The 144,179-nt window shown below is 40.4% G+C and overlaps 1 protein-coding gene and 2 non-coding genes across 3 annotated transcripts; 1 reads left to right on the plus strand and 2 right to left on the minus strand.

Annotated features, from left to right (window-relative positions):
* The first annotated feature begins 39,072 nt into the window (after positions 1-39,072).
* TMEM26 (transmembrane protein 26) lies at positions 39,073-94,401 on the plus strand. The gene is made up of 6 exons (XM_075534468.1): positions 39,073-39,312; positions 62,224-62,302; positions 66,005-66,112; positions 67,698-67,918; positions 86,447-86,523; positions 90,456-94,401. The coding sequence occupies exons 1-6, from the start codon at positions 39,122-39,124 to the stop codon at positions 90,878-90,880; spliced, it is 1,101 nt and encodes a 366-aa protein (XP_075390583.1). The 5' UTR covers positions 39,073-39,121; the 3' UTR covers positions 90,881-94,401.
* Positions 59,166-59,226, minus strand: LOC142430037 (U7 small nuclear RNA). Its single transcript, XR_012780526.1, has one exon. It is a non-coding gene; the product is annotated as a U7 small nuclear RNA (small nuclear RNA).
* LOC142429940 (U2 spliceosomal RNA) lies at positions 85,753-85,943 on the minus strand. Its single transcript, XR_012780449.1, has one exon. It is a non-coding gene; the product is annotated as a U2 spliceosomal RNA (small nuclear RNA).
* Positions 94,402-144,179: the final 49,778 nt, after the last annotated feature.

Raw genomic sequence — 144,179 nt, forward strand, 5'->3', positions numbered from 1 at the left:
GGGGCTGTCAGAGCAGGCACAATCCCCTCACCGTGTCTCTGGTGCTGCCTGCATGGTGCTGTGGGTCAATAAGGGGATGTCATGTCTCGTGTGAGGCTGTCCTAGTCAAGTGGCTTTTGCCAGGGGTGGGATTCAAATTGTTTAACAACCAGTTTCTGCCCCAACAACCATTTTAAGTATAAAAAATGATATACCAAAAGGTGGCTTACTCTTTCATGAAGTTAATACTTAAATAAGAACAATAAAAGAGATACACAAAGCTAGCTTATTTGATAAGTTTTGAAATATTAATGAAAAATTAAACAATATTAAATTAAATAGTAAAATAACAATAATATAATATGCTATGATACTTATGGTATAATTATAAATATATGATTGTTCTAATATAATAATAATACTTGACAAAAACAGACTGTTATTTAAGATATTTCCATATTGCTCCTTAATGGGCGTTGTCACTTAATATAGTCATTTTTACTGGAGCATCATCCGCTGTGTGGTTTGTCCTTCCCCTTCTTTTCACATTCTTCTTGAGTGTGTCACTCCTGGCACAGTAGACCAGGAGTCTGTGGTTCAGAGCGGCCAAGCCCAGTCCATTTCAGCTCACCGCTGCCTAGAATCTCAGTCTGTGTGCTTTCCATTTCATTTCCGACAGCTCCCAGTTTCCTAGTAGCATCTTCGTGGATTCCACGTTCCAATTACGGAGTGCTGTTTGCTGCGGCTGCTTGTCATTTTAAGTTGTACTTAATCAGCTAATGAAGATCCTGACAGCTTCCCTCCCACAGGCTTTGCTCCGCTGACTTAGTCACAGTCATTCCACTTGGAGAAAGCCGCTCCTCCTCAGTGCACCCTGAAGGGTCCATGCTCCAGTACTAGATCTAACAATGCTCTCTGTTTCCACTCTTTCGGCCTTCAGTTTCTGGCTCTATTCTGATTCTGTGCATAAGGATTTCAGCGGCTACTTCCTCAGAACTGCACAGTCGATGCCTTCTTCCTAGTGTATTCTTAGTCTGGAACCTTTGCTGAAACCTGTTCACCTGGGTCGTCCAGTCGGCATTTAAAATACCAGTGACGGTGCTTTTAGCATCACAATACACAAGCTACCACAACATGACAAAGTGACAGACAAGTGCAGATGCCGACTTAGACCATCAGAAATGTAGAAATAAATTTTGTGGATCAGATGGAAAAAAGAACAATAAAATTTCTAAGAATGGTTGCAGGTATATCCAAGAAAGAAAATGTGAATGTATTACTATACACTTCAGTTGGACTGGGCTTGGTCAATTTCTTGATAGAGAGTTTTTTTCTTGCTATAAAATTCTTAGCTATATGAGTGTCGCTGGTTTTGTTTCCTGCAATACAAATAGGAAGAGAGATGACTAGGCAAATATGTGGCCAAGCAATGAAATAAAAACAAGAAAGTAGAATTCTGAGGGACAATACTACAGAGGAATTTCTCTGATTTTTAATGGCTATAAGTCAAAGATACATAAAATATGGGGGAAGTGGAGTGGAGTAATTCCCACTGTGGGCTGCTGAAGTAAAAGCTGCAGTGTTTCTTTATGGCAACTGACCAGCCAGATAAATGATGATTTAGTAAGTTACAGGTGTGGGAAATAGAGTGGAAACAGACAAGGGACTCAGCAAACTATAAAACCGCATGAGCTTTATCAGTGGACTCATGTTGAGTCCCTCTCGTTGATGAACGTCCTTATCAGCCAGCAAATATAAATGACTTATGGGAATAATATTTCAAGGCATAATGACATAGCTATATCTAGTATTCTTCTAAGATCTGGGTTATTAAATATTAAATATCAAAGCTGTAAATTATAGTAGCAGCTTTATATAACTAAATTAAATTCAAACAAAACCTAATTTCCTTAATCATTGGCTGTAATCCTCCAGGAACATATGCTATTAACTCAGCTACAAATGGCATAGAAATCGTATGACTTCAGTTAAGTTATTTGATATCAAATTCTAATCCAGGGCAGACTTCTCTATAAATCTCCTACAGGGATTTTAATACTTTTACAATCACATTGGCTTTTTACGGAGTAACTAATCTTTTCATACCCCCCCCCCTTTATCCAATTTCTCTTTTTTCCTCTTTTTTCCCCGCTCAGTGTATATTCCAAGTCAATTAAAAAAAAACAGATTGTGCAATTTTCTTTTTATGGTTTTTATCTAGTATTATAACAATCTGAACTTTTACACATAAAATGAATTAAATTTGACAGCTATTTGTAGATCAAATTAACTGGCTGTGGCCATGTATGTCAATAAAATCTGAAATAGTACAATGCTTTTAAATTGTTTATCCCCTTGTCCTTGTAGCCAAATATTTATTCCAGAGTTTGATCAATGATGAAGTGCATTGTGTCTATTTTGTAATTATGAACAAATGACTTCAATGAATTAATTGTATGCACTTCATGAATAAAGGTAACTATTTTTTAAAGAATTTTTATTGAGCATAGACTAAATAAGATCTGATTAAGGGTTTAGCATTCTTTGACAATGAAAGAGTTTGAAAGAGAAGTTTGTGTTGTGAGGATAGACATAGCAGTAGGAGTTCAAAGTCTGGAGAACGTGATGGCCTAGCAGCTCGGTTCATGGCGGAGATAAACAATGATGTGGGCCAGGGACACTCGTCTCCCTGGACCTTTAGAAGTAGGAGGAGAGTTTGGTTGCATTGTCATCCCAAGTGTTGAGTTTTGTGAATGTGAAGATGGTGTTTACTATGTTCAGGAATAACAGGGAGGCTCTTTCCAGGTCAAGTGAATCCGAAGGAGAGTGGATGAGACAGATCACAGAGTAAGCAAGAAGCCAGATGATGTTCATGTACAGTCTTCCAAACCATGATCAGACTTAGGATATTAAAAGAGTGTGACGGGGAATCACTGGAGAGTTTAGGGCTACAGTCTGATTTGAGCTGAGTTATAATTTTAAAAATACCATCTGGTTGCTGTCTGGTTGATCAGGAAAGGGTAGAGGTTGGAAGAGTCAGGGTTATGGTTTTAATCCAGGATACAGATGGTAGTGGCTTGAATTAGAGTCATAACAGTGAGGCATTATGAACTCGTAGAATTTAGGGAATACTTTGGAGATCAGATTTACTGATGGAATATATATATATATATATATATATATATATATATATATATATATGACTTAAAGAATAAAATAAGTTTAGTTAACTTCTCTTCAAGTATAATATAAACATTAGGTGCTGTGCCAATGATCTCTGTTATTATCGTTACTGTGTATTCCAAGGTAAGCATGACTTTTTTCGGTCACCACTCTGTAAGATTTAATTTTATAATCTTAAAAGCATCGTCATGTATCTCTTCTCATTGAGTCATAGTGACTCAGTGATGAAGAGACTAAAATTCAAAGTTGAAATGAACTTCCAGGAAAGGTAGGTTTTTGTCCATCTTTTGCACTTTACCTTTTTGAAGAACAACTCTTCCGGCATGCTCTCTTTTTTAAACTCAAAAGGATTCGGTTCGAACTTATTTAAAAGTGGAGATTTGTTTCCCATATAAAGGCAAGGTATTGATTTTCAGTAGAGAGCACATAGGTGCTTGAAGTTGTACTGTTTATCGATAGTTCCAGGACCCCAGGAAAAGAACTCTGGTTATTAGGAGCCCTGATGGCGTAGTGGTTATGTGTTGGCCTACCATCCCCAAGGTAGGAAATTTGAAACTACCAGCCGCTCCATGGAAGAAAGAACGGGCTTTCTGCTCCTGTGAAGTATACTGTTCCTTCTCAGAAACACACAGGGGGCAGATCTATCCTGTTGCTATGAGTCGGCATTAACTCTATGGCAGTTAGTTTGGTTATGGTTTTGGTTAATTATTATGATATCTATGTTATTTGGGGGGGTGTTATGTTTAAGTGAAAGTTTATGCAGCTCATTAATTTCTATCCCAAAATTCATACACAAATTTCTATGTGACTTTGGTAATTCTCATTGCACTGTGTCAGCCCTGGCCCCATTTCCACTCTGCCTTCCTGTTTCTATCTCTCCATATTCCCTGTCCCTCTTTGCCCCCTTATCTGTTCATTGGAGAAAATGTTAACCATTTGGTCTTGTGTAGTTTATTGTTCTAGGGAGCATAGGTCTCATGGGGATTATTTGTCCACTTTATAGACCAATACATCACTTGGTTGGAAGCTTCCATTCCGACTTAAAAGGAGGACAGTATGAAGCCTTCCTCCAGTCTACGTCAGCCCACTAAGTCTGGCCTTTTTAATCACACTGTTCTCCCTTCTGAACCAGGACCTTCCATTAAAGTTCCTGCTTACAGTGGTCAGTAGAAATAGTGAGATGCCATCTAGCTCTTCTGGTTTTAGGAGGCCATTAATCCTATGAATCAATTACTTCCTTAAGTCGTTGGCTTCCTTTACTCTCTTTGCTTTAGACAGGCCAGGACCAACAGTGATGTCTTAGATGACGGACCACAAGCTTTACCGACTCTAGGTCCTACTCACCAAACTAGAATGTAGAATATTATCTTTATGAACATTACCTTTGTGCCAATTGGTCTAGTTGTTCCTTGAAAAGTCTGGCCTTTAGCCTTTATTGGCTGTGTGCAAAAGTGGTTGGGAGAGTGTGGTGTGTGACTCGTAGTATCAGACCATGTACTTCCACTCACAGGGTGGACTGGGTGGTGTTGAGGGGAAGGAAGGGGCACTCACACCATGGTTCCTGCATGGTGGAGCCTTAAGGGTGAGTTTCCAACAACCTAGTACAAAGAAGGTGGGGAAGGGGAATGTGCTCCTATGGTCACTAGGCATGGATACCTGGGCCCTTCCCCATTGGCTACAGTAATGATCTGTAACTGACTCCGACCAAGTACAAGGAGGGAAGGCTTCCCAGAGTCAGGTGCGTTACCTCTTGCTGACCCTCCATGGAACTATTACTTTTCAAGCACCACTCATGTCAATTGTCAGGGACTGCTTTGGTGAGTAGTCCTGTCTCTGGAACCTGTCTTCTTTGCTGTTTTGTGGATGACAGCATTCCTGGATGACTGGCTCTCCTTCCTGTACTTCCCTCCTACCCCTTAGACACAATCCATGACCTCTTCACTTGGCTTCATCCTACTCTGTCGACACAGTGTCTCTGTCTTCCGTTGGGAAGTCCAGGAAGTCATCTTCCTAAGCTCCTCCCAGGATTATTGCTAGTTTTGCTGCAAAATGGCCAAGTTGTGCCAGGCCAGCTGGCATCCACCTCCACTTCACATCTCTCCTTGCTCCCACATATACTTGACACGAATCTCTGACCTTGTTGAGGGCCAGTGTTCTTGTATCTACTGACTTATCTAGCAGAGGGTTAGGATCCTGCTATGAAGGGTTCTCCCACAGTGGTATCGATCCATTTCGGGGTGAGTCACATCCACGTGGCTACTGAAAGATCCATCACCACTTGGCCTTCCTCTCTCCTCACATCCCTTCTTATAGGTGAAAGTGCATGGTGGCTTGACTAGGTTTATAGTGAGAACTAGTGATAATATTCATCCACATGATCTAAGAAATGGCCTTCCAGAGCTCCTGAGAGAACTGTTCCCTTCCCTATTTCAGGCTGGACACCAGGGTTGGACGCACACAACCTTTCATCATCATGTTAGAAAGACGGTTTCTCTCTGAGCTCTTCTTGCAGCATCTCTCACTTCTATGTGACATCTACTGCTGTCTGTACTGCCAGCAGTCTGTACCCTTGCTGGGAACAGAGCTGAAATTCCATCATGCTTGTGTCTCACAGAACACAGGAACATGGTTAGGTCTACTAGTTTGGAATGTGGAGGAGAAGGGCTTTGAGATGAATAAGGACTTTATTGTTCTCTAAAGGGCCCTAAATCACTATTATTGAGTCAATTATGGTTCATACAGAATAGGGTAGAACACCTTGTAGGTTTCCAAGATTTAATTCTTCATGGGAGTAGAAGCTTCATCTTTCTTTCACAGAACAGCTGGTGGTTTTGAACTGCTGAGCTCAGAGTTAGCAGGCCAACCTGTAATCCACTTCACCAGGAGGGTTCTTCAACACCACCAGCACTCCTTTGAAGGTGGGAAAACACAATTCAGTAGCTATGTATAGAGTGAGATAGGAAATGTGTCTGTGTTGGGGGACGGGCTGGGCGGAGAGGAGTGGGGATAGGGGACAGTGTAAGGAAGAAAACTGCCACTTTGTTCCATGTGAGCATGCCCATGCCTCAACTCTGACCTGCATAGTCTCTGATCTGTTTAAGAGGTCAGCCATGCCAAGGCATGCTTGCAATAACACAATTTTTCATAATTGTACCCATTTTATAACCAAAAGAACCAAACTCACTGCCATCGAGTAAATGCTGACTCATCTGTGGCTAAAATGTTCACCTCTTAGTAGTTTTAGGAGATGATATTTTAAATTCTCTTAAATGCTTGGTCTCAGATTTGGATTACGTTGAAGTATTTTCATTTTCTTGTTAATGACACCATTATTAACTCATTTCCTCCTGCTTTCATTTGCCATTCGCCATACAATTTTACTGCCACATCTTTGAGGATTTTTGGTTTTGATAGGAGGGAACCAATTGAACAGGAATCAGTAACCTAGCAGTAACCTTGGAAACCTGACTTTGCTTAAAGCTTTATGGGAAACAGAACTATCATGCTGAAATTCTTGCATCTTGAGTTTGTTAGAATTCCCCCCACCCCCTACATTTCGGGGCTTTAGCAAGAGGAGACAATAAGAACTTCAGTCAATTTCATGCTCAATACAAAATATTACAATCTGAAAAGTTCTGAATGAAAAACTTCAAAGACAATAAATGATAACTCACTTTGAAGGTCTCACATTTATCTTTTGCACGCAGTAATCTGGACAGTACACGTTACTGCAGCCATTGCTGTAAGATCCCCACACTTTTCTGAAGAAAGTTACTCTTCAAAACACAACTGCTATTCCACAAAAAGAAAAGATGCTGTGCTTGTGTTGTCTGCACTATCACCTTTTGATTCCACAAGGGAGGGGAGAAAAGAAGCAAGCCTTAGTTTCTCCAAGGTAAGGCTATATCCATGTATTGAATGAATAAAGCATTGCATATTAGAGACTTTAGAAACTCTTTCAGAATAAAAATGGCTGCTTTTATTGACCAGATCACAGGTCAACTTCAAAAGCTATGAGGATAGTACAATGCAAAACTGAAACAGCTTCACGTTGTTACAGACTGCACTTTGCGTAGCTTCCAGCAGAAAGGTTCTATACTGACCATGAAAATATTTCAAGAGCTCCCATCGACTTTGTCGAAAAATAGTGTGAGGGAAGAAGGAACATATAGGGACCTCGCAACAAAGGAGGGTCCTGGAAGTTGGTGCCACAACGTGATTTAAATCACACACACACACACACACACACACACACATAGTCAGTATTAGTTTGGTTTATTTTCTAGGCATCCTCTGACAGCCAACTCCTCAGACCACACCTGCCTTGATAGCAGAATGGTAGGAAGTGAGATTAATCAGATTAAAGCATTTATTATTTCCACATGATAGAAAAACAGAGCATCGCTTCTACTGGGGGAAGGTTTAGGGGTCAGCTGTGTGTTCTGCTGGAACCTCCCATGAAAATAGTTAACATCAATATTTATCTATATAAACTTACAGATTCAGAGGAAGAAGTCACACTATCCCTACCCTACAACTTAGATCCCTCACTTGAAAAAGAAGAGGGACAACCTGTACTCATTTTATCTCCAAGGTTCCCTGCACAGTAAACCATACCATACACACTGCCATAAGGTTGATGCTGATGGATCTTGTAGTACAGGGTAGACCTGCCCCAGTGAGTTTCTGAGACTATAACTTTTTATGGGAGTAGAAAGCCCATCTTTTCCCCATGGAACAGCTGGTGGTTTTGAACTGTCAACCTTGCTGATCTTGTGGTTACCAGTTCAATGCATAACCACTATGCCACCACTCAGTAAAAATTGATTGAGACTTCATTTTCTTTCCAAGCCACTCCTACCATTGACAACTTCACCATGCAACTTTAGAACTGGCATGGCAAAGCATTCATCTAGTGGAGAGAGGAATGTGTATCCCATTCCAAATATGCTCCCAGTTTCCTCTACAAAGGAGTCTCATTTGGAGTCTTTTCTTGTATTGGAAGCTTAAAGGAATGATTGAGCATATGTGGCCTATAATAAGACTGGATAATCTTAAATAATTTTCTTAATGTGTGATAGTGACAAATATCTCATGTAGAACTTCAGTTACACATTAGTCAAAGGCCAGTTACTGCCCACTTACTGTCACGTCACCATGGTTTCTCCAAGTGTCTTTTTTTAAAAATGTTTTATTAGGGGCTCATACAACTCTTATCACATCCATACATATACATACATCAATTGTATAAAGCACATCTGTACATTCTTTGCCCTAATCATTTTCTTTTTTTTTTACCTTTTCTTTTTTTAATATTTTATTAGGGACTCATACAACTCTTATCACAATCCATACATATACATACATCAATTGTATAAAGCACATCCATACATTCCCTGCCCCAATCATTCTCAAAGCATTTGCTCTCCACTTAAGCCCTTTGCATCAGGTCCACTTTTTTTTCCCCTCCCTCCCCGCTCTCCCCCTCCCTCATGTGCCCTTGGTAATTTATACATAGTTATTTTGTCATATCTTGCCCTATCCGGAGTCTCCCTTCCCCCCCTTCTCTGCTGTCCCTCTCCCAGGGTGGAGGTCACATGTGGATCAAGTGTCTTATAAGTGCTTTTGTGTGTGGAGCCGTGTTTATGTTTTGTGGTTGCTAAATTTAGGAATTAGACAATTCACATGTATTACCTACTTTTCAATTTATTTCACATAATTTGCATGATTACAAACTATTAATGTGGTTGTAAATATCTCCAAGTCTAAATTACTAGTAGCATGACCTAGGATGTATCAGTAATCTGCTTTGAAATCTAGTTACACCTTTGTAAATTTAGGATTAAAATGTAACCCATTCCTTCCTTACATGGTGAGATGATCAAAGTAAAATTACTTCTTAAGGTCTAAACTATCATGTGATTGGATTCATTAACATTTCTATATCACATACAATGGGCCCTCAAAAAGTTCATGGATAAAAAGTACCATCGAATTCTTTTTTTTGGACGACTTCCCTGACCTGTTGACCTAGGTCAGCGAATCTCGTCTGAGAGCTCTCCCCACCTAATAAAGCTATTTCTGTTTCTGCTCTCCCTTGTCCTGTCATGTCAGACTTTCTCCCTGTTCCTCAGTTTCGCCTTTACATTGGAGCTGAAACCCAGGAGAGGTGGGGACATGGGCTCCGTGCTGTCCTGACCCTGCTTTGGCTGGGACGCAGCCCATCCCTCCTCTCCTCTCGAACCTCCGGAGCCTGTCTGAACGAACGACTTCTGATTTTTGCAGGAACAGATGAAAGAGATCCACAACCTGACCTTCAATCAGCTTCTTCACCCTTACAATCCACTGCCAACCAGCCCGGCCCCTACCAACTCTTAATCCCCTTCTTCACCCTACCTCAGCAGGAAGTAGTTAAGACAAAAAACATAACCCCATTACCAATATTAAGAAGTTTGGAATGTTTGGGTCAGGTCTGAACTAGGCAGCCCCCGTTTGAACTAAGCTGAAGCAGGTCTGGGCCCTGCATGTGCTTCCCTGCACATCCCCAAGGTCAGCAGCAGCCGCCGCCACATAAGATAACCAGTGAAACTAGATGTTACTGGTTAAAAGAAAGCCACAGGAGTTGACAAGCAATTCTCCCAGTTTCCAGACCCCATATGCTAATTTCCCTACATTCGTCACCACCCCTTTAAAGCCCTTGCCCCTAGCTGCTGAGCAGGACTTCCCTGACCTATTGGCTGAGGTCAAGGAACCTCATCCAGGAGCTCTCCCCCTAATAAAACTCTTTCTGTTTCTGCTCAAAATAAAAAAAACCCTCTTGTTTTTTGTTTTTTTTGGGGGGAAGCCAGCTAAAATCTGCTGCTATTGTTTGCTGCATTATATCAGCTCTTGACTCATGGAAACCATATGGATAGGCATTTGTTAATGTGGGTTTATTTTGAATCAAAAATCTCAAACCTTAGGAAGCACATTTTCCATAGCATATTCCTTCATTGAAATCAGCACTGACAAATCAATAGCCCAAGTATGGCTCCTTTCCCCTCCCACTTTCATACCAGACATCTGAAATCCACTAGTGAGCACTGCTAAAATGTCAGTCTTCTAAGCAGCTACCACTCATGGACCAGAGTAAGCATACAAGTTGATACTCTTTTGCCATCTCTAGATTTTGTACCAATTAATCCATTCTGTGGGCCAGTCTGTTCTGTCAAGCTAATGTCTAGATTGCTTTGTCGATGAAATGGGGATTTATATAATGGGCTAGGGGATGGAGAAAATCATTAGTCTTGGTTATCATTTCTGACTCATAGAGAGTATGTGGCAGTAGACTTGTTCCATAGTTTCCCAGGCTGCAGTATTTATGAGGAGTGCCAAGACCACAATGTTTAAATGCTCAGCCACGACTAAAAATCAGAGATTAGAAAGAAAAGACCTGATAATGTACATCCTCCCATAATGATTACAGTCTAGCCAACATATTGGGGAAGTTCTGCTCTGTCCCATGAGTCAGAATTGACCCAGCTGCATATTACAATCTTTATGGAAGAAGCTTGCCGGCCATTTCTCTGGTGGAGCCCTTGGGTGGGTTTGAACCACCAACCTTTGGGTTACTAGCTGAGTGCTTAACCATTGAACCACTAAGACATCTTTCTAATCTTAATTATTGTAGCAAACCATGAGAATCAGAAGTCTTTTGAACTATATGGCTAAAATATTTTCAGGATATTTCTCATGTTTTTAAATCACGGGCATTCCTGTTCCCCTCCTTAAAATGTTGCTGTTTGCTGGAGATGCTTTTGCAGAAAAGAACTGTTTCAAGGGAACAAGCATTCACACATACTGTATGTCTGGAGAAGAAAACAAACTATGTGATCCAATCTACCTTCCGGATTAACATATTCTGGTACCTTGGGAGTGGAGTACTAGAGGAACGTCATGAATTTGGACAAGGAGTGTTTGTTTGACCTTTCCCCCCTAGTGTGCTTCCTCTTTGGCTAGCCAGAGGTCAGCTATGTCCATGTGGTTTACTGGGTTGTTTTCTAGAAATAATATGGTAAGTTAAAGTTTTGATTACTCTGTTTGACTGTTGTCTTTGGCTATTCCTGTTTGAAATGGAGAAAATGCATGTTGTTAATGTACATTTTGAGTTCAGGGGTAGAAAGAATCCCTTGAATTTCCAAGAAACCATACTTGGTTGACAGAATGGTTGACAGAAGGTCAAAATGGGTGACAGAAAGCCTGGCTCAGGTGATGGTCTCTGAGATGGAATCCCATATATTTGTATCAATAGAATAGTTTCAATAAGGATTAAGATAAACTAAAGATTGAACTTGACTGTTTTAAAATTGAGTTTAGTATATGATTCTACTTTATACTGATTTCTTATGCTTATTATTGTTGATATAAGGATTTATAGAACTGATTATTGGGAAGTATGAAAATAGAGAGTCTGTAAGCCCAATTGCCTTGGACCATTAAACTTTAAATCAATTTAGAACACACCTGCAAAGAAGACTGAAAAGAGAAGCCCCACCCAGTGCTTTGAGTACTCAGCATATTTGCATTCCAAGAGACTTGCTTGGGGGGCTGTTGACAGATTGAAAGGAAAAAGGAACTCTTTGGATATTTGAATTTTAAACTAGTGGTGTTTGTCAGAAGCTGGCAAACATCTGGAATCATGAAGAAAACTCCCTAGGACTGAACATTAAAGGGAGCCTATAGCAGCCTGAAATGCTTGCTAGATGACCACCTGGATCCACTTGTTGAGTGGAAGTGGGAGAAAAGTAACAATATTGAGATGGATTGAGTCTGGCCACGGATACCTATGGGCCTAGTTTATAGGAACTAGAGGAGAAGATGAGAGCTGGTTGACTTGTCTGAAGTTCATGACCTAGCCCAAAGGAGCAAGGATTGTTGAGAATTTGTGATGGGGTCATGGTCTACAGGCAAGGTGACTAATGGGCACCCTGGTGAGGTTAAGTGTGGCAGTCCACAATGAGTTTACCAGAACCTGACCAGATGAAGAGAAGATATTTAAGTCTAGGAATTTGTATATTGCTGCAGACTAGGGACGGCCTGTCCTGATTTGGCTTTGCTTATGGATGCAGACTTCACAAGGTTTCAACTGGGATGAAGATTCTTCACATAAAAGGATAAGATTTTCCCCTCAGAGAACTGGCTTAAAATAAGTGGGCAGTATAGAAATTGGATACCCAAAATGGGGAGAGAAAGGCATGAAGTGGTTGGCTTACAAACTTTCATAGGTGGCGGAATATATTCATGGGGTTATAAAGATTAAGATGTAGGTGTTCTCATATGTATAGAACATTTTTGTTTGTTCACTGACAGAATGTTACATTTAAATGAGGGTGGCACATTTTAAAAATTATGTTCATTTCAGTTTTATCCTATTAGGTAAATTTATGATTTTATTATCTGTTTGAAAATTATATATGGCTAAAGAGTTATATGAAAATATCAAATTGACAAGGGTGGTCTCTGGTAGTTACATAATCTGGTGTCAATTTGATGATTAAGAGTGTGGGGGGTGGAGTCTAACCTGTCAATCAGGATATAGCCAATGAGGCCTGTGTGGGCATGGCTTTCTCCTAAGGATTCTGGAAACTCCTGTATTTTCTCCTTGTGGGCAGGAGACACCCACTCTCTCTCTGCATGACATCCCTGTTGAGAAGGCACATGGTGAGAGGCTGATGGTGAGAGGCTGATGGAGCCAGACCTCTGGAGCTGGAGGAGCCACATGGAGAGCCCTGACAGTGCTGAGATGCTTATGATGCCACTGGATCCACAAGACTTCCCACCCACTGGCCTGTGATCTTCCTGAATTCGGCATCATTGCATGTGTTTTGTGAGTCTGAAGAGGATTTTACAGATTGGGATTTAACATGTGGGCTAATATCGGATTTATGGACTTGGTCTAGACTGGGCTGAGATATTTTCACAATATTCAGCTGCTCTTGTAAATAAAACTCTTTCTTATACACATATGAGTGTCTATGAATTTGTTTCTGTAGCTACCCAGACTAACACATGATCCTTTAGGGGATTGTTTTCTCAATTCTTCTTCAGATTACACTGAAGAAGAAATCAGAGCTTTCTGATTAAAGTAAGCAAGTTTTATGTTTCCTTTTGTCACTGAGTCATGCAAAGAAACAAAGTAAATAAAAGTAAAAACAAAGTAAAACACACGCATTCAATCGAAAGCTAACCAACTGTATCACTTTATTAAATATAGCATCAACAGAAAGAAAATATGTTGTTCTTGCCCAGAGAAATGGATGCCAAGAACAGAGTCATTTGCTGGCTTTGTTTTTGATATCAATAAATTTGACTTTCTGTGCATGTCACTAAGTTTCTGAATAACTATTGTCTGCAACATTGGGGCAACTTACAGTGCAGTGCATTAGGGGTTTACCAGGTGCTCGCTAGCCACACTCCATAAGCACCTTTCTGACCTCTGTTCTTGACCTCCCTCCAGAGCGTGGAGCACACTTTCTTTTTTCACTTCTATTATTCCATCTTTTTATTTTTGTGGCCAACAATATATTGGACTCCAAAGCTTGTTTCAGACCAAAACTTGGCATGTGAACTCTTGGTTTGGCTTGGCTGCGATTGAGTTAGCACCAATTTGCAGAATAAAGTATGAATAATAACGTAAGCTGTAAGTGTAAAGAGTAAAATAAATCTTTACCATCTTATCAGGGATTATAAATCAAACTGGCACTTAAGTCAACCTAAATGTTGGTGTGAATTTTCCAGATGTAGTTATTAGTCCATTTTATAAATGTAACCAACATGTTGTTTATAATGAGAATTAAAGACCCCTGGAAGCTTATGAATGACCTTTCTCTCAGAAGCGCCATCCAAGCCCCGGGGCATGGAATTCCATTGAGTTCACTTGACCACTTTGCCCCTGCAGTCTTCCCTCCTCTCCCATTTAAGCTTCATTAACTTTTCTCTTGGTTTTCTGCCGTGCATATGCCTACCTGCACAAAGCAGACTAGTGTTAGGTGGGCTGGGGAGGGAGAACAATTACGACAGAAAAAGGATACTATTTTCAGAAAACGTTACTGCAATTGTGATTTGGGAAGTTCAACTCCACCATCTTTTTTGTACCCCAACAGAGGTTAAATATTTCACTCTTCCTACAGGGACAGTTCTGCCATGTTCTTCAGTGTCGCTATGACTTGACGACACTGAGTGACTAGTTGGAAAACTTCAGGGATGTCCTTAGCCATTGCTGTTCTGCCCTCCAGCCACCATGGGGCTCATCACCATTCTGTCCACTGAGCACAAACTTCACCCACACTGGCCAGATCTCACCTGAGACCCGCAGGTACAGTCAATGCTGAAGGAAGAAATAATGTTCTCATTCACGGCGCAACAACCACCCAGTAGGACACAGGTGCAGTACCTCCTTTAGCACTTCCCGAGCCTGTTCATGAGAAACCCTTACAAATGAAGATGTGGACAATTCAAGAGGTTTAATGCCCTTGTCTCTGGTTACCTACTCAGCTTTGCCTGATACCAAAGCCCATGCCTTCACCCTGCGATGCTTTCCCCTTGGCATATTAAAATATGGTATTGTCCAGAGGCTGTCATGACCCAGGATTGGGGTCCTGAAGGCCAGTTGGTTATCTCTTCTTTAGCAACTGATGAAAATATCTTGCGTACCCATTCATTCCTCATATGGCTGAGCCATGTTTTCGTTCCTGAATTGCACTGAGACTAGATCTTCAACAACTAAGTGCAGCACCTATGTTTCAGAACACATAGAACTCTTCAAAATACCCAAGCCCCAGAGCAAACCCTGGAAACCCAGCTCGCCCCAATCTGTTTGCCAAGCACAAACTTCCAGGCCCAGCTGGTCATTACCCAATTGAAGTAAAACCCCCTGAGTAGCTCCGCCTCACGGCCTGGACTGTGAGGAACATAATAAATATTTCAATGTGCCTGACATTACTTTCTTGAGTTATATTCAACCTTACCATAATTCAAACCTTGCTATAACATCAAGTAAAAACATTAGAATGCTTGTCATTCATAGCATTTAGAAGCCAGAGGTTCCAATTCTTCTTTCCATGCCTGCATCCTTTGGTCACCACATAAAACGTGTCCCCAGCCCATCTCTTCACCTCAGCACGTTTTCACTTGTTATCCTTCATAATTCTACACCCCAATGACTCATAACCCCTCTAGTGTGGTAACATCAGGGGAAGGCAAGGTTTGTGTTCTCCTGGCATGCGATTGAATGTCTATATTCAAATTAGTGCCATCTCTTTTGAAATCATTGTCCTTGCTTTTAAAATTAAATTAAATTATTGTATTGTTTTATTTTATTGGGTGCTCTTACAGCTCTTATCACAACCCATGCACATATCCATTGTGTCAAACACATCTGTATGTATATTGCCACCATCTTTTTCAAAACATTTTCTTTCTACATGACCCCTTGGTATCAGCTCCTCATTTTTCCTTCCCTCCCCCACTCCCCCTCCCTCGTGAACCCTTGATAATTTATCTTGTTTTTTCATGTCTTAAACTGACCACTCTCTCCCTTCATCTACTCTCTCTTGTCTGTTCCCCTGGGAGGGGCCATATGTTGAACATTGTTATTGGTTCCCCCTTCCTCCCCTCCCCTTCCCTTGCCCTCCTAGTGTCACTACTCTTCTTATTGGTTCTGAGGGGTTTTTCTGTCTTGGATTGGTGCCCAGCTATCAAATGATATAGCATCTGGAGTTTTAAAGCCTTGAAGATAAACAAGTGACCATCTAGCTGAGAAGCAACAAAGCCCACATGGAAGAAACACAAGAGCCTGTGTGATCATGAGGTGTCGATGGGATCAGGTATCAGGCACCAAAGACTCAAAACATAAAAAACCAAAACTCATATTGATGTGAAAGAGGGGGAGGGCAAAGTGGAGACCTATAGCCCATCAGTAATCAATTGGATCTCCCCTGTCAGAAGGGCCACAAGGAAGAGACAAGCCAGTCAGGGTACAGTACAGCACCGATAAAGACACAACTTTCCTCTAGTCCTTTCTTACACACACACACACACACACACACACACACACACTAGCATGACCCCAATTCTCCCTTAAAAATCTAAGCTCCAGTTCATCTCTTTTCCTTCTCATTGAGATTAGTGCATGAATTCATCTCTTTCCTATTCAAACTGAGTATTAAGATATGTCCCTCTTGGCTTTTTGGCATGATACTATTCTCGGTGTCACTGCGTGGGCTGATTTATGGTGCCCCTGCGTAGGGAAACTGATGTTGATCAGTCCTGTGCCATCCTTGAAATTGCTGCTATGTTGGAGCCTATTGTTGCCATCTCGTGGAGGGGCTTCCTCTTCTCAGTGACCCTCTGCTTTATCAATCAATCATAGTGTCCTTTTCTAGGGAACGGTCCCTGCTGATAACCTGTCCAAAGAATGTGAGACAAAGTTTTCCCATCATTGCTTCGAAGGAGCTTTCTGTCTATACTTCTTCCCAAACAGACTTATTCATTCTTCTGTGACTCCATAGTAGAGTCAACATCTGTCACCCATGCCATGATTCAAATGCATCAAGTTTTTCTAGTTACAGAGAGAACCATTCAATTGTTATTGCTTTCTCTATTTTCTTCTAGTTCAGCATCTTCTCTTTCCTTTTCTGCCTTACTCTTCCTGGACTTCACGGCTGACCATTGGAAGGACTCTCTTACCAGCATCGGTAGTTCCTCGGACCCTCTGCTCTGACACTGGGAAAATAGTCTTAGATGGTTGATGCTACAATTTACTCTCCCTGTTCCTGCACTTTGCTGCTAGTCTGCAAGAGAAAATTGCATATGTTGTTTTAATACCAGCTCAGAATGGTTTATTAGTTATTTTTATTCTTATTATAATTTAGCGTTGCTACTCTCATTTCCCTCAGAGACACTCCCGAATCTTTACCTCTCTCTCCAGGTTTGCCATCCTGCACCCACCCTTCACTGTCAGCACAGGCCTCACTCACATCCTACGTTACTGTCATCAGACATGACCCACGTCAACTTCCTGTCTCTCTTCAGCCCCCGGCGCATCTAACTTACAGCCTTCCTTCCGTCCATCCGTCCGTCCGTCCGTCCTTCCTTCTTCCCAATATCAAAGGAGAAGATGTCTCTGCTTGGAATGTTCTTCCTTTTCATTTAGCTAGCTGCTCAGGCATCTTTAAAAGCCTGTCAGATGGTAACTTTCCCAAGAAGCCTTCCTTAAGGCCGGTTATCTAGGCCAGTCAGATGACTCTCCTCAGAGTCTTCTAGGCACATCCATGTGCTTCATCATCGTGTTCACAGTACATAGCTATTTGCCTCCTACTGCAGCCTGAAAGAACCTCAAGGTCAGGAACCGGATTGCTCCCCTTTGAAACTTCGATGTCTCAGGCAGGGCTATCACGTAGTAGGCACACAATTTTATTTATATTTATCCAACTTTCTTCCTAAGCTGAACCCAGTATGTTTCCTTAACAGTCTAGACCTGATAGAGAGACAGAAACAAAATAAGATTCACAAGTCTGATGCCTTTCTTATGTCTATTAAAAATAGAGTTTGTGTAAAGATACATCTGTCTCTCTTCTTTTACTTTGTATGCAGAGTCCTGGGGCTTAGTGGGTTACACCTTGGGCTGCTAACCTTGAGGTCAGCAGTTCAAAACCACTAGTTTCTCTTGGAAAAGGATGAGGCTTTCTACTCCCATTAAGAGTTAAAGTCTCGAAGCCCCACAGGGGTCATTCTACCTTGTCTTATAGGGCAGCCATGACTCACAATTGACTCAATGGCAGTGAGTTTTTTTGAGTTTATGTGCAATAACATTTTCTGGTTGCACATTCTTTATACTGTTGATAACTAAATACGCTCTGACTTGGAGTAAGTCAGGCATGTAACCTTTTAGGGATTCTGTGTTGTGAAGTGCTGAGGTTATGCTAGGTAAGCTCTATAGATCCTTCAACAGTGAAACAATTGATTTTGTGGAGAAAAAATAAGAAGACAGAATATAATTATGAAAGGCAGAAGAAAATAATTGACTCCGCTTTTCTAAAAGTATTCTCAAAATGTCCCATAATAATGCTTATCTGACATTTCAAAATTAAATTTTTAAATTTGCAAGCTACCTCCAATTAAAAAACAGTTTGCTACACCAATTAACTTTTTAAAGAGCAGAAGCAAACATTTATTTTAGAATAGGTTTGAATATAACAAGAAATTGCAAACTATTGTTCATAAAATTCCTGTTATCCTCCTACCCCAGTCTCTCTTGTTGCCTACAGCTTACATGGTTGTGGTAGATTATGTCACACTTAAAAAGACATTAGTAAATTACTAATAACCAAATGCTAGGTTTCATTCAAATTTTACGCATTTTCTCATGCATGCCCTTTTACTTTTCCAGGGTCCTATCCAAAATGCTACATTACATTTAGTCATCACGTCTTCTTAATTTCCACTGGCCTGGGAGAGCGTCTCAGTGCTCCCTTGTTTTTCATGACCTTGACAGTTTTGAGGAGTACTGGCTGAGGTTTCTGCAAAATGTCCCTTCATTTGGTTGTGTCTGATATTTCCCCTTATTATTATGAGAGTTTGGTGATGGTGTCAGGTTTCTCGGGTGAGAAATATCTTGGTCCTTGGTTTCACACAAGAATGAATTCACGCTTAAGTCTGGTTTGTGATTCAAGTGAGTTTAGATACAGGATAAAAGAAGTTTCAGGTTTTACACAGGCGCCCTCAGGGCACTTCATGCCCGCATGCGGCCACCTGAGGCCAGAGAGAGAAACTGCACAGGCCAGGGAGCAGCTGGAAAAGAGGGGTGATGGTGGACTCGAAGTTTCCACCTTTGGGGGCCCTCCACTGGGAGGTGTGATCAAAGGTACTGGTTGACCCCATTGGCTGAATTATGCCCACCTGGCCTAGATTGGGGCCCTCCAAGGTGTACTAGCTTCGTGGCTCAAGGGCCTGAATTTGTGCAGGCTTCTAGCCGTGATGGGCTTCCAACTTCCAAGGGGGAGGGGAGGCCTTGGCATGTAAGGGACAACCCCTAGTTCCTGCTACCTAACAATGGCTTCCAAGCCTGAAGACCAGAGAGGTAAAATGGCATTCTTAACATTTCGTAACAGTGCGATGTGTCCCTCGTGATGTCTACCTGAACTTCCGTTTATTTTCACAATTTATTTAGACATAAGATTCTTTCAGTGGCTCCAAAGAGGACAGGGCTGGTGTGTCCATTTCACAAGGTACAACACTGAGGCTGCCACCGGAGATGAGATGCTATGGGTGTTACGCCACCAATCTATTCCTAGCCCCTCGGCCACCTCCTTGCAATTACAGTTCCAAAGGAAGCAACATTTCATCATTTTCCCCAGTGTAAGTTCATTCCTGTGTTTAGGAATGCTCACAATTCCATGTACTCTGGCTATAACCATAGGCATGTCTGAAGAAGCCTTGTGCCCAGCAATTTGACCCCACCATTGATCGCAGGAGAAAAGAGCCAACCATCTCCCCCAGGCATGATGACAGTCACGGATATCTAAAGATGCTGTGTTAGACAGGGTTCTCTTTCAGGGGTCCTCAAGCTTTTTAAACAGTGGGCCAGTTCACTGTCCCTCAGACCCATTGGAGGGCAAGACTATAGCTTAAAAAAACTATGAACAAATTCCTATGCACACTGCACATATCTTATTTTGATGTCAAAAAACAAATGGGGCAAAATATACCCTGGGGGCCGGATGGATGTCCTCGGCGGGCCATAGTTTGAGGACCCCTGTTCTAGAGAAACAAAACCAGAACACTAATTTTACACACACACACACACACACACACACACACACACACACACTGATAGATCGATAACATAAAAAATAAACAGTTAATTAAATTGTAAAGCAGTACAAATGGTTCAGTGCAACTCACTCCCTTGAGATAGCTGTGAGACACTGGCAGTCCTTCAAGTCTTGATGGCCGCCGGGTAGTCCTCTGTAGAGCAATTCAGGCTATCAGGGCACAGGCAGCAAACAGCAAGGCAGGTCACCAACAGTCAGCCAGATGACAGGGTCCGACAGTCCCCAGCTCAAGAGATGTAAACTCCAATAGTGTACTGAAGCAGGTCTTGAAGGAACCTCAAATTACAGCGACACTGTCCATGGGTTAGGTGTCCCACAGGTAGTGTAGCTTGCAAATGGAGGCACAGAAGAAGCAAGGCAGCCACACACTGGTCCGATGATCAAAGAGCAAGAGACAAGGGAGGTGAGACTTGCCGAGCCATTTATTTCTTTGCCCTTCAATTAATCTCACATGTGTTCATTGGCCGTGTTGGCACAATAAACGTTAACTCTCTCAGCTGCAATGCTCTTCTGTCACAAAGGGCTTTTATGAGGTGGAATCTGCTCAGCACAATGCAGCAACAACAACAACTTCAACAACAAGCTGGTTTGAACAGATTTGAATTGAAGCATCAAATCCATGAATCAGGTAACAAACAAGACCCTACAGAATAAACAATCTTATTTGTTACAGATGGACTTGTAAACAATTTTTTATTAATTATTTTATTGGGGGGGGCTTTTACAGATCTTATAACAATCCACAATTCAATTGTATTAAGCGCACTTGTACGTATGTTGCCGTCATCATTTCCAAACATTGCCAAATGATTTTGGGTTTGATAGTCATATCATATTTCCTGAAAGGTAGAAGCTCTCCTAAAATCAGGTGTCATCAATCAACTCTGGCCTCAGTGGGTCAGAGGAGAACTGTGTTCTGCTTGTTTCCATAGGAATTTCTGTGGCTTTTTTTTTTGTTGTTGTTTTTTTAAGTAGATCACCAAATTTACCTCCGGATGGGCTCAGACCCTGAGCTTTCTGGTAACCACCAATGCATTGCATTGGCCCTTTGCACCACACAGCGAATCTCAGATCCTCTCACCTGACTCCCAGCATCAGCTGAAAGAAGGCTTCTCCATCCATGATACAGATGTATGGCTGAAAAAAATGAACATTTTTGGCTTGGTTGTGTAGCAAAGTTGCTCATTTTCAGTTAGATAAGAAGGGGGATCTGATCATTTATTTCTGGAAACTCTAATAGCAACAATATTTTGATTGTAATTAGGGTAATCATACTGAAGCTTACATAATGAATGAATCATTACTATGGGTCAGGCTCTGTGCTAAATAATTAATGATCTCATTTCATCATGAAATTATCTCACGATTTTGCTTTGTCCTACTAAGAACTTCCTTCTGACAATGAAGAAACAAGCTCTGAGATAAAGAACCTCGTTCACCCAGATCACGTATTGGAAGCTGTTATTCAAACTCCAGTTGTATGGCTCCAAAGCTATCACAGTTCCTTTGCATTTTTAGACTTGCTTATCGTCGCAGTCGATCACACAGTGTCTCCACTAATCCGTGATCTCCCTTCACATGATAGCAATGAGGCATTAAGCTGGAACCAACAGCAGTTACTCGCTTCATTATTTGTCCCATAATTCACAAGCAGCTGGCCATAGAAGAAGACTCAGAGATGGTACCAGCTGGGGAATACCACATTTCTGTGATGGGGTATTGTTTATTCAAACCCCACTCACGTCTTCATTTATTTAGCCAACAAATATTGAGTGCCTGCTATATCCCAGGCATGTATCTAAGCACTTTTGAAATAGGGTCTGATCTAATCCTACAATAAACTTGAAGGTACTATCAACGATATTTTACAAAGGAGAAGTGCAAACACAAACAGATTGGGTAATGTGTCACTTTTCCCATCACTTCTGAGGTGGAGTCAAGATTGAAAAAGGGAGTCTAGTTCCAGATTCTCCCCTGTAATTTCAGGTTTCTTTTCCATGATGTTGAATTAACTGAAGATTCAATAAGTACTATTGACATTATTGTCTATTTCAGTCGCAAGTTTACCATAGTTAAGAGTTATAGCTGAGAGCTTTCTGGTTCAAAGTGACATTAAAAATGTGCCCCCAAAAGGGAAAATGTTTATTTGTATATTTATTTTTTGCTCTGTGATGTTTGGGATTAGATAATACGCAAGTGAATAAGTTATTTTCAGGGGCAGCAGAGTGTGTGCATTGGTGTTTGCCTTACTTCAGGACTGCACGTACATATAATTACTAGATACACTTTTGCTGGTTCCTACTCAATCATCCCTTTGCTCAAGGACAGTTGAAGAATATAACTAATTATGGGGGAGAATGGATGGTATGGACCAGAGGAGGAACAACTGTGACATTAAAAGGCCTTCTATCAATTGTTGCTATGCTCTATGTCCTATGTACCCTGGCACTATAAATAGTTTTACAATGTGGAAGTGTACAATTGGTAGCAGATGTAACTGATGGTGCTTCACGAGTATTCTGACTTGGCCACTCAATGTACAATGAAAACTACTCAACTAATAGCTATGAGTTTGGACTCTCAGACCTAAGCTGAGCATGATAAACATAATATTCCATTATGGTACTGACACTAGTTATGACAAGACTAATCTGACAAGTATGTCACCTTCTAGACACTACTTGAAATTATTGAAAAGAAAATTTAAGGACAGCTTTATAATTAAGGTGATCCAGAAATAAAGCAAAGGTCATGTTAGTCTAGGTATTTTAGAGAAACAAATCCACAGAAACTCATGTATAAGAGAGAGTTTTATATAAAGGTTAAGTGCACATCAAGACAACATCCCAACCCAGTGCTGCCCACACCCACAAGTCCAACATTAACCCATATGTCTGACACCAGCCCCAAAGTCCTCCTCCATCTCACAAAACACACACTATGATGCCGACTGCAGGAGGAAAGCCAAATCAGTGAATCTGTAAGCATCTCAGCACTGGTAGGGTCTCCACACAGCTGCTCCAGCATCCAGGGCTGCATTGAGGTAGGTCCATGTGGCTTCTCCTCGGGAGGTATTGCAGGAAATGAGCCTTGCCAGCTGACGCAGGGAACTTTCTAAGGCAGCTACACCCTGGTCCAACCATCAGAAAGCAAGAGACCTGAGAATTAGAAGGCGAGGCTCACCGAGCAATTTATCCCTTAATTCACCCCACATGTGTTTATCGGTCAGCTTGACACAATAAACTAACTACGTCAGGTCATAACACTGGTTTTCAAAAGGGAAGTAATTATTGGCAAAGTGAGGGAGAGAACAAAGTGGGGGGACTATGAGAGCAGGAATGGCACAGCCAAATCCAGGCCCAGACCAACAATGACACAGCATGGACAATGGATACATAGGCAACATCGGTAAAAGAGAATGGGAAAGGGGACATGCACTCCGAAAAGCAGCCAATAGTGAAGATCTTCCATCAGGTGGTAGAGAGAGTGGCAGCATGGCACCAGGCTCTCGGGTAACTGCCGTGCGGGTCTGCACAATGCTGATGGACATAACCCTGAACTAGACTCTCATTCGCTCCACGCAAGCTGTTTGCCCTCTCTCTACTCTCCAGTGAATACTTTCTTGCAAGCACGACAAAAACCTAGCTAGGGAGGGAGCAGGCTTTTCAATCCCTCCTGATAACCAAAATGAGTCCCCACAGGTGAGTCTCCTCTTGGCATATAGTTCTCTGAGGTTTGTGGAGGTTTACTTTGCTTTCACTTTCCTGCCCCCGCCCACCCCGCCCCACTGGGTTTGTGGTCTCTTGGATTGGTCCTAGGAATGGTGCATGATCTATCTGGCTGGAGGTTTTCTATAAATCTTGAGGTCTTGGGAGCTACAGAGTAATTCTAATTTGAGAAAGCTCTGGGGAACTCTAGGTGACAAAATGTAGGTATGGATTAACCAGTAAAAACTGCTGGGGTCCCATATGGAAGAAGCACCCCAGCCTGTGTGACCACGAGCTGTCGAAGGGATCAGGTATCAAGCATCAAGGAACAAAAAAAATCATATCATTGTAAATGTGGGTGAGTGCAGAGTGGAGACTCAAAGCCCATCAGTAGGCAACTGGACACCCCCTTACATAAGGGTCATGGGGAGGGGATGAGCCAGTCAGGGTGCAAGGTAGCAACGATGAAATATATAACTTTCCTCTAGTTTTTAAAATGCTTCCCCCTCTCACTATCATGATCCCAATTCTATCTTACAAATCTGGCTAGACCAGAGGATGTACATTGGTACAGATAGCAACTGAAAACACAGGGAATCCAGGACAGATGACTCCTTCAGAACCAATGGTGAGAGTAGTGATGCCTGGAGGGTGGAGAAAATGTGGGGTAGAAAGGGGGAACTGATTAGAAGAATCTATGTATAGCCTCCTCCCTGGGGGATGGACAGCAGAGAAGAGGGCGGGGTGAGATGTCAGACAGTGTAACATATGACAAAATAATAATAATTTATGAATTATGAAGGGTTCATGAGAGAGGGGGGAGTGGGGAGGGAGGGGGAAAATGAGCAGCCAATATTAAGGGTTAAAATAGAAGGCAAATGTTTTGAGAAATATGATGGCAACAAATTTACATATGTGCTTGATACATGGATGTGTGTATGGATAGTGATAAGAATTGCACGAGCCCCCAATAAAATTATTTAAAAAACCCCTGCTGGGGCAGTCACTGGTGGTTTTCATGAGCATTAAAGACATCTGTGATAGGATAAGGTGGTCACAAGACAGGCCAGGGGGTTAGGCTGCCATCTACATAGAAAATCTTGTGTGTCAGTCTTCATGTGCCAAGCAAAACACTGTCCAAATTCCAGAGCACTCCTCTCGGTTTTTTCTTTGTGTGTGATTCAGGGATAACAAACAAACAATCACAGTGCCCCACATGCCTTTTTACTCTACTTTATTTTCCCCTAGTGTGTTCGAGTTTTCTTTCTTGAGTGGGTAAACTTAATCTGAAAGAAATGTTTCACTTGACAATGCCTGCCAATAAGAGTCAGCATTATGGCCCTGATTTCTAAGCACTTGGTATAACATTGCTGAAGATAGTTTAGAACATATGTAGCTACTTTGGGGATCTTTAGATTTGTCTAAATTACACACACACACACACACACAGTAAAGTAGAACAGAAGTTCACAGATAAAACGAATTCAGTGGGATGCATATTTTAATGGGTATTTTGAAGCTACTCACAGAAATCAAGAGAGAAAGATTCCCTACTGTCAGGATCAGATACAGTCTCTCAAGTAGCTAAACAGAACAAGGATTAATTGGGAACAAGTTCCACATAACCTATATTTTGATGTTATTGGCAGCTCCATCTGCTATAACCAAGGCTCCAATCTCCCATTTCTTTCTTCTCCTTTACCAGCGTGTTTGCTCACTTCTGTCCTGGTAACAAGAAGTAAGCAAAATAAAAATTTTTGTGAGATACTTCTTAAAATAAGCCACCCTGAGGAAAACGATGATCCCCCCCCCCCCGCCCCCACTACTGATCTTTCCTCCGTGTTCTAAACCAGATTCATGAAGTTGGAAAATAATCCCTCAATGATCATGAAAACCCATAAAAATTCACTAGAGAATTTCAAATATTAATTGACACTTGTCAGCCAGTAAGGTCAGATTTATATCAATTGAATAATTTGCTAAGCAGGTCAAGAAAGATCCAATTATGAGTGGAAAAGATAAATTGGAATATCTGAACAATTTCCAACAGTTGATTCTACAATAATTGGAGCAATCCTGATTTGACAAATTAGAGCCATTTCCTTAATACTTTAAAATAGTGTACTGGAAGATTTCCCTCATAAAATTAGTCTGGCCAAACTACAATGTTGCAAACATCTAATTATAAAATGATCTTAGAAGCGAGGCTGGAGAGACTTTGTCTCATACACTATATACTTTGAACTTGCAATGGGAGAGTCTAGACCCAGAGGAAGTACATCATGCTGGCAGAGTAGAAGGTCAGGAAAAAAAGAGAAAGACCTTTGATGAAATGAAGTGACACACTGACTGTAACAATGATCTCAGTTGTAACAATGATGACAATTGTTGCTAGCAATTGTGAGGCTGGTGCAGGGGGTGCAGGCAGTGTCTGGTTCTGTTGTACATAGGATCATTAGGAGGTCAACCTACTCAATGGTACCTAAAACAACAATAAAATTACAGGGAACATGTACTTGGCAATTAACCTTTAAAACTAGAGCAACACTGCTACAATAAAATAGCACAATTACAAGCTTAGTTTTTAATCCTATAACAGTAGCTTTTGCTTGAGAATTGATTGAGTTAAGGTTGTTGCTGTTAGTTGGATTATGGCAGTGGTTCTCAACCATCCTAATGTCATGGCCCTTTAATACAATTCCTCATGTTGTGGTGAACGCCAGTCATAAAATTATTTTCACTGCTATTTCATAACTGTAATTTTGCTATTGTTATGAATTGGGTGACCCCTGTGAAAGAGTCATTCAACTCCCAAAGGGGTTGGTACCCACAGGTTGAGAACCAGTGGATTAAGGTATAGAGTTGCAAATAAGAAAACTATGAATCAAAATTCCTCAATATTATACAAGCTAGATGTCAAAAACCAACAGCCAATGTGGTAATCACTGGAGAAAAGACAAAACAATTTCACTGAAAAGGGGGCCCAGATAAGGATGCTCTTTGTCCCCACTCCTATTTAACACCATACTGGAGGTCTTAGCTAACAACATAAGACAGAGAAAAGACATCAAAGGTATTCATCTTGGGAAGGAAGAGGTGGAACTATCATTATTCACAGACTATATGATTTTATTTATCAAAAATCCATGAAACTCCTCCCACAAGTGTAGTGTTGGAAGCAATAGAAAAATACGGCAGGGTGGCAGGATACAAGATCAACAAACAGAAGTCTATCAGACTGCTATACACATCAGACAAGATCACAGAGGAGGCAATTAAAAAGGTAGGACCCTTTACAACAGCCAAGCACAAATTGAAATATCTAGGGATATACTTGACTGAAAAACAAAAGAATTGTATGAGGAAAACTCTAAAGCACTGTTACAAGAAATCAAGAGTGACCTCAACAGATGGAAGGATATCTCATGCCCGTGGATTGGAAGACTCAATATAGTAAAGGTGTCACTATGTAAGTTTAATGCTATCCTGGTATGAATACCATCATCCTTCTTCAAAGAATTGGAAAAACTTATTACAAACTTCAGATGGAGAGGGAAGAAGCCCAGAATTCGCATAAAACTCCCCAAGAAGAAGGACAAAGTGGGAAGACATGCTCTACCCGACTTTACCTTGCATTACATGACCACAGTGGTCAAAACAGTGTGGTACTGATACGACAACAGATATTCAGACCAATGGAAAAGAACTGAAGACTCAGAAATAAACACATCAGCATACAGGCAACTGAATTTTGACAAGGGCCTCAAAATATCAAATGGGAAGCAAATGCCCTCTTTAATAAGTGGTGCTGGAAAAAATGGATATCTCCCTGCAGAAAAATGAAGCAAAACCCTTACCTCTCTCCATGCCCAAGAATAAACTCAAGGTGGATCACAGACCTTGAGGCAAAACCCCAAACAATTAGGGCCATTAATGGGGGAGTTTGGACAAACCCGAGAACTCTGGCACAGGGAACACATAGGCTATTGGAAATAGAGAAGGATACAAATACAGAGGAGTTACAAATTGATAAATGGGATATACTGAAAATATATCACCTCTGGACATTGAAATAATTCACCAAGAGAGTAATAAGAGAGGCCACAGACTGGGAAAACATCTTTAGCAATGACACATCAGACAAAGGCCTTGTTACTAAAATCGATAAAACTTTGCAAGCCTACAATAAGAAAAACTCTAACTGCCCACTAAGGAAGTGGGCAAAAGACCTGAACAAAAGTTTCACAACGGCAGACATCCAAATGGCAAATAAACAAATGAGAAAATAGTCCCGATCATTAGCCATAAATGAAATGCAAATTAAAACAACTATGAGATACCATGTAACACCCTCAAAGCTAGCCCAATTCAAAAACTCAGAAAGCACCAACTCTTGGAGGGGCTGTAGGGAGATAGGTACTGTCATCCACAGCTGGTAGACCTGTAGGTATGTACAACCAATATGGAAATCAATTTGGCGATACCTAAAATAGATGGCGATTGAGCTACCATGCAACCCAGCAATCCCCCTACTGGGGCATGTACCCAGAAGAGGCAAGAAACAAACCATGGCCAGACATCTGTGCTCCAATGTTCATCACGGCACAGTTCACAATTGCGAGGAGTTGGGAACAACCCAAATTTCCATCAACAGATGAATGGATTAAAAAACTGGTACATACATACAATGGAGTACTACACATCCCTAAAATGCAGTGATGAACGCATGAAGCACATTGCCACACGGGAAGAACTGGAGGAAATCATGCTAATTGAAGTAAGTCAAGCACAAAAGGACAAGTACACCATGAGCCCAATGAAGTAAGCTTAAAGAAAAAGAAAAAAAACGGGGCATAGGAGAAAAGCTACTGTATACATACATCCCTGGGGTGAGGTCCAGCAACAACTGCAGGGGCCAAACCCAATGCAGGGATACATATGGCAGCCAAGTAAATAGGAGTGGGGAAGAAGGAGAAAAAAGAAAAAAAAAGACATGGGTAGGGGCGGGGCGGGCACTAATCCACCTAAGTGGAGGGCATTCTTTATATCTTCACAGAGGGAGAGCAAGACCAGGCTCCAACCTGATACACCAAGACATGAATACAACATACCGGCATGTACCAGGGAAACAATAGAGAAGTCTGTGGGGCCGACCCCAATCCTGACTATATGGACTCCCTACCCCCAGAAGAATGCACTTCGGAGGACAGTATTGGGGCTACAGCTTGGGGAGAGGGGCATGCCAGACTAGAGCCCACGGGAGAAGCACAAAGGGATGGAGAAGGAGGAGAGAACATCCTGGCCCACCAAGCCCCAAGGATGATGTTCCTACTCGGAGCAGACAACGCACAAGGAGAACTGTAGGGCTGGCCCCACAACGTGACAGGGTATCTCTTACTGAACCATGGCACTGTGGGGGACAGCACTGGAGACACAATGTGGGAATAGTGCACAGTCTGGCCCCATCACGCTGGGGTGAGGCACTGAGGGCATGTAGCAGAGCAGCAGGGGGAGCAGAGTGATGAAAACCCTGGGGAACCAAAAATAGACTTGGGAGACAGAGTGTGGCACCCCATCAGAGTGGTCTGGAAAATACTTGTAAGGCCCACAAATAGACCTTGAACTATTTATAGGCGTTCCCATTTTCGTCAATGGCTTTCTTTTTGTTATTGTTATTTTGTTCTTTCTGCTGTTGTTATTGTTTTGTTGGTTTTGACTTCCCTTGTTGTTTTATTTGGCTTTGCCTGGTTTTTGCACTTATTAATGTATCTGGATGTCTATCTAGATAATACAGGCCGGATAAATAATTCAGTGATAAAAAGAATGGGACCAATGGTTCCAGGGGGATAAGGGAGAAGGGGAGGTGGGACAAAGGAGGGGGGGGGGTGAGAGGACCAACCCCGGGAAAAGGGACAACAAGTGAACTAAAATCAATGGAAAGAGGGTCGTGGGATGCCTAGTGGGGCTCGTTCAAAGGCAACGTAGCAGCGAGGAATTACTAAACCCGAATGAAGGATGAACATGATGGTGGAACAAGAGGGAAGTGAAAAAGGAAATAGAGGAAAGAACCAGGAGGCAAAGGACATTTATAGAGGCCTAAATATAGGTATGCACATATGTAAATATATATATATATATAATGAGAGGGGAATGGAACTATGTACTCATATCTATATGTTAAGAATTAAAGTTGCAGATGGACATAGGGCCTCAACTCAAGTATTCCCTTAACACAGAACACTGTTCTAGCAATCCAGCATTCTGTGATGCTCACCTTCCTGACATGATCGCTGAAGACAAAATGAGTGCATAAGCAAATGTGGTGAAGAAAGGTGATGTTGCCTGGCTATCAAAAGATATAGCATCTGGGTTCTTAAAGACTTGAAGATAAATAAGCAGACATCTAGCTCAGAAGCAACAAGCCCACATGGAAGAAGCACATCAGCCTGTGTGATCATGAGGTGTCTATGGGATTAAGTATCAGGCATCTGAGACCCAGAATAAAACCATACCCAAGGTGAATTGGGGGGGGCATGGAGTGGAGACCCAATGCCCATCTGTAGACAATTGGACAGTTCCTCACAGAGGGGTCACAGGAAAGAGATGACCAGTCAGGGTACACCATAGCACTGAAGAAACACACTACTTTCCTCTAGCTCTTGGTGCTTCCTTCACCCCACTATCATGACCTCAATTCTACCTTACAAATCGGATTAGACCAGAGCATGCACACTGCTACAGATAAGAGCCTGAAACACAGAGAATCCAGGATAGATAAATCTCTCAGGGCCAACAAGGAGAGTAGAGGATTAGAGGAGGGTGGGGGCAGAAAGGGGAAATCGATCAACCTAGAACCCCTCCAGGGGGATGAATAATGGAAAAGTGGGTGAGGGACGACAGGACAATGTAAGTTATGGAAAAAATAATCTATAACTTACAAAGTGTTTGTGAAGGAGGGTGGCAGGGGAAGGAGGGAGAAGAAATGGGGAGCTGATCTCAGGGCTTAAGTGGGAAGAGAATGCTTTGAAAATGATGATGGCGGCATATGTGCAAATGTTCTTGATGCATTGACAAAATGTATCTATTGTGATAAGAGATGTAAGACCCTCCAATAAAAGCACTTAAAAACAAGTGGTTTGTATTGGGGGAAACAAGGAAAAAATGAGTCTACATAATCACAGAGCATGTTTAACGAAGCCTTTTTTTTTAAGCATTCATCATTAAACTACATGGAAGAAGGGTTTAGAATAGCACCCACATCGAATTAATGGTTCTAGTCCATAAACTAGCTCAAATCCAGGAGCTAAAGAGACAGACCAAACAAATTAATGATGTTGCAATTAATAACAGCTATAATAGACTGAGAGAGAAGAACTTTTAAATTAGATCCTTCTAAAGTTGCAACTAACATCTTTGAAATTAAAAATGATTGAAAATGATCCAGGCATTGGAAAAAATAGTTTTAAATTAAAAAAATAAGCAGGGCCTTTACCACTTGAGCCATCTCAATCTAACTCTGAATGAAGGACTGCTGAGGTACACCCAAAGGCTTTTTCCTATGGGGCATTAAACCCTCATTGGCAGTGGAGAATTTTACAAATTTCAAATAGACATAGGAACCATTTCATATGCTATTAAATCAACTTTTTAAAAGCCTCTTCCCTGGAGTACAGGGACCTCTAAAGAAGTGGGGAACAGTAATCAAATATAGATTTTTGTATCACTCTCAATCAGTGCATATTTCTCTTGGATTTATTAAGGATTTGCACCTTTTTTGCTCAGTAGCCCAAACACCACTAATCATACACTGGGAAGAGATTTTCTAACCTAAGTGGAAAATGTCTGATAGATGTAATGAAAATGGATAGGTTGTATTAGATTTGCACAAATCCTCTAAGGAATTAGGAAAACAAAATAAAGAGGTGGATGATTTTTGCTACTGGCATGCTCTCACTGAGCCTCTTCAAACTCAGACTGAAACACATACTGGCTTTTGGCAGAAATACTCTCTGAAACTTCGTTGTGTTTCTAGATTCCTGGTGGTCCACAATCCTCATTTATTACTTTCTAATGTCCCACTTGAATCTACTTACTTCAAAGTTAGAGATATTGGTGCTGCACATTTTAGCATCTCTGTGCACTCTGGTAATATTTACTTGTATTCACACAGGAAAATCAACCATTTACTTGGGCTTTTAGACCTCAAACTTAGTGAACTCAATGCATTGAGAATGCCAGCTGTCACTTCTGCAACTCTCCACTATATCCTGAGTTTACTTGGTAAATGATTTTGTAGAATAATTTGATTTTACTTGCTTACAGGTTTGAGTGCTGTGTCAGGTTGGGTTCTTTAGAGACGCAAAACCAGTGACACTTGCATGTTTTTGTATATAGAAAGAGATTTATGTGAAGAAATGGCTTACACAGTTGGGAAAATAGGTAAATCCAATCTGGTTCATGTCAGGTTTCTCCTAATTTATGGAAGCTGATGAACAGGAAGCAGGATGATAAAGAAGAGACATCGGGAGGTACAGGCTGGCTGACACAGAGGTAATACGAATCCAAAGTTGGCCTAATGATTATGAATTTGTACAGTGCCTTACTTCTCAATGAAATCTCATAACTTTTAAATTTATTTTTAACCATTTCATTGATATGTAATTCACATATATAAATCAATGGTTTAAATATATGAAAAGAATTGTTAAATCATTGTTACGATCACTTTGGGAACATTTTCTTCAGTCTTGCATCCATTTCTATTAGTATCTCCTTTCCCTCTTACTTCTATTATTACCCCCAATACTATTGATCTAATTGCTAGCTCTATAGGTTTATTGGATTTCCTATAAGGAAAACCAAACAAAGGATGAAAAGGAAAAATAAACAACAACAAAAGTAGTCAAAAGAAGAAAATGAAACAGAAAAATCTCATTGCAAAATGACACAGGGAGTAATAAAATCCACTGGTCTGGGGTGCTTTTTTTTTTTTTCAATATTCAATTGCTCCTGTATATAAATCTCTTTCTTATACACATATGAGTGTCTGTGGATTTGTTTTTCTAGTCAACCCAGACTAACACAAGGGTATACCCCCCCAAAACCAGAAAAAGCTCAGCAGAGTGGAGCTTTCATAATATGCATTTTTGCCACTCGGCGAGCATCAAACAACTCACTCTGAGGTAGTGCACCCAGTGGCATCTCATGGGAAGGTGCTCTCTGGTCACAATGAATAGTTTCAGAAAACAATTTTGCTTGAACCTCGTTTTTAGTGATGGTTGATTTAAGAGAACAGCGTTCGACTGTGAATTTTGTTTCCTTCTCGGGAAAAATGCTGCAGAAAGTACTGTGATGTTGAACTCAGCTTAAAAGGACAGCACTGTGAGGAAAACTCTAATGTATAAGTGGTTTTCTCATTTCAAAAGAGGTGAAATGTCGATTTATGACAAATCTTGTTCTGGACATCGGTCACTTTCCCAACCAGACAAAAATGTTGACTTGTAGTGCATTTGGTCAGAGTGTTAATTAAACGTTCTATTTAGAGGTTCTGAAAAGATTGCAGAACAGTGTGCCATAAAGAAAAAGCCTGATTTGTGGCAGACAGGGGACTGGTTTTGCCACCCAAACAATGCACCTGCTCAACACAGCCATCTCAGTGTGACAGTTTTTGGGCAGAAAACAGCATGCCTCTCTTGCCACACATTCCCTACTAACCTGACCTCACTCTGTGTGACTTCTTTTTGTTTCCATGAATGCAGAGGGACATGAAAGGATAGCAAATTGGATGACTTGTAAGAGGTGAAGAAAAAAAAACAAGGGAGGTGCTGTCGGCCATCCAAACTGATGAATTTGAAATGTTTCCAGGAATTGAATAGAAAATTTGACAAACGTATTAAGTGTAATAGAGAGTACTTTGAATGTGATAAGTTTGTTTTATTAAAAAAATTAAATACGTAGCTTTGAAAAAAAATTCAGTTTGGAGAGAGTATCCCCTCATATATAAGCATTAGATATATGAATGGATTTTGAGCTTGAACGTACACATAAACTCTAATCTAAAAACAAGTCATTCTTAGGATGTGGCTCCTGTTCCATCCTTGTACTCATCTCCAAGGATATAAAAGAAAGACTGAGTGAATGGGTCTGAGATGGCTGTTACAAGAGTAGTTTTTTTAATTACATTAAATTTTGTTTTTTGAGCTATTGGAATGGATGTTCCAAGACATTTCTCAAAACTTTTAGTCTTTTAAAAAAGGATTAGGTGCCTATTAAAGAGTAGCAACCTAAAATTCTCATTTTCAGATCCAGAGAAAACAAAGCATAGACTAAACCGAAATTTGAAAAGTGAAAACAACCACACTCAAAAACTCCCAAGATGCCCACTCATCCTATGAGGCTTGATGATGAGGGAAACAGCCAGCAAACATACAAAGTTGGCTGGCACTCTATTTGCCTAGTGAACCTAAATAATTTTTCAGAGCATTGACTTCAGTGTAGGTGCCTCTGTGAGCATCATGGATCAGTACAGAAATAAAGTCAATCTGTCATCGGTTATGAGCACAGACACAACACAAGCATCGTCCATACTACTAACATGACCAAATGTGCTCCTATTGAAATAAGATTTGTTAGAATCATAGAATTAAACCTACTTCCTGGAAGCTTTCGATCTAAAGCACTACCTTTTTGTGTAGTCCCCAGATGTCACCTAGCACAAGTTCAGATCCTTTCTGACTATTCTCTGCTTCTACCTATGCCCTTCTTACTGAGATACCCCATGGGTTCCTGTGATGTATATTTTCTTTCGTCAAAAGTAATAAACCCCGTCTGTTCAGTTACAGATAAGTTTCTAATGATCTTTGGCTGGAAGATATTGGCAGATCTTAACAATGTCTTGGTTCTCTGTTCTTTTTTGTTTATTTTTAATATAGCATTTTATTGGGGGCCATTACAGATCTTATAACAATCCATATAACCATTGTGTCAAGCACATTTGTAAAAATGTTGCCATCATCCTTTTCCAAATATTTTCTTTCTACTTGAGTCCATGATATCAGCTCCTCACTTTTTCCTCCCTCCCCCACTCTCACCCTCATGAACCCTTGATAAAATATAAATTATTATCATTTTCATATCTTACACCATCTGCTGTCTGCCTTCACCCATGTCTGTTGTTCATCATCTTGGGGTGGTTATATGTTGATCATTGTGATTGATTTCCCCTTCCTTCGCTCCACTTCCCCTACCCTCATGGTATTCCTACCCCCATTATTGCTCCTGGGGGGCTTATCTGTCCTGGATTCTGTGTGCCAAGAGCTCTTATCTGTACAGTGTATATGCTCCGGTCTAGCCAGATTTGTAAGGTAGAATTGGAGTCATGATAGTGGGCGGGAGAAAGCATTAAAAACCTAGAGGAAAGTTGTGTGATTCCTCAGTGCGATGCTGCACCCTGGGCTGGCTCATCCCTTCATTGTGACCCATCTGCGAGGGGATGGCCAGTGTCTCTTCACTATTCTTATTATTGTGTAATGTGGGCTAAATTTCTTCGTCTCAACAATATTCACTATTGGTTTTCCAAGCACTTTTATGTTGTGCTTTATGGGAATTCACACATTTGATCTCTACAATGGCCCTGTGAATAGTCATACGTATTACTCCACTAACAGATGAGAACACTGAAAAACCAAGGCCACCGCTATTAAGCGGTTGAGCCAGGAAATCCAGGAAGCTAATATACCCTTAAGAATCCCCGGTGGCACAACTGCTAGCAAAAAGGCTGGAGGTGACTCCAGGGGCAAAAAGAACCTATTGGTCTGTTCCCATGAGTACAGCCTAGAAAGCCACACAAGGGCAGTTGCAGTGTGTCACACAGCATCACTGTGAGCTGCAATAGACATGATGGGACACAGAAGTAGTGAGCCCTTGCTGGATGGCTGACGTCCATAGCAATCTACTACACTCTCCTAATGGGTTCCAAAGTGTCACAGAACTGTCGGGCTCTTTCACTGAAGGACACTCATTGCTGGTTTCCTTTTAAGTACTTTTAACATCTTATAGAAGCATTGATCATACAATCCAATTTTTATATGGTTTTGGGAATAAAAGGTATGATTTTATCCAAGAAAGATTTTTATGTTTCCCTGCCCGATGTGGTAAAAAGAGTATTTGTGAGAGCCGCTCACAAATTGACCAGCGACAAGAGGGGCACGGTTGCAATTATAAAATGGATAAAAGAGACAAAAGAGAGGAACAGCAAAGTTTGGGACATAGGGGCTGAAGAAGAGACTCTGAGGCTCGCTTCTTTATTAGAAGCAGGTTTTTATATAGTTCTCGTCATGTACCCTGTGTTCTATGACAAGCTGCTACACAGAGGGTCTGTTAGCAATCATCTGAAGGCAAACAAAGAAACATGAATATTTTAGCCAATTTCTCTGTGACCCGAGGGGAAGATAAAGCTAAGAACAGGGAGGATAGCTGATCTTTTGAAGAATACTGTGCTTCAGCAGTTTCTCAGGGAAAGTGTCTACTTAGGCGAATGTCAAACCATTCAATGCACAGCTCCTTGGCTGAGCTGTTAGTATCTTCCCATGGAAGGTGATGATCCCTTCCCCCTTGAAGGACATGCGCTTCAGACTGTCCTGTAATTGCAGTACTCAGTTACCCAGAAGCCCCGTTCAGCGTTCTGCTCCAGGTTCCCTGCGTCCAGAGAATTTAGCACCAATATCTCCACATTCAGAGTTCGTCTTAAGAAAATCTCCTCCCACAAATATTTCTCTAAGGAATTGTTCCTAGATTCTGCCCATAACCCATTGTGACAACACAACTGCAGCATGGGCTTTCCTAGATGGCAATATGACCTGGAAGAAATATAGCCAGAGTTTCTCGTAGATGTGAGGCTGGTAAAACGTCTTCTCATGTACTTTGGGTATTTTATCAAGAAACCGGAGAAGGGCATCATGCTAAATAAAACAGAGGGTCAGTAGAAAAGAGAAAGAGTCTCACCAAGATGGATTGGCACAGTGGCTGCAACAATGAGCCTGAAAATAGGAACACAGGAGGAGGCAGTGCTTAGTTATATTGTGTACAGGGTACCGCGACTCGTTGGCACGCACACCAAACAGAACAAGTAGAGCCAAAATGCTCCTTGGAAGCAAAGAAGGCAACCCTCCACCTGACATTCTGTGGCCATGTGGTCTGGAGAGAACAGCGCCTGGAAAAGGACCTCGAGCTTGGGAAAGCAGAGGAGCTCCAACCAAGAGGAAGGCCTTCCAGGAGATGGATGTACCGATTCAGCTCAACAATGGGCTCAACGCAGCAATGGGAGGATGGCCCAGAACCCGGCCATTCTTCTTTCCATTGGACCAGAACCCACTTGATGGATGGCACCTAAGAAGAACAATGGCAACCTTGTTTACATAAGCAGATCTTTAAGTCTTTTCACACTCAGAGCTGGTTCGGGGCATTCCAACTAGGAATCTTTCCCTAGGAAGTCCAGAGCCCAGTCAGGGTGCCACCAAGACACCTTAGTCCTGGGGGTAGCCAGAAAACCAAACTCACTGCCAGCAAGTTCATTCTGACTCACAGAGACCCCATGAGACAAGGTAGCACTGCTCCTGTGAACTTCTGAGATGGGAGCTCTGTATGACAGTAGGAATTCCTGTCTTTCACAAGCCCTGTAGCTGGTGGTTTCGAACTCCTGATTTTGCCCAACACACCCACACAACCACCAGGGCTCTGTCATAGGACTCATGGGTCTCTATTTCTTTTAAATGAAGACAGAGGAAGTGTGAGGCATACAGTCTTGGAAGGCATTAATATCCAGGGAGATTGTAGTGAATTAGTTTCATTTCTTTTATTTGTTTTTGCAATTGCTTGTTATATGATTTTGTAATTAGTTAGTTCAGGTGAACGGTCCAGGTGGCTTCCATTGACAGCCATTCAGAATGGTTTCCCATTTAGAAGTGACTAAAGCTTCCCTTTGAAAATAAATTTCATTTAGTAAAAATTCCATTCCCTTAAAATATTAAGTAAATAGTGGTGCAGATGGTGAAAAAGCATAACAAAAATTCATGAAGGTGTTTGGGGGAAATTCTGCTTTCAGGTTTTTCTTTGCTTTGGGTGCTAGAAAGACCAGAGTTTAATTCATGGGTGACCAGAGTTTAATTCATGCGGAGAGCACTGCTAGCTCTTCCCGCACTTGCCCCTCTATCCTCCCTTCTGTCCAACTCACATCCTTTTAGGATAAAAAAAGAAAAAGTTGTAGAGATAGTAGGTGGGGCTGCGGGAGAGGGAGTGAACAGAATAAAGATTTCTTTGCTTTAATAATATCAACATACCAAAAGAGTTTCTCAAATCAAAACCAAACTAGCTGACATCGAGTCAATTCTGACTCAAAGTGACCCTATAGGGCACTTTTGTGTTTCTGAGATTGTAACTTTATAGGAATAGAAAGCCTCATCTTCCACCACCCTCCCCACCCCCAATTAAAAAAAAAGTTCCTTCAAAACTCAGCTGTGAGTGAGTTTCTGACAGAAATAGGAAGCCTAGCGCTTCTCCCTAGGGGATGCTGGTGGTTTTGAACTGCCCACCATGCTGATCACAGACCCACAAGTATCCGCCACAAGTACCACCTCCACCACCAAGCGACCACCACATCGCCCGCTACCCTTTATTCCAGAGGGAGGTGAAGCGCTTTCAGAAGCCCAGCACGTCTAGGGAACAAATCCAAGTACCTGCCAGGGAGCAATTTGGACTCGAAGCGACCCTCTCCAGTCCTGGGAAGTTTTAATTCTGCAAAGTGGCAGGAACTGCGTTTCCACACTGCTTGGACAGCGAATTCTTGGGTTCGCCTCCCTTTTCGTTTCCACAGTCACCGTGAGAGCCTGGGAAACGGGGGAGTGAATGACTCAGTGGAGAAGAGAGGAGGTGCCACAGGTGCGCCCCCTAACACCCCCCGCCCCATGCCACCTGAACCTTCAGCCCCCTCCCTGCTCTTCCCCACCCCGCAGAGGGAGGGGGTTCAGTGGCTTCCCCAGAGGGGTGGGGGGCGGGGATGGGGGACAGGATGGAGCCAGGCGGCAGGAATGAGGAGGGGGCTGGGCCACGCAGGAAGATAACGCCCCGAGACCGGGCGGCGAGGCCCCACCCCCCCAGGGCAGCCCCGCGGGCGCGGGGGCTGGGCTCGTAGTCCCCTCGCTGGAAAGAGTTTTCAGGAAGTTTGGGGGAGGGCGAGCGGCGCCCTCCGTTCCGCCGGCCGCCCAGGGCGCGCAGGGCCGGCGGGCGCGGCGGCTGGGGCTCAGCACCGTGGCGCTCCGGCCCCCGGGGCGGGCTGCGGGGCTCCGGCCGGGGCGGCCGAGCGCAGACGCGGGCCGGCGGGGCGGCATGGAGCTGCTGGTGCTGCTGAACGCGCTGACCACCCGGCTGCTCTTCGTGCTGCACTCGCTGGTCGGGGTCTGGCGAGTGACCGCGGTGAAGAAGGAGCCCTGGTACTGGCTGCTCGCCCTGCTCAACCTTCTGCTCTGCCTAGAGACTGCGCTCACGCTCAAGTTCAAGCGCGGCCGAGGATACAAATGGTGAGCGCGCCGCGGGGCCGGGAGAGCGCGCGGGGTTTGCGGGGAACCGGGGCCCCATCGCACGTGTGCTCCCTGCCCGCGGACTCCCTAACTCTGGTTCCGATCTGCTTTGTCCTCCCTGGGAGCCTCTTGGGCGCGGGAGATGCTGGCGTGGCTGGTGAGCTCGCCTGGGGTACCCGGTGTTGGGGAGGTTGGAGCTGGGAGCGCAACTGCTAGTCACTCAGTCCTGGTTTGGGGAACTTGGAAGGAGAGAAAAGGGAACGGAAGCACTGGTCTACTTTGCCGAAAGTGCCCCCAATTTCGGGGTTCATTAGGAAAGGAGGGTGCGGTGTTCTCTCTGCTTTCTGAGTTGGGGTGGGTGGGTGCGCGCGAGTTGTTCGGCGTGCGTGCAGTTCACTGAGCACCAGCCACCTTTGGAAGAGCCAAAGGACACCAGACAGCCTCCCAGGACCAGCAACGCCTGGCTGTGCCTGTGGGCTTCAGTCACCCCGCTTCCTTTCAGTCACGGCTCTCTGCTATCCTGGCAGCACTTCAGCCTCAGGTTTCTGGGTTGGTGAATTTGGAGCTTGGAGGATGGAGATGGGTTGCCCAGACCAGCAGATGGTGGTGGGTACTTCAGCCCAGACCAGCAGGTAGTGGTCCATACAAGAGCTTTTGCATGGTGATTTATTTCTATCCCAGACACTTGAATGGAAACAGAAGAAGTGAGGGGGGAGAAAAAAGATTTTCTTGTCACTTACTGCAGGGTCCCTTTCCTAGCTCCCTTCTTGCGGTACATTTTCATTCCAAACTGATTCTAATGAGACCGCTCCCCTGATTAATTTTTAAAATGGCAAGACTGTGCGTTTTAAAAAGTACACCTAATGCACGGCGTGAGAAAATAATGGAACCAATTCCAGCAATACAAACACAGTGGCATTAAAGTGAAGCACTCTATTCGGAAAACTAAGCCCTTCTCCAGCATTTTACAGATGAAGTTAAAAAGCCTGCATAGTCTATGAGAGCCCAAAGATGAGACTCTCTTATGATGATGTGAATCTTTCTTAAATTTTAGTTTTGCAAAATTTCTGGAATTATCCATGGGGAGAAAAAAGTTCAAGTACAATGCTAGTTTAATAGAGTGATATTCTCCCTCCCCCAAATGAAGTCATTTAAACCTAAGAGATTTGAGTGTGTCTTTTGGAAATCTGCAAGAAAAAATGACTTTAGCTCCTCAAATAAGCCTTAGAGTTAAAGAAACAAAAGGGGAGGGAAATGTTTGCTCACCCAGCAGGTCATATAAGATGCATTTAGTTTTTACTGAGTGGCTGTAATCCATTAGGGTAGAAATAGCTCAGTACCAGTAGAAAGAAGTCTGACGCTGACAAGTGTGCATGTACAATAGTCTGCCACCTATTGTCTTAGATCCCAGGAGAAATATCAACCTCATAAGAGGAGCCAGCTCAGCAGGACCTGAAATACACCTCCCTATTCACCCCTCACCCTCCACCCAAAGGGTAGGTGTTCTCTAATGTTGAGTCAAAACACTCTAGTTGTGTGGAAATACTGCAGCCCAGTGAACTTGACCTTTATGCCCCTAACCTCATGGACAAGTGATTCATGCAGGTATGCAACTTACAACCCGTCCAGGAAAAAAGCATTGGGGCAAAACTCTGTAAATGGTCCGTTATAAGCCAAGTTCAATAGAAGACATCACAACTTTTACATTCAGAGCTTCATAATTGAAAGATAATGGAAATATCTGGACTTGACTACTTACTGTTGGGCATTAAGTTACATAACCTCCCTCAGCCTTCTTTTTACACATATTTGATTTGATTCTCTAAAGATTGTTAGAGGATTAAATGGGAGAATTATACTGATGAAAAGTGAAAAATTTTAAATCTGGTATACATCTTCAGATTTTCAGTTCTATCATTTTCTGTTCTTCCTTGGGTCGATGACACATCTTCCATCTGTACTTATCACTTGAGAGAAACATGAAGATTTCCACTCTGATAAAGACTTCTAGCCTCTGAAACTCACTGGGACAGTTTTACCCTGTCCTATAGGGTCGCTGGGAATTGAAACCAACTGGATGGCAGTGAGAGGAAGATTCCTCATTTTACTTCAGGGACCCACCAATAAACCACAATGGGCTGCTAACTGCAAGATCCACAGTTCAAAACCATCAGTGGCTCCAAGTGAGAAAGACGGGGCTTTCTACATCTTCGGATACTCACCAGGGTCATTCCACTCTGTCCTGTAGGGTCACTATGAGTCACCCTCAACTCCGTCACAGTGGGTTTGGTTTTTGGTTTTTAGAACAAAAAGTAGAAAAGAAATCTCACCTGTTTTTCATATTTACTAGCCTGTGATATATATAGCACTAATTAATGAGCATCTTGCTGGCTTAATGTCTAAACTAATATTTGAAAATAATAAAAGAAACAGACTGATAGAATTGAGTTTTTATAAAAAATGTCAGGGAGTCTTTGAAAATGAGCTAACCAGAACATGATTAGTCATGCTTTGTTCTTTGGAAGTTTACCATATAGGACTGGTTTGCAAACATGGTCATTTGGCTAGTGAAAACAGTCCACACATTACTTGGCCATAAATCTGATTAGAAAAATCTAAAGATATGTTACTAAATGTGTAGGGAATTATCATTGATATGCATGGTAACAAAAAGGTTTATGGTCCATTTCATTTCTATGATGAAGTTCTGTTTTTCCTGTTCTTTTTTATTTTTAAAGCTTTTTTTATTGTGATCTTGGTGAAGGTTTACAGAGCTATTCAGCCCTGTATTCAACAATTCATATAAATTTTGCATCACGACCTCAGTTTCAGTCTCCACAATGTAACGGCACACATCCCTCCTCTTCCCTGTATTCCCTTTCATTCATCCTTCCTATCTCTTCTTGCCTATGAACTTGATCCTTAAGCAAATGCTACCCTTTTTATCTCATATGAGTTATCATTCTACGCAGGACATACCTCCTTGGTGCCCTGGTTCACTTATAGACCTATCTCTTGTTTGGCTCAAAGTTGCACCATGGGGTTGAGTTCATACACTTTCAGGCTTAAAGGGTAACTAAAAGCCATAGACTGTTTCACAAGTCTCTATCAGAATAATGCCTTTTTTTGGAATGATTTTTTTTCCCTACACTTTCTCCTTACTCTACCCAGGATACTTTTCAGAGTTGTCAGCAGTGGTCCCTGGGCACCATCTAGCTCTTCTGGTCTCAGGGTTATTGTGTTAGGCTTGGTTGTATACAGAAACAAATCCAGTGACACTCACTATGTGTAAGAAAGAACTTTACACCAAGAAGCAATTATACCTATAAAGAAGGCATCCCAGCCCAGTCCAAGTCCAGTCTATGATTCTGGTACTTGTCCATACGTTCTCTTTAGTCTCATATAGCTATAACTACATGTAAGGGTGCAGAGTGAAGGAAGCTCACACACAGGCCAGAGGGTGCAGAGAGACATGGCAGGGTACAGCCAGTTCTCAAGGTCACTTACTGAGTCCCATCAAGCAGCAAGGTGGAGGGACAGAGAGAGAGGAATGTTCCCAGTCTCCCCATTATAAGAAGGCCAAACTCCCAAGGAAGCATCCTCAGGCTGAGATTTGATTGACAGCCTGGCTTCTGCTACACTTTGACAAATCTTCAAGCTGACATAAAATCGTCTATTGCAGTCATGGAGACTAAAGTTAATGGTCCATTCAGTCTTAGGACTAATTGCCTTCTTCTGTCTTTGATTTTCTTCACTCCTTTTTACGCCGTTTGGGGAAAGACCAATAGTTCATAGCTTTTCAATCCTCCCTGCTGCTCTTCAAACTAGATGTAGAATGTTTTCTTTGTTGACTATGTGATGTCAGTTGGCCTTGATGCACCCCAATACTGAGACCTATGTGTTTGGTTATGAGTAAGAAATTCCTCTAACTTTTCTCCTTGGGTGTTCTATATTTGTGGACCTATTTGTAGCATATGTAAATACATATACATATACAAAGCCTGTCGTATATATATATATATATATATATATATATATATATATTCCTAATCACATTCCCACACCTGTTCAGCTTGTTTCTATGGCTGCATGAATTATTGGTACTGTTACTGCAGGATTGTGTGTATAATAGTACTTTACCTCCATTGCCTTTGACTTTTCTGATCCTCTTAGTGTCTTCCTTTGATCGTTCTGTGCTGACCTCTACCTTATTGCACATTTCCTTCCCCTTCACCCAAGTTAATATGCATATACTCCTAATCATTTACCTCCCCTCTTCGCCTGCTAATGATCAAGGCTGTGTGTGTGTGTGTGTGTGTGTGTGTGTGTGTGTAGTCATGGGGTTTGAGAGGAAAGAGGAGGGTGTAGATTTGGGGTGAAGCAAATGGAATTGCTATCAACTAAGATCCAGATGGCATCTGTAGAAGTACTCAAATTATTAACCCTTTGGGGCACATAGACTCTCTGTACCACCCAGGTAGTCCACGTAGATCTATTTAAATGGTCATTTGACCCATTGTTCTGAATGTTTGAAATCTATCCTTTGGGAAAATACCCATATATTAATATGTTATATTTTTATGCTTAATTATTATGGTATACAAAGATATTTGCTTCCAATTGTTAGTGGCAAAAAGAATAACTGCCAGAAATCTGATTATCCATCATTGGGACAGTTGAAAAATTGTGATGTGCCCATATTATTGAATATTATGCAAGTATTGAAGATAAAAAGCTAGAATCTATCTATTCACTTAGAGGGATACCCACAATAAATTTCCTGAAGAATGACATTTAGAGGTGTATATATATATATATATATATCTTATTTTTTCTTAAATTACTTGTATAACAATTACCCCTTTCATCAATTGGACATATGTTCTATTTGTGCAAATTAATGAGAAGGAGAAGGAAAATGAGAACAAAAGGAAGAAGGGGAAGACATTTTCCCACATTGAAAACAAGTTCACAGAATAATACTTGAATTGTGGACTAGACGACGTACACCCATAAGGGGAAAATTGTAGCTTGTTTTCTCTATCAGCCCCATAAATCTCCTTCGGACTATACAGATAATTTGAATATGGTGATTTCATACTTTTCCTCAAACAAATCAGGAAATATGGAACAACGAACAGAAAATGTCAATTATAAAATGTAAATTTTCATGAACTGTAGCAAACACATACCGCACGTCCAAGGAATGTTTCTTTAGCTATCCCTTGGAAGAGAAAAATTGAACCAGAAATGCTGAACTCAGCTGTCGAGGGACAAGTAACATTACGTCAGCACGGCTGACTTGCCAGGTGGGGAACTTTAATTTGTTGGAATCCTATAGCATGAGGAGAGTAAGCCAATGGCACATACCTTATTAAATTCAATGAATATGCGCTAGTGGAATGTGACTTTTTCAAACCGCCCCTTATTTATTTTGCTTGCATATTCACTTGCAGTTCTATATCATGAAATATTATCTCACTGTGCTAACTTTCCCCCCTGGTTTTTGTTGTTTTCATTTTCTATTGTTTGAGCAGCCATCCAGTGGATCTTTAAATTATTATTTTGGTAAAGTCAAATAAAAGACAGTCTGCTAGTTGGTTTCCAGCCAGTAGTGATAACATAATTCCTCCAGGGCTAGAACAATTTCCAAGGTTGTGACAAGTTTGAAGTGTGTTCTGTCGAAAGCAGGAAGAAAACTGAGAAGAGGTAGAAATGTAAGTTGACTTCAGGGCAAGAACACAGAATTTTAAGCACACGACCATCTTCATCAGCATTTCAAAAATGCAAGTGCAGTATCATCGAGCGAGGAGCGATGCTTCATCCATTAGGGATCTTCATTTGTTCTCTCCTTTTCCCCTCCTCTTGTTTGTGCTCAATAGGAAAACGATTTGTCAAATTGCCTGGGTAAGTAAACATGACACTCTGCTAGACATTGCATAAGCAGGCAGAGAACAAACACACTTAGAAATTTAAAATGAAAGGTAGCAAGCACATTGCTAAAATGTGCAGTAATATTCATGAACATTTAATGGGTACTATGTCCCCAGCTATTCCAAATGTTTCCGACTTTTCATCCCATTTTTATCCTGACAACATGTATAAGGATTTTCTATGTCAGCTTTCTCCCAGCTTTAGAGGAAGAAACTGAGGCACGGAGCTGGGAAGCCCCAGGATCACTTAATTGGCAATTGGGAGCGCAGAGACGCGAAGGCCAAAAGCTCTTGTTCTTTTCTGCTGCACTCTTTACCAATTTAGAAGCGAAAGGGGCGTGATGCAGTGATGGGCTGGAGGCGGGAGACTGCAGAGCGTTTGGGAAACCAAAACCCAAATCTCTGCCATCCACTCAGTTCTGACTCACGGCTGCCCAGTTTAAGAAGCAGTGGGGAAAATAGGCAAGATCTGCATCCGGAGAGGAATTTGAAGGTCATCTTAGTTGAGAACATCCTGGCGGAGTTGGTTAAGGTAGGGAATCTTGAGTGGATCTTCCGGAGGAGCTTTACTGGTCTTCATTCAATAAAAACATGGAGCATCTATTCAACTCTGATCCGGCAGAGAAATCAGAGTTGAATGAAACAGACACAGTGCGATCCTTAAAGGATTCCCATTTTAACCAGTTACTTTAGGGTGCCATCAAGTCAACCCTGATTTACTGACAGAGTAGGACAGAGAGCACAGAACATGACCAACTAAACACTTCCTCAACATGTGAACTCATCAGTAGGAATGAGAAGGTTAAAAGTAAAGAATCATCTGAGCTAGGTGGGTGATATGTATTATGGTGTCAGGGCAAGGGCAGGGAAGGTCTGATTTTGGCCTCCCTTAGGACAGGATATTGAGCTGAAACCTTAGAGAAGAGCCAGGTATTGTAAGTGTTTCTGGGAGATGAGAAAATCCAGACAGGGGTTACACCTAGTGTTCACTGGGACATCTCTTATGTAACCGAAGAAGACCAATAAAGGTTGACTTCCTTTCACACTCATCCTCGCCTCTTAAGTGAAAGAGTCGGAATAAATCCTTCACCATAAATCATTTAGTATACTGTTAGAGATTGGATGGCTTAAGCCTGGAAACAGGAAAGATGAACTAGGCGTCAAAAGATGTGCGAGCCTAAACTGATCTTATATCTCAACCAAGTGTGGAAAAACAAACAAAGGAATGCAAAATACATGTTTCATTACTGGAACTGCAATTGGGACAGAAATTAGAAACCTAGTCTTGACAGGAGCATGCTCCATGGCCTGGATTCACAAACTTGGAACCTGTTTGTGTGATCTAACTATAGTATTTGACACTATGTACCTTCCTCTAGTAAAAAATGTTAATAAAGATGTCAGAGAGAAAGTTGTGAAATAGAAGTACTTATCCTTGCTGATCCTTTTGAACTTCAGAGAGGGCGAGATGGAGGGATTTGGAAGCAGACTGAATGGGTTCCAGATGGCCAACAGGGCACTGGAAAACTTCTCCTGCAAGATAGGATATCTCTCCCCTTTCACATTTACTGGCCTTATTTCCTGAAACGCATCTTTAGAGTTTGAGTTACTCCAACAGCGCTTTCATTGTGCCTTGGATTTATCAGCCTTGCCTGTTTTATTTCTTCCTTGCCTTCTTGTGTCTCTCATTGTATGCGTGTTTGTGTCATGTGCTCTGAGCTACATGAAAAAAAATAACGTGACTCCATTCTGTTTCCGTTTGAAACGTTGTGTGATAACATTGAATGCCGTCAGCCATTGATTTTGTTTCTAGTTATCCAAGTCATGGTTGAGGAAAGAGAACATTATTCTACCAAAATTAGCGCTGTGCTTTCCTCCCAAGGTGGGGGGCGGGGTGGGGAGGTGGAGTTAGTGGATCACATTATCTTTTATTCTCTCCCCATTGCCTTATGACGATAATGATCGTACATTCACATTTAGAACCAGACCACCAGGAAATTCAACCATTGAATTATAACCATGCTTTCTTCATGGGTATGGTCAACTGAGACATTTAGAATGAGAATTAAGGTTACCAGTATTTTGTGCCTTCTTTACTCGACTTTAGGAGCCCTGGAGGCTCTGGGGAGTATGTCTGGGCCTGTTACCTGCAAGTTTGGCAGTTTAAATCCCCTAGTTGTTTCTCGGGAGGAGGAATTACTATGTGTCAAAAAGGACTCAAGGTTGTAGCACTCCCTTGGTGGGTTTCTGAGATTAAAATCCTTATGGGAGTAGAAAGCCTTCTCATTTCCCCAAAGTCTTGGACAAGTGACACAGTATCCTTTTGCTTTCTTATTTATCCGATTGAGTCTCTGCTTTAACACACATTTTGATTCACCAGAAATAATGTCCTAATGCCAATGTTATTGTCCGAGACCGGGAACTAAGAGTGATGATGTGAAGGACGAAGAGGATCGTGATGATGATCATCTGTGGGGGGGGGCGCGGGGGGGGGCGGGGGGGCAGTTATCCATTATGGAACACTGGCAAATGTTCTCTACCGGCTTTACACTGACTATCTCATGTAGGCTCACCGCGAGCCTATGGACCAGTAGCCCTCTTTTGTCACCATTTCATGGTGAGGACACAACTGCATAGCGAGGCCAAGTAACAGAGTTACATCTTTTTAACATAATATTTATTTGTAATGTCTGATTAACACTGAAATGTATTGAAGCAGGCATTTGAATTACACGCATCCCTTCTTTCAGCTCCCAGGGTATCCCTATGATTATCCTTAATAATAGATACTATTATCATTCTAACTCACAGCTGAGGAAAAGAAAGCTGAGAGGTGCAGAGAGGGATTACCAATCCCAGGATTGACTGTCAGGACTGTCCGTGGCAGCTGGGACCTTGTGTTGCAGTCTCTGCTCACTAAGCAGCTATGGCGCTCCTCACTCAATCACCAAATTGGTTTGCAAGTGCACAGTATGGACACATAATAGATAGGGCCAAGGTCTTCTTCTAAGAGGGAAACTATTAACAGTCCTCCCATAAGATTGAGTCAATAAATCCTAGATACTTGCTAATGGTATACTGAAGTGAGTTTGCTTAGAACAAAACATAGCTAAGTGCAAACTGCACAAGGACCTGACTTAGAGACACAAGGTATCCTTGTTGCACCAAAGCAAGAGGTAAATGAAAACAGTGAGGGAGAAAAACTAAACATGTCTGTATACTTGGTCCTAAACTGAAAGACCAGCATGCTTTGCAGCGCAGAAATGAATGCAATTGTCTTTTAGTAGCATGACGTAAGGCAAGGCATTACGTAAGTAGCATCCATAATGCATTTCCTTTCTCAGGAAGCTTTACATTTCTCATAGAACAGCACCTTTAGTTTATTTATTCATTAAAAATGGTAATGTTCTTGGAGGAATGGAAAATATGTGTACTGATACAGGAACAGATCAAAACAGTGTTCCAAAATTCAAAGGATATCACATAAATTAGGTCCAAGAGTACAGAAAGGTTATGAAATAAGGCTACAATCCTCAAGGAAGGCTTGCTAGACCAAGAAAGTTTCTGAGGTAAATGATTTCTGTCCTGGCCGTTGGAGTAGGTGGGAGTTATGAAAGAATGAAGAAAAAAAAAGGCACAGGCTTTTCAAGTCGAGGACTATCCCAACAGTGCTTAGAAGGTTAGCTGAAACCAATTTCTTTAGGAAGTGGCCATGCTTTTGCCTCAGAAACAGGTTATGGAAAAATAGAATATGGATCATAATTATGATGCTTATTTTGTCCCTCTAGTTCAGTCACATTAAAGCATACTGTCATTAAGTTGCAATGTGAACAACTCGGATTTTGTAAAGCTTATGCCTGGTGGCATGGTAGTTATATTTTGGGCTGCTATCTGAAAGGCCAGAAGTTCAAAACCACCGGATGCACCAAGGGAGAAAGACAGGGCTTTCTACTCCCGAACACAGTTACAGTCTCAGAAACCCACAGGGGCAGTTCTATCCTGTCCTATAGTGTCACTATGAGTTGGCATTGACTCGATGGCAGTAGGGTGCTTGTCTAGAAATATTTCTGGAAATTTGTAGAGGTATACAGTGTACTAATCTTGCCATCAATGTACGCCATAATTTTGGAATCTCTCCTTCGAAACAAAAATAAGCGCGGTAAAAGACAATAAAAATATATTTACGAAGTCTAATCCTCATTTAAGAAGTATTCTCCTACCAAACAGAGTGAGGCAGACTGCACAGGTGTGAGAAGGTGATATTACTTCCTATGTACAGAGTACAGCAGACCACGGGAAATTAAGTTATGGAAATTTCTTAGCCGTAACCAAAGGCCTGGAAGGAATGAACCCCTGGGCCTGGGGCCTAAGGACCCCTGTCTCAGGGGACATCAAATTGGCATAATATAGTCCACACACGCGATGATTTACCTCCTACTTAGGTGAGTAGGATCTGGGGTCTTAAAAGCTTGCGTGAAGCCGTCTTAGAGGATTTATTGATCGCTCTCCATCTGGAGTAAGGAGGAGCGATTAGCATCAAAGGCACAAAGAAGCACTTGGTCAATGGACCGTGCAAACCACAGTGTGTACCGAATACCCTGAAAACAGAAGAACCGCACTGATGGTGCGCAGCCGCACTGCGAACACCTCTGCAAGGAAGCCTCATGGAGGGCTCCAGGTAGAATTGGAGAAAAATGTGGAACACAACTAAAAGGCATATGAACGACTAGACTACTGATCTGATAGAGACGGATGTGAATCCCCTTCAGTAAACTGACCCCTATAGGTCAACTTTTAGCCAAACAATAGACAGACCAATGAGATGTACAATAACATCCAGGAGGAAAACACTCCTTGTTACCCGAAAAAGCACAGATGGTAGGAAGGGACAGAAGAGAGGAGGAAAGAAGGCAACACAGTGGGGGAAGATGGAAGAGTGCAGTTTCATTGTGGGGATTGCCACCATTGTTGTGGAACAAATGGACATGGATTCTTGAGTGGAAAACGAGTTGGCTCCATAAACTTTCACCCAAACCATAAAAAGTAGAAATCAACAACAGAAAAGGCAAATGTGAGCATTCAGGATTTTGTTAAGTACAAAATAGGCTATCCCAACCCGTGCTCTATGCCTTGTTGCCTTTTCAGTTATTTTAGGGCCACTGTCCCTTAAGATCACTCAGAGAGCAAAGCTGCCCTCTCAAATTGGCACATAGTAAAACATACACGCGTAGTATTCCATTTTACTTTGGAGATCCTCATGGGTTTTGTCATGAAAAGGTGGTGAGGTAGGTAGTTTATTCGGCCAACCTGATCGAAAAACACATGTGGGATTAATTGAAGGGCGGAGAGATAAATGGCTCAGTAAGCCTTGCCCTTCTTGTCTCTTGCTCTTTGACCAATGGACCAATGTGCGACTGCCTTGCTTGTTCTGTGCCTCAATTTGCAAGCTACACCACCTGTGGGACACCTAACCCGTGGACTGTGTCGCTGCAACTTGAGGTTCCTTCAAGACCTTCTTCGCCATGCCATTGGAATGTACATCTCTTGAACTGGGGACTGTCGGACGCTGTCATCTGGCTGACTGTTGGTGACCTGCCTTGCTGTTTGCTACCTGTGCCCTGATGGCCTGAATTGCTCCACAGAGGACTACCCAGCCGGCCCTCAAGACTTGTGTCTCACAACTGTCTCAAGGGAGTGAATTGCACTGAGCCATTTGTACTGCTTTATAATTTAATTAACTGTTTTTTCGTATGTTATCTATCTATATAAATATATATAAAATTATTAGTGTTCTGGCTTTGTTTCTCTAGAGAACCCTGTCTAACATAGGTGGCAAAGGATTTTTTGAGGGGGAGATGATGGTGAGGGAGAGGCTAATTAATGAGACAAAGGGACTAGAGCTGGGTTCAGTGACTTCCCAGGCATTCTGAGGCTCCATGTTGGACGAGAGTGTTAAGTGCATTTTCAGGTGTCACAGAAGGGTATCAAATATTGACTAAGCCACCATGGCCATATCTCCCTCTGTGTCCCAGTCCTAATGCAAAGGTTTTTGCTGAGAAGCCTAGATGGAGATCTTTCATGTTAAGGCAATCTTGGAAGAATGACATACAATTCTTAAGTTGTTATACAGTTTAGGGGCTCATGAATGGGTATCTTGCCTACTGTCTTGATTTCCATAAAAATATGCTTATTCTGAAAAAGTGCTCCAGAAATCTTATGGAGAACATTTAGGCCATTTTCCATGAGATTGTAAAGCATAGCTCCACTCAGGTAACAACCCGAATTGACTTTTGTATGGTCAAAAACATTTGAGAAATAAAATAGACATGACATCTAATTCACATTGAAGTGATGTTTGAACCCTAGTTTTGCCACCCAATTTCAATTAAAAAAATCATTTTATTGGGGACTTGTATAACTCATCACAATCTATCCATCCATCCATCTGTTGTGTTATAGGTATTAAAAGAAAACAATCTTCATTGTTGTAAAGTAAGTTTTTTTGTGGAGCTAAAAATCCAGATAACTAAACATGGAAGTTGTGGTTTTAGGGTTAATTTGTCACTTGTTTGCTTATTTATATTGTTATATGTTTCTAAAATGAATGAATATTTGTTTTCAATAAGAAAACAACATAGCTGTCATTTTAGAATGAGGAAAATGGAATCATAATTTTGGGATGATGGTGAATTGAGTAAATAAAACTCTATTGCAGGGCTAAATCACTAAGTTTCATAACATCCTAATTTTATGAAAAACATACTTTGCTGAAATGATAACTTTGTATCATAAGCCATTTTTTGTTTGGGGGATGAAACAAATAGAAAGATTGAATACAGCTTTTAAAGAGCTCAGAGCTGAGTCTAGCATGTAGCAAGACATTTATAAATACATAAACAAATGAGGTGCTCAATCCATTGAGGATTGCATTTCTGCTGTGTACCACGGAGAGAATTGGTAGGTTGGCCAAGGGCAGTGGAATTAAAAGAACAAAACAAAAAACAAACCAGCTTTTGTGGAGAGAATGATCATCCTTGAGAAGATTTTGATTTACAAAAACCATACTGAGCAATATAATGTGGTATTAATGTATTAATGTTGAATAACTATGTTCCGATAGAGAATGTTAATTAGGATTGGAATCCATTTGATTTTCTAAGGACAGCAATAGAATTATGGAACATCAAATATATAAGAAAAACTTCTACTTGCAACCTGATGTATTGAATTAGTACTTTATCTACTGATTAATATTGCTTAATTTGTGAATGACATGTTTCATTTTTGCAAGTGTCCTGAAATGCAATGTAAATTTTTTCTGTATCTGCTTGGACCTTCTATGGTATCATTCTTTATACAAAGTTCTTGATTCCCACTTAGTCTTGATAGTATCAAAATTTAAAGACTGCAGGAAAATTATTTTCCAGTTTCTCCCAAGAAAGAACCTGCAATTTAATTAATAAACAAGTGGGTTCAGGCCTGGTTTATTAATTTTTAGAATTCACACTCTTATTGGTTCCCCAAAGGAATTCAACTGCTGACATACACCTTCACAATAAGTACCAGCTCAGGTGTCACATGAAGTTCTTTCATAGTAGGACACTATTAAATTCATGTCAGAACAGAATAAATTTCTCTGGGCAAAAAATTCTAATAAGGATTAATTTATAATGGTATTTTAAGAAAATATTTCTTGTCAAGTTAGCCACAGATATTTAAGAAAGCAGAGACTGTAAATCAATCAGGATTGCTGTGATCTCTGCATGTTTGTGGGGAGCCCACTGTATATACCCGGCAGGCACCTTGTATAGAAAGAACTTCACGTGGTACAGCAGACAGATGCCATTCTAAAGATTGCATTGCTTGGAATTAGGGGTGGGGGGCACCATCATTTATAAAGGACTGCACAAAATATGAGAAAAACACCAAGCCCCACACCTGTGACCAACAAGTTGATGCTGACTGACAGCAACCTGCGAGTAGGACAGAGGAGGAAGTCCTCACAGGTCCCCGAGGCTGTAATCTTCATGGAAGCAGACTTCCCTACCTTTCTCCCGCAGATGGGCAGATACTGCAACTCCACACACATACAAATATATTGTTACTACGTTTGAAGATCTATGAAGTAAAGGGGAAAACGCTACTGGACAGCAGAACAGGAGGGGCTAATTAGACTGGAGGGGGAGGGGGAGTTCTTCTGGGAGAGTTCCATCCAGCTGACAAGAACGATGAGAAGTTAGAGAGGTATTTTTAGGGCGTAGGTCAGAGTTAGAAAGACACTTAGCTCTTTTTCAGAATGCAAAGCAAGATATTCTTACAGGAGCACCGTGATGAAGAACAACAAGAGGAGTCCAGGAACTGCCAGCATCCCGACTGCATATCACCTTGTAGGGAGTGATGGGGAAATGCCCTTTTCATTTAGCCACTGGATGGCGGCAATTGCGTCCGCATCCAATGCAACATTAGAAATGGTCGCTTCTGCAGATGCGCAGATTCTTGTAGCGCAGTCATTTGAGTGTTGGACTGCTAATCAAAAAGTCACCAGTTCTAATCCACCAGCTCCTTGGAGAGTCTGGTCAGGCTGTCTGCACCTGTTAAGAGCGGCAGCCTCTGAAACGCCACCGTGAGTCAGAATCAAGTAGATGACCGTGGATTTGGGTCTTTCTTTGTGTGGTGAGGATGGGTAAGCACTAAAGGTAAAGTGGTCGGATGGGACCCAACCGGAAGCACTTTGGAAGACAGACCTCATTTTGTCCTTGACAATCCTATGGGTCACAGCTCTACTCTGCACACACAGGTTACCATGAGTTGGATTTGACTCATTGGAAACCATTGCCACCACCCTAAACAAATGGACTTCATTTTGGGAATCATGGTGTAAAACACAATTGATTATGCATCATTTGAAGAAACAGTCTTTGAAGACTCTCAAACTAAACCAGACTCACTGCCATCGAGTCAATACTGACTCATAGCGACCCCCGGTGGGTTTCTGGTCTGTAATTGTTTACAGGTCTTCTGTGGAGCTGCTGGTGGACCATGTGAATTGCAGTCCAAAGCATAACCACTACACTACCAGGGTAACCATGAGCAAGTTTGCAGGGGTTAGCCTAGGCAAGGCGGGGCGGTGGGGTGTGGGGGTGAGCAGGAGCAGGGGGATGGGCATTTCCTCAGTATCTACAGTAATTCATTTCCAAAGATGGAAAGTACAGGATTCCAATGTAGATTTACTTGTCTTTTAAGTGCAATGTTTTCGCTGTACCCTACTGAACTTTGATAACTCCTCAGAGATCACAACTCCAGGCGTACGTTGGCCATTAAACAACAGCAACACAGTGACGCCCATTCCTGTTCAGTCTGTTACAACTTACAATGATTCTCTACCAAAGAATAAGAGCTACCTCTGACGGCTCTCAGCACTATAATCTTTATGCAGGGGGAAAAATGAGGAGCTGATACCATGGGCTCAAGCAGAAAGAAAATGTTTTGAGAAGGATGATGGCAACAAATGTACAAATGTGCTTGACAAAATGAATGCATGTACGGATTGCGATAAGAATTGTAGGAGGCCCCAGTAAAATGATTTGGGGGGAAAAAGATGCGAAAATGTCAGGAACTCACAGATGTGGTTATGCTCGGCCCTGTGGGGTCACGGTGAATCAGAATTGACCCTGTGGCAGTGAGGTTGTTTGGTCTGAGAGTCTTCCGGGAAGCAGACCATCGCGTCGTCCTCCTGCATGTGGCTGACAGTTAATAGTCGAGCTCTTGGTCACTGTGAACAGGACTCCTTATATTTGCTATCAGACCCGAGATGAGAATAAAAGATCCTTGTAAATGTTGGTAGCCGTCAGCAATCCACTAGTTTATTTTTTTCATAAATGAATCCTTTTTTCATACATATAGGCTTTCGAATGTTTAAGCATTGATTTATTAAGCGTTATTTGGAGGCTTAGAAGACTGTGATTGGGGAGAAGGAAAGATAAAGGAAGAGGAAAGGGGTGCAATGATACATAAGACCAAGATCTGTTTTCAGAAATTATATTGATCACAGTGACTAATGTAAAGATTGGCAATTCGAGCACACCATCTGCTCCATGAGAGAAAGACGTGGCAGCTGCTCCCGGAAACATCACAGCCTCAACACTGTGATGGAGCCGTCCTGCCCGTCCTGCAGGAGTCAGAGTGGCTGAGTCAGACTTCCTCAACCACAATGGGCTTGCGCCAGAAAGCATTAGAGAGTCTGTTGGGTCATCAGAGAATGTTAAGATTAATGTCTGTTGATGGGTCAGGGCCTAAATAGAAATCGCAGAACCATAAATACCATCAATGAAAGAGTAGTGACAAATGTATGGACCCTAATAAAATTCATAAGTACATAGCCAAACATAATGACAACATTCATATTATAGAAACCAAAAATAAAGGACTGGGACCTTCTAAACATATGACATATATACACATCAAAAGGCTTCACCAAAAGAGTTCAAAGAAAACCAACAGATTTGGGAAAAAAATACTTAGCAGTGATACATCAGATAAAAGGCTAATTTCAAAAATCTATAGAAAACTACAACACCTTAATAAAAATATAAATAACCCAATGAAAAATAGACATACAACACAAATAGGTAATTTACTAAAGAAGATATCTGGGTGGCCAACAACCAGATGAATAAAGGTTGGTTCATTAACAATAAGAGAAATACACATTAAAACAACAAGGAGCTATTACCTCATACCGACACACTTAGCAAAATTCAGAAAAACAAAATGACAAATGTTGGAGAGGATGTTGAGAGATTGAAGTGTTCAGACAGTGCTGGTGGGACTGTGGCATTGTACAGCCACTAAGGAAATCAGTATGGTGTTTCCTTAAACAAATGATCCTGCAGTCCCTCCACTAGATACATACTTTAAAGAAAAAAGAAAGAAACAATAAAAACCTCTGATTTTAGAGGAATGGATAAAAAATATCTGGTACCTTCATACAATGGAACATTATGCATTAATAAAAATCAACGACAATCCTGAAGACATGGACAAAACATGATGTTTACCTAAGTGAGTCAACCTTGTAAAGATGCATATTTAACCACACCATTATTATAGGGAAACACAGAAAAAGAGGCAGCCAGCGATGGAGTCAGGGTGAATGGAGGGACAGGAAATTCTGGTGCAGCGGTTTTCAACCCGTGGGTCATGACCCCTTTGAGGGTCGAATGACCCTTTCACAGGGGTCGCCTGATTCATAAGGGTAGCAAGATGACAGTGATGAAGTATCAACAAAGATAATTTAATGGTTGGGGGGGCATCACCACAACATGAGGAACTGTATTAAAGGGTCTCAGCATTAGGAGGGTTGAGAACCACCGTTATGGAGGGAGGGAGGAAAGGCGGGAGGAGGGGAAAAGAAGAGAAGGGGGCATGCCTGAGAGATTAGTACCGATTGATGAGGTGGACTGTGAACCTGCACAGAATATGCTTTTCTTTAAAAACCGATATCAATGAATGACGTTAAGATAAAAGCAACCACGTTAAAGGTAAAGACTCACAGACTTAAAAGCCTCCCAGATTGCTTTAGCCCTGGACCTACACATTGGTCTGAGTGGCCTGAAAGAGATGAAAAGTACAACTGAAGTGGACTTGGATTCTTTAGCAAACCACAGATTCATTTCAAACATGAGCAGCACCAACAAAAAGATTATTTCCTGTTGTGCCCCTGAAGAAAGGGCTATCGATGGGAAGAAGGCCCATTTCAATACAGGCGATCATAATTTTAGGGGACATTTTCTTAAGACCTTTTTAAAACCCTTCTCAGAATTAAAACCAAATCAAATTGAGTGCAGTGTTTTAGCAATGAGTCATGGTTAGAAACACTTCATGGTGCTCATTAAGGGAACTGTGTGTTGATCAAGAAGCAATGTCTCCAGCAAACAGGGGAATACTGAATGATTCAACATCAAGAAAGGCGGGTGCCGGAGTTGTATCCTTTCTGTCTGTATGCTGAGCACATCGCCTAAGCAGCTGAATTCTATGAAGAACCTGGTATCAGGATTGGAAATGGTTTTTCACCACATGCCATCTGCAGATAACATGGCTTTTCTTGCTGAAAGCACGAACCTGAAGCATCTGCTGATGGAATCAAAGACCTTTGAGATGGATGACCACTAAATGTAAACACAAACAAGGGGGAGCCCCCCTCCACAATTGGACCAATAACCAACATCATGATAAATAGAGATAAGATTGAAGTTGTCAAGAATTTCATTTTACTTGGATCCCCAATCAATGCTTATGCAAGCAATAGTCAAAAATTCAAGTAACACAGACTGGTGTTCTTCCATGGGTTTTCTTGCTTCTGAGCTAGATGGCCACTTGTTTACCTTCAAGTCTTTAAGACCCCAGATGCTATATCTTTTGATAGCTGGGCATCATCAGCTTTCTTTACCACATTTGCTTCTGCAAACATTTGTCTTCAGCGATTATGTTGGGAAAATGTGCGTCATGGAATGTCAATTTAATGGAACAGTGTTCTTGCATTGAGGAAGTACTCGAGTGGAGGTCCAATGTCCATCTGCTGCCTTAATACTGAACCTATAAATATATGCACTTAGATCTATTTCCCCACCATGGACGAAGCATACCAGCCTATGTGACCACGAGGTGTAGAAGGGACCACGTATCAGGCATCAAAGAACAAAAAATCGTATCAGTGAGTGCCCACCTTCCCGATATGATCACTGAAGACAAATGTGTGCATAAGCAAATGTGGTGAAGAAAGCTGATGGTGCATGGCTATCAAAAGATATAGTGTCTGGGGTCTTAAAGGCTTGAAGATAAACCACCATCTAGCTCAGAAGCAACAGAGTCCACGTGGAAGAGGCACACCAGCCTGTGTGACCACAGGTGTAGAAAGGAAAAGGTATGAAGCATCAAAGAACAAAAAATCATATCATTGTAAATGAGGGTGAGTGCAGAGTGGAGACCCAAAGCCCATCTGTAGTCAACTGGACACTCCCTTACAGAAGGGTTGTGGGGAGGAGATGAGCCAGTCAAGGTGCAGTGTAGCAACAACGAAACATACAACTTTCCTCTAGTTCTTAAATGCTTCCTACCCCCACTATCAAATTGGCTAGACCAGAGGATGTACACTGGTACAGAGAGCAACTGGAAACACAAGGAATCCAGGACAGATGACCCCTTCAGGACCAGTGGTGAGAGTGGCGATACCTGGAAGGTAGAGGGAAGATGGGGTAGAAAGGGAAAACTGATTACAGGGATCTACATATAACCTTCTCCCTGGGGAATGGACAACAGAAAAGTGGGTAAAAGGAGACGTTGGATGGTGTAAGATATGACAGAAAAATAATTGATAAATTATGAAGGGTTCATGCGGGAGGGGGTGGGGAAAAATGAGGAGCTGACACCAAGGGCTCAAGTAGAAAAAAAATGTTTTGAGAATGATGATGGCAACAGATGTACAAATGTGCTTGACACAATTGATATATGTATGGATTATGATAAGAATTGTGCAAGCCCCCAATAAAATGATGACAAAAAAAATTCAGATAACATACCACTTAGGACAAAGCTCCCACACAACCGCTCTTTGATGTGTTGAAGAGCAAAAGCGTCATTTGGAAGGCTCGACCTCGGCATTTTCAAGTGTCTCATATGCATGTGAAAGCTCAGCAATGTGTAAGGAGGAACAGAGAAGAGCGATGCATCTGAGTCACAGCAGTGGTGCAGAATATTGGAAGTGCCATAGATTGCCAGAAGAATAAACACTCTGCCTGGAAGAAGTACGGCCAGAAGGCTCCTTAAAAGCAAGGACTGCAAGACTTCATTGCACATACTTTTAACATGCCATTTTTGTGCACAAACTTTTTTTATTGTTAAATAACTGTTTTACTGGTGTGTGGGGGTGTTCCGGGAAAACCAGAAAACCTGCTAGACAAATTCTAAAAGAGCTGTAACACTTGTGCACATACTCTTAACATGCCATTGTTGTGCACATGCTTTTAACATGCCATTGTTGTGTGCATGCTTTTAACATGCCATTGTTGTAGGGTGCCATCGAATCAGTTCCAACTCGTAGTGCCACTATGTTCAAGGGAACAAAACCCTGTCCGGTCCCACACCTCTCTCACACTGGTTCTTAGGGCAGAGCCCATTGTTGCAGCCATGGTGTCGATCCATGTTGGGGAGGACCTTCATCTTGTTTGCTGCCCCTCTGCGTTCCTAAGCAGGAGTCCTTCCGCAGGGGCTGGTCCCTCCCGGCAACAGGCTATCTCCTTGAGCGCCTTCCTCTTCTCGGCTGCCCCTCTATTTTACCAAGCATGATTTCATTTTCCATTCTGTCATGCAGAGAGTGGCTGTGACTTGGAACAGACTCAAGGACACCTAACAATAATAACAACACAGTTAGCAAGGCAGAACGTGTGCTATGTGTTTCCGAAATGTCTCACTCATATTGTAAAATAAAAGATTTCTAAACACATTTCAATAATTTCCTGTTTCATGAACTTTTTTTATTAGCCTTAAGATTTTTCTCTTGCTCAAGTACAACAGCTGGTTACTGCAAATATAGGCAGGAAGGAGTGAAGGAAACCTCTGCTTCTGATTTATTGTTTATCGTGTTGGGATACCATGTGCTTCACTGTTACAGTACTCGGCAGTTTCTTGAAATTCCAGCAAATCCTCTTAGGCATTAGTTTAAGAGGGTGGGATATGTGAGTAGAAAGCTGTGGACTGAGTTGAATATGATTATTTCTTGGACCCTCCATATGATTCCCTCCCACTCTCCCCATTCGAATGTCACATTACACTAAGAGAATAAAACGAGGGCTTGGTTGTTTTCTTTTCCTGACATAACATTTTTTGGTACATAATTCACTTTTGGACTCATAAGTTGTTAAATTTTACTAAAATATAGGCTGCATTAAGGGAAGTGAAAGGGAAAACAGAGATAAACATAGATATTGGAGGTTGGGTTATTAGGTTGTAAAGTTTGGATTTTCTATAGTAGACAACAGAGGAAATCTTGAATCTTGAGGATTTTGACGTGACTACATTCTCAACCAGGTAGTATTTTCCCCCAAATATAGAAATAGATCTCTGCATAGATTTATTAGGTATTTTGCTTTGCTTTATTTAAAATGTCTCTTTGATGCTTAGCTAATTATGTGTTCTATCTTTGGCTGCCCCAGATTATTTTTGTAACAGAATTATCAGGGGAGAGTTTGGCTGACTAACCTCCAGAGGATCAACCTCATGGCAGTTCAGGCACCAGTGGACAGATCCAAATAAACATGGCCATAGTTTGACTCTCTTCCTGGAATTCACTTCCTTTCCCAACTTCACAGAGGACACATTCTCTCCTCATGTTTCCTTTGATATGTAAGCGTAAAGAATGAATTGTTCCTTTGCTTTTTAAGAACACGTTCAACACGGGATTTTGATAACTCTCCACAGCCCAGGCATCTTCCCAGTCAGATTTTAATAATAACAGATTCTTTTGTTTAAGATAGGTATTTGCAGGAACTTAAACATAGGGAATTTGTATATTAAATATCATTTTAAATAAAAGGTCTCTCTCTGTCTTCCTTACCACCACCACCCCTTTCTATCTCCCCCAAAGTTGAAATAAGGTATCAGTGAAAGCTTTTAAAATGCCATTCTGAGTTTTCCTTTTGGATTGTTCAATGTTTCTTTCCTGGGTGACGATGACACCGTTTGGGTGCAATGTTATCTCCAACAATTCTTTTTGTTGAGCAATTAACATCTCTCATTTCTTTTCAGGATGCTTTAAAACACCAGATGCATGTACTAAAAATATATTAATAAAATGATACTGACTTACAATCTGACTCAGATGTTCTGGAAAGCAAAAGTCCAATCTAAAAGAAAATGCAATTTGATGAACATATTTAGAAAGCATATGATTATCCCATTTCAGAAATGGAACGCTACATTTTCATTGCATAATTTCCTCCCCACATCATAAATAATCACCCACTCACTGCCTTTGAGTTGATGCCAACTCATTTAGGACAGGGAGGAACTGACCACGTGAGTTTCCAAGACAGTAATTCTTTACAGTCTTTCTCCTGCCGAGCCGGACGGTGATTTCAAACTGCTGACCTTGCGGATCACAGCACAATGAGTTACCACGATACCACCAGAGCTCCTCTCTGTAAATAACAGCTGCTTGGTTATTAAATAGTCACCTCTATGAGATATTTCTTTACACAGACCGTTAAACACTCCTGAAATGAATGTGGCCGTCCCCATTGCGTGTGTGTTTGTGTGATCAATGGCAAAGGTAGCGTTCAAACCTGAATGTGTCTGACATAAAAAACCCCACCCTCTGATTTGTGAACCACATAGAGTGAATAGAGGAAAAATTAATTCATTAGAGACCAAGCCTTTCGGCTATTGTTACTTGTTTTATTTTTAATTTTCAAAAATGTCTACAGGTTTAGCAAAGACACACCCAGCCAGTGGCTCACACTCATTTCTATTCCGTATTCTCTGATTCTGAGCTCTCACAGGCTGTTATTATTTGTGCTCACAGCATTCCAGGTTAATGCTGAAAAATTAGCCCATCTCCCTGGAATTGCAGCATTGAAAAAAATCCAAGAAGATTTACCATCGCTGTATTTGACTTTTTGCAACACATATTAAATACAAAATACCCAGTGTGTGCCTGGAAATAATTGGCAGTGTCCCATTAAACCATATTAAAATTAACATCTATTAATTGGATTAGAAATTCAGTGAGAATGACAGCTGCTAGTGCCTTTTACAGTTACTTTGTTTCTCTATAATCCATATGGCAGGAATCACATATCGCTCCCCCGCCCCCACTGAAATAAACACTTGACAGAAAGGTTGGACTCAATGTGGCCAGGGTATGTTCATTTCTTTTTTCTTTCCTTTTTTAAAGCTGAACCATCTTTCTTCCTCCCGTTCACAGGTTTTCTCCAGCCATCTTTTTATATTTGATCAGCATCGTCCCATCGTTATGGCTTCTTGAAATGCACCATGAGACACAGGTACTGCCTTTTGGAAAGGGAGAAGCTCCTTTCACATTAACAGATGTGTGTCAGGCATGCCTTTTCCAAAGACGGCGAATTATCAAGAAATGGACGAATACGAAAGAGGCCATCAGCAAAAGGAGTCGAAACCAGTAATAAAAGGACTACATTTGCCTTAAGATTTAAGATTGCATGCCTGGCTAACATCTTGTGTTAAGAGAGCGTTTTCTTTGTCTCCCCCCCGCCCCCCCCCCCACACACATATGCTAGAGCTCATACAGGGGTGTGAACATTTGGTTTCAGCTCTAGCTCCATTGCATTTCCATGTTGTGTTATAAAGGGCAGGGGTGTACTAATCTGACATCTTGTGAAGTGACATTTTTATCAACAACAACAAAGGAAAAAAACCATCATCTATACTCTTTTACATGATTAAAATCAGACTTCAAAGGACTATGTTAAATAGACTATGTTACAATATGGGTTGTCCAGATTAAGGGAGATTAATTTTGTAGGAGGAGGGCTCCAGGGTTTCTCTAGAACCCGAAACTCTGGTTCGAGGATAAGAACCATTGGAGTATTCACTGGGAAGATGGACTGTACAGTCTAAGACCAGACTGACCTGAAAATACACAAGCCAACCCCATGGCATCCCCTGAAAGCACTGAGCTGCAAGCATTACTCTTGCTGGCGAGGAGAAGGTCTATTTAGCAGGTCCTAAGTGGGAGTCATGCATTTATTGTTCCTAATGGACAAGCCAGTTTGTAAAAAGTCCACAAGACTTGGTGCTGGACTTCATGTCTTGACATGAAAGAACTGCAGTGTGATGACATTTGGGGGAATCTCACTGATCAAATGCTTTATCTAAGATCTGTGGGAATCTGACCATTTCTTTGTTACAATTGGGAATTTTATATAGTAAGGTCAAGCCTCCTATCTCTTTTGCAGATATGCAAAACCTTATTTTGAAAATGCTTGCTCTTGATCTTAGGCACACAGAGAGCAATTTACTTTTGTGGAGGGCTTTTTTTAAAATTAAGAATTCCACAAGTATTCCCCAGTCATGTAGATGTGAAGAAAATATTTATCGTCCATGAATTAACTATTTTTTGAAAGTCATTTGAGAATAGACTGGTCAATTAAAGTTATCACGGTTTTTTTCTTTAACACTGTACCACAAGGAATAAGGGGACAGTTTGAATTTTTCATTCTACTTACTATTTTCAGGGTATGGAAATAAGCTCTGGTGAGAATCAGAGCTTAACATCTAATTGCATGACATGATTATCATCCACAACAACAATTCATTTCCCCATATTGCCTTTATAATATAAATGTGTTACACAGCTAATTGATATACAGGTCAAATCCCATTACAACAAATAGCATGCAACCAAAAGCTCTCTTTTTTTTTCCTTAAAAAGAGAGCTCTGAGCCCCAGGCAGTACCTCTCTAATTTTCATACTACAAACGAAATTGGGCCTTTAGTTGTAATAGATTTGACTTATATTGACACTGAGAATTCAAATGAATGCCCAGAAATGGAATTGGGAAGAGAGAAGAAACGAAAAGGTGAGAGAGAGATTAAAAAAAAATTGTAATTTCATATTAAAATTGGCAGATAAAAGGAAGTGTAACAATCCCTGTCGTCCATTAATGTAGAGAATTTAAATAATAACAATAATACCTCTTTCCTTATATTTTTTAAAGTGCTTTCAGATACATTTCTCATTTGTGGTCAGCACAACTCCATGGGTTAGGCCTGGTGCATGCATTTCTGTTTTATAGATGAGGACCCTAAGGCTCAGAAAGGTTAAGTCATTTTTCTAAGGCCACACAGCTAATCAACAGGGAACCGGGTCTTAGGATTTTGGTCTTGAACACGTAGTCCATTAAACCACACCGCCCATTATGTGTTATGTGTTCTGTGTTTTAGAGGAGTTTGCATCAAATGGTCTGAATTTTTCAAGATGGGAAAAAGGAATTCCGTTTCCTTCCACAGTTTCCATTTACTCTAATTCCTAAGTGCTCTGACCTATGATTTGGCATTGGCAAAGGGCCCTGATCTATTTCAAGAAGCTTCTAGATGATCAAAGCCGTGCCTTCCCTCTGCACCTGACTGGGGTCTGCACGCGTGGAAACAAACGTTTTGTCTGTCCGTTGACTATTTATGAAATGGTGCAATTAAATAAAGAGAAACCATCTATCCAAACCTGAGTGCAAATAATCTTGCCGTAAAAGCTTCTGAGCCCGGCTGGGTTGTGGGGCACAAACCTTCAAATAGCAGGTACTGCAGCTGCCACTCAATAGTTTTGTCCATTTATAACAAGTAGAATAAAGCATGTGGAGAGAGACTTGGATGTTGATCCTCAAAGATTAGTAGTGGAAAAGAACCAAGCAAACCTAGACTACAGATTGTTTGCTTCCAAGTGATCTCCTGAACTGAATGAATTAAACGAAACAATGATATATTAGGCATTTTTACTGACAGAGATCTCAAGTCACCACTTTAAATATGTAATCTGCTTTCATGCAGACACGTGAAGTGACCAACATTGGCTTGCTATTGGCCATCGCAGTTCTTAGATAGTCATAAAATTGCTCTGCAAGGAGGATTTGTTGCTTGGTGCCCAGATTTAATTTTTATCTTCATTATTTTTCCTTGGGGATCTAGAAAGCACACATTAAAAATATATGCAAACAGCCATATTTTGGCTCATAGAGAGATGGTTCTTGACCATTTTTTTACTTATTCTTGCCCTTTTATCCAGAATACTAGTTGTTTTGATAGAGAGTCGACAAAAATAGCTTCTTGACAGACTCCCTTTTCTTCTTCTTCACACAGCCCACAGAATGATCGAGGAAGTATCTAGGGCAAATAAGAAAAATGTGGTTCTTACAGCTTTAACATGAAAAAATCCAATTTACAATGTGTGATTATGAAAGTGTGTGTTTGAAAAGTATATTAGCACTGCAGATGTTTGTAAAAATCTCCGTATACCTATATGCATATATGTCCAACTTATAAACGATGGATTAACTACAGTTACATGTTCCAGTTGCCCTTCTTTCCTCTCCTACAAACTGTTTCCTTCCTGATCTCTCCCTCCAATCCCCAGCATCTGGCTATAGAAACATCATACAGAGTTCAATAGCAGAAATTCACATGCAAAATGAAAGAAAAAAAAAGCAGGGGGGAAAACAACGTTTCTTTCAGTTCTATTGTCAAATTTTCATCAGCCTAAATTGGCATCTAAACTGACACAAAAACATGTATTTTGGTAGATGAACATGATCATTTCCTGGTTGTTATGGTGCTATCAGGCAAGATGTGGAGTAATTGGCTTATTTACTTAAGCAAAATGTTATTTTACAAAAAAGGGCTTCTGGCCAAGAAAGAGAGTCTTAGGATGAATGCTTTTGAGTGGGATTATGCAGGTTTTGCTGTGGTTGATTTCATTTACAGTTGCATCTGTGTTTAAGAAAGGTACCCCAATTAGCAATCCGTAAATCTCACAGCTCTGCACCGTGACTCATAGACCATACTAAATATGTCATGTTTACTTCATTCTCTTCACTTATCAATTAGAACAAGATTTTCTATCTGAAGCCTGTATTTATATTTTTGGAAATGTTTATGCATACTATTTGAAGTCATTTAAATTTTACCTTGATGCTGTTGTTGTTTTCCATATTGCTTTTACTATCCCCAATTCTTAGTATTGCAATAGCCAACCAGAAGAAATGTCTCAGAATACGAGTAGAAGAGAAGACGTCAATCACACTTCGATGTCAAGTCAAGTAATTAACGGTGATATCATTGAGACGGTAAGAGCTCTGCTCACTATGCGAGTGATTACGACTCTAGCCGGGAGTGCACCTGTCACTTCATTCTTTCCTAAACACATTTGCCAGTTACTTAATTTAGTGCATAAAGTAATTATATTTCTTATATCATTAAACATCGAGCATGAATAGTATTATGAATATATATTCCCTACTCTGTGTTATGCATATGCCAAGGACACCGTCGTGGGTGAAAATGGCTAACGTGTCTGACTGCTAGCCAATAGATTGGTGTCTCAGAAGAAGGGGCTAGCAATCACTTCAAAAAAAAGCTCCCACTCAAAGCCCAGGGGCACCCATTTCTGTTCTCAAGCATATGGGTCACCATGAGCTGGAGTTGAGGCAAAGGCATTTTTATGTATACACACACACACACACACACACACATACATATATATACACATACATATATACACATACATATATATATCATATATAAGGAATGCACAATCATCTAATTAGGTTAGTAAATATATTTAACCTGAAGCACTAAGAAGCTGTAACACATATATCAGACCATATATGCACAGAGACATATTTGTGAAAGAATTCTATAGTTAAAAGACTGACATCTTCCCTATATATTTTGAAGTGTACATATTACCATAATTGGTAAGAATTTAGGCCACACTGGAATCACTTCCTTGGGTTCTGCAGATGCTTGCTGTTAGCAAATGAACCATGACTTGTTAGAAAATGATGGAAATGAGATACTCAAGGTCAAGGCCCCTAACACTAAGCCATGCTTTCAAAAGAAGATAAGGGGTTGATTCTGTGGGATTTAATAACCAAACACCCACTGCCATTGACTCGATTCCAACTTACGAGTGGCATCTAGAGGGGCAGCAGAGGCAGTAAATCTTTATGGGAATAGGCAGACTCATCTTTACCTGTGGAGCTGACACTGATGGGTTTGAACCGCTGACCTTCCAGTTAGCTCAGTTAGCTTACCTGACAGACTCACCATAGCTCTTTGTGAAGAGAACAATTCAATATGCAGAATAAAATAATGAATGTATCATTCTTAAATTGATTTATACTTCAAAATAATGAGGAATTTCTCCCCTAAGTAGATAAGAGTTACATTTTAAAGCAATAAAAAAAGAAAAGATTTTGGATTTGGTGAAAGTATTCCTAGATTAATAAATTCAGATTTGAAATCAATCAAGAAAAGTTCATGATTCTTTTGTGACTTTAATATGTGTTTTCTTTAAAATTTTGCTATCCATTATACCACACTGCAGAGTCAGATAAGACTACAAATTTAAACACAATTTAGGTATTTGATTATAAAATTGGAGCATTGTGGCATTGTACAATCTTAGTAGCAAATGTAAGGGTACCATTTTTTACCGGCTTTAAGGCAGCCTTCTCTTGAAGATTCCACTCCTTGCATTTTCAGAGTGTCCGGTTGAAAAGCATTTGCTTCTGTTAGTAAATAAAGGAGAACTCCCGAGAAAGCTGCACCCCACGAGTGACCTGTTGACAGGGCGTGATGGGGAGGGAGGCGTCTGTCTGAGGAGACACTGCATGCATACTCTGAACGTCTGACCTTTCTGCTCAACAGGCCAAAGTGTTTGTAAATAACTTGTCGACAGTGTGTGAGAAAGTCTGGACCCTGGGGCTCCATCAGACATTCCTGCTAATGCTGATCATTGGGAGATGGCTGCTCCCCATTGGAGGTGGGATCACCCGGGACCAGCTCTCCCAGCTGCTCCTCATGTTTGTGGGGACAGCGGCTGACATCCTGGAATTCACCAGCGAGACGCTGGAAGAACAAAATGTGAGGTAAGCATTGCAGCGTGGCCCTTTGGGTCAAGATCAGGATCACCATCCCCGACTCTTTACTTTCTCTTGTTTACATTCTGCACGAATAAGGATTTTCAATATGGTGTATGCCCAAGGGTAGAATAGGAGACTTCATAGAATTTGCTGCTTCTCAGATATATAATCGTTTACATCTCATCCATCTTTATATGTTTTGAATATGGCTACTTCTCAGCCCAGATTATATAAGTTTTAACAGATAAGCATTGTTGGTGCAGTGATTAAGTGTTCACAGCTAACGGAACGATTGAGTGCTCCAACCCACTGGCCCCTCTGCTGGAGGAAGCTCGGCAGTTGTCTTCCAGAAAGAATACAGCGTGGGGGAGCCCTGTGCGCCTCTTAAACTCCGCCCCGTAGTGTTGCTAAGTGTTGCTATCAATTCAAAGGCGATGTGGATTGATCTGTTGTTTTGCTGTTAAAAAAAACGGGCACATACATTTCTCAGTCATCGAGAACAAAAAAAACCTCTTCAGGTACGCATGACCACAGGTCACACCACGGGTACAGGGAGACATTCTAGGGTGGAATGGGCACCCTGAGCTCCTGTCACATTTGATGTGGTCTAGAACACATCCAATCTGAAGAGTCTCTTGTCAAGTAGCTATAGCCCCAATTGCGAGAGAGGGCCTAGAGGAGACACAGAGAAAGCTCTGCACTATCCAGTTGGGAAATGTATATTCCCTGGTGTTAATAGAGAATAGGGAAGATTAGGCTTTATTTTACTAAATTTTATTTTTAGTCAGGTTTGTTCAAACTGCCCAAAGGCTTTCTGGTATAGATGCCTATAAATTAAAACTTATTGAGTTGGTGTTTTTATTTTTGCCACAAGCAAATATTTCAGAATCCATGATCACATCTGTTTATGGAACTGCTTTCTTCCCATTAGGGATTAAGTCTCAGTGCCTGCATATACTTTCAGCTTGGGTTGTTTTGCACTATGCTATAAAAATAAATTGGAATGAGGCTGGCTTTTAATGCTACAGTTTACTTTATGCTGGGTTTTTCAAATAATGAAACATAAAGCTGAGCACAATATACTAACTTACTGAGTAAACTTAATATTTCCAATTATAGCTCAAGGTATATTTATAACCATGGATTTACCTTTTAAGATCATTTCCTGTTTCATTTATAATAATTTTCCTCACAGCTTATGAAGGTCAGACTTTCTTTATAAAATCAATCCATCCAAAATCGACCCATTGTCCTCAAAATGTTGAAGCTAGTCTTGCAGTTTTCATGACTTTCCTGGGGTCAGTGCTTTACATTGTGTAAGAAATCCTGGTGGCATGGTAGGTTCTGCATTCAGCTGCTGTTAGGTCAGTGGTTAGAGCCCTCCAGTCGATCTGCCTCCCTCAAGCTTTGAGGTCTTAGAAACCCAAAGAGGAGGCTCTACTCTGTCATGTAGGGTCACAATGAGTCAGGATGGACTCAATGGCAAATGTTGTTCTTCAGTTTTCATTGTATAACGTGTTTTCAAAATACTTATAAGGCATCGGAGTTACAAGAAACGTGAAGAAATCATGACAGAGCCCTTAAAAATAACAACCACAGACACTTTGACAAGGACAATATAATGGTAATTAACTATGACTGTATAAAAATAAACACATACTCACTAAATGTCTGGACACATGGTAGTGGAAAGGGGCATCCACAGGGAGATTGCCTGAGAAGCTACTCTGAACACACTATAGATCCCAAACCCTTCATTTGTTAGGCTTGTCCAGAAGTGACACTAGGGCCAATTTATAGATCGATGTTGGTCAGTACCTGTTAATTGTTAAATAGGTGAATGGGGAAAACAATCAATGATTGGTGGGGGGAACCTTTTCTTCATAATTAAAGTTTGTATCATGGTCTGAGAAAACGGATTTTAATGGAACCAAATAGACTCTGCAAAGGTTTATGTTTTCTAAAATGTTCTTTCAGGGTTCTTAGTCTCCATCAGAAGTCATTTTTATTATAACTTTATCTTTAATCTAGCTGTAATTGTCGAGAACCTTCTGCCATCTCTACTTAACTCCTGCTTGTCTCCACTTCCCAGACTTTTCAAAATCAAGATCCCCCAAAGAAGCTAGACATTTTTTTCTCTCTCCTAAATTTTACCATCCTAGTTTTTATTTCCTGTCTCAGACTCCTCCTATACCTCAAGAATTTATACGTCAGCCACTTGTCTCATCAACGAAAGACCAACAGCAAGTTCGTTCACCTCCCACCGCTTTATGTAGGATTTCTGAGACCACAAACCTACCCAGGAGCAGACAGTCTCTTCCTTCTCCCCAAGGAAACACGCAACCCTTTTCACAGGCACTTTGCCTCCAAACAACCGTTATGAAGAAGAAACTTATTTTACAAGTAAAATATGTTTCATAGTAGAGGGAATCTCTTCATTAGTATTCCCTTTAAGTATGACATTTACTTTCTGTTTTATTTTATTCTATATTTTGGGCTAAATATTCTATATTTAGGAGAAAGCCTGCAATGATATCTAGAGCACAGTGATTAATTACATTTCCTCTGACATCCTGAGTCACATTGAAAATCCATTTTTTATCCCTAATCAATTTCCTTCCTTTTTTAACATTAAAATTCATCGGTCAAATTTATACAAATGTACATAGACTTCTGAGACCCTGCAGGGTTTTTTTAAACAGGTTTACTGAATTAAACACCATTCACCTATTTTAATTCTACACGTCAATATTGTTTAGTAAATGTAGAGATTTGTACAACTCTCGCCAAATTTTAGGTTTAGAACATTCACATCATCCCCAAAGATTCCCTGTGGCTGTTTGCAATCAATCATCCCTGCCCCAGCCAGCCGTAAGCAACCACTGATAGGTTTTCAATCTATGTAGCTGTTTCTTTTCTAGAAATGTCATCTATGAATCGGGTTTATCTCTGGCTCCTCTCACCTGGAATGTTTTGGTGGTGAGTGTACCAGTAGTTGAATCCTTTAAAATGATTGATTAGTATTCCATTGGAACACATGTGCTACATTTTGTTTATCCATTCAGTAATTGTTTGACATTTCTCTTGCTTTTAAACTCTTCATTGCACTTTTGCTATAAAGTATGATGTTTCTATGGGCAGTCACAAGCAAGCTATATTCTGAATATGTTTTCATTACTTTTGGCAAGACATCTAGCATTAGAATGGTTAGATTTTATACTAAGTACAAGGTTAAGTGTTTAAAACAGCCAGACAACATTTTTTCCACTCACCTTGGCTGTACCTACCAGCAACATCAGAAATTGTCTTTTTCTCCACATTCTCACCTATTGGCCTGGTTTACAGTAAGGCTGTAGCTATTACAATATGTACAGAGTTGCATTGTCTTATGCCTTTCATTGAAAGTATCATGGAGAAGAACAAACAAAAGCTGGGTAGAATAAGTACAGCCAGAATGCTTCTTCCAAATGAGGATGAATCTGGGTGCTCACCTTGAAATCAGCAGTCCAGCGTGTAACTGCACCCTGACCAGCGCTCCTGAGTCAGTGATGGATACATTTTATTCTACGAGTAGAGTTGATTACAAGGCGACTAGGTGGCATAGGTGGTTTGCAATCAACTGTTACACTTAAGATTTGGTAGTTTGATCCCTGTCCAGTCCAGAATCTGTCCAAATTGCGGGGGGTGGGCGTGGGGGGATGGAATTACATTCTGTCCTTAAAAGACAGTTTACACTGACCGATGTCTCCCTTCATCTACTATTCTGTTGTCCATCCCCCAGGGATGGGGTTAAATGTAGATCATTGTGATTGGTTCTCCCTTTCTCCCCCACCTTCCCCTTCCCCTCTCAGTATCACTATTCTCTTTATCGGTCCTGAGGGGTTTATCTTTTCTGCATTCCTGTGTTTCCAGCTTTTATCTGTACCAGTGTACATCATCTACTCTAGCCAGATTTGTAAATTAGAATGAAAGTTGAGGGTGGGGGGCATTAAGAACTAGAGGAAAGATGTATGTTTCATCGGTGCTATACTGTACCCTGACTGACTCATCTTTTCCTTGTGGCCCTTCTGGGAGGGGTTGTGTAAGCAAGAAAAAATAATGTATAAATTATCAAGGGTTCATAAGGGAGAGAGGGTGGGGGAGGGAGGGGGGAAATGAGGAACTGATACCAAGGGCTCAAGTAGAAAGAAAATGTTTTTAAAATGGTGATGGCAACAAATGTACAAATGTGTTTGATGCAATGTGTGTATGTATGTATATATGCATGTATTGTGATAAGAGCTGTATGAGCTCCCAATAAAATGATTTAAAAAGAGAGATAGTTTAGAAGCAAATATACAAACACACTCACTGTCTCTTATTGATGTCGTAATATTCCAAAGTCCAGGTTGTTATGTGACATTGGTGTTAGGCAAGACTTGAGGGCCATGCCACCAGGCATGTGAGCTCCCTGCCCCACCATGCCTGCTCCATCACCATGGAGCCTTCCAGGAGGGCTTAGGGGTAGTCCTGGTGGTAGTTGGGTATTATCAGCCACTTGCTACTTCCTAGCACCCCTTCTAGATGGGGATCCATCCACTCTCTACCTGTTGCCTTCCACTGTACTTCATAGACGGGAGCCTGCTTATCCTCTACATATCACCTCCTGCTGCCCTCCCTGGCAAGGACTCTGCTTATTTGCTTCTTCTTCCCTGGTTTCATAGACCTATGTACCCCCCATCTGTAGCCTCCTCTTCTCATCTCCCTTCACTGACCTCCTTGGAGTTTTCAGGCCCTCCGCTAGTCTCCCTCTACTTTCCTAAGAGCATCATCCATTACTGCCCTATTGTGATATTGTGGATGAACAGTTGGAGATCTTTCAACACTGGCTACTTTCAGTCTCTTGGGTAGCCCAAGAAGGGTATCCCAGGCCCAGCTACAACATTGCCTGGGGTCTGAAATTTTTTTTTAAACTTGTCATAAATGCATAGTAATGGGATGGTTGATAAGTGGCAAATAGGTACAGGTTCAGTGTAAAAAATTGAAAGAAAGATATCTCATACAAACAATAACTATAAAATATCTTTAGTGCCTCTATTTCTATGACACAATAAATAAGGAATGTCACAAAGAGAGACATTTTCTGATGAAAAACTTGTTACTGCTTCAGGAAGATATATATACATATAAATTTTATATACACCTTAAAAAGACAGACCCAAAATATAGTAAGAAAAGGTGATAATATTAAAAGACAAAGTATGTCAATAGTTATAGCTGCAGATTTCAATGCCTCCCTCTCAAGAGTTGATTTGACAACTAAACAAAAAGTCTGTAAGGATATAGAAAATTTGAGTGACACTATTAGCCAAATTGACCTACCGAGCGTTAATGGACCATTCAACTGAACAACAAGAAAATACACATTTTTTTTCAAGCATGGAAGATATTCTCCAGCGTCAGCCATATGCTAGGTGATAAAACAAGTTTACATAAATTTAAAGGACTGAAATAATGTAAACTACATTCTCAGGTTACAGCATATTTAAAATAGATAGCCATAGAAAGTAATTTGGGAAGTCCCCATAGTGTGAAAATCAAAGAACTAATATCTAAGTACCCCATGGGTCATGGGGGAAATGACAAGAAAATTGGAAAATCTTTTGAACTGTATGAAATAAAATGATAACATAACCAAATGTATGTGATGCAGTTAAGAAAGTGCATAGAGGGAAAGTATTTGCTACTGTGCATGCCCGTGTTAATAAAGAAGGAACATTTCCAGTCTGAAAATCTAATCTTATTCTCTAAGAAAGTAAACGGGTAGAAACGCAAATCGTATCTAAAGCAAGAAGGGGACAATAGTTCAGAATGAAAACTAATGAAAAGGAGAATAGGATAGCACATGGTGTGTTATTTTAAAAATAAACAAGAGTGATGAATCTGAACAAGAAAAGAAAGAAGGCGTACCTTATCAAATTCAGGTATGAAAAAAGGGGGCATAACAACCGACCCTACAGAAAAATATCACAATTGCATGAGAATATTATGGATAATTTAAAGCCCAACTCAGGCAACTTAGGTGAAAGGGAAAATTCCTAAAGAGAATTTTGACTTATTATCAGTGGGAGTTTGCAATACTTGAACCCAGTCTTCCTGTGTGCTTATTTTTATTTTATCTTTCTGTAGCTACATAACTTAGTAGTCAGTGAGTGACGCAGGTAGTTGTGCCATCCTTGAGCATTCCCACCCGGGAGTGTGTACAAGCTCCTACCCTCTGCCAATGGGCCTGTGGTGACTGGGGAACAGTGTTCATTTCTACGTCAGCTTTTCTTTTCCACCAGGTCCCTCACGTATTCTCGCAGTTTCTCAGCCAGCCAGATAGAGGAGAAGATATTATCTAACTATTTTTTCACTCTCTACTTTCAGATCTCTCCGTTAAATTTTACCTTAGTCCATCCTTCCTCAAATCTAGAATTCCAATCTCAAGGTTGTACTGTGGATTTTTCTGTTTGGTTCCAACCAAGTTTGCTACTGTGACTAATGACACTGCTATGTGTGGGATTTCATACTCCACGTCACCTTCTGGCCATGAGGGGACTCTGGTGTTTATTTCAGAGCCCTCTGCAGTACAGCTAACCCGCTGGGAAACAGGAGGGCTACGGGGTCACCCTTGAGCAAGAACGCAGCAGACTCCCATTAGTTCATCCGAAAGTTTTGCTAACTTTGCATGAAAAGCTGTAACTTAATTTGTTGTTTACCTTTGCTTGATTCCAGAGCTCTTAAATGGTTGTTTTTTTTAAAAAAACTTCCCCACATTTTCCATGGCTGTTGAAGAGAGAGTTTGCTTATCTTTTTACCCTACAGCAGTCACCCTGCAACATTCTAATGAGTCTGAGTTTCAGATCCATTGCCAGGATGTGTAATGGGCATTTGAAGTCGTCGTTTACACATTTAGAGATCACTCTGTACATTCTTTAAACAAAATAATTTATTTTAAAAATCTGTCCCATATTCTTTCTGTGACTTAACTCTACTTGAGAATCTATCCATGCTTGAAGCATATTTTCTTTGTCTTCTTTTTAAAGATAGTTTTGTTGGAATATACTTCACATATCACGCAAATGCACATTCAGTCACAGGAAGAAGAGCTGTGCTCTCCCCACCACAGCCAATTTCAGAGCACTGTCTTCCTGTACTCATTGTTGCTAGTGCTTCATTTCCCCCCAACTTCCCCTGCCATGCCACTAGGTAATTAATCTCTCTGTAGCGTCACCTGTCCTGGCTTTCATGTACACAAAATCATACAAAGTACAAACAGGAAGAAAAAAACAAAACAAATAAAAAAGATTAGCCAAAATGGAAAAGCCTCACTTGAAAAAGAAACAGAATATATTAAAAACCAAAACATCAGTAAAGTGGCTCAAAAGGGAGACCAAATGATATTGCATTTTTACCTGACTACCATATGTACTCAAATATAAGCCAACCCGAGTATAAGCCGAGGTACCTAATTATTACCCGGGAAACCAGAAAAACTGATTGACTCGAGTATAAGCATAGGGTGGAAAATGCAGAAGCTATCGGTGAGTTTCAATAATCAAAACAATTGAAAATAAACTTACTAAAAATTGAGACACCAGTGGGGTAATGTATTTAAATATTTATTTTAAATAAAAAACAAATAAAAGGACAACAAGTTATTTAACATTAGTAAATGAGCACAGTAAGTGGAAAATAGGTTCAAGAAAAACAAGAAGATATCAACAATGATACCTTAAGAGTACTATTCCCTGAGCTCAATCAGCAACCAAGCTAAAATGTAAAGAGTTAAAATCCTACAAAACTGGATTTAATTTGTATTCCAATGCAGAGCTTCAGCTGGTGTGAGGTCATCATAGCCACTGTCCTCACTGAGATCACCATCATCACCATCACTGCTGTCATTTTCATACAAAGTGCAGTCTTCACTGCCATCCATAGCATTACTAATACTACATTTCTGGAAGGCACGTCGCACCATGTCTCTGGAATGTCTTCTCATGCATCTTGAACCCACTTTGCTATTAACTCTATGTCAGGCTTCATGAGATTTCCTCCTTTTGTTAGTCGGGCTTGACCAGATGACATCCATTCATGCCACATCCTTCGCACACTGTCTTTAAAAAGGCTTATTCAAAGATACATCCAGAGGCTGTAGTATAAATGTAAGCCCACCTGGAATAACAGCTAAAGTAACTCTACTAGATTTTGCCAATTGTTTTATGTCATCCAATAGATGGGTTCTGAACATATCCCAAACAAGTAACAATGACTTTTTCTTTAAGGCTGCTCCTGGTCGTCGGTTCCAAATTTCTTCCAGCCATTTATTTGTTCCATCTCCATTCTTCGACCCTTTAACATGTGCACGCACAGTAATTCTTGGTGGGAAATTGATCTTTTTGGGCAAGGTCTTTCTTTTAAAAATAATGACAGGTTGCAGCTTAGTTCCATTAGCCAAACATGATAGAAAAACTGTAAAGTGTATTTTTTAATTTCCTGTGGTTTTGAGAAAAATGGGGTTTTCTCCTAAACTTACCACAGGTCTGTTGCTTGGAAGATAAAAAGTCATGGCAGTTTCATCCATATTCCCAATATCTTCCAGATAATAATTATAAATCCCTCTTTGTTTTATAATAAATTCCGGGAATGACAAAGTTTTTCCTTCAAGGTCTTGTGGCAATTTCTGGGAAATCTTTGTTCTTTGTCTCAAACATAGTAGGCCAAACCTATTCATAAAGCAGGTACACCATCCTGCTGATGCAGCAAATTTTTCAATGCCTGGTGCTATATATTTGTCATCCTTAGCCATTTGTAGAGCACGTATACAGATTCCCATGCTTTTTACGCAGTAACCATTTTGACAACGCTCCATAACCTATTTATGCAATTCACTCTCTAGAGCCCCATAAAAAGACGGTAAGCCAAGACGAGCTTTTTTAGCTGTTGAAATCTGTTCCAAATCAGCCTTCATTTTCCGCCACTCCCTCACTTGCTTTTGGTCAACACAGAATTCCCTACTTGCAATACTATTATTGCTTTCTTCAGCTCTTGACACAACCTTCATTTTGAAACCAGCCTCATATGACCGGCGTTTTGTTTGGGTTCAAGAGTATCCATTTCTAATAGGATAAAAAAAACAAGATTTTGAAAAAGAACGTTCATGGTAATACCCCTCCCCCCCCCCCAACGTGTTAGTCGGGAGGCGGAGGGGGCAGAGTCCGTGTGGGCGGGGGATGCAGGATGTGAATTAACACAAAGACCAGAGGGGATAGACAGAGCGCAGCCACAGACAACACATCCTTACCGGTTCAGCTGCCAGCGTAAGTGAATCACTATGGGTGATTCTGTGAATTGGAGCCATCCACATCATAGGACAGCTCTGATTGGTTAGATATGAGTAAACAAACATTCAAAGCCCTGCAGTGTCAGCGGGGCTTTGAATGAACAGAGGAGAAATGGCAATCACCCGCGAGATAACTGGCGCTCATCCCATTACCTTGCGGGGGTGGGTGGGGGGGGGGAGGCAGCGAGATGTTACACCTCCCTGGGGTACTGCTGACCTGTGTATAAGTCGAACCCCAGTTTTTCAGCACATTTTTTGAGCTGAAAAAACTCAGCTTATACACGAGTATATACGGTACATGTGCCATAACTGACTTTACACTGTTCTCTCAGGGATATCTAGGTTATTCACATCCCTGCACTATGTTCAAAGGAGATTCCCAGGAGACTAATCCATGTGTGGGCACTGCAAATGGATTTGTCATCCTTATCCTTCCACAAACTGGGTGTTCACATTTAAGCTCTGATAGAATTCTCTACTTCAGATTTGGATTTTATTATTTAAAATCCTTGAACCACACAGGTTGGTATTCTTCTTCTATGTGGACTTGGTTGATGCCTCACTTAGAGGTATTTTAACAAAAGCCTTTAGAGCCCTAGGGGCTACTTTGTCTGATAGCTGGGAGCCATCGGATTTCTTCATCACACTTCACCAGAGCACCCTCATCTTCAGCGATCTCTTCATGAGGGTTAGTATCAAGTAGGGCCACGTTATAAAAAAACTAATCATTCTTAGATTAGGACTAGAAGTAAGGAAGAATACAAAATGCATTTGTGTGTCTGTGGCTTATATAAATTTTGGGTTCACGTTAGACACATGATTGTCATTTTATGAAATAGAACATTTCTTTGATGCGTAAACACATTCTACTCTGGTGTCATTTATTTAGTCAGTAGTATAGAATTTAAAACACCTGAGAAAAAGAAATTGTATGAGTATAGGCTGGTTTCAAACAGCAATTCATGAATTGTTGACTTGTAGAGATTAAACTCATCAGCGATTGAACACCATGTAATGAACAGTGGGGATTGGTGATAGGGCAAACTGTTCAGTAACACTCATTCACAAAACAGAACACTTAGCAATACTTATCTAGACCCCAAGGGGAGAATACACCCAGTACTTGTTTCTCCTTGGACAGTTTTGACCTAGTTTCTATCCAGCCCTTGATGACCCAGGCTGTGTGGTATAGACCACTGAGATTTCAGCTTCTGTCCCTTAGAGATGCACATCATTCTTCATAGACAACACCAGAATAATTCATTTTGGAAACCTCCCTAAAGGAACTGAACTTGACCTCAACTCACCTGAAGCAGAATTAGGGAACTAACATACTCCTTTGGACCTACGGGTGAAATGCTCTAATGTAAGAAGCAGATGACTGCGATTTTAAGGTTATGGAATTGATGGTAGTTAGGCTTTTGTTAGAATCTCTTCCTTTGCATATACTCAATGAATGGTGGCCTTCTACTACCATATATTTATTTCCTTTTTCTTTATTGACATCTTTTTCTTGTCAAAACACACAACACACAAAAAAATTCTTTCTTCAAAGTCTTTGTAAATTTTTGTTTAGACCTTGAAATGTTCGTTTTTTTTAAAATCATTTTATTGGGAGCTCATACAGATATCATAACATTTCACAGTTCAATCACATCAAGCAGTTTTATACATTTACTTCCACACTCAGTTTCAAAATATTTTCTTTCTTGAACTTCTTGATATCAGCTCACCTTTGTACCCTCCCTATCACCCAGGAACTCTTGCTTCCCCCATATCTATCTATATATAGATATAGATATATAGATATAGATATCCATATTTTATATATATATCCATATCTTACACCATCCACTATCCATTAACATACCTTCTGTTGTTCAATCCCATTGAGTGGGGTTATAGAGTCATCAGTGCTATCAGCTCCCCATTCACCGCACCCACCTCCCCCAAGCTCTTCTTGTACCCGTGCCCTCAGGGAACCATTCCTTCGGTTACTCTTTCTGTAGGGTGTATCTGTCTTGATTTTCATGTCCCAAATGATCTTAAATATGAAAATGAACATACAGAAATCTAACATGAGGTGAAACACATAAAAACCATAATAGTAAAGGGAAGAAACATTAAAGAATTAGAGCATAGTTCTGTGATTCATCAGTGCCATTCCACTCCCTGGATTTTTCATCCATTCCATGCAGGCCTTCTGTGAGGAACTGCCTATTATCTTATAGGTGGGTTTGGGGTCTCCACTACATCCATGGCCCTTCACATTGATTTGGTTGCTTGTTTATGAACTCCTGATACCTCTTCACATCGAAACCTCATGATCACACAGGCTGGTGTGCTTCTTCCATTTGCTGCTCTTTTGCTAGATGGCTGCTTGTTTACCTGTAAGCCTTTAGCCCTGAAAGAGACGGGGGTCTGGACTAATGGCTTATAACATGTAAGTGTTCTAAAATTGATAGCGAGCAGTGTATAGCATTTCTGGTCATGTTTGATTGATTGAATTGTACTAAAGAGGAATTACTGAGAAGTGAACAATGGATTAACATAATGGTGAAGTAGGAGGGAAAAAAAAGAAAAGAGCAATGAGAAAAATGACATGTATACATATGCAAATGTAACAAGGAAACAGATGGATTTGGGGACTCTACTTAAATATTACCTCAGTACAAGAATGGTTTGTTCTAATAATGTGGCATTGTTTGGTACTCACCTTCCTGATGAGATTGCTGGGTGCATAAGCAAATGTGGTAAAAAGGCTGATGGTGCTCATCTATTAAAAAATATAGCAATGGGGTTGAAAGGTTCTTTTTGATGATGAATATCATGTCATTTTTCTGCAATTAGTCATTCCCAGCATAATAAACCATGTGATTATCTGATTCAAAATATTCCATGCCAGTTCATTTTGGCCTGAGATATCAATTTTTATGCATATCTTTTTGAGTACTTTCAATTTTCTGCACTTCATAATTTGTTCATTCTTTTTTTAGGAATATAATTTATTAGTAATTTAACTCATAATTAAAATTGTGTATTTACAATTTTTAAAAAACAAACATTTCATTGATGACTCTTACAGCTTATAACAATCCATACATCAATTGTATCAAGCACATTTGTACATATGTTGTCATCATCATTTTCTTTTTTTTTTAATCGTTTTATTAGGGGCTAATACAACTCTTATCACAATCCACACATACATTAATTGCGTAAAGCACATTTGTACATTCATTGCCCTCATCATTCTCAAAACATTTCCCCTCCACTTAAGACCCTGTCATCAGGTCCTCATTTTTCCCCTCCCTTCCCGCTCCGCCTTCCCTCATGAACCCTTGATGATTTATAAATTATTATTTTTTCATGTCTTGTCCTGTCCGACGTCTCCCTTCACTGACTTTTCTGTTGTCCCGCCCCCTCTCCAGTGGCCTACAAATGGGCTTTAGGTATCCACTCTGCACTCCCCACCTCATTCACAATGGTAAGATTTTTGTTCTGATGAAGCCTGATACCTGATCTGTTCAACACCTCGTGAACACACAGGCTGGTGTGCATCTTCCATTTGGGCTTTGTTGCTTCTGAGCTAGATGGCCGCTTATTTACCTTCAAGCCTTTAAGACCCCAGACACTATCTCTTTTGATAGCCGGGCACCATCAGCTTTCTTCGCCACATTAGCTTATGCACCCATTTGTCTTTAGTGATTGTATCATGGAGGTGAGCACACAATGCTATGATTTTTTGTTTTTTGGTGCCTGATAACTGATCCCTTCGGCACCTCGTGATCATACAGGCTGGTGTGTTCTTCTATGTGGCCTTTGTTGCTTCTGAGCTAGATGGCTTTTTGTTTATCTTTAAGCCTTTAAGAACCCAGACGTTATCTCTTTTGATAGCCAGGCACCATCAGCTTTCTTCACCTCATTTGTTTATTCACCTACTTTGTCTTCAGTGGTTGTGTTGGGAGGGTGAGCATCATAGAATGCCAATTTAATAGAAGAAAGTATTCATGCATTGAGGGAGTACTTGAGTGGAGGCCCAATGTCCTTCTGTTACCTTAATACTAAACCTATAAATATAGGCCCATAGATCTATTTCCCCATCCTCATATGAATATATTTGCATATGCATATGTCTTTATCTAGACTTCTATAAATGCCCTTTGCCTCCCAGCTCTTTCCTCTATTTCCCTTGACTTTCCTCCTGTCCCACTATCATGCTCCGTCCTTCCTGGGTTTCAGCAATGCCTTTTCGTTATATTACCCTTGATCATGCCGTACAAGGGCTCCCACACCCACCTCACCAGGCCTCCCACATCCACCTCACCACCAATTTGAATCACTTGTTGTTCCCTTGTCCCTGGGTTTGTTAACACCACTTCCTTTCTCCCCACTTCCTCCCTGGAACTGTCGGTCCTGTTGTTTTCTCCTCAAGTTTGTTCATCCAACCTATCATATTTAGACAGATGTGCGGAGATAATAACATGCACAAACACAAGGCAGAGCAAAACCAAGCAACAAATATACAACAAAATATACAGCAAAACCAAGCAACAATATACAACAAAACAACAACAACAAGCCACTGACAAAGAACAAAACAAAACACAACAAGAAAGAAAGGCTTGTAGTTAGTTCAAGGATCATTTGTTGGCTTTTTGGAGTGTTTTGCAATCCAGTCTGTTGGGGCACCACACCCTGGCCCCAAAGTCCACCTTCAGCATTCCCTGGAGACCTTGCTGCTCCATTCCTTTGCTGTTCTGCTGCACCCCCCAGTTCTTTGCCTTGGTGTGGTGGGATCAGATCAGGTGCAATTCCCACACTGTGTCTCCGGTGCTGTCCCCCGCAGGCCATGGGTCAGTGAGGGATGTCATGTCTCATAGTGGGGCTGGTCATGTGGTCCTCTCTGTGGACTGGCTGCTCTAATTGGGGTCATCGTCCTCAAGGCCTGGTGGGCAAGGATGTGCTCCACTCTCTCCTACTCCCCCTTCACCAGCACCCGTGTGCCCCAATCAGATATGCCTCTCTCCTGGAGCTGCAGATTCAATGTCGTCTTTTGAAATAAACTCTTGTGGGGGAAGGGACAGGTGTCCACTTAGTAGTTGGGATTGGGGCCGGCCCCCCAGGCCTCTCCACTGGTTTCCTACTCCAGACCAGTATGTTGCATTCACATCTTGGAGCCCTGGGTTGAAGTCTGGACATAACTTGGTTCCTATTTCCCTGTGGAGATATAAACAAAACCCTCACCTCGGGTGGGTTAGTGCCCTGTGCCCCCGCTACCCATTTCTTTATTATTATTTTTTTTCCTTTCCCCAACTCCTTTTTAGTTGTCTACCATGTGTATCCCTGTATTTGATCTGGTCCCTGCTATATTACCTGGTCCTCACCTCAGGAATGTTTGTATATAGTAGCTTTTCCCTATGCCCCTTTTGCATTTTTTTTATAGCTTACCTCAGCGGACTCATGTTGTACTTGTCCTTTTGTGCTTCACTTCCTTCACTTGAGGGTAATTGTATTGGGATTGCATTAAACTTATATAGTGCCTTTGGCAGAACTGACATCTTGTATCCTTCCACTCTGCCAAACACCTCTATTACTCCCTGTACTCCCCTTGTGGAACTTTTGGGATTTCCTATATTAAAAAATCATATCATTTTCAAATAATGATCGTTTCAGCTCCTCCTTCCCCAGACGAATACCTTTAATGTCTTTTCTTTGCCTTATGCTTTTAGCTAAAACCTCTAGCACAATATTAAATAAGAGTGGTGACAAGGAGCATCCTTGCGTGGTCCCCTTTTTCAGTGGGATTGTGTTAGTCTTTTCTCCATTGACTTCCATGTTGGCTGTTGGTTTTTCATATATAGCTTGTATTGTCTTGAGGAATTTTCCTTCCATTCCTATCATCTCAAGTGTCTTAAACAGGAATTGCTGTTGGATGTTACCGAATCAATATTATCATGTGGTTCTTATATATTTTCATGACAATGTGATGAATAATACTAATGATCTTTTGTATGTTGAACCATCCCTGCATCCCTGGTCTGACTCCCACTTGGTCATGGTGAATTATTTGTTTTATATACTTTTGTATTCCCTTGGCTAGTATTTGTTAAGGATTTTTGCATTGATGTTCATTAGGGATATTGGTCTGTAGTTCTCTATTCTTGTGGGATAATTGCCTAGTTTTGGTATCAGAGTTATACTAGCTTCATAGAAGGAGTTTGGAGCTTGCTATCTTTTTCTATGTTCTTGAAGAGTTTGTGTAGGATTGGTGTTAGTTCTTCCCTAAATGCTTGGTAGAATTCTCCAGTGAAGTAATCTGGTCCAGGGGATTTTTTTTTGTTGGTAATCCCTTGATAACCTTGACTAGTTCTTCTCTCTATGGGTCTGTTGAAATTATTGACATCCATCGATGATAGTCTAGGGAGGGATTTTTTTCCCCCAAGAATTTGTCCATGTCTTCCAAATTGTTGAATTCATTGGAGTACAGTCCTTCGTAGTATAGTAAATAAAATGTTTAACTAATCACTAGTTTTTCTTTCCTTGACCTACTCCATTATCCCCTGGCTCTTGGTTCCATTGCCATACTACATATATTTTAATGTAATATAGTGGAATCCTTAAAATGATAGATTCTGAAATTAGCTATCCAGGGTTTTTTTGTCCTCAACATATAAAACTAGCCATTCTAATTTTTAGCAAATTACTTCATCTGTCTATGCCTGTTTCATCATTTTTAAAATTGAACTAAATGTAGAAAAACTCTGGAAACTGATTGTGTTAGCAATTATACAATTCTACTTGACTTGATTGAACTATGAAATGATATGATGTATGTACTAAATCCCAATTAAACTAGATTTTTAAAAATGTAAGTAAAGTAGAACAAAGAAGTTTAAGTATAATAATAGAGTTAAATATTGAGAAAAGTTCCTGAAACAGGGTACATGCTAAGAAATTGTGGGTAGGTAATGTTATTTTAAAACATGGAGTCTTATTCAATACCTACTGTGTATAGACATTGACTTTGCAAAGGGGGAAATTTAGTTGAATTGCCAAGACAATTCCACTTAACGTCCTAGACTATGTGATTTTTGTAAAGGAATCTATAATTGCATCTGATTTTGGAAAATCACAAATCATGTCACACTGCAGACTCATATTTAGGTCTGAGTAAGAGAGAAAGTCCTTGTTCCCTTTTCATGGCTGCTGGCGTGAAGGGCTCTTTCTTCCATCCTATCCTAAGCCATTCAGTTATATCTTGTTAAGATCGTTGAGGATCCTGATTGTGTCTTCCAGTGTACTGGTTTTCCATCCATGCTCCATATCAGACGTACATATCAGAAGCATTCCATCAATGTCATCAACCAGGCATTTGATGAAATAGGAAGTAGAACAGAACCCAGGGCAGAGCTGGCAGCAGCCTCTCCGACAACTCCCTTTGGGGACTCATCATTGAAACAACTAGGAATTCACCTAGCAGTTGTATTCACAGTCAAAATTTAAAAAAAATCCAGTCTTGTTAATAAATACACGACAGGAGGGATATTTTCCAGAAGGCTTATTTTAAACCTGATTGCATTATGTCGTGTTGGTGGTATAGTGGTGAGCAGAGTGAACTTCCAAATCCATTATGTCTATTACCAATTTATATAGCATCACCTGCTTGGCAATCCTAGGTCTATTAAAAAGAGAAACTTAGTTAAGTGTAATTTGTTCTTAGGGAACCTACACTTATTTCTCGTGATTATTGCCTTCATTTTCTAAGGACTCACGGGGAATCTTTTAGATAATCACTTATATAATCTAACCAGAAATTAATAGTAAATGTATTCTTTTAGTCTAAGAAATAATTCTGCCTTATTTTGAAAGCTGAAACTTCATTTTTCTGTTGCCGGCTTTGTCTCCACCATTAACTGCCGAGACAGGTAATGAAGGCTTAGGAATCTCATTTACAAACTCTCAGAGTTTGGGGATCTAATCTTTCAGAGCCTCAACATTATCCCTTACAATCTCAGCAATTACTTCCGTTTCAGTGACTCTTCCCTGATGCTTTTCTAACTCTCTCCCATCAGAAAATCTCTCTTGAATGGGAAGATAGAAACAAAACCTCTTATTATATCATTGACCACAAATTGATAACTTCCCATCTACTTTTGATCAAAAAAAGAAAAGTGGCTTTAATGATTATCCTTTTTTTTAATTTTAATTTTTTTAATGATTATCCTTTAAATGCATGCGATAGAGTCGTTCTGACTTTAGACCTGGAAATCATTCTCTTAAGCCTGTGTCATTTTTATGTTTGCTCAACAATCGACTTTCTTCTTGGTACATTCAATATTCCTTCCACTTAGATATGTTGAGTGCCCCTTATTTTTGACAGGTGTTGTTCTCAGCACTGGAGATACCTTGGTGAACAACAAAAGAGACTCAACCCTTGCCTTAGCTTCTTTTTTTTTTTTTTTGAAGTCCTCCGAGGGGGTGCACCGCTCCTGGAGGTACTGCAATACCAGGTTGATGCGTGGAGTGGACGGAGCAAGCTCCTATTCCAACTCCCTGCTTCAAAAATCCATTTAATATATTGTCCTCGGATAGAGGATGTATCAGATATTAAACTGATAAGAACAGATACTACACTTGATCTTAGCCAAAAGGCCGAGAAGCGATTGCCTTAGCTTCTTAGAGCTCACTGAAATGCCTCCCTCATTTCCCTGTACCCGATGACCATGTCATAGGACATGCTGAGCTTTTAATTTTTGAGAATTATGTAGCCCTCTTGAAATTGCTTTTCAACTAGTCTTAAAACAATTATCTCCCTCCTGCCCACCAAATAGCATCAGTGTCAAATGTTTCTCCTAGCCTGTCACTCTCCTAAGGTTTCCATAGTTTTAAAAACAGAGACCGCAAAATGGGACTCAGAAGCCTTGCCGCAAATCAGGCCAAATTTGCTGTAATTGCAAGCTTGGAAGTTGGGATAGCTCAACTTTCTTCTTCTCCGTCTCCTTTTCCTCCTTCTCCTCCTCCTGCTTCACGTAATTATTCCATTGTGATCGTTCAAAGATTGATCATGAATTTCTTGCATGACCAAGATCACATGGATTGAGGAGCTTTTTCTTTTCGCATAGGACTTCAGTTTCTGTTGTTAATGAAGCATTGTGTCTGCATTGTAGGAATAATCCTGCGCTGGTCTATGCCATCCTTGCTATATGGACTTGGAGCATGCTACAGTTCCCACTTGACCTTGCAGGTGAGTGTCTTGATGTCCACTGGAGAAAAGAGGACATTTCAATTCTTGATGATCAGTTGTACTAAAGGAAAGGAGACAATTGAGAGGATCGTTGTGTAGACAGCTTTGTTCCAGATCACTTTACAAGAGAAATAGATTAAAATTTAGGAAATCCATTTGTTGATTCACTCTGGGACATGGGGTGGTAACAAAGTGGATCAGAGAGCACAGCTTTAGACCCAAATTAAACTGTTATCTCATCAATTATGATTTGTCAAACCTGCAAATTGGTGAATACGTCTGATCCTCAGTTCTGTCACCATGAATTGGGCATGACGATCATAGTGTTAGGATTCTTGTAATGACTAAATAAGATGTAATTGATAAAGCATAGTAGCAGGCAAGTGTCAGCTCTTCATATTTTTCAAAGGTCATTTTAAAAGTCCTCTATCAGACCTCCTGTATCAGAACCTCAGAGGGAATAAGCAGTTTCAGGCTTACATGGAAAATGGGACTTGATCTTCCTTTGATACAGACAGAAAAAAATAAGATGTTGCCAGATGTTTCATATTAGTGATGCCCTAAAGGGGCGATGTCGAAGAGTTATCAACCTCATGTAGCTCGTGGAATATAAATTAACTTAAATGTCCTAGAATCCAAAGCTCATTTTTTTTTCAGTCTCTCTCTAGACACATGGAAGCCCCCAGTTGTCACATCTGGCTACTCTATTGGACAGCACCCATAGAGAACATTTTTATCGTCACAGAATTTTCTGTTGAACAATACTGATCGGGCATTATCTCATAACTTTTATGACTTTAGCAATTCAATTTGGAATTCTCTTAGATGCCACCTTACCCTGAAAGAATTCTAGGATTTAAGAATTACATTTTCTGCAGGCCAGAATTGGTTTTTATTACACCCTACTCTTACGGCCTTAAGATTAGAATTGAACTTGAGGATGGTGTTATTTAATTTTTTTTCCTCAGTGTCTTTTTGTTTTGCTCTCATGTGCCCAGACAGCTCAGAGGTGGCTTTAGATCTCAGCATTCACGTTTTGTGAACAAAATCATCACCAGGCTGGTGGAAATAGTCCACCATGTGTTTTTGTGGTTGCTTATGAGATTTCAGAAACCTAAATTACCAATTAATGTATGACAATAACACACAAGCCCACATAAGCACATACACATACTCTCTCACACACGGACTTTTGTCCCGCAGTTCAACTGAGAAAATATTGGGCTCCATTACTTTAGATATCTAGTACCTGTGGGGGGGCCCCATGAGAACCATTTTCCAACCCTAGCTTCTTAAGAAAGGCTATTATTGATCTCATATTGGTTTTTTCTTTTTGCATTCACTCTGCTAATCCTTACCCTCCTCCTTTATTTTGTGGTTTATAGCCTTGCTAAGAAAATTTTTATTTAAGAAGGACATTTTGTAAACTTTCAGGGGTGATAATGTTATGCAGCTGTTTGAAAAACAAAGACCAAATGTTACTTCTGACTAACTCACCATTGTGTTCACCAGCAAACAGCACAGTCTGCTCACCCATATCGAGGCAGCTTCAGAATATTTTGCAGACTCCGATAGAAGAAGGCCTTCTGTGTTTTAACATTCTAAATGGAAGGTTTCATTATTATAAAATAATTATTTCCCATCCTTGACCCCGAATTAAATTTACATTTTTGAAGTTAAAACAAAAAGTTTCATCTGTTGATTGGGCCTCTTTGTTCAACTAGAAAATCAGTAATTATATCCAGTCTCTTCCTGTAAACAGTGAAACCAAGCCATAAATTAGAACAAAATAAAACAACAGTGGCATTTATTTGGAACTTCTTTCCCACCATTAGAAAAATTAGTTTTACGTGAATTAAGTTTGTACTTGAATCTAAGCACTTGGATTTTCCCGTCACAATGAACACCCATAGCCAAATAAAGGAATACATTAGTAAACGCTAAAGGAAAGGGCCCAGAGCCACTGAGCCATGGACACTGTTTCGTCTCCCAAACATTATCAGCCAGGGAAAGATCGGGTGAGAAAGCGGAGAGAAACCAGGAGTGCTAATCTAATGTTAATGCACCCTGAGTTACAGTCACGTGCCACAACATGTCTGCTCAGGCAGCATCTGACGGCACGACCATGGTCATGCGGCGCTAGAGTAGAGTTGAGAAAGTTGGATGTAGCACAGGACATAGGCATTCCAACAGCTTTCCCCATACAGCACAATTGTATCTCATGTCTCTTGTAGATAAATTGATTGATACAGGAACTACACAATGCACAATGCATATTATCTTGTCAGTCACAATCAGTGGCTATGTTACTGTCTTATGTATATACTGTGTCATACTTTGTATCTGAAATGTTTATCATAAAACAGCGTATAATTTGGCTTGTACATTACAGCATCCAATTTCATCTGTCACGTGTTTCCAGAGTGTTATGTTCTTTCTGTTACATTTTCACGCAGAAACATGACCGGCAAGCACATCATGACCCCCAGTGCTGCTAGTGATTGGCAGGAGCAAGAGGCCAACGGAAAGCATTGTCTTCCAGTGAAAGAAAGGGTATTAAAAAACACACAAAGACAGAAAAAAATCAGTGAATGCCATTGCACATTACACTTAAGAATCACGCCAATCCTCCCAAACAAAGAAAAACGTATCCAATCTACTAACAGGTCCACTGCCCCACAAGGTACAAGGCTAATGAAAATGCTAGAATGACCTGTATCAGATACAGTGAAATTGCTGATGATGCGGCTGGAGGGGCAAACACAGAAACAAATCCTTCTCAGTAAGTTGATACCCACTGCTAAGTCACAGAGCTTGTCCAACATGATTAAAGACAAAGCTGGAGCAGATTACTATACGATGTTCACACACATCGAATCACGCAATGTCCTATTTCACATGTCTTATCATGGGCATCAAGTGACACATGACTGTAGTTTCCTAGAACTGACTTAACAAAGTGCCACAAGCGGAGTGACTTAAACCAAGAGATATTTAAGTTCTTTCCCAGTTCTGAAGACTAACTGCCTGAAGTCAAGGCATTGGCCTGCCCGCACCGCATGCATTCTAAATGGTATAGGGCAGAATCCTCTCAGGCCGCTTCCCAAGTTCTGGATGCTGTCAGCACTCTGGCATTTCTGGGTTTGCAGTTGTGTCACTCTATTTTGTGGATCGTTATTCATATGGCCTTCATTCTGTATGTCTGTATTTCTGTGTGTCTTCTACTTAAAGGTACACCAGTTATAATAGACCTAAGGCCCATCCTCTCACCTTTGTGAGCTAATTACATAAGCAAAGACCCTACTTCCAAAGAAGACCACATTCTGAGGTCTGAGCAGATACGGATTTGGGGGCACTATTCTAACCAGCATAGTTCCCATGAGCACAGAATGAGTCCATGGATATCTGCTCTCCTCTTCACAAATACTGTCACTATGCTGGTTTAGGATTGAGGAAACTGAGGCCCAGCAAACTTGAAGAGCTTGGCCGGCCACCTCTCACTAATAGCAGCAGGAGGATTCAGAAATGGCAACCAGCGTCCTGGGGTCCAACCATGACTGCCTCTCTGCATTGAGGACCCAAGGACAGACATGGCACTTTCTTTTATCCTCTTGTCTCCCCGGGCTGTTTAATTGTGCTTTGTGTGAGAGCTGAGAAGTGCTCTGAACAACTAATGGAAACTAGAGCACTGACTCTTCTTGGTGTGGTTTATTGGAATAATGACAGATTACTCATTTTGAGGATAAAGTGCTCTAACACGTTAAGCAGCAGGCTGGTTTCGTCTCATCCACCCTGGCGTTAGAGCACACTCATGTGTCATCCTTTACCAGCATAGCCCCCATTGCTAAAGGCATGCCTCCCTCCACCTTCTCATCCTGTAGGTCGGTCTTTCCTGGAGCCACGTTAACTGGCCTGTCCTTTGCGTTTTTCAGTGCAGCATGTCATGTGCTCCTCGTCTGTGAAAGCCAGAGGATTCTCCAGCCTATTCTTTTGCCAGTACAGTGCGGACCTGTGGAACATTGGCATCAGCGTCTTCATACAAGATGGGCCTTTCCTTGTCGTTCGTCTCCTCCTGATGATCTATTTTAAAGTGATAAACCAGATGCTGGTGTTCTTCGCAGTGAAGAATTTCCTGGTAGTAGTGTTACAGGTCTACCGCCTGGTGGTGCTGGCCTTGGGCGTCCGGGCTTCCTTGAAAAACCGGTTGGGAGGACAGAAAGGAGAGGACAATTGCTCCTGCCAACCAGCCGAGAGTGGCCTCTTACCCAGGAACTGGGGTATGGGTTCAAAGGAGGACTCAGCCATCCCTCTGCAGGCCTCCCCGGTCACCTCGGAAGACTGCCTCGCAGCCCCATAGGCACTTACTCACCAGGACAAGCCTGCCACAGCCTTTGACCTCCTACTTCATCTTACAGATAGGATTTTGGTGCCCTTCCTTTAAAAAAACAAAACAGAACACGTTGGCCTATCCTTATTTTCAAAAGGACCACATGCAAAAAAAAAGGCAAAAACCCCGATCTTAAACCCAAGCCAAGGGATTTTCTTTTTTTCATCGAGCAGGAAATGTGATGAGTGGCTATCCTGACAATGTCCATGTGCTTGCAGCAGATGCCTTAGTTGTTCAGCAGCTAAGTGATCTGTCCGTCTCAAATTGTTGGAAAGGTCGCCACCAGGGTGAAAGGGCCGTGCCCTCAAAGAGCTGACACAGACACACAGGGCCTGTTTGTTGCCTGAAAACACAGAGACTGTGAACTTTGGCTCCCTATCCCACTCGTGCATCTGATCTTTTCCGCCACATCCCTCTGACACCAAAGAATGTACATTCAGTGAATTCAGAGAAAATGAAGGAGAAAGGGCCTTGACCACCAGCTCCTCACTGAGCTGGATGCAGGGTGAAAGCCTTTCTTCTCTTCTCATCACAGAGGTCGTTGTCCGTCGCTGCACAGGTCCTCCCGGCAAAACCATCGGGGCTCGTGCGATATTCTGTCACGGCGCATACGCTCTCGCAGAATTTGTGCTGCTTCTGCCTGGGACACTACGGAGTTCACAGCAATCCCCGTTGGTTATACATTTTCTGGTCGCAAAGCAAACTGCTAGCCAAATCACAATTTCCAATCCAAATGGGATTCGTGGTCCTCGTCAGAAATTCTCTTAACCCTGTTTTACCATTACCAGTATTTTCAGGTTGATTGTGTGGTTCATGGAGACAATGATCGAAGCAATGAATAGAGGTGTCTAGGTCTTTTAAGGGGTCCCATCGTTTCCGGGTTTCTGTCACCAGTGAGTGAATAAGCTCTCGTTCCTCTGAACTGCCTCTACTGCAAACAGCCTTTGGTCTCAGGGAGCATGTTGGTGATAGAGGACTGAATCCGCCCTCCCCATGGCTAATTGCCCTTGATTAGCGATGAGTGGGGGACGGGCCTCAAAATTGTGGAGCACAAGGATTTGCTTTAATTCCCTGTACTAAGACGTCGTTTTCCTGTGTTTAAATTCCTATGCCATCCGTTTATACACTTCTGCACTTTCAAGATGGAAGTGATTCAGCACCTTTTAAAAGTGATTTTTGCTTTTAAAGATGTAGCCTAAGATTGTACCCAGCTCTCCACCAGTATTATATGAGACAACGGTTCCACAACTGTTCTTTTGGAGTTCTTTTTATGTCCTTAAACTTAAAAATTCAAAGGCAATATTAAAGATAAGGCAAATTTGGCCTTCTATTGTCTAGCCTATTGACAAACAATTGGTACAATTTTTTTCTATAAATCTTTATATGACCCGATACCAATTTAAAATAGTAGATGAACAGGTTCATAGACAACTTCTGGTTTTATGCAGAGACGTGCATACATTCAATGGATAGTTTCTTCAGTGTCTATAATATATGTTTCTATGTTCTTGTTTTTTAACGTAAACAAGATACTGAATGATTGTACAATTATATGTGAATGAAATGGAATACATTTTTAATTTTTTTTCCAAAATAAGTTTGTGAATGTTTAAGTCATGAAACAATATGTATACACAGTAAGGAACTTGACAACTTTTAAGGGCACATTATTTAAAATGCTTAGCATCGACAGCAACATAATACGGCTATTTATACAAATGCCTCCGCAGAATCTGTTTTCATGTCAACTGCTTGATGTTGAATGTTTTCTTCCACAACATGTATGTGCTGTTTATTATTGCTGATTGCCTCATGGCACACTTTCATGTTTTAATTTTTCCCCTTTCAATAAAACAAACAGGGAACCTCTAAAAATAGATGAAGTCTAAAGTAGGAAGGGTGTTGCAATGATATTTTTAAATGTTCCAAATCTGAGACTTGGCTGGCTTTATGAATGAATTTCTAGTGTTTAAGTAATGTATTTTGTAATTAGCACTCTTCCGCAGGCTGGGGAAAAAGCAAGCCCATTCAGAGTTGCTTCTCTAAGAGGACCAGTCAGTCAAAAAGGGTCCAGGATCATCTTGGCAATTCATGGTGGCAAAAATAGAAGCCTGCTCGGTAAGCTCTCCAGGAAAATCTGCCCAGGGTAGCATTTGTTAACCAAACCGCAAGTTCTCCCACTCCTCTTGAATTGCTTCTTTTTTCCAGCAAAAAAAGTCATTTAGTTGACTTTGAAAGCTCCTAAGCTCAGGTTGTATCCGCAAGAGCCTTGATGAAAATTTAAAATTTTTACTAGACATTGCGATGCTTGAGGACATCCAGGCGTTTGCTTTGTACTGGCCCAAGCACCGCTTGCTTCCAACAGGATAGCTTCCTGTGGACGTGCTTACATTTTTATTTCTATCGATAAAAATGCTTTTGATTATGTCTAAAATGATATAGATCTTCCCTCTGGACCGCCCCCAATGACACATAACACTCCATTCCCCATCCTCACCTTTGGATCAATTCTACGGTTCAGCTGCCACAATTGGGCTACTATTTGTATAAATGGAAATTGAAGTTTGCAACTGAATTGTACTGTACTTTTTGGTTGTTTCTTTAGTTTTATTACTCTCAGTATTATCAAATGGGAAGATAGTCCATTACCTTTGTATTTAATTACTCTTGCTGTTTTCTTTGGAAAATTAATGACCTAAGAAAATAATATTGTCATTGACTATAATTTTCTTTCTCATCTTCCAAATGAGAACTATTAGACTATCTCACTCATTGGCCTCTCATAGTTTCACTCACCAAAGCAGGACACGAGGCCTTATAAGATTGCACAAACATGACCCAGAAATATCAGGACTCACTCTTGTAAGTTATTATAGTGTTATTTAACAGTAGTTGGCCAACATTTTAGCAGGCAGGCATTGTAGATGCACATGCTTTGGGACTTTCTACCAGGTTACAGAGTTGAACATTGACTCACGCCTGACATTTCATCGGAATGACTGCTCACCAACTCTCCAGTTAAAAATGGGATAGAATTCAGAAGAGCACGCCTACATTTACCATGATTTCCTTCCAAACCTAAGAAAGGGAAATGTGGAAAAACCATGCACAGTCATAAGACATGCAAAGGAAAAAACCACATGAGCTAGAGTTATGAGAAAGGATTTCCTTTTTTACAACTTCAGACACTGGTTTTCACTGAGCGGCCACGCTGTTCTACTCTTGGACTTCTCTGATTGGGGTTAAAGCAGGCAGCTGGAGAATGTTTACAGACTGAGTCTTCAAATAACTTCTCATATGACGCTAGTTAACGCTAAACAATGTTTGGGTAATCAACTGCTGAGGACTTATTTTTTTATGGCTATTCAGACAATGTCGAAATCTTTCTTATTAGAATATTGTATAAGAAAATGTTTTCTGAATTATTTATATTTATACTATTTTGAATGAATAGGCTTTGTATTTTACTATCTATGAATGTATTAAATAGTTGGTGCATAACTGTATCCTCTCTTTTTTGGTCTGTATTTCAAGACTTTGTTTTCTACTGTAATTAATTTCATTTTTATTTTTTAAGCCTGAGTTAAAAAAGAAAAACTGATCTACTTAGAATATGATTAAATTTGCATTTCAAACTAGCAAGGAAAGGCTGAGTGGTTTCACAAATGATGGGAAAATTTGCCATCGATGTGGAAAAAATAAAATTTGATTTCTATTTCATGCAGTATATAAAAATAAAATCCAGATGGATTATAGATTTATGTGTAAAAATGAAAAACAAAATATAGGAAGAAAATGTAGATTCTGTCTTTAGCATTGAGGGGATGTAAAAGGTCTCTCATCACAAATATGAAACTGGGAATTTCTGAAGGAAACACATAGATTTTCTAACCTAAAGACTTATATTTTCTGAATGACAGAAAACAAAATCCTGAACTCTTTGCCATCGAGTTGATGCCGACTCACAGGGACCATATAAGATAAGGTAGAACTTCCCAAAGCTCTATCTTTCTTCCACATAGCAGCTGGTGATTTCGAACTGTGGACCTTGCAAGCTGCAGCCCAGTTATGTAACCACACCACCACCAGGCAAAATGTCAAAAGGCACCGTGAATTCATCACTACCGTTTCTTGGAGTTGGTGCAATTAGACAAGTGAAATGAGAGGTATGAAAATTTGAAATAAGGAAGAAATTTTCAAATTTATTCATTTGTAAGCAGATTTAATACCTAATATAATCATTTTAAAAAGCCATACATGAGTCAGAATCCAAATAGAAATAATTCACAATCATACAAAAGTCACTAGATAAGTGATAGAAAAATAGAATTGAAAACGAGGTTAACCTATATGGAATAGAACCATAAATTCTTAAGAATAAACTTAAGAACTAGGAAAGAACTATGTAATGAAAGATTTTTTAAAGATTCTACAAGAACTATAAATAAGTAAATCATTTAATAGATAGAAATATATTCTATTAACTCTTGTAAGAAGCCTTAGTATTAAAAATATCAATAATACTGAATCTATAACTTTAGCAAAATCTCTAAAATGATATGTTGATTTAATTTTTACTACCTATACAATGGGTTCTAATATTTTATGATAAATGCCCATGAAAGACTTACTAGAAATTATAAACAACTTAGAAAAATGAAAGTAGGATTTAGTGTACTTAAAAATATTACAGAGCTACAACAATCATTAGAATTTTGTCTGGCACATTAATAGGCAGGCTGAAAATATGGAACAAAAAAGAATCCAGAGATCGGTAGGAACAATGTAGAGATTTTGATACATGCTAACTTGTAAGGAACCTGGTGTGGTTACATATGGGGTGGCAGCCACACTGCAGAAGAAAGATGGGGCTTTATGCTCAGAGAAAGGGTTACTTTACAATCCCCAAAACTGTCTCAGAAAACTCACAGGGGCAGTTCTACCCTGTCCCATGGGGTCGCTCTGAGTCGGCATCAGCTCAATGGCAGTGAGTGTCGGGGGTGGGGGTAGAATATTATAAATTATAGAAGGTCTAAAGAATATCACAGCGAAACCCAACCTCTTGTTAAGGAGCACAGGAGGTACATTCTGTTGTCAAGTGCTCAGCTGCCAGCTGACAGGTTGGCGGTTCAAACACACCGACCTGGAGACAGCTTTGCTCTGCCCTAGAAGGTCACTATAGTTTGAACTCGACTCAATGACAACGGGTGTCCTTATGTTCAAAGCACTTCAGATGGGTCAAAAAATCAAGTTAAAAAGAAAAGCAGGGAACTTTGCTTTTATAACTGCAATTGTGAGGATGCTTACAAACAAGCTGCAAGAAAGCATAGAATACTTATTAATTTCAACTCACAATATTAAAAATTTTTAACCAAAATGTCGAAAGCCAATTCAAAAGTTTAACAATAAATTGATATCTACAACAAATATAACAAAACATTTGTTTTCTCAATGAACAGTTTTTTTGAAATTAAAAATATATGTAAGCAACCAAAGGAGAAAATGAGAAAAACCACATATTGTATTTAATAAAAAATAAGGAATAAAGAAAGGCACATTAAACCATATTCAAACACCATTTCAAATACAGACTGATCCACCATGTGATTACATTTTTCACATTTTGAATTTGCAAAGATACAGACTTAAAGCAATTTTTCATATTACAGAAGTCTTGGGAAATAGAGGTTCTTGTTAAATTGCTAGTGAGGGTATAAATTCATACAACTTTTTGGAAGGACATTTGGCCATATGAGTTAATTAAAAATAAATTTATCACCTGATGCAGCAATAGAACTTTAAAGAACATATTCTAGAGATCCATCTGTGCACATTTGATTTATGGTGCTGTTCAGTGTAGTAATTTCTAGGTATCAACATCACTCCTTCAATAAGGTCATGGGTAATTAATTATTGAGTATCCATACTACATAATATCAGGCAGGCTTTTTTAAGAATTAAAATATATCCATACATGTTTATAAGCTATAAAGGGAAATTGTGTTAATATTTTCCTAGGGAAAAATGCATACTAATCAGGTTACTGTATCAAATATCACTCAATGTTTCCTATTTTGTTGTTATAAATGATACAGGTTACTTTTACCGATACCAGTTGAGTCGATTTCTGATTTACAGCAACCCTGTAGGACAGAGAGACTGTCCCATGGGGATTCCAAGATGAGCATCTGTACACAAGTAGTCACAACTTTCTCCCGGGAGTGTCTGGCAGGTTCAAAGCCCCAACTTTGCAATGAGCAGTCTCTGAAGTGCCAGCAAAGCTTAGGTGGCTGGTAGATAGATAGATGCAATAGTGTTCACGTTTCTAAATATCATGAAATTTCCCTTTTTTCTTTTCTTTTTTTGTTTACTCTTATACTTTGTAGTTTTTTAAGTCTGCATTACTTCTGCAAATTTAAAAGCAATAGTAAGTTGGGGGACACACAAATACCAATTTATAAAATTAATGTGAGCCTGCTGCCACATATGGATACCCATCATTGTATAAATAAAAGCATATGCCTCAGTTTCATCTGAAAATAGGAAGGTGTTGTGTCTCTGATGAAGGATGGTCTTTTAAAGATTTGGATAGAGCAAAGATTTGGGGAATAAACTTTTGAATAAGCCTGGAAGACTAGGTAAAAAGAGAAGATTCAGTGGGACTTTTCCACTGAGTGTCACAGAGACCATTTCACAGTCATCAGCCTGACACTTCCTATGCGCTCTGGCATTTGGGCACTACCACAAGAAGCTAGAGAGAAAAAGTCATATTCGATTTCATCATCACGTTGATTTCTCCAGGAGACACACAGAACTGAAGGAACCCTGAATAAAGAAACTAGAATGAATCGATGCATCTGTTTCCAAGTCCATTTTCATACCACCTAATTTGTGTTTGGAAGGTTTTCTGATTTTGTCAAATACTGAATTTGCAAGCGATTGTGGGGAGTGATCAAATGAATTATATGCAAATTTGATGACATTTCTGAGGAAAACAAAAATTCTGATTCCTACCACACACCAGATATCATACAGCCTTTGTATCCAAACTAAGAATTTTGAGCAAAGAAAATTGGAACTGTGAGACAAAATATGTTTTCTCGATGGAGGCTTCCATTCAAACTCTGCCAACTGCATTGCTGGAAAGCTCAGATGGTTGTAGTTCTGGGCTTTGGGGATTGAGTCCACCTTCTGGCAAAGACTGTTCTCCCCTATAATTCAAGGGCTCCCGTAAGACTTGAGTGACAGCTAACAGCTGGGTCCAAAGCTATAATTATTTGATCAGATCTCTTAGTTTCAATTACTTCCTGTAACTAGTGTTTTTTATTGGTATCTCGAACCCCAACCTCTTTTCTGGGCTCTTTGCCTAGATCGGCATCCCCCCTGGGTATTTTGCAAGCATCGCAAACTCAGTATGTATCATATAAAATGCACATTTCACCACACTCAACCCCAAATTTTCTCTTCTCTCTATGGTCCATGAAGTGACCAACAACATCACTGGCCACTCAGGCTCTCATGCTAAAACCCAATGATATTTTTAACTGTAGATTCATTTTTCTTATCCCTCCTGCCCAAGGAATTACTAAATTCTGTCCTGTGGCCTGCTTGCATTTCACTCCAATCTTTCCACTACCGTCTCTATTCCATCTGCTACGATCTTAGTGTCTCAACGTTTCTTGTCTGAATGATTGGTCATCTGAGTAGTCTTCCAAAGCTCCCGCTGTAATCTTCCATTCTGCATTCAGAGTTGTTCTCTAAATTGCTCAACTGATCATGTGTATTCTCTATTCAAAACACCTTGGGGATGTCTCACCACCTGCAAGATTAAGTCTAGAGTCTTGAGATAGTCCATTATGATCTTTCACAAGTTGACCCCAATGCTTATTTCCTATCAATGTGCACTCTAACTCATATATAGAAACACACACACAGACACACAGACACACACGCCACAGCAGCAAGTATTAATGCTCCACTACACTTGTCATTATCTATTTTTTCCCAACAGTTTTGGCTAAGCATATAATTCGCAGATCCTGCAATGCAACTGTTCGGTCACATAGAATTGTGCATTCATCATTACAATCTGGTTTAGAACATTTTGTCCTTTCTTGTTCTCATCGTTATTAGCACCCCGCTTCCTCCCAACCTCTCCTGTCATACCCCTAAGGAATTACTAATTCACTTGCTTTCTCTATTGGTGCACCTATCTTGGATTTCTTATACAGAAAAACATTTTTTAAAAAACAGAAAGCTAACTGTAATAAAAAAGTAAATCAGATGAAACCTCAATTGAAAAGACAGTAGAAAGTATTACAAATTAGAACAAATTTAAATGGATCATGAGAGAGACCAAGTGATAGAGTGCTAAATCTTTATATTGTGTCTTCCTCCGTTTTTTTCTTGGCAGTGTCCTCCATTGCCACCATTCCATTACAGATTCCTTGTCTACTCACCCCTCTCCTGTGGTGAGTGGCCAAATATCCTCTCACGTAGAGTTGATGGCCCAGGGAGAAGGCAGAAACCAAGATAGCTCTGTACACTGTGGGAATCCCGGGAGAGTAAGTGCTGACATCCACCCACCTCTCCTCCACCTGTTTCAGTCCTAGATTCTTAGTTTTAAGAATGTCTTTTAAATCAACAATATTTGTAAGGATACCAGGTAATATCTTGTGGCGGTAGAACTATAAATTTATAAACAATTATGAACCATGACTAGAATCAAGAGAAGCAACAAATTCATGATCTCAAGAAGTTTCCCTCTCTTAGATTTAACTGGACTATCCATTTTCCCTGTTTTTACTCATCTAGCCATTTCCATGCCCCTTACTAGGATTCTCATTCTAGAAATAGTTCTAACTCAACACTGACCATATTCTTGGACCCAAATTTTCACTAGTATCCTATTCAGACTTTGCACTTGATTACAGAATGGAGGGAAAGTTCTCCTTTTATCATGACATTGTAGTACTTTGTATTTGTGCTTAAGCAAGAGGTTATCATAATGGCATAATGATTGGTTTCTATGCCTAGATCCCCCATTAAAATATGAGCCATCATGGGAAATGGGCCACGTCTTTTTAGGGTAACCACAGGATTCCAGACACATGGAAAAGTCGTCTGTGCCACAAAGCCAGCAAGCTCCTATTCTGCCTCAGGGAATTTAGGGTTCTTGGCTTGGACATCACCACTCACCTCGAATTGTCCCCTAAGCCCGCTCCTTCTCACCATCTAGATGCCAGCTCAAATGTAGGATCCTCAGAAGCCTGTCACTTCCCCTCCCCTCCCTCCATCAGTCCCCACCACATTTATCTTGATTTTCTGCCTAGGATTTATCAGTAGTTGAAACACTCTTTGTATGTATATTCATTTACTACCTATAATGAAGATGTGCATGTCAAGTGTGTCCGTCTTGCTCATCTGTTTCCCTGTGCCAACTGCATAGTCGCTGCTCAAAACTATGACTCATTGCTCGTCCTTTCCATTCTCTTTCTTAAATTCATAGATCAATTTATTTAGAATTACAAGTATCATTAAGAAGAAAAGATTTATGCATTTCTTAATTAACATAACAATTTAGCTAAATATCAACTCTTGCTAACATCTGCAGTGGCACCATACTAACAATACTAACAAACCATTCTTGTTTAAACCTGTGAATTTAAAGACTATATTAGCTATTGATGTGAACATCATTTGTCTATTTATCATGTACTGAGCATTCCTTGATGCCGTTTAATAAAAAAACAACCATATGACAAGTTCCCTTTCGATCTTCCCCAAATCTGCGTCGTGGAGTGGATTCCAACTCATTTCCTTCTGTCATCCTCCCTGCCACCGAGTCAATTCGGTCGCATAGCGCCCCTAGAGGGCAAGGTAGAGTTGTTCCCGTGGATTTCTGAGACTAATTCTTTCAGGGCCTAGAAAGCTTCATCTTTCTCCCTTGGAGGGTGGTTTCAAACTGCTGACGCTGTGTTTAGCGGCCTAACTTGTAACCACTACGTACCAGAGCTTCTTCTCATAGTGAGCTGATCTAGGGGAAGTCTTTACCAAAGTAGGAAACCTTTTCCCTCATGAGAACATACAAAAAGGCCTAAGCACCAAATATCATGAGCATTCCCAATCATCATCTTTCCCGATCCTCTGCGATTGGCATGGAATGCCTTTCCCTGAAGGGTTCTTCCACTCTGTGCTCCTGGTTCTCATGGGCCTTTTCAATATCCTTGGCTCTGTGTACCCCTTCACTCTTTAAATGTACAAGGTCTTCTCTCCTCCCTGTGATTTTTCTTCTATCATTGATCCTTTAAATCTGTATTGCCAATTTTCTCCCATGCTTCCCTTCACATTTATCCGAAGATGCAATTCTATATCCCCCAATTGACTTAAATATCATTGAGTTTCTATTAAGGATGATGGGAACATTTGGCAATGATGATTATTGCAAAATATGATGAATATAATTAAAGAAATAGAATTGTACATTTGCAAATGTTATAATGCCAAACTTAAAATATATATATTTCACAAAAAATATATTTTCTAAATAAGATCCTTTTCTTAATTCTTCAATTTCTGTTAATAGAGCTATTATCATTTTGGCTCACCTCATACATCCATTTGCTGAACTTCATTTTTTTGCATAAAAATACAATTTTGTTGATTTTCTATGATTATGTAAGTTACATGCATCAATGTAATTATTTTTTAATACAGAAAAGTACTAGAATAAAATATACATGAAATCTCACATTGCTATAATGTCAGCCACTAACCACTTGATGGCTATCTTTGGTGAAGTTCACATTACAGAAAGATAGCTAGACTGGCAGACAGACAGACAGAAAGACATAGAAGGAATTTTCAAAAGTTATGGTTTAAATTTATGTGTTGAACAACTTAGACTGTCAAAAAAATTTTTTGTTTTACTTCTATAAAAGCATATGGAAACTCATTTAGAAATATAAAAAATGTCTTTTTGGTCTTTTGTGAATGTAGTCTGGGCCAAATGGTGCCCTGGTGGTAAACTCAGGAATTGGGACCTGGTTTTATTCATCTTTCTATGCCCCATGGAGGCTCACGTGGTATGTGTACAATAAGAATTTGCTGCCTGAATGATCAATAGCATCAACAAATATTTTTAATACCTACTATATGCAGCTAGCTATATGAAGGATACACAAATGAATAAGACATTGCTTTTGAGAAAATTTATATGCAGGATCTTAAGCAAGTGCTGCTGCAAGCTTCATAAACTTTCTCTCTACCATCTAGCCTCCTGCTTGCAAGATACTTGTTTCTGTGTTGGTTTTGTGCAGAACCTGCAGCCCCCAGCCTGTTACCAACATCTGCTTTGTAATACAAACAGGGGCACAAAATATCGGAGAGGTCAGGTTTAAAAGAATGATAGTTGTTTGTTGCTTGAACACAGAATTTTTGGTAGGTTGGCGGGTTTTTATCACTGTGGGAAGGCCACCATAGGATTCCCCAAACATTGAAAGTGCTTATCCGGGTCCTATAATGATTTGGACTATCAGAGGAGCCTCTCTCTGAACTCAGTCATATATCTCTGCTCAAAGGGACCAGAGCCTGTTCATGGGAAAATATCACAGAAGGCTTAAAAGCGTTTAAGGGCCTTCACAACAATCCAAAGTGTATTCCTGGCATGTGCCTAGGGCAGAAGCTACTTTTTTAAAATGATATTTATTTTATAGAATTAGGAGCTGGAAGGAAGAGCACTTGGGACCAACGTCTTCTAGCTGTCCCGATCACAAGCACACTGGCTAAAGAAGGAAGGCATATTTGAACTGTGACTGAAGATCACAATATTTTGCATTGACTCATTTCATGAACATTTAAAAAGCTGGAAATGATGCTAAAGTGACACATGACACAAAAGCTTTGGAGAAAATGCCAGTGTGGGGACCATGCCAGTCAGCCTTGGAGAGCAGATTCCCACCACGTTTCTGTAGCAGGAAACAGCTTATGAAGCGACATACTTCTGAATCTGAGATGGTGAAAAAAGAAGTCCATATAGCCCAGTTGATTTTGACTTGAGATATAGCAGCCGAAGTGGCAGTGGTTGGTACTTCTGGGCATTTCACTGTTCTTACTTTGGGGATGTTTGAATCAAACCTGATTTAACTTGCGGGCATCGCTGGCTCAGCTGCATATACAAGCTACTTCTCAGCCCAAGGCCTGGTGACCTATTGCATCATTGTAATTTGCATTTTTAAATTGCACACTTCCCTGTACAGATGTACGATCAGCATCAACCAAAGGAAACTTACCCTTGAATCTTGTGTTCTGTGTTCTCCCGTACAAGAGTCAACACTCCGACACTTCCATTTAATGAGCCGAATATGGCATCTGGGGAGCGACAGTCACGTTCATCAAAGTTCTAGTCCATTGAAAGGGATGATGCTCAGGAAATAGTTGAGAAGCTATCAGAGAATTCAACCCAGCCTTAGGGCGTTTCTACAACTTAAATAAAAATCCTCCTTCAATCAGAATCTTCTAAAAGATATAGACTTCACGTCTCCAACTTTACCCCATAAATAAATAGATAGATAGATGATAGATAGATAGATAGATAAATAAAATCAAAGCAAACATTTAAGGAAATTATGATTTCTAATTTAGTAACTTTGAACCCTGCATGCATGCTCTTTAGCTTAGTTTCAGGCGGTTGAATCCCTTACAGATGATGCCCCTGAGCATTTGTCGTACTCGGCAGGGACTCTGCTCTTTATTTGTGCCCAAACTCTGGACAGTTGGAGTTTGGAGACTTGTTGGATCTTATTGCTTCTTTTGAAAATGAAGGAAATAAGATTGAGAAAAGAGAAGCAATTGTCCTAGTTATGCACTGGCTTAATGACAAATGCAAGGACCAAATTACCTGGGCACCAAAGCACCATTACAAAGGGCCATAACGAGTATAATAAATAACTGAACAAAGCACCTTTCATTTCTGGCTGCGGTGGCTGGCGACCGCGGAGTCTCTCCATATCCTTGAAGACACCAGGTGTGCAGCAGAACTTCTCTCTCGGATTTCCAAGACCAGGACCTTTCAGAAGTAGGCCATCAAGCCTTTCATGTGAAGCACTTCTGGGAGCGTTTATACGACCAATGGTTTTCTTAGTGGAATCCAAAATTTAGCCATTTGGGCCACTGAGGGGTTCCTAGTAAATAAAATGCCTATTAAATCCTTGAAATAATTGTACTGTCCCGACACGTTAGAGTTGACATAATACTTTTACGCCTGTGGTAGTTATATAATCGGTTGTCAATTTGAGACCTACAAGTGAAGGGATGGAGTTTAGCCTGTCACTCAGGTCTGAGAGAAACAGATCACTACAGCCGGGACACACACTCACTCCCTGGGAGACATTGCAGCTGACAAGACACATGGAGCTACGCTAGAGCCCTGTTGCTGAAGGACCCACGTGGAGACCCCTGCCAGTGCTCAGATGCCTCTGCAGCCACTGGCTCCACAAGACTCTCCACCTACTGGCCTGTGATTGTCATGCATTTGGCATCATTGCATGTGTTGTGTGAACCTGAAGAGGAATGTATAGACTGGTGTTGGGCATATGGGCTAATATTGGACTATGGACTTGATCTGGACTGGGCTGGGATGTTTTCTTAATATACAATTACTCTTTTATATAAAGCCCTCTTTTACATACACAAGTGTCTCTGAATTTGTTTCTCTAGTCAACCTGGACTAACTCGACGTTATTATCTTAATCCTTATAACAACTAAGAATGAAATGAGTACTCAGAGAGGTCAAGATACACGTGGACCTCCCCTGAAGGGGAAGAATAACAGAAATGTGGGTGAAGGAAAACAATGAAAATGTAAAACATGAAATAATAATGACAATATATAATTGATCGAGGATTCAGGAGGGTCGAAGGGTGGAGGGAGGGGGGAAAAGGAGCTGATACCAAGGATTCAAGTAGAAAAATGTTTTGGATATGATGATGGCAACATATGTATGAATATGCTTGATACCACTGGTGTATGGCATGTAAAAAGGGCTGCAAAAGCCCCCAATAAAATGACTTTTAAAAAAAGAAGATAAATGTGAGAAGTGATGTCTTTGTGTCTGTCAGGCTCAGAGGGAAAGGTTCAGATTCCAGAGCAGGTCTGCATTATGAAATTATGGTCTCCAGTCCATGAGCAGCAGCCAACATGGACCGATGTAGAAATGTAAGTACCTTTAAAATCATTCCAAATTTTTCCCAACAATCCTGACCAGCTGTGCCCAGAGGTCGATCAGGTCTACTTCTATGAGATCATAGGTTCTCGGGCACCATACTCAGCATGATAGTAAATCACCCTTCAACTTCTTTGGCTCCTGAACTGGTTTGTGTTTAACAGCTTCCTTACTCAGGAACATTGCGATACTCGCCAATAGGAAGAGTGCTATGGTTGCCTTTTTCTAAAGAGGTTTGTACTAGGCATATTTGTTCAAAGGCAATGCTAACGGTTGGTTCTCTGGTGCTGGAATTAATTATGTAAGAGTATTTTCTTTTGATTGTCTCCATTGCTGTGTTTAATGGAGTTGGAAAAAATATAAAACTCATTTTCCCTCTCTGCCACAATGAAACCCTTACCACATTTTCCAAGCTAATTAGGATAATAAAAGGCACTGTGGTTGGGAATGTGTGTGTGTGGGGGGGGGGGGTTCTTTACAGAGGACCTTTGGATTTTTATGACACTGATTTCCCCCTCATCACCTCCCTTGCTCCGCCCTCTGTATGCGCAAGCACTGCGACAGAATCTGCAGCAACAAAGAGTAAAACCTAAAACTGCAGGGCTCCCTGTCTCTGACTTCTTCATTTGCATAAATTAAAATCTATGCTAAACTAGCTTCATCTATCTTTCCTTTGGCATGAAAATAACATCTTCAATGCAGATTAAATACCCGGTTTTAATGGTGTCTCCTCATCTTGACTTCTGCTGCATTAACTAATGTTTATTTTGGTTTTTTCCCCTCTGAAATTCTCAGATATCTCTTGTGAGCCTGGCATGTCTTTCTGTAAAGCATGAATTGGTAACCTTGGAAAAATCTGAATCCAGTCCAAAAGGAATTCATTACTGCATGGGGGTGACTTTGACTTTCTGAAAATGAATGTTCAGAAACCATCAGCTTTGGAAAACAATTCATTACACATTTTTTCTTTTTGGGTGGGGAAGGGGATCCAATGTTTTACATGAAAGCATCTCCTGTATGGGGTGTCTATGTGACTTATCTCTTAGGAAAGAAAACGTTAGGGCAGTCAGCTATTTGGAAACATTGGATGTGCAAGCTTTTATGCGGACTTTCAGAGAGAACAAGATGAATCATGAATACTGAAAAAAAAATTTCTCCATGGTTCTGCTTAAATCCTAGTTTAATTGTTTCAGAGAATGCACCCAGGAGACACAATATACATGGGTTTGGGCTTCTAAGAATTATCATTAAAAAGAAAAGGAAGAAAGACAAGACAAATGGATTTCAAAAGAGACTCTGAAACTTGCTAATGGAAGAAATGATGAAGTAAAATAACTAAACAGGAGATTTCAAAGAGCAATTCAAGAAGACGCTGTAAAGCATAATAAAATGGGCAACAATTGAAAATTAAAAAAACAAGAGGGAAGAACATTCTTGGAATTCTGAAGCTGAAAGAACGGAAGTTAAATTCAAGCCTCAAGTTGAAATACTGGAGGATTCCACGCACAGCATATTTAATAGCACAAAAATACCAAGAGAAGGTGAGTGGAATATACAGTCATGGTATCACAAAGAATTGGTCAAACTTCAGCCCTTTCAGAAAGGATCTTATCATTAAGACCTGATTGTACTGCTGGAAGAAGTCCACTCGAGGCATATGCAAAGCACAATATTTCAGGAATTGATGAAAGGCCAATTGAGATATTTCATTAAGTGGAAGTGTTCATTCTTTCATGCTAAGAAATTTGAAAGGAGGCAATGTGGCCAACTGACTGGGAAAGGTCTCTGTTTGGGCCCATCCCAAAGAAAAGTGATCCAAAAGAATGTTGGAAATGTGAACTATCAGGCTATAAGATTGCCAATAGGTAGTGGAGGGAGTCCTGATGGTGTAGTGGTTACCTTTGGTTGCGATCTGAAAGGTCCAAAGTTTGAAACCACAAGCCACTCCATGGGAGAAAGACAGGGCTTACTAGTTTCAAACCGTCCTATAGGGTCTCTATGAGTTAGCATCAATTTGATGTCGGTGAATTTGGTTTGGACGTATTCTAGAGTTTCCAAGGATTTCATTTTAATTAGATCCACAATTAACACCTATGAAAGTAATTGTCAATAAATCAAGTGACCTATTGAATTGGGAAATCTGGAAAAGATCTCTTTAAAATGTTAAAAAGAAAGTCTATCACTCTGAGGACTCAGCTGCACCTGATCCAAGCCATTTGGGCAATATTCAATTAGGTTGTTGATAGAGAACACCAAACATACCATGAACTGCCAGAGAAACAAATAAATCTGCCTTGGAAGAAGGACAGCCAGATTGTTCAGCAGAAGCAAAGATGGCTAGATTTTTGTCCTCTGCCTTGTGTCTTTTGGACATGTCATCAAGAGGCCACATCCCCGGGCGAGCAGTGGCCACACCAATAGGTTGAAGAGTAGCCATAACCATTGCAGGCGGTACAAGACTGGGCAGTGTTTTGTTCTGTTGCATGTAGGGTCTCGGAGAATCACAGCTGACTCAATTTCCCCTGTCCATACAACGAAGCGGTCTCGCCCTGGTGGCCAGTGGAAATGAAGCTCTCTGGAATTTCACCTCAGTCCTCTTATAGCTCATTATTTGACAAATAGTTTCAACTCTCCCCCACCCCCTCACTCCAAGGGAAAAGGATACACACAACGTATCCCACTATTTTGAAGAGTAACATAAATTTTAAGATTTTTGTTAATTTAGAAAAAAATACAAAAAAGTATAGAGTCTGGATGGTGTTGTCCAGTAAGCATTAGACTGGTAACCTCAAGGGCAGGGGTTCAAAGCCACCAGGTGCTTCAAAGGAGAAAGATGAGGCTATACATTCCCATAAAGATTTAAAAGGCCTCAAAAGTGATCCATGCAGGGTCACTATGAATCAGAAATGGCTTGATGGTAACACTTTTGGTGTATAGAAAACTACAAGGGAAAAGATTCTGCAACTACCCTCGATTGAACAGTCTTAAGCACTTTGTCAAACTTGCCTGAGACTTTAAAAATATAGCTACATTAAATAAAAATCACACTTTTATCCCCACGCAATTTTCATTTCCTCTTCTCCATCTCTAGAGGCACACACTTTTCTTAAAATTGGTATGTATTTTCGGTCTGCTTTTTCCTTTTTAATATATCTTTCTTTCTTGCCTGTAATATTTGAGGCTGACCATTTAACTGACCACCTAATCATCATTATACCTTTCTTCCATTCTACTAAACCCAGGATCTTGTTCACAAAGCAATGAAAGAGCAAACCATATTTGTGGCCTCTCCCAGGCTCTGTTGCAGCTGGATAGTGTGCAGTGTGGGATTTGGAGATGTAAGGGACTCAAAAAGGAAGTGACTTATAATTGATCTTGAAGTTTTCAGTAGAAGTTTAAAAAGTGGGGATCCTTAGAAAATTATTATTATCTTGGAAGAGATAAGAGGAGGAAAGTTCAGTTGGCCCACACCTTTTATCGGTCCCTTCTTTGGACTTGATATATGGATTCCATGCTTGAGGGGAAGCTGTGATCTTGTGATGAAGGTAAAAAGATAGCATGGAGTAACTGAAATGGTCCCTGAGTAATCTGATTTCAAATTTGAGCTTCCATAAAGGTCTTAAAAAAATTCTTCAGCAAGGAAAACAAATTCAACGTATAGTCTCTTCTCTGTGTTGTGGAAACTCGCTGGGCTGCTAACTTCGAGGTCAGCAGTTGGGCACCACCAGCCAGGCTGAAGGAGAAAGATGGGGCATTCCACTCCCATAAAGAGGCCCAGACTCAGAAACGCCGGGGCAGTTCTACCTTGTCATGGGGTAGTCGGCACCAACTTGATGTCATTGAGTTTGGTTTGGTTTTGATATTCTCTTGTGTGCCTTTCTGGATTGGTCCTCAAATTCTATCAATTGAAACAACTTGTCTGCCCTCGTTTGAACCCTAAATAATGGTATTTAGGAACCACCTTGGGCTTGACCGTTTTCAGCTGGACCTCTGTATAGCACAACGCTATAAGCCCTTATTTATTTAAACCATTACCACCGATTTCTTTAAATGCTGACAAACATTGTTTTGTTTTCAAGGTTTTTATTGAAATTGTGTTATCCCTACTAATTATTCTGCAACTTGCTCTTTTCATTTGATATGATACATTCATTGTTATCCACCTTGGTATATATCTAGGACATTTGTTTTTGAAATTTAACTTTACTGTCCATTTTCTCTGTGATGAATACTTAAGTTCCTTCTAACACATCATGATTAACAGTGATATTGCTTTGAATATCCATGTATACTCATAACACAAACAAGGATTTCTCTAAGGTGTATGGTACATCTGGGTTCTGGTTGGTCATTTTGAGATTCTTAATTTCAGTCTTAGTGGCTTTATAAAAAGAGCTATACATGATTCTAGATTCAGGCAGCTCATTGTATCTTCCAAGGCTCTTTTTAAAATACTTTGTTACCTTCCTTGTTTTTTTTAAACATTTGATTAGGGGCTCACACAACTCTTATCACAATCCACACATACATCAATTGTGTAAAGCACATCTGTACATTCATTGCCTTCATCATTTTCAAAGTATTTGCTCTCCACTTAACCCCTTTGCATCACGTCCTCTTTTTCCCCCTCCCTCCCCGCTCCCCACTCCCTCATGAGTCCTTGATAATTTATAAATTAATATTTTGTCATATGCCTCTGACAAAAATGGGGGGACTGTTTTAAGTAGTAGCTAAAAACCTTAGAATGTAGATGAGAAATATTTCAATTTTTATCACTTCTGTTAGAGAACTTTTGTTACTCCCCTATGAGCCTTGGAACGCTGTATCAGGATCTCTCAACTTCAGCACTATTGGCACTGTCTGGATAATTATACGTTGTTGAGATCTCCTCTGTATACTGTGAGATGTTTATCAGCATAACTTGCCTCTCCTCACTAGACGCCAGCACACCCTTCCCCAGTCTGATAGACTGTGTCAACCTGGCTGGGCTACAAATCCTCAATACTTTGGGAATTGAGGCTTCCCCCATGAAGTGGACTTAACAATGTAATCAACTATATGGTGGCGTCTGCCATGAACAGCAGCATAGCTGTAAGAGTATTAAGGGTGTAAGTGGTAAGAGTGAGAAAGGAGTGCAGCCTTACTGAGGTCACAAGCCCTGATGTAATTAAAAGGAATTTTCTTGGGTTGGGGGTGGGGAGAGTGCCCTACTCCTATTCAAGCAGACTCTGTGGAAAGGCTGGTCTCTTCTTGCTGGTATGGCTCCTACAGCTGTCACATCAAACTCTGGTTCTTTAAACGCAAGCCCTTTGTCTGCCCTATTACCTGTTGGCCCTGGGAACTATTAGTGGCCTGGCATATGGCCTGCCAACCTTGGATTTACTTGACTCTGCCCCCACCAGCCTGTGGTCTTCCTGCTTCCTGGTTCATCACACCCACCCCTCCCCCAACAGATTCATGAGTGAGGAAAGCCTCCTACTTAATATCTAACCAATGAACTTGAACCAAACTGGATTTTACCCACTTCTAAAAATGTATGTACTGTTTTCTCGCAATAAATTTCTTTCTTTATATATGACTAGACATCAGTGGTTTTGCTTCTCTAGAGAAAACAACCTAACACACCCAGTATGAATTTTTAAAATGTCTTTCAACAAAACAAAATCACTGCCATTGAGTTCATTTTGACTCAAAGTGACCCTAGATAGGATTTCCCAAGCTGTGTACGTTTTTATGAATGCAGACGGCCTGTTCTTTCTCTCACGAAGTGGTGTCAGGGATTTGAATGGTTAACCTGTGGTCCATAGGCTGATGTTTAACAAATAGAGCAACCGGGGATCCTAAAATATTAAATGTCTCCTGGGGTAAGGGGTCAAACCACTTTACTACTGTATAGGAGCTAATGGTTGGGCCATATCTGCAAACTCTTCCATGGAGATTATGGTGAGCCATGTTGTTGTTTCCTTTGTTGCTTAATGTGGTTATTTTAAACACACCTAGCTTGGTTTTGCACTTGGTTTTGTCACCTTTAAATTGGGAGATTAACTTAGAATAATCTTTTGAAATAAAAATGTAATAATTGCAATGATTGCATTTATCCTGTGCTAGAAATTTTCCTATTTTACCTGTACTTACCCATTTAATCTCTCCAACCTACTTGTAGGTATGTAGGCATGATTTTTTAATATCTATTTTAAGGATTGTAAAGGTAAGGCGTGAAAAAGTTAAATTGTACCTTTCCTATAGATTCTCTTTAATTTTCATGACTCCCCTTCAAGGAACATGTTCTCATCACCAAACAAAACAACGATGTATAAATTACCAAGGGCATATGAGGGAGGGGGGAAGGGGGAGGGAGGAGGGAAAAAAAAAGAGGACCTGATGCAAGGGGCTTAAGTGGAGAGCAAATGCCTTGAGAATGATTGGGGCAGGGAATGTATGGATGTGCTTTATACAATTGATGTATGTATATGTATGGATTGTGGTAAGAGTTGTATGAGTCCCTAATAAAATGTAAAAGAAGAAAAGAGAAAAAAATGATTAGGGCAAAGACTGTACAGATGTGCTTTATACAATTGATGTATGTATATATATGAACTGTGAAAAGAATTGTATGAGCCCCAATAAATTGTTAAAATTTAAAAAAAAAAAAAGTTGATACTGATATTTAAAAAAAATCTAACAAGGAACACAGAATTATTCAACTGTAAGGTGCGATTTGATATAGGGGCACAAAAACTTGATACAAAAAACCCAAACAAAACACTAGTACCATTTTACATTATGGATCTGATCCTGCCAACATCAAGCTGTACTCAATGAATTGAATAGCATCCTCACAACATTCCTAAAATAAATTCAGTGTTGATTTCATGAGACTAAGTAAGTCCATAAGGGACAACAATATTACCAGTGGTGAGTTTCTCACCTTATGTCTATTTAAATTTGCCTTTCTTATAAATATTTCTAAGGTCATCAAAATGTTGAATTGCACAAGAATATTTTTATATTATCCTGACCTTTTTTTGAATTCTCTTGAATCTCCATTTCGAGTCTCCTTTATAAATGCTCTGACAAATTTATTTATGTTCAAACATAGTTTTGCTTTACCTTTTTAGGGTCCTATCAGAATTGCTGATTGCCTTTGTCCCCTGAAACTGTGCTATTGAGCCATTCATTGCAGGGTCACTGTGATTTGTGCCACTAACTTAATAGTGATTTATGTAATTTTTTTCTCCAGCCTGCTCAGTTGCTTATATTCTGTAAGGCTCAGGGCACTTTATAAATTAGTAATTTTCAAAAAGTCTACAATAATAGTTGCAAAACCAGCAAAACCCACAGTGGGCTGATTTCACTTGCTGTTCCAAATTGCTAGCATAGGATCTATTAGAAACCCGAACAACAGAGAGGTTTAAAAATGGCTTTTTTTTTGGTTAAACATCAGAGACAAGTCTCAAATGTGGCAAGTGCGAGTGCAAATAGCTGAAACTTCTCGTCGCCATTGTCATTCAGAAAGCACTGCTATTTTTAACATTGTTATTATTGTTGTTGTTATTATTATCATTACAAATTGTAAAAATAAGGATGCATAAGTAAAGTCTGCCCCAGGGGCAGCCTGAAGCTATATCCCAGCAAGTTTCTGTGCTAGAGTATTATGAGAATTTTTATCCATCATCAATAAAAAATGAGCAGAGCAGCTATTCCGGCAGTTTGCACTGTCAAGACTGTTTTTGCTATTATACCTCTTAGTAAAAGGGTGATACACTCTCCATTAGATGATGTCAACTCATCCACCTTTCCGACATTAAAGCATAATATACCATCTTTACATGGATTCTTTTCTAGTGAAGTCACATTTCCATGAACTTGGGGCAAGGACACAATGAGGCTAAATTAACTCTGGGCAGAAAGTGAAGAAAATTACATTTTTTTATAACCCACAAGCAGCACTGAACTGCCTCCACCCTTTTGGGGAAAGCAATAGAGTTTAAACAAATTTGAGAAAATAAACATTGTACGGAATAAGCCTATGGTCACCATGGTGGAATTTTGCCAGACCAATGCCCCTTATGCTCTCCTGGGCATATTTTCTAGAGCCCCAAAAGAAGTATATGCTTTTCTCCCCTCAGGCGTTCCCACACCAGGGTTATGACGAATCAGTCCCAGCAAACCACTTGGTCTTGGTAACTATTTCTCCAGAAGCATAGTACTTGGATTTGAGCTCTCAGAGAATTGAGTATCCTCTCTTACATCTGTTTGTTTGTTTTATTTTTTCTACTAATGTATTATTATTATTATTATATATTTAGCCTAACTCCTTTTTCTTATGACATCAAAGGAACGAAGAACCCTTATGGACAACTAATGTAACAAAGAGTATTGTGGAGGAGCCCTTATGACCCAAGATTAGGAATGGAAGACCTCAATTCAAGTGTCACACCTGCATCCTTCTTTGATGAGTTTCTTTGCATAAAGGTCTTTTCCTCCTTTTCGTAGATAGCTTTGAGGGTATCTGGTCAGTTCAAAGTGATTTGCTCTTCTCCAGGAATGCATGTGGTGTTTTTGTAACCCCCTGTGAAAACCATTATCCTAGCAAATTGGATCTAACCAATCAGTTCTCCTCCAGGATATGAGGCAACCTGTGTAAATATACCCTCTGTCCTGTGGACAAAGGAGTAGAAAATCCCAATCTGTAGGGAAAGCCGCATGTGGTTGGACATGTCGGAGAGCAGTCATGAGAAAGCAAGATGGAGTCTTCCTCTCTTCGCCTCCTGCATGAAGGGGAACATTCATCCTGAGATCACGGTCGGTCCCCACGCCTCATTTAGATCCGCCTTGCTGAAGCATCATTTTACACCTATGCTCAGATTATGCGAAACAATTTATTTCTTAATAGTGATTTCTTTCTATTGCTTCTCTGAGTTTTATTACCTGCAACCACAAGAGTTCTAAGACATTTTTGAGACTTTCTATTTTTCTCTACCTTGGGACTAGCAACTCCCCATGCATCATCATCATGGAATTACTTTGAGTTTATAAACACTGGTTCCTTTGTGAATAATGACTGAGCTGTTCATTCATTGGGTGGACAAATATCAGTAGTGCATCCTCTAAATGTCCCACAGTGCCTTAACTTGAGTAGACAGTGCTCAACATAACAAAGGGATTATCAAATGGACCTTATGATTGGATAGAGAAACAGAAGATCTGAGTATTAAAAAAACAACTATGAAATACATTGGACCAAAGATGCTGAAAAGAAGAACATTGAGTGTAAAAGTAGCAGGGGTGGTAGAGGAAAGGGACTTGCAATTGTAGGTAGATTGTTAAAGTAAATCAGAGTGGCACTCCCTGAGGGCACCGGGTCACTGGGTAGGAGAACTCTGAAGAACTGTCTCTACAGAGGACAGGGAACTGCAAAAGCCTGGAGTAAGGAGCAGCTATTTGAGGAACAGAAAGGCTGTGTCAGGCTTGGGGAAAGAAAGCCAGGGTGACGTGGCAAAATAGGAGAGCATGGGGTTACTTAGGTACAATTGCAAATACAGTTGCTTTTGCTGTGAATGGCACGGGAAGCTACTGGAGGATTTTAGTAAACATTGATTTACATTTTACATTTTGAAAGGATTATTATTAACAAACTTTGGTATGCAGATAACACAGCTGTGCTTGTTGAAAGTGGAGATAACTTGAGGCATTTGATGATGAAGAACCAAAGCTGCAGCCTTCAGTATGGACTGCAACTCACTGTTAAAAAAATAAAATCTCCCAACTAGACCAGTAGACAACATCTCGCTAAATGGATAAAAGATTGAAGTCATTAAGAATTTTATTATCTAGAATCCATAATCAACACTCCTCAAAACAGCAGACAAGATATCAATTCACCTATTTCAGTGGGAAAATCTGCTGCACAGATCTATTTAAAGTGTTAAAGCATAAAGATGTCGCTTTGAGAATACCACTTGTGGTATTTTCCATAGACTTGTAGAAGTTGGACCACGAACACGGAAGGTGGCAGAAGAATTGATGCACTTGAATTATGGTGCTAATAAACAGTAATGAAAGCTGCATGGCCTGTCTGAAAAACAAGCACATCTGACTCAAGTAGAAAGCAAATGTTTTGAGAATGATGATGGCAACAAGTGTACAAATGTGCGTGACACAATGGATATATGTATGGATTGGGATAAGAATTGTATGAGAAGCCAATAAAATGATTAAATTAAAAAAAACAACAACACATCCATCCTGGAAATAGTACAGCCAGAGTGCGCATTGGAATGGAGCACGGTGAGACCTCACTTCCTGTAATTGGGACGTGTTATCAAGAGAGACCTGTCTTTTATAAAGGACATCATGCTTGATAAATTAAGACAGGATCATCAAAAAAGAAGACTATCAACATGATGGATTGACACAGTGTCTGCAACAATGGGTTTAAACATAATAATTGTTAGGATGGCACAGGACCAAGCAGTGGATTTTTATTTTCTGTGGAATGTACGGGCTCTGTAAATCAGAACTGAAGCAACGGTGCCTAACATCAACCTAAGTATTATGTGTAAGAAGAGCAAATCGTAGAGCAAAAGGATGAAGCAAGGCAGCCATTGCGGATCAGAGAAGAAGGGTGATGGCTGGGATAACAGTGGTGACTCTAAGCAGCGCTTCTCAACCTGTGGGTCGCGACCCCTTTGGGGGGGTTGAACAACCCTTTCACAGGGGTCGGCCGATTCATAAAAGTAGCAAAATTACAGTGATGAAGTAGCAATGACAATAATTTTATGATTGGGGGGACTCACTACAACATGAGGAACTGTATTGAAGGATCGTGGCATTAGGAAGATTGCTAGCCACTGCTCTGGAAGGTAAGGAAGTATTAGTCTTATTTCAATCAGAAAGAAGAATCTACAAGATCTAAAATCTGATGGTTTAGATAGGGTTTTCAAGAAAACAGGAACCAACAAAGAAAAAACGATTTTGGTTCACTGGAAAAATAGGGCTGTCACGACTGAGTGCAAGATCATTGCAGCAATAGGTAGTTGAATAGGAAAACACGGAGGCTTATTGTGGATTTAGTGAACTCCAAGCAACTATTTGACAACCAAGTAGAAAAGTGAGCTAAGAATTTCAATTAGCAGGGCCTTGGATCTACATTAGGTAGTTGCTATTTCCGCTTCTGATCTAACTCGGTTTTACTTCCAGATGAACATCCTAATTGGGGCTGCTAGCTGAATGACTTTTTTTCCTATCCCTGGGATTAAAAAGTAAGGAGATTACAGATGGTGTTTTAAAATGAAAGTGTTTGGAAGAGAAGGGAGAATATTTTTATGCCACAATTGATTTTCTTGGATTTCTATAATTAGTTTAGGACAACATATTTTCTTTTTGTGTAAAATAATTTCAGCAGCAAAACATTGTTACAGACTAATAAAACAAAGTTTCTGCCTCCAAGGGATTTACAAGAGGGAGCCTAAAATCGGATACGTTCCTAATATCAGTACAGAGCAAATGATAAATTGACAAAATCTGACTCTGATCTTTTTCTATCACCATAGTTAGAATTTCATTTACTTCCTGTGTTACTTTTTTTGTCAATATGACGGGGTTAAGATTCGCACTGGCTTGACAACCAAGACCCAGTCATTCCCGCTGATGTGATCTAACACAAAGAAATTGCCTCCATAATGGGATCTGCTCTAAGCAGATCCTCAGTGATAAGATGATTATGGTGGGATACAGACTAAAACATCTTTTCACTGACCCCATGTAACCAATTGAAAGCAAGTCTTCTCCAGGTGTGTCCTTTTGCCAATATGAATGGACGATGTGGAAAAGCTGGCCTTTTTGTTGTTCGTTTGTTTGTTTGTTTGTTTGTTTGTTTGTTTTTGCTGGGTCTGACTCATCGACTTCTGTTCTTTGGAATTTGAGTCAATGGCCTGTCATATCGTACACGCATCCTGGGAATCAGCACATCATCACCTCGCGTTGCCGAACTTGGATTCAATTACCTCAACAGTCATAAGCCTGCTGTCTTCCCTGAAGCTCGGGTTCATGAGCCCCAGGGACTTGGAACCTGCCAGACTTCTTGGACTTGTCTGAATCTATGAATCTATGTGTATCATTGTATGAATCTATGAAAAGATTCTTGATATAATTATACATACGCACGCATGCACACAGATTGATACGCTTCACTGGCCTTGTTTCTCTAGAGAGCCTAGGCCAAGACATTTATACTGTAGCCCATTTGTTTTCCAAGCCGCTTTGTAAGTCCGAGAGTTGGCATAATAGTTCACAATCTGAGAGCATCCGAAAATACATGCAAACAAATAAATAAACAAAGGGCCTACTTTCAGTGGACATCCACTTCTGGGATATGGCTGAGAACCATGAAGGCAATGGAATTGTGTGGACATAATCCTGTTCATTGTGTCTCTAAGAAACCTTGTTATGTATGGTCAATATGTTTATACAGAAAATTTACATGCCTTGTTCATGCAAGAGAGTCAGCAGTTACTGTGCACCAAAAGCATCAGATACTTATATTTCCAGTTCTTCAAACCTTCTTTCCTGCATCACATAGAAAAACCAAAATCATATACAATGCGATTCAGTCCATGCAGACTCAATGCAACTTCATAGGGCAAGGTAGAACTGAACCATGCATTTCTGAGACTGGGACTCTCTGTCGGCATATAAAGCCCAGTCTCCCCCCACATCACATATACTTATTATTGAATCCTTATCTTAGTAGCATTTACAAACCTAACTCCAATACAGGCAATGCATAATTATCACAGGTGTCACTCCTGGACCAAGTGCACGTGCATTGTTTGCCCAGTGTGCTAGACACTGCACTCTGCATTAGACAAAGAATGAGATGCAGCCCCTCCCTTCGTGCCGGGAGAAGAAAATATGTGAATAATGTGTTATAATTTATGAAATGGAAGAGATACAGCTTTGCACACGGGATTATGAGAGCCTAGAAAAATAAGACTCTCAACACACAGGGAAGGCTGGCAAAGCGGTTTAAAAGACAGTCAGAGTGTCCAGGTCGAGAGACATGTCAGCTATAGGTAAGTATGAAGACCATTTTTGGTAGTTGCAGAAATGAGCTAAAAGTGCATCAATTGCATGAAATTTAGTGTTAGTCAAATATAAATTTCGAGGTAGAAAGTTATGAGAGTTGAAAATAGAAGGATAAATTAGAATTAAACCAGAGAGGTCCTGGCAGGCCAACAACACAAGGTTTGGACTTAATTGTGTTCTTGCTCCTAAGCCATTTTTCCTTAAGCCATCTCAAATCTGCTTCTGTGGAGTAGAGCATGTTAAATAGCTAAGAACTAAATAAATTAATTTATATGACAGCAGAGGTTTCTTCTTTATGTTTCCCCGATGCCTGGGGAGAAATAATGTGAAAGGCAGGGAAATAAATATTAGGGAAATTAATTAGGATATTGCTGGTTGCATTTAAAAGTCATCAAAAATAATGATGCGTGCTACAAGCATCTTGTAAATGATTATTAGAGATTACAATCAGAAAACATAAATATTAACTCAATGACCTCTAGGGTCCCTTTAACAGTTCCAAATTTCTGTAATTATGACCTTACATGAGTTCTTGAATCTGAGAAATTGCCAGAGGAGAAGTATTTCTACAGAAGGCATTAAAAACTCTGCAGCATCTCTATTCTTAGTGCTCCCTTCATAGCAAATATGAGGACATTTATCAAGGATTTCTCAGAACGATTTCAAATGCCAAGAAAATGTGCTGTCAGAATAGGGATGATCAACTAGAAAGGAAGTTTATAGGAAATATATGAATATTTAAAAGTAGTAATTTAAATAACACAATGAACTAAGCTTACTATAGGTACAAAAGGATGGATATCTGTGTAGTGTATAAACTGTACCTCATTAATACTTTCTATGAAGTGTAGCTGATTCTATGACTAAAAATACATCTGCTAATATGGGTATTTTGGGTACTGGTGCATTTTCATTTGAAAAATCATCCTTCAAATCCTGTAGTTATTGAGAGTGCTGACCAGTGCTTTTTGAAAAATCTTTGTAGTCTAGGTTACTTAGCATCATGTTAGATAAAAATAGGCGAATGATATCTGCACCCTTTCTAGAAACAGAGTGCCTGCCTTCATCTAGCCTAATTAACTGGTCAGGACTAGCTATCTATAAAAACAGAAGTTAGCACTTCATTACCTATTATCATTGCCTGGTGAAGCTGTTCTCCTTAGCTGGCTGGTATCCTTCTTTCTAAGTCTAAGGACCCTGACCTGAAATAAGTAGTAAATACCATCCAAGTTTTCTTTTATCTGTAATCCTTCAGTGGCCTGAGTAGGTTCCTAATAAGGTTAAATGATGGGTTGATGTCACAGCCATTCTTCTGTTGTCCTTTTTGTTCTCACCTTGCTTCAGTTAGTTCCAAAGACGTAACAGATGTGACCTAGGGTTGTCACTTGGGGGCACAGTGAATGTGGGCCACACTGACATGGTCAAAGACGGTGACACAAAATGACTATGTATTTTGTTTCCAGCGTTGCAATGGGAATGTGTTCTTTTTCTTAATAAAAATACTCTGTAGTTTTCATAAGCCCAGTTTACATGGGTCAACATACTTAAATGGCTGACCAGTTATTTTCATTTACTTTTGAAGCTTCCAAACTCCACTCCAGTTATGATTGGCGTTACTTCCCAATGGCGATGATGCTTCCCATCAGTGGTTTCATCTACACATGCTTCCTTCGATCGTGCAGCCTCCCTTCCAGCCATGGCCCTGTGACTTCGGCTGCTTCAGGTAGCTTTTGAATAGTCGCTGACTTTGTCAATTTTTCTGGAGTTTAGTACAATATTGTGGTAATTTGTGTTTATTAGTTTTTAATCAATATTTATACAGGAAACCAACTAGCAATTAAGAAATAGAAGGAGAAATTTGGTTCTTCAGAAAAAGTTTCTACTCACTCATAATGTTACTATTGATATAATTCAATGTGGAAAGATGTTATCAGACAATTTTGCTTTTAACATTCTAATAGCCCCCCCCCCCAAGATTATACTTAGGCAGTTCACAGCTATACATACGTTGCTCTGTGATTAAAATTGATAATGAACATTACTAAAGATTCTGTATGTGCTGGTACAAGAGGTCCATTGTATGTGGAGGGGAGGGTGACATTATGCGTGACTCTACTGTGGAGCGTCAGCCACTGATTATGCCTACATGTTTATTCATTGCACAGTTGTTTCCCTTAAACCTAGCACTGAATCATTCATATTTGTTTTATAGAACAAGAGTTCTCTGCAGAGAATGCCTTCCCAAGGAAAGTACAGAAGGAAGTTTCCATGGTCAATACTAGGACTTATTCCACAGAAGGATCTTTCATGAAGATTTACAATTAGGACTAAAGTTTCAGAGACCTCCAGTAATTTATAAATCCTTATTTTTCAAGAGTATGTAACCTTTGCTGATCAAGGGACTTATCTCTTCCTGTGACATGTATTAATAGGGAAGTCTTATTAAGAGATGTTGAGCAATGAGTTTGAAATCCTCTCATTTTATATATCCAATACAAATCCTTTTAGACAGATAAACAGAATGGAAAGGCTATCATTCCAAAGTTGGCTTGCTATAGGTACAGAACTGGAAGTGACAGCTGAGTTTCCTTATTTGCAAGGAATTCTTGGTGACATATTCTCTTCTATTTTACTAGGGATGCTTAAAACATTTTCTACCAGATTTGGAGCAAGAGTACATTTGTGATTTTTGGTCTTGAAAGAAATACAAAGTGGAGCAGTACTTGTATATTTTTCCCAGATATTTCAGTTTTAAAATCAAAGGAATACGAGGCGAAATATAACAATAGGCATTCAAAATAATAATAACAAAATTCAGTAAGAGAAGCCTTCCTATATGTAAAAATAGAATAGAAGCGCAAAGTGGTGATCCAGACTTTCTTCACAATCCAGAAGCAGGTTGTGGTAGTTTCTATGTCGGGGATTCATAAGGTATTAGGGTCAAAGCAGGGTTCATTACCTACATTCACTGTCATTGAGTCGATTTTGACTCATGGTACCCTATGGGATCGAGCAGAACTACCCCAGTGGGTTTCCAAGACTGTAACTTTGTGTGTTGGGCTTCCTGCTGCGTGATGGGCAGTTGGAAACCCTTAGCAGGTCCACGGGAGAGAGACACAGGGGGTGTTGCTATGACCCAGTATTGACTCAATGGTGGAGTTTGTTTTTCTTAACCTCTTTCCAGGAGTAAGGAATAGAAAGCCTCATCTTACTCCCGAGGAGAGACTAGTGGTTTCAAAATTCTGTCTTTGCAGTTAGCAGCCCAAGACACAGTACACTGCCACTAGGGCACCTGCTCATGACCTAAAAGCAGGGAAATGGTGCTCAGGGTGGGATCTCCTGCTTATGGGGAAAAGGAAAACAATAATGCGTATGTGTTCTCTGGAAATATTCTACTATAAGGATGTAGGAGGTAACTGACATAACATTATGACAAGAGACAGGCTCCAATACACCCCAGTACTATCAAGCATGGGAGGCTCTTTATTAAACTGTCTCTGGATAAGGAACTGGAGGATTGAAAACAACTTTATAAGTGGTAGACAGGGATTGGTCAGCATATGTATACTAACAATAACTAAGAAAATACTCCGTTCAAACTGAACCTGCACATCAAAATTCGATAGGCTTAAGAAAACAAAGAAACGAATAGTGACAAACTAAAGAACAATAACAGCATCAAAAACATTAAAGATAAATTGAATCACAATTACATTAATTGTAAAAGGCTGGCAAACTTTGAAATGCTTGTGTATAGGAAGCTCGCAAAGATCAATGAAAGGATCATTTCTATTCAGCTAGAACAACAGTCTATAAATGAATTTCGAGATGAAATAAGCCCAAGGGAAGATGAAGAAGACTGAACACAAACTATGGAAATAAAAGCACAGTCATTGAAATGATATTTTAAAAATATATGGAACAACTCTATAAATGTAGTAACGCTTAAAAAGAGAGATTTGATGCATTAGAAAATTATCTTGAGGAATTCATATAGACTGTAATGCAAAGAACAAAATAAATATTTAAAGGACTAGAAAAATCTCCAATAAATAGGGATGATTGGTTTTCGAGACCTAAAAACCAGAAGGAAGGGTGTGGAAAGACTGTCTGAATAGACATAACCGCAGATTTCTCAGATGGAAAGTAAGCGAGACATTGCAACAAATTATTGAATTCTTAGTGCTTTGCGAGATACCTAAAGCCTCACTAGAACATTAAGAATAATAAAAGTAATCTTAAAATATGGTGAAAAGACATCACCTTAAAAAACATGATGCTCACTATCAGAAGATTCGTCCTCGAGAATGGTTAAAGTAGAAGTGAGTGGCAATATATATTTAATGTACTGAAGAAATATACATGTTGCCTAGAATTGTATGCTAGTGCTAACCACTGAAGACACTCAGTTTAAACATTAATTAAAGATAGTCCTCAAACAGAGGAGTGAACTCCACAATTGATAAAAACATGTTCATAAATTTAATTAGAAACTTCCGGCAAGATGACGACCAGGACAGATAAACACACCCCTCAGGACCAATAATGCAAGTAGTGATACCATGAGGGGAAGGGGAAGGTAGGAGGAGAAAGGGGAAACTGATCACAAGGATCTACCTATAACCCCCCAGGGGGATAGGTAACACATGTCAGTGTAAGACATGAAAAAATAATAATAATTTACAAATTATCAAGGGTTCATGAGAGAGGGATTGGAGAGAGGGAAAACAATGGGAAGCCGTTATCAAGGGCTCATGTAGAAATAAAATATTTTGAAAATGTTTTAAAAATGTGGTTTTAGGGTTTTTTAAAATATAAAACTGTAACTTAAGTTGAAAAGAACAAAGTGATGGGTTGAAATGGCCCATGTGGAGTTGCAGTGTGTCAGACTGTGCTTTGTGTGTGAGAGACGTGGGAGAATACTGTAGAGCTTTAGAGTTCATTAGAAAATGCAACTGTATGTGACAAAAAGATAATCAGAATAGCTACTAAACGAACATAATTAAGACTGCAAAGCCTATAGAGGAAAATTAAAGGAGCTACTTAAGTTTTTACTATTTCAAATAAAGCAGGGGGAAATGGAGCCAAAGAAAAGGATCTGAACAGAAAACACAAAATAAGATACTAGATAGAAGACAGGATGTGTATATCTATACATATATATGCATATGTATACATATAAAATGAAATGAATTATAATCACTTTTAAAGGGTTTGTAAAATAATGCCAACATAAAACAAAACAACCCTAAAAAACAAGAGAATGGAAAAAGATGTGTCACACAGCCATAAACTAAAACAAAATTGGTAAAGAGATATAAACCAATAAAACAAACCATAGTACTATTAACTGAATGGGGATAAAGAATAATAAATGGAGAAACTTCACAAAGAATATGTAAAACTCATGGGTTTATGTGGAACTAAAAAATCTTGTTACTAATATAGAGCAAGAATGACAATTAACAGGTACATCTACAGAGTAATAATAATTATAATATGTTAACTCAATTCTGTCAACAATTCCATATAGGCAGGGAATATAGCTATGTCTGGGGTGCAGGCCCACAATCTTGAGGACATAAAAGTCACCTGGCACCACATAGTCCACAAAGACTACGACCAGTAAGGTGCATCTATTGGTCTCCACTTGCCAGGAGCAAAGAAGGGTGATGAAAATGGAGAGACGCAGTAAATCAGTTCATCTTTACAAACTGGAGACCAGAAGTACTAGAGGGTAGTCTTACCAAGTACGTTGCCAAGCACTGCATTTGAAAGTCCTAAATTGAATGGGAGAGAAATGTGGAACAGAACTTAAAATCACAAGAGAGATCCTGCTTATTGGTTGAATAGAACCTGGTGGAACCCCAAGATTATAATCCTTACTCAGCATTTCGGTTTGGAACTGAACTCACCTCTGTGTTAGAATATCAATCATATAATTTTTTATAAGACAATATTTACCCAAGGAAAGAGGGTTAGGAAATGATGGGGAATGGAAGCAGGACACACGAGAAGAAATGGGATAAGCCATGGCACATTGAGGAGATTAAAACAAATCTGTATAAATTATTAAATGGCACACGTGATCTGCTCTGTAAGCATTCATCTAAATCACAATAAGAAAATTTAATAAATAAAATAAACTCCTCTTTAATAAAACCAATATGGTTCAATAACATACCTAGCCAAGAGTGCAACCAGTGATCCTTTTTAAATAATAGAACATGAATAGCTAATGTCTATTAGATACATTTTAATAAATAAAATCATGTACCATACTCCCACTTTCCTTACTTTTAACAAAACGCAAAAAACCCAAACTCCTTTTTAATCAAGTTTGTTCAACCTTCAATCAAACAGCAATTCTTATATAAAATAGTTAAGAAATTAGAAAATTAGAGAACACCCCCCCCAATTCCTTTTACAAGTCAAGCAATAACCTAGAAATCAAAGCAGACAAGGGCAGAGAAAAGAGGTTACCACAGATATAAAGGTTGTAAATCAATATTAGGCTATTAGAAAAAGATATGAAAACATGCAATATATGTCACAACAAAATATGTCCAATAAATGAAGAAGAGTTCAATTTTAAGTGAACCCAATGGGAAAATAAGATGAACAGGCAATCCACAGAAGAAATAGTTTCAGTGGTCAGTAAAGATATCTAACAGATATTAACATGCTGTTTAATAGATACTAAACCTCCCAGTATTAATGGAAGGAGTTCTTGTGTCTCAACAGTTAAGCACTCCACAGTAAAGTGAAAGATTGGTTATCTGAGCCCATTCAGCAATTCCACAGAAGAGAGAGCTACAACCTAGAAAATTCTATGGGATGGCTCTTTTCTTTTACATTGGGTCACTATTGGTAAAAAAATGAACTTGACAGCATCCAACCACTACAGTACCCAGGGGGAAATACTCAATTATAACTTTAAAAAAATAGGAGCATTATCACAATATCGTAGTTGTTATGTGTCATCGAATTCATCTGGGCTTAGTGACTCTATTTTCACAGAATAAAACATTTCTGAATCCTGGAACATCATCGCAACAATTGCTGTGATTGAACTCTTTATTAGAGATACGATGTAAATTCATCATGGGAGGGTCTTCCTGTTTGGTGATCTTCTACTTTACCTCTCTAGAAGTTGGTCGCTCCTAATCACATGTAAAAAAGAATGAGATGAAGTCTCGCCATCTTTGTTTCTACGGACCATTCTGGATGCATTTCTTCCAACGCATATTTGTTTGTTCTTCTGACAGCTCGTGATATATTCAGTATTCCTCACCAGCATCATAATGCAAATATACTGGTACTTCTCCGGTCACCCTTAGTCTTTGTGCAATTTTCTCATATATATGACGATTTCAGATACTACACCTTGGGTCAGGCACACCTTGGTCCTCAAAGTGACACCTGCATTCTGAACACCGATGCAATATATCGTTTGGTGTCTTGACCTCTGCTTCCAGGGCATTGATTGTGGGTCCAAGTAAAATGGAATCTTGACACCTTTGATCTCTGCTTTATTTATCATGACCTTCAGTTGTAAGGGTTTCCTTTATGTTGTGGTGCAATCCACACTGAAGGCTGTAAGTTTTGATCTTTTTCAGTAAATATTGCAAGTCCTCTTCACTGTCAGCAAGCCAGGTTGGGCATCTTCATAACTCATTTTCTATGAGTCGTATGCCAAACCCGATGCCACTTTCTACTTCATATGCTGTGGCTTCTTGGGATATTTGCTCAGCCTACAGACTGGATAAGTATGATGGAAAGGTACAGCCCTGAATCACACCTTGCTTGATTTTCTCCACACAGACGCCTTTCATCCTCGTCAAACAACTGCTTGTTGGCTTCACGAGAGTATTATTATTTTTTATTAATAAATCTTTTTATTGGGGCTCATACAACTCTTATCACAATCCACACATACATCAACTGAGCAAAGCACCCCTATATATTCTTTGCATTCGTCACTCTCAAAATTCGCCCTCCACTTGGGTTCCTGGAATCAGCTCGGTTTCCTTTTTTTCCCCTCTCCATCCCTCCACGCTCCCCCCTTCTCCCAGCTCCCCTAATAGTTTATAAATAATTATTTTATCTTATCTTATCTTACACTGCCTGGCGTCTCCCCTCACCCACCTTCCCATTGCCCATCCCCCAGAGAGGAGGTTACAGATAGATCTCCAAGATCGGTTCTCCCTTTCTACACCCCCTTCGCTCCTGGTGTCGCCACTCTCACCGCTGGTGTTGAGGGATTCATCCGTCCTAGATTCCCTGTGTTTCCAGATCCCTACTGCACTGATGTACATCCTCTGGTCTAACCAGGTCCGGAAGGTAGAATTGGCATCATGATAATTGGGAGGGGAGGAAGCGTTCAAGAACTAGAGGAAGGTTTTGAGTTTCATTGTTGCTACACACATGAGTATTATTAAGTGTCCTGGAATTCTCATGTTTTGCAATGTTACCCATAATTTTTAAGATCCAAACAGTTCAGTGCTTTGCATAATAAATAAAACACAACCATCTAGTTTTGTCTGCTTTCAACCAAAAACATACAATCATTCAACCAGCATCAGCAATATCTTTTTCCACACCCTCTTCCAAATTTGGCTTGATATTTTGAAAGTTCCTTGTCATTGTACTATTGCAATCATTTGAAATTGATCTCTGGCAATATTTTATTGTACACATTATTAATGATATCGTTGGATAATTTCTACTTCCTGTTGGATCACTGTTCTTTGGAATGGACTCATCTCCCTGCACTATATTAGCCAATGTTCCAATTAGCATCCATAAGGTTCTCCCTGGTTTATTTATATAGAAAATAAATGGCTAGATCCCTTTCCTAGTTACAGAAGCCCTTGTGGTGTAGTGGTTATGAATTAGGCCATTGGCCTTGCACTTCCTAGTCTGTTTTGTTCTGAAAACTCTGCTAAAACCTGTCCCCTCTGAGTCACCCAGAGTGACTGCATCATTCAAGCTGCCACAGTACAATGTGAGCATGCAGACTAAGATGGCAAATGAAAGTGGAGGGCCTCTTATCAGAAGTGGAAAGGAGTAAAATTAAGTGATGTCCACTCATGAATTGCAAAAGCAACGTCGCAAGTACTTGTAGGGATGCGGGACACTAGAAACTCATACATCACTCGTGCCGTTCCCTGTGTGTCCTCATGTGGATTCCGATGCATAGTGACCCGCTGCACAACAGAGTGAAACGGATCTTTTTGTTCTCTTGGCGGTCTGGGGAATTTTCTATATTCTTCACCAGTGCCATGATGCACATGCCCTGACCCTTCTTCAATCTTCCCTATTCAGTTTCCAATCCTCACAGGCCTATGAGGCAATTGAAAATACCATGGCTTGGGGCAGGCGCACCTTCGTCCTGGAAGTGACATCCTTATTCTTCAACACTTTAAAGAGCTCTTGTCTGCAGATTTACCCAATGTAATGCACTGGCTGGCTTCTGGCCAACTGCTTCCATGAGCATTGATTGTGGATACCAGCAAGATAAAATCCTGGACAACTCCACTCTTGAGAGGATTTCAAATTGCAAAACTCATTTTGGAAACTGATTATTTAATTCCAGAGCCACATGAGTTAATGTGTACTCAACAAGTATCTATGAAGAAACATGTTTGTAAAAGCATTATGGTTAATGATCACAATGTACATAATCGTCAGCACTAGCACAATGGAAACTCTTTGGCGTAATGATGCAATTGAAAACTATGCCATAATGAGCAGCGAGGGCCGCATGCAGTGAAATAGACATACATTTCAAAAGCGTGATTTTGAGAAAAAGGCAGACACAAAAATGGTCATGCTATTTGAGCCCAATTGTATAAAGAAATAGGATAAATAAATCCATGGTGGTAGAAGATAGATTATAATTTGATTGTGATGCAATGTAACGTCGTGATCGTTTGAAGTGCAAGTTTGGCAGGCTCCTGGGATGCTTGTGTCTGCTGTTAGCTGCCATCAAGCTAACTGCTCCTCGGGATCTGCGATGTGGATGCAAATCCAGTATGCCGATGGGGTGTTCCAGGCTGTCTTTTGAGGGGCCCCTAGGTGGTTGAACCTCCACACCTTCGTCTCATCCTCAAGCACTTCACCGTTGCGCCACGCAGGGACTTCTCTGCGGTGCAAATAATGCTTTTTGTTAATCTAAGTAATGTTTGTGTGAGTCTTTCCATTTGTGAAAAATCACTGAGCTAAACCAATTAGCCTTTGTGCACTTTTATCTATGTGTATTTAAAGAACAAGTAACAAGTACCTTTTCTGGAAATGCATGGTAATGATAATTAACATCTTCGTAACCGTGGTTACTTCTGTAGAAGCAAGGCAATTCCTCCATAGTCAGGAGGAATGTACAGGGGTGTCAATACGATCTGTTATGTGCTATCTAATTTTAAGAGAAGATAAATGCAAACAAAACTATTAAAATGTGATTAAGCTGAGGGTTTGTTACACAGATGTTTTGTCTATTAGTATTATTCTTTATAACACCCCACCCCACCCACCCACCCAATCATAACAGCCTTGTCACTGAGTTGGTTTCAACTTGTTTTGGCCCTCGTGGCACCGAACGTTTCGCAGGCTTCAAATGTTCGAGAAGTCCATGCCGCATCTCTCTTCCAATGAGCGGCCGCTGCGCTCAGTCAACTTTGTGGTTAGCAGTCAGGCAGGCACCTTAATATCCCAGCAAATTAAAAACCTCTCCACACTAACTAATACTAATCTCCTCCTAAGGCAAATCCTCCCCACACCAAACCCACTGCTCTCAATTCTAGTAGGATTTCGAGGGGTCGAACGCAGGTTTCCAAGGCTACAACATTGTGTGAGGATAGGAAGTCTCATTTCTCTTCTGCATGGTGGCAAATGCGTTCACATTGCTGCTCTTATGCTCAGTAGCCCAATGCAGAACCCACTGCTCAACCAGGGTTCATGGACGTTGGATCCCAAGTCATAGTAAGTTAAAGTAAAATTGCTTTTAGAGCCTAGGGTTATGACAACAAAAGACATTGATGAAGATTATCTTCATTACATTTTACATTATGTTCTTTATTAATGTGTGAGCGACACTTCTCTTATTTGTAGTACTGAAATAATTTGGCTTTCCTTAGTCACTTGTTTATTTTTAACTTAAAGGCACTTTGAATAATTATATAGTTGATCATTTTTTCACTGTTGCATTATTTATTACTAATCTAATGTAATTTAACATACATTTATTAGCACTAATTTAAACTTCACTCTAATTTTACTTACTATTGACTATTGCTTGCCTCTATTTAGTTTTCATTTTACTTAGTGTTACATCTGCTTCTTTGCTTCCCTGCCACTTGAGCGGTTATAAATTATTAAATACGATGAATTTGACTCAGTATTTTTCAGCTTAAAGGCCGTTTTAGTCATAGCTTCGGTGCTTTGTGTGCATGACAAGTGATATGTATGGTAGAAGAATTAATCAAAGGTTAAGTAACGGTGAGTTCCTTTGTCAGTCGCCCATGTACATGAACCTGCTATATAAAAGAAAATGGGAAGTGTTGCTGGCTCCTACAGGCTAAGCAGCTGGCAGAACTCGTCAGACCTGCAAACACTTCTATCTGCAAAACTTGTACAGCGTCTGCATACTTGATGTGACTAACAAACCTCGTTCCCTAATTCTGTTTAATGGATATCTGGTTTAGTGCACTTTTGTTACATTTTAATGATCCTGCTTTATGATTCTAAATTTTCGCTATTTTATTTAATTTATTTACTACAATTAGTATTATTATCCTCTTTGATTCCTTCTGTTTCTTTTCATATTCCTATCAATACCAACATACACAATCATATAAACCTATAGACAACTATATATCCAAGAATAAATTCAAAGTACTGCTACCAAAGCATAGAAACCCATATCAAACAAAGTTATCAAAAAGGGGTGTCATTATTTCTCAACATAAATTCAGAATAAACTTCTGAAGATGGTATTTTCAACTCTAATTCTTTCCTGAAAAGTTTTTCATTTTGATTCATACCACTTCAAAATGGCAACCTTAAGAGATTAAGCTCATGTTTCTTTTAAATATTTTGGGAGTATGGGGAACAAAAATAAGTCTAAAGAGGCAAGATTGGAGATAAAGAGTGGAAGGAGTAAGTCTCCTCACAAAACCCTCACTGGAAAGCCTTTGCTACTCTATAAGAATGAGATGAGCCAGTCAGGGTGTGATGTAGTACTGATGAAGAACACAGCTTTCCCCCAGATCCGGGATGCTTCCTCCCCACAACTACCATGATCCGAATTCTACCTTGCAGGACTGGATAGGGCAGAGGTTGTACAGTGGTGCATATGGGAGCTGGAGGCACAGGGAATCCAGGGTGGATGATACCTTCAGGACCAGGGGTGTGAGGGACGATGCTGGGAGAGTGGAGGGTGAGTGGGTTGGAAAGGGGGGACCTATTACAAGGATCTACATGTGACCTCCTTCCTGGGAGATGGACAGCAGAGAAGGGAGTGAAGGGAGACTCCGGATAGGACAAGATATGACAAAATAACAATCTATAAATTATCAAGGGCTCATAAGGGAGGGGAAAAAAGAAGACCTGATGCAAAGGGCTTAAGTGGCGAGCAAATACTTTGAAAATGATGAGGGCAAAGAATGTACGGATGTGCTTTATACAATTGATGTATGTATATGTATGGATTGTGATAAGAGTTGTATGAGCCCCTAATAAAATGTTAAAAAAGAATGAGAGGGTATATTGTCATGATGGAACCAAAAAATCACCTGGGCAACTTTTCTGCCATATTCTCACCAATGCAGTTTTCCATTGTCTTCCAACTTCTTCCTAATAAACCCTGATGATAGTTAGGTGTTTGTAAAGAACATCAGTCAAGATTACCAATTTAAGATCCCCTAAATGCAATCCTCATAGCTTTCTGAACTGGACTCTGCCTTAGACTCACGTCTGAGTTCTTTTTGTAAAATGCTTGGTCTTTCTAAAACTTGTTTTCTGTGGAGCAGCATTCCTGTGAACTTATTGCACAGCTTGAATGATTTGGGGAAATGTTCCCATGAGCTTTGTTTAAAGCTCATGGTGTTAACCTTGACCCAAAGGATCATTTCTTCACTTCCTACACATCTGGCTGTGTTCCAAATGGTCAGCAGGTAGAAGCACCCAGCAGCCCCATGGGAGAAAGACTGGGCTTTCTATTCCCATAAACAGTTACCGTCTTGGAAATCCACTGAGTGTCGCAATGAGTCACCATCGACTTGATGGTAGTGTTTGGTTTTGTTTTTTGGTTTAGGCACAAAAAAAGTAATTCTAATGAGGCCAAGACACATGTTCTTATTGATAGAAATTGACTGCACCCATCCACTGAGCATAGACGCATGTTAAAACATAATTTGTTTGGAATAAACCCATGCATGCATGAGCTAGAACCCTAGTGGCAATTAGTAATACTTGATGACTTACACACACACACACACACACACACAATTCTTAGATGATGTTGAGTTGGTTTTTTGACTCATAGCAACCCTTTTCACAACAAAACAAAACACTGTTCAGTCCTGTGCTATCCTCACGACTGTTGTTCCTGTTGAGCCCATTACTGTAGCCACGGTCTCCAGCTATCTCCTGGTGGGTCTTCCTCCTCTTCATTGACCCCTTTTCAGTGACTTTATCAAGCATAATGGTAAAGGATTGGTCTTCTCCCTTTTCTGATAGCATGTCCAAAGTATGTGAGATGAAGTATCTCACCATGCTTACTTCTAAGGAGCATTCCAGCCTTACTTTGTCCAGTAAAAAAAAAGTGTATCCTTCCTGTAATTCAAAGGAGCCCTGAGGGCTTAGAGGGTTTCTAGTTAGACTCCTAACCACAAAGTCAGCAGTACAAAACCACCAGTCACTCCTCAGAAGAAATATGAAGCTTTCTACTCCTCTAGAGTTTCAGTCTTGGAAACCCATAGGGCAGTTCTACCCTCATCTACAGGGTTGCTATGAGTAGGCATTGACTTGATGGCGGCAGGGATTTTCTGTTTTTTTTTATTCTGGCACTCCATTGTATTTTCAATATTCTTTGTCAACCATATAGTTTAAGTGCATCAATTCTTCATTCTCCCGTATTCATTGTCCAGCTTCCACATGCATGTAAAACAATTAAAATATCAAGCCTGAGTCCAACATACCTTAGTCCTTTAAGTGATGTCTTTGTGTTTTGATACTTTAAAGGGGGTCTTGTACAATCAATTTGTCCAATATAATATGTCACTTGATTTCTTGATTCCTGCTTTCTTGAACATTGATTATAGATTCAAGCAAAATGAAATATTTCAACAATTTCAATTTCTTCGGTGTTTTTCATGCTGTTCCAAGGATTTCTGTATCCTTTACTTAGAGCTGCAGCACATACCACTGGCAGCAGTTCTTTATTTTCATCAGCATGTGCTTCAAGTTCTCCTCAATTTCAGCCAGCAAGGTTGTGCCATCTGCATTTTTCAAGTTGTTGATGGGGAGCAAGAGCAAGATGGCGACAGAGTAGCACGCATGGCATGGCCTCTGCAAGGAACAGTGTAAAGGCGCCATTGACTAGAATACCCTACACCTCCAACCAAAGGATTTTCAGCATAATGATAAGTAGATCCAAATTTACTAAAAATTAGAGAGCAGTGATATCTGCCTATTAGGTTTCCCTTGACACACGCAGGCTCTCGGGTTTATGGACTGAGCAGCTAGCTGGGGACGAGGGATGGAAAAGCAGCAGGGATCCATTTTAATGGACCAATGGGGCAGATAAAAATAGAAAGAGCTTTGGCCCTCTTCCCAGGCCAGAAGAACCCAGATAGACACCAGACAGACATGGATCCCCAAGAGCAGGACAACACAGCCTAATGAGCCACGCAAGTCAACAGGACAGCTGAGAGCTGAGAACTGAGAGCAGGGGTGAGTGGAGGACACAGACAAGGCCAGGGAGCCTGAGCTTCACTCGGCAAACCTAACTCTACCTCGCTGAGGTGCAGCTCAGCACAGCCCCTAATCCCAAGACACCCCAAAAGCCAGAGACCTTAAAAATCGCCACCACTCTGGGGCTTACTTTTAATTTTTTTAAAAGATCATTTTATTGGGGTCCTTTACAGCTCTTATAACAACCCATACATCAATTGTATCAAGCATATTTGCACAACGTAGGTTGCCATCATCATTTTCTAAACATTTATTTTCTATCTGAGCCCGTGGTACAGCTCTTTTTCCCCTCCCCCACCACCCCACCCTCATGAACCCTTGATTAATTATAAGTTATTATTATTTTCATATCTTACACTGACTGCTGTCTCCCTTCACCAATATCACTGTTGTTTGTCCCTCTGGTGGGGTGGTGGTGGTGTTATGTGTCAATCATTGCGGTTGGTTCCTCCTTCCTCCCCTCCACCCTCCAATTACCCCCTACCCTCCTGGTATTTGCTACTCCCATTTCTGTTCCAGAAGAGTTTATCTGATCTGGATTCCGTGTGTCATGGAGCTTTTATCTGTGCCAGTGTACATGACCCCGTCTAGCCAGAACTAAAAGGCAGGACTGGGGTCATGAGAATGGGGGATGAGGAAATCTCAAAGAGCCAGAGGAATATTTTATGTTTCATCGGTGCTATACTGCACCCTGGTTGACTCAGCATTTCCTCATGACCCTTCTGTGAGAGGATGTCCTATTATCTACAGATGGGTTTTGGGTCTTCTGCTCCAACCTCCCTCATTCTCAACAATATGTCTTTTGTTTTTTTTGGTTTTGTTTTGTTTTGGGTCTTCTGATACCTGTTGTCTGATACTATCAATACCTCAAGATGACACAGGCTGGTATGCTTCTTCCATGTGGGCTTGTTGCTTCTCTTCTAGATGCCAGCATTTTTAACTTTAAGCCTCAAGACCCAGACACTATATATTTTGGTAACAGGGCACCATCAGCTTTCTTCACCACATTTGCTTATGCAGATAGTGCCAGGGAGGGTGAGCAACACAGAATGCCAGGTTTTTAGAACAAAGTGTTCTTGCGATGAAGGAGGGCTTGAGCAGAGGCCCAAAGTCCATCCACTTCCTTAATGTGTTGCCATATAAATATATGTATGTAAGCCAATACCTCCATTTTTAATGAATTAATATATTTACATATGTACACACATATGTTCATACCTCTATCCATAGCTTTGCTCCTTAGATCTTTCCTGCATTTCCTTTTGCCTTCCTCCTGTCCCATTATTGATCTACCCTTCTTCTGGCTCATTAATTCCTCTCAGCTAGATTGCTGTTTCTTCAACACTCCCAGAATCTCTACCTCCTCCTCATTTTTTATTTTGTTCCCTAGTTGTTCCCCTGGCTATAGCATTGTTTGCTCACTGCTCCCTTCCCCTGCCTCCCCCTCCCTCCAAGTCTCTCTGGAACTGTCGGCCCCATTTCATTCTCTTCAGACTTGCTTCCCATGACTATCTTATATAGGTAGGCAAAACAACAATAATGGAGAAGAAACAAAAAGAAAATAAAAGATTGAATAAAATGAGAAACACCCCCCCCCATAAAAAAATAAAAAAGAAAGAAAAAGCATACGTAATCCCAGGTCTATCCTCTGAACTTTATGATTATCTCCCCACTGGTCCTGGGGGATTCTGGGAATTGCCCCTCCTAGCCTAAAGTCTATTATTGGGGTTCCTCAGGGTTTTGTGACTTTGCTAAGCTCCTGTTGCTGTTCTGTTTTGTTCCCTTCTTGATTTGCCCCACTGTGGGGCGGGGGGTGGGGTGGCGGGTCAGACTGGGCTCACGTCTTGCCATGTGTCTTCAGTATTGTCCTCTGTCATGGTGTGCTCCAGCGAGGGGACATCATGCCTAAGCTGTTGTCAGCCCTGCAGTCTTCTCTGTGCTGTAGCAGATCCATGCAGGGATGCTGTCCTTGGGGCTTGGTGTGCCTTTATGGGTTCTAGTCCTTCACTCACTCTTTTTCCTTCTTGGTTTTCTTCCATGTGAGGCTGCAGGCCAGCTCCTCTCCCCAGCCTGTAGGTTTAGTGTTGTTCTCTGTAGCACATACTTCTGTGGAGGGGCTCAGCTTGGCTCTGATTGTGGCCAGCTTCTGTAACCCTTTCTGCTCATGAGTTGTTCCATGTGGTTACATTGCTCTCTAAGTTTGGCATGTCCTGGTGAGGTCTGCACTCACACTTCCATTTCTGTGGAGACATCAATAATACAGTCCCCCTGGATGGATTAGTGCCCTGCTCCCCCAATGCCACCCCCTCCTCTTCCCCCTACTCCTTTTCTGCCCCTCTTTTCCCTTCTCTGTGTTAGAATGGCATGTACATCTTTGGATTTGACCCATCCCCCACCTGAATGCCTGTACCTCAGCCCATATAATGTGAGATAAGTGGCTTTTCTTCTACACCTACTGTGCTGATTATACTTCCCTTAGTGGACTCATGATGTGTTTGTCCTTTTGTGAGTGGCTCACTTTAATTAGCATAATTTCCTCAAGCTCTTCCCATGACGTGATGTGCTTCATGAGATCATAAGTGCTTTTGGAGGATGAATAATGATCATCTGTGACACGAATGAGTACTGGCTCAGATTAGAGAGGAAATTAGGAAGTTTCTAGAAACTAATGAGAATGAGAAAACAACATAACAAAACTATGTGATTACAGCAAAAACAGTTATCAGAGGAAGTTTGACAGCAATTACTGCATATATGAGGAAGGAAGAGACTTATGACTGACACACTATCACAAAACCTCCATCAACTGGAACAGAGTCAACAAAACAACCCCTCCAATAGCAAAAGGAAAGAAAAATATAAAAATCAGGGCAGAGTTAAATGAGTGGGACACAAGAGAATAAGGCCAAAAAATTTATGCAGCAAACCACTGTGCTTTTGAAAAGATCAACAGAATTGACAGACTGCTGGAAAACCTAACCAAGGAAAGGAAACAGCAAACATCAATAGCCAGGATGAGGGATGAAACCGGGAAATTGCAATGGACCCCAAAGAGATTTAAAGGATAATCACAAAGTACTCTGAAATTCTATACTCTAATGAATTCAACAACATGAAAGACATGGACAAATACTTGGGAAAACAATCCCTCCCTAGATTATCCCTGATGGAGGTCAAGAACCTCAACAGACACATAGCAAAAGAAATAGAGATGGTTATCGAGAAACTACCAATGAAAAAAGCTCCCAGACCAGATGGCTTCACAGGAGAATTCTATCAAACATTCAGGGAGGAGCTGACACCAATACTCCCCAAATTAGTCCAGAGCAGAGAAAAAGATGATGAACTTCCAAACTCATTCTACAAAGCCAATATAACTTTGATACCAAAACAGGGCAAGGAACCCACAGGAATAGAATACTACAGACCAATATCTCTAATGGACATAGATGCAAAAATCCTTAACAACATATTGGCCAATTGAATACGAAAGTATATAAAACATATCATCCATCATGATCAGGTAGGATCAATTCCAGGGAAGCGGGGATGATTCAACATCCAAAAGTCCATCAATATTATTGCCACATTGATTAGAAAAAAAGATAAGAACCATATGATAATATCGATAGTTGCAGAAAAAGCATTTGACAACATCCAATACCCATTCCTAATTAAGACACTCATGAAGATAGAAATAGAAGGAAAATTCCTCAAGTTAATACAAGCTATCTACAAAAAGCCAACAGCCAACATCATAGTCAATGGAGAAAATACTTAAACAACCCCACCGAAAAAGGTGACCAGACAAGAATGGTGTTGTCCCCACTTCTATTCAACATCATAGGGAGGTCCTAGCTAACAACGTACGTCAACAGAAAGACATTAAAGGTATCCAATTGGGAGAGGAGGCAGTGAAATTATCACTATTTTCAGATGACATGATTCTATACATTGAAAACTCCACAAGCTCCACAAGTACTGGCAGAGATAGAGAATATGGAAGAGTGGCAGGATATAAGATCAACAAACAGAAGTCTATTGGTTTGTTATATGCATGAGACAAGATTATGGAAGAGGAGAACAAGAAGGCAGTACTCTTCACAATAGCCAAGAACAAATTAAAATATCTAGGGATATATCTAATGAGAAAAACAAAAAACTTATACAAGGAAAACTACGGAATCCTACTACAAAACACCAAAATGGACCTCCACAAATGGAAGACTATCCCATGCTCATGGATTGGAAGACTCAATATAGTAAAAATGTCCATCTTACTGAAGGCACTATATAAGTTTAGCACTATCCCAATTCAAATACCAACACTCTTCTTCAAAGAATAGGAAAAACTGACCACCAATTTTATATGCAGTGGGAAGAAGCCCAAAAATGGTCAAGAACTCCTCAAGAAGACAGACTAAGTTGGAGGGTTTGCTCTACCTGACTTTAACACATACTATCCAGCCCCTGTGGTCAAAACAGCATAGTACTGGAGTAACGACAGATACCCAGACCAATGGAAAATAACAGAAAATCCAGAAATAAAATCATCAGCATATATAGACAACTGATCTTCAACAAGGTGCCCCAAAATACCAAGTCTAAGGTGGATGCCCTCTTTAACAAGTGGTGCTGAAAACAATGAATATCCACCTGTTGAATAATGAAACAAACCCCCAAACTATTAGGACCATCAATGAAGGAATCAGAACAAACCTAAGAATTTTGCTGTAGGGAATATATAGATTATCTGTAATAGGGAAAGTTACACACTTAGGTGAATCTGAAACCAACCAGTGGGAAAAATTAAGAATAAAACACCCGTGAGTGTCAAAAGACTTCACCAAGAAAGTAACAAGCGAACCCACAGACCGGGAGAAGATTTTTAGCAACAGACAAAGGATTCATTACTAAAATTTATAATACTCTCTTAACCTGCAAAAAGAAGAAAGCAGTTGACCCTCTTAGGAAGTGGGGAAAAGACCTGAAAAGAAGTTTCACCAGCGAGGTGACCTAAATGGCTAATAAACATATGAGAAATTGCTTCTGACCATTAGCCATTAGAGAAATGCAAATTAAAACAACCATAAGATACCACCTAACAACCTTAGGATATCCAGAATCAGTTAGCAACAAATGGTGGCGACATAGGAACTCTCCTCCACTGCTGGTAGTTGGGTAGATACGTACAACCTCTGTGGGAAGGAATCTGGTGATATTTAAAGTAAATGGAAATGGCGTTACCTTATGATCCAGGAATCCCTCGACTGGGCATATATCCTTAAGAAATAAGAAATAGACCTTGACCTGTTGTCTGCACTCCAATGTTTATTGCAGTGCAATTCACAATTGCAAAGAATTGGAAACAACCTAAATTTCTATGGATAGGCTAGTGGATTAGACAACTCTGGCACATACACACAATGCAGTACTCTGCATCACTAAAAAGCACTGATGAACTTGCTTACTTTTTTACTTCCCTTGGTTTCAGCCTTCACATACTGTGTTCAACAACAAAGTTTTAGCATAACAAAGCAAGGAGAACTTGCACTAGGGTCTACAAGCCACAGATTTTACAACTTTAAGCTCAAGATAAAGTCCTACATTCCCCTACAGAGGGGCCACAGGGAAGGGATGAGTCAACCAGGGTGCAGTAGAGCCCTGATGGGTCATACAATATTCCTCTGGTTTCTTGAGGCTTCCTCACCCCCCACTGTCATAACCCTAGTGCTGCTTCTCATGCAGGACTGAAGCAGAACATGTACACGGGTATAGATAAGAGATAAAACTCAAGGCACATGGAATCCAGGAACAGGAATGGGAATAGCAATTCCAAAAGGGGAAAGAGAAGGGAGGCAGAGGAGGGGAGGAAAGGGCAACCTATCGCAATGATTGGCACACAACCACACACTCCCTTCCAGGGGAAAGAACAACAGAAGCCATGGGATAAGGAAGACAGTGTGAGACATGAAGATAGTAATAATAATTTATAATCTATTAAGGGGCCACAGGGTGGGGAAAATGGGGCTGATACCAAGGACTCCATAGAAAGTAAATGTCTAGAAAAGAACGATGGCAACATATATACAAATATGCCTGACACAATTGATGCATGGATTGTAATAAAAGTTGTAGAAGTCCCCAATAAAAGTATCTTTTAATTAAAAAAAAGATGGAATCCTAGGGGTCCAGTGGGTCTCTAATGTGGGCCTCTAATGGCCCACAACCACAACACCCCAATCCTCTAACTTTAGTCACTGGCCCTCTGTGTAGGTCATTGTTTTATTCTACCTCCTAGGCTACCTAGGTAAGTGGTAAGAATAGATCCCATTCCTCCACCCTGACCTGGCCACCCCCACCATCCAAAAAGAGTGAACCCCACCCCCTCTAACCTGATTCACCAGAGATCTATTGTCTCAAGATAATTAACTTAAATCACAGCCATACCAGACACCAAAATTATTCCCCTAGCCTTAATCTCAAGCCTACACAGACACCCTACATGATCATAAGGTAGTAAAGCAACATACTGCCAGACAGTCCCCAACTGTGTAAGAGCCTCGTACTCCAAACTGCAGCCACCACTCAGAACAAGGTGTCAGACCCAGCTGCTCTTTGTGCTGGTATTGTTGCTCTGTGTTCTATCACTCCTATTTCCCCACTCTTCAAAGTTGGGTCTTATTCCTATCGTTCTTCCTCAATCGGGACTTCCTAATTGCTGGTATATGTAAGGATGGGGAAATATATAATATATATGGCTTTACTTTATTCTTTCCAAATTAATGTGTTTACTTTCTAGTCCTTTAACACACCATCCCCCCCCCAGAAGTTAGCAACAAAACCAGAGACTAAGGTCCTGGGCACAGCTTAGAGCCCAAATAAATATACATTAATAACTCTCCTGTGTCTTGCGCTAGTATTATTTTCCCATTATTATTCATAAAACTTTCATCTCTTGCCCCTCCCTTAATTTTCCTTTCATTAATCTGAAGGTCTAAAGCTTTACTTCATAACACTATTAACCTATCTTTTAGTTTCACCTTTCTTGTCATCAAATCTGTTTTTTCTTTCTCGTCCTCAAAAATACCCAAAGCTGACACCGTGCTTGCATTTCTTTTAAATCTTTTTCCTGCTATCAAATAATAATACCTATTCCTCCATTATGACCACCAAAATAAAGCTGAGTTGTGTATTTCCCATGAACAAACAGATCGATTCTGGGTGCCTACTTAACCCTAGTCCAATTCAAGAGCAATTAGTTCTAATAACATGACCCTGCTCAATACTCACCTTCATGAAATAATCACTGAAGAGAAGGATATTACCACAAAGTGTGGTGAAGTGAGTAGATGGGGCCCAGCTATCGATCAGAATAGTGTCTGGTGTCTTAAAGGCTTGTATTCAAACAAGCTGACCTCTTAACAAGGAGTCAACTAAGTCTACATGGAGGAAGCACACCACCTTGTGTGATCCAAGGATGATAATTTAAAAAAATCAAATATGGCAAAGGGAAAAGTATCATAGCTAAAATTATGAACACCCAATTTGTAGAAGGCTATGAAGGACAGTGGGAGCCCAAAACACACACGCAGAGTATCTAGTCAGATCAGGCCACTGCAGAGGCTCTTTGGCCAAGGTACACATCTCAAACAACCTTACTATCAGGCAGAGATCTTTGTGACCATCATCGTGATTATGCTGGCTCAAACTCCAAACTTGGTCATAGACCTCCCTATAGACCCAACCTCAATTTGTTCTAGGTGCAAATATCTCTTACTTGTTCCATGACAAAAATTTCTTCCCTGGATTTGGGAATCTTTTCTTCTTTACTCATTATTTGCACTAGTATTTTTATCTTTATAGTGTTATTTTTTCCTTATCACTTTATTTCATTTTTGTTTTTTATTGTTTCTCTCGGGTTTCCTAGTTTATGAAGCATGCTAGGAAGTAGTAGATGCACAGAGATAATAATGGATGCAAGGGTTTATAGGGCATGTAAGGGTGGGAGGGGGTAGGATATAGGGAGGGTAAGGGAATTGCAGGAGTAAGGAATGAAGGCAGGATGGGGGAGGGAGCAGTAGAACTGATTTATGATTGCACAACTCATTAAAAGGTGACATAAACATGGGTGAGGCCAATGTTCAAAAATTGATTATGGTGATGATGGTACAGTTCTCTTGATTTAACTCAAGGATTCAATTATTGAATTGTATGATATGTGGATTAGGTGCCAATAAAATAGTTGAAAATAAATAAACAAACAAATAAATAAGCAAACATTCCTTCAATCCCATTATGTTTTTCTACATATAGTCCAGCTTCTTTGATTATTTACTCAATAAACAAATTTAATACATATGGTGAAATGATAAAACCCTGGCATAATTTTCCTGTTCCAATGACTCTTTTTGGATTCATGTACAAGTTCCCCATAAGCATAAAGAAGTTTTCTGGAATCCCTATTCTTCCTAAAGGTGTTCATAGGTTGTTATGACCCACACAGTTAAAAGCCTTTGCATAGTTAGTAAAGCACAACTGAATACCTTTCTGATATGCTCTGCTTTCAGCCAAGGTCGACCTATCAATATCAGCAGTGATATATCTGGATCTATGACCTCTTCTGAATCTGCCTACTATTCTTGGAAGTTCCCTGCCAATGCCCCCCTGTAATTGTTTTCAAGTTATCATTAGCAATATTTTATTACCATGTAATATAGATGAGATGCTTAAATAATTTCTTTCTTCTGTTGGGTCATCTTCTTTGATATAAGTACAAATATGACTCTCATTTAGTTGTGTGGCCAGGTAGCTGTCTTCTAAATATCTTTCAGTGACAAGTGAGTCTTTCCTGTATTTGATCAGCTTGTTGGAATAAAAAAATTGATATTCTGTCAATTTCTATAACCTTTCCCCCCCCCCCCACTAATGCTTTTAGTGAAGCTTGGACTTCTTCCTTGAATGCCATTGATTTTTTATCACATGCTACTGTGTTTAGCTGAATTCTCTGGAAACGAAACCAGTTCTATATAAATGCAAGCTCTAGAGAAGATAGATGAGAGAGAGAGAGAGAGAGAGAGAGAGAGAGAGAGAGAGAGTGCTTATTTCAAGAAAATGACTGACACAATTATAGAAGTGGGTAAGTCCAGTTCAGTCTAGTCTAGTTCAAGTCCCTTGGTCAGATGTGTGTGTGTGTGTGTGTGTGTGTGTGTGTTGGGGTGGGGACTGATGAGCCAGGAATCGGGAAGATGAAAGAAGACCACTCGCTGGTGGAGGAATCCAAGGTCAGCAGATCAGGCTAGTGATTGCAATGAACAAGTCATCATCATCGGTCTTACAAACTTTGATCATAGGACCTCCAGATTTATTTTTATCGCCAAGGCCATATTTTTCAAATACAGATCTTTCCCCTTTCCAATTGGACATTGCCTAGTCTAATTGCCAGTAATTTTAACACAATTTGATTGCATGGTTAAGCGATTTCAGACTAAAGATGTTGGTAGAATTCTCCAGGTTCTCCAGAGTTTCAGGGCAGACTCAGAAGAGGTCATGGATGTCAGATAGACCTTGGCTGACAGCAGAGAATATCAGGATGTTGACTTGTGTTTTATGGACCACAACACACTATGGATAGCCTTGAGAAGAATGGGAATCCCAGAACATCACAATGTGCTCATGAGGAACCTTTACATGGATCAAGTGGCAGTTATGCAAACAAAGCAATGGAGTATAAGCAACACAATCTTAAACATGGTTTGAGATCAAGAAAGACGTGCTCCAGGGTTGTACTCTCTAATCATACTTAGCCATCTTTATGCTGAGAAAAAAATTAAAGAAATTAGATTATATAAGGCAGAAAGGGACTTCAGGACTGGAGGAAGGCTTATCAATAATCTGAGATATGCAGATGATACCGCCTTGCTTGGTGAAAATGAAGAGGACCTGAAGCACTTGCTGATGAAGATCAGAGATTGCTGCTTTCAGTGTGGGTTCCAATTCAATGTAAAGAAAACTAAAATCCTCACAACTGAGCCAATAATTAACTTCATGATAGATGGATTGAAGATCAAAGTTGTCAAAAGTTTCATCTTGGATGAAAGTGTCATCCAAATTCAATACTAATGAAAGCAACAGTCAAGAGATTAATAGACACATTGCATTGGGTAAACCCACTGCGCAAGACTTCTTGATAGCAAGGATGTTACTTTGAGGACTAAGGAGTGCCTGGCCCAAGCCATGGTATTTTCTTTACTCTTTTTATTTAATCATTTTTATTGGTGGCTCTTAAAGCTCTTATTCATCCTCCCATCCATCCATTGGGTCAAGCACATTTGTACATATGTTGTGATTATAATTTTCAAAACATTTTATTTCTACTTGAGCACTTTGGTATCAATGCATCCCCTCCCCCTCCCCCTCCCTCCCCCATGAAATTTGATAATTTATAATTTTTTTTCATTTATTACACTGACTGCTGTCTCCCTTCACCCACTTTTCTGTTGTTCACCCCCCTTAGGGGATGGTGTTATACATCGATCATTGTGATCAGTTCCCCCTCTCTCCCCAAATCTTCCCCTGCCCCTCATGGTATTTCTATTCTCATTATTGGTCCTGAGGGGTTTATCTGTCCTGATTTCCTCTGTTGTGAGCTCTTTGTACTATTCTCTGGTCTAGCCTGGTTTGTAAGGTAGAATTGGGGTCATGATAGTGGGGAGGGAGTCGGTTGGGGGGAAACACTAAAGAACTAGAGCAGCAGTTCTTAACTTGTGGGTTGTGACCCCTTTGGGGGTCAAACAAATGACCCTTTCACAGGGGTCACCCAATTCATAACAGTAGTAAAATTACAGTTATGAAGTAGCAACCAACACAATTTTTATGGTGGTGGTGGGGGGGTCACGACATGAGGCAATGTAGTAAAGGGTAGCAGCATTAGGAAGGTTGAGAGAACCACTGAAGTAGAGGAATGTTGTATATTGAATCTGTGC

This window comes from Tenrec ecaudatus, chromosome 16 (assembly GCF_050624435.1).
Source record: "Tenrec ecaudatus isolate mTenEca1 chromosome 16, mTenEca1.hap1, whole genome shotgun sequence".
Lineage (NCBI taxonomy): Eukaryota > Metazoa > Chordata > Mammalia > Afrosoricida > Tenrecidae > Tenrec > Tenrec ecaudatus.

Excerpts from the sequence above, each read along its gene's own strand:
- TMEM26 (XM_075534468.1), top strand. The coding sequence starts at position 39,122 with ATGGAGCTGCTGGTGCTGCTGAACGCGCTGACCACCCGGCTGCTCTTC. Across the intron at positions 62,303-66,004 it reads AAATGCACCATGAGACACAG|TATTGCAATAGCCAACCAGA; the intron begins GTACTGCCTTTT and ends CCCAATTCTTAG. Across the intron at positions 66,113-67,697 it reads ACGGTGATATCATTGAGACG|GCCAAAGTGTTTGTAAATAA; the intron begins GTAAGAGCTCTG and ends TCTGCTCAACAG.